Raw genomic sequence first — 124,032 nt, forward strand, 5'->3', positions numbered from 1 at the left:
CAGATCAGAACGACTGGAGATGGCCCCGGATGTTTGAGGCAGTCAAGGTTAAGTGACTTGCTCAGGGTCACACAGCTAGTACACATCTGGGGTCATATTTGTACTCGGGTCCTCCTGACTCCAGGGCCAGTGCTCTATTCACTGCATCACCTAGCAGCCCTCTCCTGGAGCTCAGAGCTGAAAAGGACTCAGGAGACCTTGTCCATCTCTTTCATTTTATATGTCATGTTAGAGAGGAACAGGCAGCAAGCAGGCCAAAGGATTACAGCTCACTCTTTACACCCCTAGCATCAGAAATGACTTTGCATTTCATACACACACACACACACACACACACACACACACACACACACACACACACACACAAAACGTGTATGTCTACATAAATATGTAGATATAGAATTTAAAAAATTACTTATGTGTTATTCTTCTCCCTCCTCTTTCACCTCACTCTCCTCAAGAGTTTCAGTTTATTGACAACAGGAATTCATTTCTGTATTCACCAGCCCCTATCACGGTATCTTACACATAGTAGGTGTTTAATGAATTCTTGCTGAATGAACGAATGAACAAACTGCAGGGTGTGTATGAACAGCCTCTTAGCTCTTAATGTCTATAGACATTAAACTTCACTCGCATAAATCCAAGTTCAAACACAAGGTTAATGATTTGAATTTCATGAGAAATCCTAATGTGTGTGTGTATGTATGTATGTATGTGTGTATATACATATACATATACATATACATATACATATACATATACATATACATATACATATACATATACATATACATATACATATATAATCTCCTTACCAATTTTAGGTCCCTTAGTACAGTGCCTATCAAGGATGAGTGTTCACAACCCTGAGAGGTACATGCTATTGTAATCTCTGTTTTACATTTGAGGAATCTGAGGTAGACCGAAATTAAGAGACTCACCCAGGGTCACACATTTCTGTCATGGCTATAGAGTAAGTTAATATGTCAAATAAAGTCTTGCAGTTTGGAATAGGACTCTCTATGTTTGTGGACTTGGGTATGGGGTGTTTTTCCCCCAGTTGGGGGAGGTGGTGGGAAGGGGGGACAAGATGTGTGCATGTGCATATAGCCAATTCCAGATCAATGAAATCAGGAAAGGGAAGGTCTGAAGCAATTTGAATGGCTTAGTGCTGGGCAGAAACAGCAGCAAGTTCCCCATCTCTGATCTGCTGACCTTGGCCAACAGGTGGGGAGACATTTGTTTTTGAGTTTAAAAATGAGTTTGACTTTCACAGAATGAAGATGACCTCTGCACCACGATCTATTCAACAGCACAGCAAGACATTTACTAAGCATGTATTAATTGCCTCCTAGGAATAAGGCACTGTGCTATTTCCTAGGGATGCAAAAATAAGAATAGCAAGCATTTATATAATACTTTAAGATTTGCAAAGTGCTTGAAAATACCCTCTCCTTTTAGTCTCACACCAGCCCTGGGAAGAGAGTACTATAAGTATCTTCAAGCTAGGTAGCAGCAGTGGATAGAGTGTTAGAAACCAGGAAGATGAGTTCAAATCCTGCCTCCAACACTGTGTGACCCCAGGCAAGTCACTTAGCCTGTTTCCTTAACCATAACATGGGGACCATAATAGCACCAACCTTTGGATTGTTGGGAGGATCAAATGAGATAATTGTGAAGTGCTTGACATGAGAAGGTACCATATAAATGTTTTCCTCCTTCTCTTCTCCTCCCCTCTTACAGATGAGAAAACAGAGGTTCAGTGACCATTCAGGGGATGCACAACCAGTAAACGTCTGAAGCTACATTTACTGGTTAAGAATACCTTACATTTATAAATTTAAAGATTGCTCAGTGCTTTGGAAATAAATTATCCCTTTGGTGCGTGATAACAATCTTGTGAAGTAGATACTCTATGATCACCCCCATTTTATAGATGAGGAAATTGAGACACCAAAGTCACAAGACCACCACATGTCAGAGGCAGGTCTTCCTGACTCCAGGCCCAGTATTCTTTCCACCCAGCCAGTGTTGATGAACATTTTTATCAATGACTTCGATAAAGGCAAGGGCAGTTAGGTGATACAGTGGATAGAGTGTCAGGCCTGGAATCAGAAAGACATGAATTCAAATCCAACCTCAGACACTTACTATGTGTGACCCTGGGCAATTCACTTAGCCCTGTTTATCTCCGTTTCCTCATTTGTAAAATGAGTTGGAGAAGGAAATGGCAAACCACTCCAGTATTTTTGCAAAGAAAACTCCAAATGGGGTCTCAAAAAATGACAACAATAACTGATAAGGCCATAGATGGCGTGCTTATAAAATTGCTACATGACACAAGGCTTTGAGGGAAATAACTACTGGATGTCCAAGTTAGGATCTAAAAAGATCTCGATACCCTAGAACATTTGGCCATCTAATGAGATGGAAATTAATAGAGATAAATGTAGTTTTACACTTGGTTCAAAAGAATCCAGATGGGGGGCAGCTAGATGGCGCAGTGGTTAAAGCACCGGCCCTGGATTCAGGAGTACCCGAGTTCAAATCCAGCCTCAGACACTTGACACTTACTAGCTGTGTGACCCTGGGCAAGTCTGCAAAAAAAAAAAAAAAAAGAATCCAGATGGGGGAAAGCATCGCTCAATAGCTGTTACATGACAGAGATGATAGGCAGCTAGATGGTGCAATGGTTCATGTGTAGGGCCTTAGATTTGGAAGACCTGGGTTCCAATCCAACCTCAGACTCTTACTAGCTGTTCTTAACCCTTGGGCCAGTCACTTAACCTGTATCATCTGGAAAATAGGGATAACAATAACCCCTACCTCTCAGGGTTATAGTGAGGATAAAATGAGACAGTATTTATAAAAAGCTTTGTGAAGCTCAAAGGGCCATATATGTTATTATTATTATTATTATTATTATTATATGAGGAAATTTCAGTGCATAGCAAACTTCACAAGTCAATGAATAACCAAGAGTTGATCTATTTATTGTACACTGCACAATGAGAACCATTTTGTACAGAGCAAAGAAGGTGAAGATCCCCCTCTTATCTGCCCTGTTCAGACTAGACCTAGACTATTTTGCTCAGCTCTGGGTGACCCATTTTAGGAAAAAAGATTGATCATTTGAAGAATATCCAAAAGGAGGTGACCAGGATGGTGAAATACCTTGAGATCATGCTATCTGAGGACCAGTGGGAGGAAAAAACAGACATATTTAGCCTGGATAAGAAAAGACTTGGGGAAGGGGGGAAGCATGAGAGTCATCTGCAGGTATGTGGAGAACTATCTTTTGAGAGATTAGCCTTCTTTGGAAGAACTGATGGTATCTGAGTACAGATTGAAGCATCATTTTTTTTAGTTCCTTTTTCTGAAGATTTTTTTTTGCCTGTTTTCGTTTACAACCTAATGTGGAAATGTTTTGCATGACTACACATATATAATTTATATTGAATTGCTTGAGTTCTTAAGGGGTGGGGGTGGGGAGGGAGGGAGGAAGAGAATTTGGAACACAAGGTATTTTTTTAAATTTGATGTTAAAATTTGTTTTTACATGTAATTTGGGAAAATAAAATTCCTAAATAAATAAATAGATAAGATGAGATTAACCTTCTTCTCCTCAGACCTTAAAGGTATGGCTAGGTGGTGAAGTGGATAAAGCACCAGCACTGGATTCAGGAGGACCTGAGTTCGAATCCATTCTCAGACACTTGACACTTACTAGCTGTGTGACCCTGGGCAAATCACTTAACCCTCATTATCCCCCCCCACAAAAAAAAAAAAAGGTAAGGCTAGAGGCAAGAAGTAGATGTTGCAGAGGCACATGTTAGCTCCATGGAAGAAAAAAAAATTTTTTTAACAATTAGTTATCCAGAGGTGGCTTCTTTAAAAGATAGTGAGTTCCTCTTCATCTAGGAATCTTAAAATGAAAGATGATCCCATGTCAGGCTTGTAGGAGGTGGATTCTTATTCAGGTTTGAAGCGGGCTAGATGGTTGGAGCTTTCATCCAATTAGATTCCCAAGGGCATTCCCTGAGGCATGCATCGTAGTGCCTCAGCCAGAGCCAGACTGAACCCCGAGCATCAGCCCTGGTTTGAGACCTAGATGGGTTGGCACTTCTTGAGATGTTTGTGGGGAAATGAGCAGATTTTGACTTGGTCAAAGAATGGGAACCCATGCTTCATGTTATCTTCTTTTATTGGCAGAAAATACCTGCAAAGTAAGCTGAGCCATTGGGAAGTAGTCTAGGGAGAACCCGAGCTTGGGAGCCTGTTCTCCTTGTCAGCCAATAGACAATTTACTTGACCTCTGAACCTCGGCTTCCTGATTTGTAAAATGGAGACGTAATACTTGTGCTACTTATTACAGGGTGAGTCAAAATCAATGATATCTTAATAAATTTCTGAAAATTCTTTTTTCTTTTTTTTGCCATTTACAAGATTTGATTTTTCACACATAATGGAAATTAATTCCCTATATATATGGTATATGATACTATGGTATTAGAAATTAAAACCCAAAAGATAAAGGAGTTATTAAAGGCTGAAACCCCTTCGTGACTTTTGGCCCACCCTGTACATTGATTTGTTGTGAGGAAAGTGCTCTGTAAAGTACTGTATTAACGTGAGTTATTACACCTGAAAGCACAATAATTTCCCAGCTCTTACAAATACAGCAATCTATAGCATTTAAGAAAATGACATCATATGTAAATATATGAATTTGTGAACCTGTCACATGTATGTATATATAGCATTTGAAGAAATTACCTTATATATACATAATATGCATACATGCATGTATGGATATAAAATGACAGAAATTTATCACATACATACATACACATATATGTATTGTGGCATTCAAGAAAATTACCTATAGGCTATAGAACTGTGCATACCCTTTGATCCAGCAATACCACTGCTAGGTTTATATCCCAAAGACATCCCCAAACAGAGAAAAAGACCTATTTATACAAAAATATTTATAGCAGCTCTTTTTGTGGTGGCTAAGAATTGGACATCAAAAGAATGCCCATCAGTTGGAGAATGGCTAAACAAAGTGTGGTACATGATGGTGATGGAATATTATTGTGCTATAAGAAATAACAAGCAGGATGACTTCAGAAAGGCCTGGAAAGACTTATATGAACTGATGTATAGTGAAGGGAGCAGAACCAAGAGAACATTGTGCACAGAGACACCAATATTGTTTGTTGTTGTTGTTGGGTTTTTTTTTTTTTTTGGTGAGGCAATTGGGGTTAAGTGACTTGCCTAGGGTCACACAGCTAGTAAGTGTGTAAAGTGTCTGAGGCCGGATTTGAACTCGGGTCCTCCTGAATCCAGGGCCGGTGCTCTATCCACTGCGCCACCTAGCTGCCCCTACCAATATTGTTTGATGAAGAACTGTGAAAAACTTAACTATCCTCATCTAAGACAATCCCAAAAGACTATTGATGAAACATACGATCTACTTCCAAAGAAAGAACTGATATTGATGGAACACAGACTGAAGCATGCTATTTTTCACTTTCTGTCATTTTTTTCTTTTAATCAAGTTTTCTTGTGCAAAATGACTAATATGGTAATGTTTTACATAATCATACATGTATCACCCATATCTGATTGCTTGACACCTCAGGGAGGGAAGAGGGGAGAGAGGGAAGGAGGCATAAAAAATGGAACCCCAAACTTTAAATAAAAATGATTTATTACATAAAAAAGAAAACTACCTACAGACACATGAGTGCATACATCCATGCAGGAGTATACACACATGTACAATATGATTGTACATGGTATACATATACATACATATATGTCTGTAAGAAGTCAGGGTTTACTTTAATGCTCTAAAAACAGGAATTTCCTACCTGACAGCCATTTCTTCCTATGGTTACTGTTTGCTTAGCCCTCCTTTTACAAGTTGAGAACAACTGGGAAGGGGCTGGAGGCCAAGCTGTGTTTTGGCAAACTGAGGCTAGATGGGACATGCTTTGTTTGCTCAGTAGCCCGATAGGATAGACTCATGAAAGGAATTTAGGCTGAGAAAGGGGTGTTTCAGGGGCAAGGAGGAGGTTGCAAACAACCTAAGTATTTAGAAAAAGAGAGAGACTTCCCAGCAGATGATGCAATAGTTCAACCAGGCCATGGAAAGGAAATGGAAAATCAACATTTTTTTGCTTTTCATTGGCTATCATCAACAGGAGAGCTACTTGTCCATATCTAGCCTTCTCAGGCAAAGAAGGGTATTAGTAAGCTATTGCTGGAATAAAAGTTTTAATGATGTCTGCTGGCTCCTGGAACATCAAAACACAGTAGTTGCCATACTGATTTAGACCCAGTACTTGTTGCTAAAAGTGGCTCCACAGGTGAATCTGGTTGGTTCTGTCCCAGAACTATCTTAAAGGATTTGGGGAAAACCCAGAATGTGGCTCTGTCATTCATAAATTTGCCTGAATGCTTTTTGGAATCCACCTACATTTCCTATTTATACTACTTCTTGGGGGGTAAAGATGAGGTAACAAATTGTATAAGTTGATTACTAGCTGTGTGAAGGAAGGTTTTCTTTTCTCTGTCCTAACTAAATTTACCTGTTCAAGTTTCACTGTGTACCTTTATCCTAATATTTTAGGGTTTGTTGATTCAATGAAAGATCACCTTATTCTTGGTGTTTATTATGATGCTGATAAATTCTCTGTTTCAGTCAGGCTGGACCATTTGATGCTCCTGGTCCAATACATTGTATCTAGTCTTTAGGATTTTGAAAAAGCTGCCCCTTCCCTCATCCCATATCTCCCTTCCCCCTTTGCTTTTTGGAACCTGTGCCACCTCCTTTTAAGGTCTTTCCTGATTTCCCCTTATTGTTGGTGGCCCCCTACCCACCCACCCCCATTACAATTGTAGTTAGTTTTCATGTATTTTGCATTTACCAATATGGATGTGTTACTATGGATTAGTCCCTTAGCTAAGTGTTGGGGATACAATGACAAAAAAATTGAAACAGTCCTTATCCTCATAAGAATGTAAGTTCCTTGAGGGAAGGGACCAACTCATTTTCTATCTTAGAATGTCCAGCACCCAGCACATAGTGCCTAATGCTTGTGGAATGGACTCAAGGTCTACAGATTTTGATTCTTTTCCCTTCTCAGCCTCTCTAGCTCAACGTTCCAATCTCTTTACTCTATCCTCTGATATTGACCATTTCCTTCCCCACTCTCCCTAGAATCCCTTATTTTAGCTGTTGTTCGCGAGTTTCATTCTACCTTTCTTGAGGTTTAGCCCTCAGGACTGTCACTCCCATTAGGTGGAAGCACAAACCTTCAAGTGACCAAGTGGAGCTTAGGACTGGAGGATTTAAGAGTCAAACCCAGGGGCAGCTAGATGGCGAAGTGGATAGAGCACCGGCCCTGGAGTCAGGAGTACCTGAGTTCAAATCCGGCCTCAGACACTTAACACTTACTAGCTGTGTGACCCTGGGCAAGTCACTTAACCCCAACTGCCTCACTTTAAAAAAAAAAAAAAGAGTCAAACCCACTTGGTATGTGAGAATGCTTCAAGAGATAGGGTTTGGTGGGCTTGGAAGGCTGAGGCAGAGCAAGAACCAGAGAGCATGACCCAGAAGACACACACACACACACACAGCTACAGAAATAAAGCTTAGGCGAATCTTCCTATACACAGCATGGAAAAGTATTGCTGTTCTCAAAATACCACATTCTACCCTTATTATAGGATTGACAGCGGGAAGGGACTCCAGAGATCATATTTCAACGGGAAAGGAGATGCTGAGAGGCAGGATGACTCGCTCCAACGCCAGTAAGTGTCAGCGCCAGTAAGTGGCAGCAGTAGGATGTTAACCCATTTCAGAGGCCTTTTTACCTCACCCACATAGGGAAACCAATAGAGATTCACAGTTTCATGTGCAGTCTTTTTTTTTCTATTCCTTATACAAGGAAATGTACATGTTTCTCGATTTCATAATAATTGTTTAAAAATCTCTCTAAACATAAAAAATTCCCTTGCAGAAAGCTAAGTTAAAGTGGAAGAATAAAGAGTGAATATTATTTCTTACTTATCTTCTCAGAATTTGGCTAACCTTGAAGTATGGGGTCTGGAGATTTAAACATAAACTGTACACACATGACACAGACACATACAGGGCACACTCCCCCACATACACTGTACACATACAACATACATACATGCACTATACACCCCCACATATACACTGTATACACACAACACACATGCATACATTATATACACACCACTTATATACATGTATACACACTACCCTACGGATAGAAACAACATACATGGCCTCTTATGGCCAATCTCTGACTTCATTGCATGTGAAGAATGACCTGTACTCTTGATAAGTCAGCCTCAACTTCCTCCAAGTGGCCTTGCAAACATGAGCAGACTAAGGTGTTCCATTTCCAGAGATGATTTTTTTTTTACCCCACTTCTGACTAAGCCAGCCAGTGTATTTGAGACGTGAACAGGGAGTGATTGTTCCAGGAACTACTCCAGTGAAATACGTGATTCCAAGCAGCCCGGCTCCCAAAGCAGGGACAAATGACTCATGCTTCAGCTAAGAAATATTTAACCCTTTGGCGGGTGGCTGTTCAGATGTTCTAGCACAGAGTCCTCGGGATGGAACAAATACTTGCCTGACTCAGAGAGGCTGAGAGGTGGGGGGGTAAAGGGCAAGGCAGGGGAGGGAGGAAGGAGGCAATACCAGATGATCTCCTTGGAAAATCTCCTGACTGGAAAAGAGAAAGGGTGCTCTAATTATATCATCACCACAGCATTGTCAACTCTGACTTTCACAGATTGATGACATACATCTTGGTGTCCTGGAGAGAATGCTTGACCTGGAGTCCAGAAAACCCGAGTTCAAATGTGATCTCTCTGGACATATCAATTAAGTCCTGTCTGCCTCAGTTTTCTCTGCTGTAAAATGGGGATAATGATAGCACTGACCTCATAGGGTAGGCAGCTAGGTGGTACAGTAGATAGAGCACTAAGCCAGGATTCAGGAAGACCTGTGTTCAAAACCAGCCTCAGACACTTACTAGCTGTATAACTTCGTTTGCCTCAGTTTCCCCATTAGTAAAATGAACGAGAGAAATGGCATACCACTCCAGTATTTTTGCTAAGAAAACCCCAAATAGGGTCATAAAGATTCAGACACAACTCAACAACACAGAGCAGTTGTGAGGGTAAAATGAAGATATTTATAAAGCACTTTGCAAACACAGTCCTATTAATGCTGGCTATGATGATTATTTTTTTAAAAGAGGTTTTTTGTTTGTTTGTTTGTTTTTGCGGGGCAATGAGGGTTGTCACTTGACCAGGGTCACACAGCTAGTAAGTGTCAAGTGTCTGAGGTCGCTTTTGAACTCAGATCCTCCTGAATCCAGGGCCAGTGTTTTATCCACTGCGCCACCTAGCTGCTCCCTGATCCTTTGCATGTTTGTAGCACTGAGCTACCTGAAGTGTTTATCAAGTTCAGAGTAACAAAAAACAAATTAAAAAAAAAAATTCTACCTAAAGAAAACTAGAGGGACCTAGGTAGCTGAATTAACTCAGAACTTCAGATGTCTGCTCACTTGAACTGTACAGTGATCAATTTTTTTGCTATATATGTCGGGTTTGAACTCACCATGGGCTTTTTGCATTACTTATTTTAATGCTACAAAGTAGGCATTAAATTCCCATAGCCTTGTAACCTCCTCACATTCATCTCGTGTTGGGCTCTGCCTCTGGGCCCCACTATTCATTTTGGCACTTTGGTGTATCTTAATTACCTGCATGTACAGTCACTCCCAGTATAACGCTTTCCTACTGTGGGGGCTTGGAGGGTTTCGGCCATTTCCTCATTCCTGAGATGGTAAGAAATCAAGCCCCTCTAGCCCCTTTTGGCTTTCCCACCATTTGTTTCCTGCCAGTTTAAGGAAATCTCACTCACTCTTCCTGAAAGAAAGTGTTGTACAGTGTCAGGAACACTGACTCTGGAGGTGTAAAATCTGGATTCAAATCCTGCTCTGCTACTTACTATGTGTATCTCTTTGGGCAGCCACAAACCCTAGGGGCCTCGCTTTTCTCAGGATTCTAAGGTTTCTTCTGAGAGGGTTCTAAGGTTGTTTCCAGATCTGTATCTCTGATGATATGACCTGCTCTGTCCAAGAGCACTGGATTCACTGAATTTGTTTGCTCATCTGTACAATGGAGGATACCCACTTGCCCTGTGGACCTCATGGGTCTGCTGTGAGAACCAAATAATGTAGGTACAATGTGGAATACTAACCCCTAAATAGTGGCTTAAATCAGGGCTTAAGTGAGGATCAAGACTGTGAAAAACTCTCAATTTCTGCAAAGTACTTTAGAAAGTTAAGATGCTAAGGAAGGAAGGAGTGCACTGTGTGGCCACAAAGATCACCATACCATCAGACAGGAGTCAGTTCAGGCCACACATGCCAGTAAATCTTGCTACTGTGGGGCTGAGGCTGGTAGACTGCATGGGCTCAGGAATTCTGAGCTATGCTGTGCTAAGAAGTTTGGGTGTTCTACCAGCAGTCTGACACCAGTATGTGGGAGGACCACCATACTGTCTCAGGAGAGGCTAACGGCCCAAGCTGGAAACAGAACAAGTCAAAACTCCCATGGTAATCAGCAGTGGGGTTGGGTCAACAAGTAGCCACTGCAAAGAATTGGAAATTGAGGGGATGCCCATCAATTGGGGAATGGCTGAACAAACTGTGATATATGAATGTAATGGAATACTATTATGCTATAAGAAATGATGAGCAGAATGCTTTCAGAAAAAACTGGAAAGACTTCCATGAACAGAGGCTGAGTGAGATGAGCAGAACCAGGAGAATATTGTACACAACAATAGCAACAATGATGATCACCTATGATTAGCTCTTTTCAGCAATATAATGATCCAAGGCAATTCCAAAAGACTCATGATGGAAAATGCTATTCACATCCAGAGAAAGAACTGTGAAAACTGAATACAGATCAAAGCATACTATTTTCACTTTTTTTGTTCTTTTTTTGGTGTCTTTTTTCTTTGGTTCTGTTTCTTCTTTCACAACATGACTAATGTGGAAATGTTTACATGATTGCACAGGTATAACCTATATCAGATTGCTTGCCATCTTGGGGAAGGGGGATAGGAGGAAAAGAGGTAGAAAAAAATTGAAACTAAAAATCTTATAAAAATGAATGCTGAAAACTATTCTTATATTTAATTGGGGGTTAAAACTATTTACAAAAAACAAACAAGTGATCATCACATGTCCTGCCTGGACTAAAAAGACTCAGTTTAACAAAAAAGTTCAATGGGTACAAGTTACCTCTGGACAGCAGTGTTAGGGGTAAAATGGGGTTGATACTATTTGCATTAGCAACTTCACAGGGTTATAAGGATCAAATATATCTATGGGGCAATATGACAGAGTGGATAGAGCACTGCCTGGGCCCCAGAAGACCTGGGTTGGGTTGAAATCCTAATTCTGTTTAGTCATTTTTCAGTCATGTCCAACTCCTTGTGACCCCATTTGGGGTTTTCTTGCCAAAGATAATGGAATGATTTGCCATTTCCTTCTCCAGCTCATTTTACAGATGAGGAAATGGAGGCAAACAGGGTGAAGTGACTTGCCCAGCGTCACACAGCTACTAAGTGTCTGAGGCTGGATCTGAACTCAGGAAGATAAGTTTTCCTGACTCCAGGAACAGCAGTTGATCCACTGCACCACCTAGCTGCCCCGATTCTGATACTAGCTGTTTCAATCACCTAAACTTTGAGCTTCAGTTTCACCTGAAAAACTGAAAGAATAAATAGCTGGCATACCCATCTTGTACTGGTTCTGTAAGGTTTAAATGAGACAACTTATGTAAAGCACTTTGGAAACCTTAAAGCTCTGTATGTCAATTACTATTTTTAAAGTCCTTTGTAATCAGTTAATTATTCCTTAATTCCTATAGTGTTATTTTTTCTATTTAAAAGACCCTTTCAGAGCTCCCTTCCCAACATAATGATAAACAGTATTCCTATAATGAAATTACTAAAAATAATTTCAAAAACTTTTGTTTTAAAAATGTTATTCAAGGAGGGGCAGCTAAGTGGTGCAGTGGATAGAGCACTGGCCCTGGAGTCAGGAGGACCTGAGTTCAAATGCGGCCTCAGACACTTCCTAGTTGTATGACCCTGGGTAAGCCGCTTAAGCCTGATTGCCTCCAAAAAAAAAATATTCAAAATGTACTATCCTGTGGTCAAAGACACCAGCCCTCAGAAAGCAGTTTACAAAAGTTGCAGAATTTTAGGGAGTTGTTAGTATTTTTCCAGTGTTACAGGGCTAGGGATGCTCTGCCCAAAAAGCCAAGCTATAACTAAGTATATCTTTACCTGGGGCAAAAGCAGGTGATGATGGGGGTAAGTGACTTATTCAAGGTCATACTGATTATAAGTGGCAGAGCTGTGGTTTGAACATGTTCTGACTCCAGGTTCCATGTCATAAAACTTTATGTGCAACAGAGGTGAGGTGGAAACTGAGTCTCAGGGAAGGGAACCACTTGACCTACCCGCCTTGCCTAAGCAGCACACCCAGGATGACAGCTGCCTTCTGATATTTGAAGAGTTGTCTCCATGGAGAAGGGATTCAGCTTCTGCTTGGTCTCAGACATCAGGACTGGGAGCAATAGAGAGAAGCTACAGAGAGGTAGATTTGGGTATAAGACAAGGAAAAAAATGGCTCACAATTAGCGCTATCCCAATGTGAAGAAGGCTGCCTTGGGAGGTGGTAGATTCCCCCTCAAAAAGAGACTCAATGACCATTTGCTGGGGGATTCTTGTTTGGGTGAGTCAGCTGGTAGCATGCTGGATAAAACATGAGACTTTTGTGTCATTGGGACCAGTTCTGATCTTGCATCGGACACTGGACAAGTCACATTAACCTCTCAACCTTAGTGACAGGACTGTCTGTAAAGTGAACATAACAGCAGCATCCACCCCAATGTGGTTGTTATAAGGCTCATATGTAAAGTTTTATGTAAACGCTGCGATCGTTATTCAGGAACGTGTTGCATTACTTGTCCTGGCCTCTGAGATCTCTTCAACTGAGATTCTATGGTGATTGCAACATAACAGCATCAGAAGATAGTGATGGAGAAATAGGACCAAGGCTTTTAAAAGGTTAAGAGAAACAAGCCTCGTGGGAAGACATACAAGCTGAGACTGTGGAAGGTGAAGGTGGGGATGAAGGAGCAGGACACAGAGACAATCGATGAGTACAATTACTCAACGACGGGGGGGTAGTCTGACCCATGCTCCCATGGGGACAGGGAGCTTCACAAAAGAGGAACCACAGTGCCAAGAACTTTGGTGGCTGGGATAGTAAACTGGGGAAGAAGGGTTGCAGGTTGGTAGCCCAGGGACAGGGCCTCCTGGAGAGGGAGGCATTGCTTTGCCATGTCAGTGCCCTAAGTGCAAAGATCCCCAATCCTGTACTCAGCACAGCTCTGAGAGTCACAGCATACTAGTCTCCAAGGAATTAAAATTGTGCAGCACCCAAAGGACAAGAGACAAGTGAGAGGTACATGGTGGTTATGGGTAGGCTGCAACAAAGGACCGAGGAAGGACTAAGTAAAAGATGTAGCCAGAGAGATGAATGGCCAGAAGCAAAGTAGGTTTGTCTTGTGTGGGCACACTCAATCCACATACTCCCCGAAATGTTCAAATACAGGAGTTCTTAACCTGGGGTCTGTTTATTTTTTTTTTCAAAATTTAGATAACTATTTCAACATAACTATTTCCTTTGTAATTTTACACATTTATTTTATGCAGTAAAAAACCATTCTGAAGGATCCATAGGTCTCAGCAGACTGCCAAAGGAGTCCATGACACAAAAGAGATTAAGAACCCTGTATCTAGACGCCGACGACGGGCATCCTGCACTTTGGGTGAACTTCTGGAAAACTGAAGGAAGGACAAGGCCAAAAGTCACCCAGGACAAGGAGGAGACAAAGCCTTTCAACTCCACCATTAAGGATGGGGCAAATACCTTTGGGAGAATTAACAGGCTGACTGAAATTAATACTGATATAAATTGAGAGCAACCACCTGATCCTTTCCAGATGACAGTTTGGAGATCAGGAGAGGAGGAACATGATCACAAATGGAGTTGAAGGGGAATGTGAGAGGTCCATGGGGAGACCTTCAAAGAGTAGAATTAGTCCTAGAAGGGTTTCATCCTTAAGGCAAAGATGCCGATAAACTCTCTCCTGCTTCTCTTTTCCAGTAGAAAGGATGAAAGGAGGCTCCGAAGGAGCTAAAACCTTTGGAGAAATTACCTAAGGAACAGGCTAGTCTATGAAGGACAGCATTTATAAGAATTGATTACTTTAGCTGGTGAATCTGTACTAAAGCTGTAAGGCCCTTTGACTAAGAATTGGCTTTAAATCCTATAGGTATGGACAAGCACCAGGGAGGGGCTGTGGGGGTGGGGAGCTGGGTGGTGTAAAGGATATCTAGCTCTGCCACTGAATTGTTTGTCCCCCATCCTCACAGGGCCCATATCAAATTAGAAAGGCAGTCCAGAGATCACTACATCTTATACAGCTAGAAGGGACCTCAGAGTTTTAGTCCAAGCCCATCATGGTCAAAGACAAAAGGAATGTGGGGGTGGGGAGGTTAGGAGGGATTCAATGACTTGCCTGTGGCCACAGTGTGCAGCAGGGCTGAGATTTCAACTCAGGCCAATTCTGAATTTAGAACTTCTTCCACTGTCCCACACTGGTATCTTATTGGTTCTTCCATTTCTTTTAAACATGGAAATGGTGTGTTAACCTCAAATTAACATCTGTAAAAGCAAAAACTTAAGGAAACATAACCAAGCCTTTTGACAAACTGAAAAACTACTATTACTACTACCAGATTGCAGGTCTATAGAGCTGAGGGTGGGTGGTATAATTATTATTCTCACTTGACAGAGAGGAAAGCTGAGGCAGACAGCGGTTAGGTTACTTGCCTAGGGTCACACAGCTAGTGAATATTTGAGGCTGGATTTGAACTGAAGTCTTCCTGACTCCAGGCCTAATGCTTTAACCATTGGGCCACCTAACTTGGTTTTGACTATGCAAAGAAATAATGCAGTTGATCGCTTCTTTGGGGATTTCCTCCCAAGTTTTATTTGAGTGTGTGTGTATGCGTGTGTTAGTTTTCTCTCTACCATTTGCTTTACATCTCTTGTGAAATGGAGCATGTAATTATTTCCCAATATTGAATATATGGACATGCAAGTAGGAATTAGACATACATTAAAAGACTATTTTATAATAGGATTTTCTGTTACAACTTTTATAAATTAATCTTTCCATCAATAATAGTTCATATTCATGTATTTTATTAGTTTAAAAACATTCTCTCACAATAAACCTTTTTAGGCAAATAGTACAAATATTAAATCCTTATTTTGCAGATGAAGAAACTGAGTCTCAGAAAAGATTGTTTATGATTACACAGTAAGTAGCAGAGTCAAGACTAAAACACAGGTTTCCCTATTCATAGACCATTACCTCCAAAATCAATCCCCATTTATAAAGTACTTTATGATCACAAAATGCTTCCCTGTATATTGTCAGTTGATTCTCATAATGCTGTCCCCACGAGGGATCAAAGTGAAACTCGAAGGGATGGACATTTCTAGCCCAGCTTATAGACAAAGCCTGCTGCCTGTCTGTCAGTAATAGGGTCTTGATTTCAAGTCATTTAACTCTAGGTTGGGTGTTTAGAAGGTGCTAATTTTAGCATCAAACACTGGTAAATTGAACCAAAATGATATTCTCTGCTTGATCCTGCTGTCATTTCCCTACATTTTCACTTTGGGGTTGGAAGTTCTTTATAAAAGTACCAATAAAAAAGAAACCTAACCGTGCTTTTAAAAAAATTTGTTTAATATTTAAATTTTCCTCCAATTACATGCAAAACAAATTTTTAACATTAAAAAAACCAACTTGAGTTCCAAATTTTCTCCCTCCTTCCCCTCTCCATTCCCTAGCTCCCTAATCAGTAAGCATCCCAATATAGTTTATACACGTGTACTCACATAAAACATTTTCATATTAATCATTTTTGTGGGAAAATGCTGTTTCTTTTTTGCTGTTTCCTTTAACAAGAATTCAGCTATGTGTAAAAAAAAAACCTAGTGTCATGCTGCTGTGGCACTGCCCAGGAGTTGGTGAGCATTTGCCACCCAAATGGGGGCAAAGTTTAAAATGGAACTACTGGGAAAAGGCTTTTTTGAAGCTCCTGTTATAAATTTCTATTTGAATCTGAATTTAAGCTGAAACTGTATTATCAAATAAAAGAGGTGGTGAGGCAGGTTGCCCTCTTTACAGCTCAATACTTCTATAAGTATGACCTCTATAGATTTAATTTCTTATGACCGCATTCATCAACACACCACCATATTTTACTGTCCAGGATCAAACAAATGTACCTGAGGGACTCCCTCTCCACTTTCACCCACAAAAAAGCATGGTATACAATTTCACTGGATCCTTAAATCAAGCTTCAAAATCTCCCAATGGTCTTCAATACCATTCAGAGTATTCAAGACCATGGTAGCACGGTCATGCAGACACCTGCCTGGGACCAACCTGAGCAACTCCAGCAGCCTTATGCTGCCCTGTCACATGATACCCCACTCAATGAGTTTCTAAACATCTCAGACATGGGTGTGGACAATAGACCCACTTTATGTCTAAGAATTTAGTTTTAAAAGAAATGTTTTAACGACCATGACATTATTAAAATAAAAGCAAACAAATATAACTTTTAAAAAGCATAAAGTATTTGTTGAGATCAAATGGGAAATATCAGACTAAAACCAGGAACTTACAAAAATATTTGAGAGAAATTAATCCATGCACTTGGGAACTTACAAATAGCAAGGTTTGCATATGTGTGTGTGTGTGGGGGGGGGCTTTTCCACATACAATCATTACCCTATGGATACAGGAAATAACACACCCGACTGGCATCAGTGAGGCAGAAACTAGATTGGTGATTGTATTGAGATAAGTAACTTCCAGGTGAGGCAGCTCTTCTACCAATCCAACTTTACAAGTGTCAGAGAGCCCTACAGCAGACGTATTAAACTCAAATAGAAATGGATCCCTGCAAGCTGCATACTGACTTAGAAAACTACACATTAACATTATTGATGCTGTATTATATTTTTATTTATTTTGTTCAACATATTCCAATGACACTTCAATCTGGTTTCTACCCATGGGAAGTTTTGCTCTGAGTTTGACACTAATGGCCTGGAGGAGTGAGAGTGCTCTGGGTCACAGAACCAGTACTCATCGGAGGTAGAACTTGAACTGGGGTCCTCACAGCTTTAAAGCCAGTTTTCTCTTCACTAAAATACACTTCCTCACATGGGGCATGTCAGTGTTAATTATTTTTATAAACACAATATAAATTAACTCTTTAGCAGATTATTTTTATATTCATATTGTTCACTGTAGCAACACATTGAAATCACCAAACAGGGAACTTTTCCATATTGTGTGGTTTCAATAGTGTGATTAGTAGCCCAACATTTCATTTTCTATTTAACTATGTCTTAAACAAAGAGAAGTGTTATATTCCGCTGCCTGGTTAAGAAAGAACCAAGAGGTTCCCGCCCCAATGGCAACACACTTTCCTCCTTCAACCAGCAGGACAGCCTGTGGTCCTCAAAGCTCTTTCTAGCAGCTGCCTTTGTAACTGAGCTTGAAGAAAAGTCAATGTTTCAAGACAGTGTATTTTCCTAAAAGAAGAAATTATCTTAACTGGCCTTGACACCATAACACAGTCAAATAAGTCCTATCTTGGATGCTTGATCCCTGTGTGGCCTTGGACAAGTCAACCTCTTTCAATCCCAGTTTTCTCAAGGATAAAATGAGATGACTAGACCATATGCCTCTGGGAGTCCTGACCACCCCATGATCTATCATCCTCATTTTGGGCCTGAAAATAGGCTACCAAAAACATCAATGAAGAATAATCAGTACAAGGGAGGAGAGAGTGAGGAAAGGATAGTAAATGGGATCTCACTTACTACCTTCTAATTCATGAGAGGTTTTATTACAGCAGATATGCGACAATGAGAATTTGATTTATTTATTCCAAACATCACATAAATTAAATATACATTTCCAAGGAATATTACAAATATACATGAAGTGAATATTGCAGCATTTCAGTTTGGCTTTACTTATGCAACAAGAATGCCAAACACTGTTATGACAACATGGACCTGTCTTATACTTAATATAAAAGAGAAGGCGCAGATTAATAACTTATATTACACAGATGTAAGAACACATTGTCTATCTTTAAACAGGTAAGAGCATGATTTCATTTCAAGTTTATCTATGTTAAAACTTACTTGTTCAAACCTGCTCATTTAATTATATAAAAAAATACAGATCAGATTCTTAATTGGTACAATCATTTCACAACTGCAAAATTAAGGCGCTACCAATACCAACTCCACTAGCATGAAAGCTACATATGAATAAAGTATACAACTTTCCATCTTAGCAAGAACAGTTTTTCCATGTATTTCAGTGTGAAAACTGTGTGGGGGTGCGCAGTGAGAGGTATGAAAGTCTGTAAGTGATCAGACTGTTAGTAGTATAAAGCTTGACAAACTATTCATGGTAAAATATTATGTATGATAGATGGCAAAGGCCCCAAATGGCATTTTAAAAAATGGTCCCTGAAAAAGCAAAAAGGTAAAGAGTCTATTCCTGCTAAAAATGGGTTTTCCTTTTTTTTTTCCCCCCCCTAAAGGCTTCTATTTGCCAATCCAGCCTCATTAATTGGGCGATGTATTCAGGGCAGAATCTTGGTCCAAATTCCCTTATCTAGGTTTCCATACTTTCTGACCTTAAGTGCACACCTCTGATATTTAATCCTTCATGCAACCAAAGGCTTTTCTTCTACTTCATGGTGGAGACAAGTAGCTTCTTCACTGAAATGCCACACACAAATTGCATAGTTGGGGTGGTTGCAGTCACAAGGCCTGCCTACATATCACACTTCTACTCATCTGCCAAGGATAGACGTCTTCCATCAGCTGAATCCAGATACACGTATATCCAGGCATGAATTAGGACCCCCAACTTTGCCAGAGTGGCGCCATGGCACTTTGATGTGACTATCTCCTGCCCAAATAACACTTTATAAAATGCAGAACTTTTACCAAAAGGCTAGTCTGTGGGTGGGTCAGACTTGGGTCAACATTTCTTAGCATTGACACTTTTTCTGAGTACGTCAGTTGGTCCTTTCATAAGAGTAAGATGCAAACTTCTTAGGATTAAATATCTAGCACCAGTGAGAAAAGGAGGTGAGAATCAGCAACATTTCAGGGTTCAGTGTTTTCTACCTGTATGCATGGCTCAATATGAGAAATGCTCCCACTTTACCTACTCATGATTGGGTGTCTCTGAATTGGGTTTTATTGGCAACAGGAAAAGAACTTATCCAAAAACCTCTTATGCCATTTAGTGGGAAATGATGCTAGGTACAGAATGCCCAGAGAATCACCAGTTGCCACTGCCAATCTGTGACTCCTGTGCTATCTGATGGGAGAAGAGACTCCCATCTAGGAAAAGTAATACCATGAGCTCTGTCGAAGTAGAGATTACCCGTAATTTTCTATTTCAAACTTCCTTGATTGACTTTATTATTTCCAGTCACACCTCCTCATTTTAGAAGGTTACTGTTCAAATTTGTTTAGGTTATAACTTGCGTTGATGGATAAAGTATACAACATTTGAATATAAATTTTGAATTGGTAGAAATTACCCTAGCATGAGTGGTTAGAAAAGACAACAGAAAAAAGATTAGAGAAGTTAGAAACATAGAACTACTTCAATAGGGAAAATTTAAAATATTACAGTAAACTCTCTGTTATCTGGCAATGTTAAAGAATAGTATGCTCTGAAAGCTACTACTATGATAATTATGCTGAGTAAATGACTTAATATAATAAACACCAAATTTTGATTCAGATATTCTTTACAGGAACTTGTGAAAATCAATACCTTTCACATATATTCACTCTCCTGTTCATGAAGGGTTAGTCACTGCAAAACAAACCTTCTAGTACTAATTAATCCTAAAAATGGGTACACATTGGCCCATTTTTTATATAATAAAAGAATATTCCCTTAGGGCTGCTGATACAGGTCTCAACATTCCATCTTTTCATTATTTACAACTGACAAAAACGCTAACTTCTGCTTTGGAAAGAAAATTGTGGGCATGTCATTTTGAAGCAAAAGTGATTCTACTTTGATGTGGAAACGTTTTGTGAACGTCCATGCTATGGCAGCCTTTATTTTACCTTGCATTTTAGCTACTTTAGATGTAGATGGGCTCATCTGGTTAGGGAGAGAGCACAGGGAGAGCTAGAAGGAGTCCTAGTAGCCGTCTAATGCAGCTCCTCTTAGTTTACAGATGGTAGCACTAGTGCTGATGGAGGTGGGATCTGGCCCTGGTCCTTCCTCTGACTCCAAATGCAGTGCTCTTCTGCTATTACCATACTGTCAGTTCTGGTTTAAAGGATGTTAAATAACAGAGAGCTTAGCTGTAACTCAGGGAAGAAAAATTACCCTAAGAATTGGTATTACTATCATTAAATTTAGGACAAGTTAAAAATACTCATTAAGAAGGAGGAAAAAGCAGAAGCTGTTAAGCTGATATGACTAAAACAATACTATTGTTCAAGAAAACTCACTTCCAAATGAAATTATAAGGTCCTGGCTTTGAATAACAGGTTATATTAATTTTCAAGGAGTCCTTAGATATTGTGGTATCTCTATTGTTCATTAATAAACAGGTTTGATCTGTTGTTCAATCTGAGATTTTCCCAAATTACTTTTAATGCTCACAAAGTTTGGATAGAATTATGGTTCAATGAAGTGGGTTGTTTTTTCTTTTGTTTTTAACTTGAAGGTTTTCTTCAAAGAATCATGGTGGCAAATATAAATCTGGCTTTCTGCTAAGTTAAGTCACCTGCCCACCAGGTGCATTTCAAGTATGCAGCTGCTGCTGAATATTGGACTTGGTTATTTTGCAACAGCACTAAAATGATGAACTTTTAACATGGTACTAAGATCATTAGCTATTTCCTTTGGTAGCAAAAACACGTGTTGCTCTGATGTGCAGCAGCACTGTTGGATAGCATGTACCAACTTTTAAAGAAGGGAAGGAAGACAGAAATTAATAGATTTGGCAAGACTCACAGAAATAAACGAAAGGAAGAAGGAAAAGAAAAAATAATAATGATGCCAACTCACCTATAAAAGTCTGAGAATTGTGAGCTACATTTCAACAGTGCAGAGGACACTATGACAGCTTCTACATTAGTGCAAACAGCACTAATAAAGGTAACCATTTAATTACTCTGACTATAAAAACTTTATTTTCAGAAAGGTTACCGAAGTTATGCCATTGGTGATAAATTATATGCCTAAAATTTTTAATAAAATTCACAAGTATACGGAGTTAAGATAGAAAATATTTTCCATAAGGAAAAAGATACAGAATATTCAGTGCATATTATCAATTTTTATGAACCACTTATAATAAAAGCTTTTTGGAACATCACACACTTAGTTTTGTTGTTGTTGTTGTTAGAAGACCAAAGACTTCAATGCCCCAAAAAGTTGAATACTGTTAAAGTTGTTAAATGTTTTTATTGATGCAATATTTTAGAACTGATTTGGGCAAACTGATTTTAAACTACATCTGTACTGAGATAAGAAATTCAAAAAAAGCAAGTGAGGCACTTTAAACATTTGATCATGAAATATTTTCAAAATTCCTTTTCTTAAAAGTATTACATGGCACAGGAACCCTCCATGTCTCTTGGAAAGATCAAATTTACCCCACCCCCAACCTTCTGCTTGTGTAAGTAGCTTTGTGTATTGGAAACCCATACAACTTGAACTAAAGTAATACTGTCATTTTACTAAATTCCTAATCATCTGATTAACGGACTGACAAACCGAAAACATTTGGTATTATGAAATATATTTTTAAAAAACCAAATACCATACACATTGAATGAGGATAACAAAACTTGAAGTGAGATTTGCCTTTCATTTCCATGAAGTCCATGCCTTCTTTCATATGGAGAACATCAATATCATGGACCAAGAATCTGTCCACATGCACCAACTGATATGTAAATCAGAACAGTAACCAGTACAGGTTAAAATAGTGCTTTTAACCAACACTGTTCCAAACATAATATGTATTAGGGTTGGCACATACCGACATCCTTCTTTATTAGATAATACCTGTTCTGATCATTGTACACTATCTGCTTCTAAAAACGAGGGTTAAGGATTTTAAGCTGGTGTTAAAGGGAAACTTGCGGAATGCTTACACACCCACACCAATCACACAGAATCACAAACTTTCCGTGGATCTGAATTGAAACAGAAAACTATTTCGTAGCAGCCTTTTACATCTTCATGTAGTAGAGAAGGGGTGTCAAACTCAAATCTGTTGATGGGCTAACTTTCTGCTCATGAAAATAATGGTGGGCTAGACTAATATTTCACAAAACACACATCATCCATTGAATTAATAAGACAGGGTTATTTATATTTTTTAAATGTTCAGTGGGCCAGCTCTAGCCTATAGGCTGTATAATTGACATCCCTATAAATGTAGTGAACTACCTTGGTCTTGTTGATTCCTTACTGAATAGCTAGCTTCTGACCAGATGCACTACTTTTAGGTTTTTCTATTTTCAAAGTACACCTCTTTCAGATGTATTTCGACATTCATTTGATGACAACATGCAAATTACAACACTAGGGACTACTACAGGCTACCAAATACATTTCTATTTAGTAGCTATCACTTATGTAGACATTACATAGCTTTCATTGGACAATGCCTTAACTACTCAACTTCACAGACAAGAATATTCGTAAACACAAAAAAGGGTGGCAACATTGTGTATCAGCAATGTGTTCTGGGAAAACTACTTCCATATGAAAATTTAGTTTCCCTCTGGCAAATACACCTAATTTAGCAAGAGATTTTACTGTCAAGGGAGTTCTTTTTCCCTGTCAAATTGAAACTGCACATAAGCCACTTGTGGTGTTCCAGTGCTGTGAGCACAGTGTATTGCAGGCTAGAAGCATTTACTATGAAGAGTTTTTCTTAAATTGTTTCCACATCTATGGACTCCATTAGAATTGTAGAATTACATTATAGAGGCTCAGGTTCCACCAGGATGGCAGGCACAGTGTTTTCACTTCTGAGTAGGGTTCAAAGTTTAATATATTGTCCATTTTGTGACCCTATAATTAGTGTGTCTCACACACCAAAATAGATGGCTATTCACCTGTGCTTGACACTTAAAAGCATAAGGGTTTCCAACAATCTTGAGAGAGACAAAAATCTCAATTTGTCCTCTGTCTGGTTATAAATTAGCCCTTGTCATCTGGGTCTTTTACGTGTTACAAATATTAATACACGCCGGATGGCAATCAGACGGTCCTTAAGGGATGTCATACCAAGTATAGCAAGCTGAGCCCGGTTTTCTAATGGCAACACAGCCAGGAGCCACCAATACCACGCTGGACCGCTGGGATTACTCTGAAGAAAAAATGAAGACAAAGAAACAAAAATTACTCTTTAGAGAAGAATCCTGGGATCACCCCCACTATTCCCCTCAAACCAGCTTCTTGCTTATCAAAGCATATAGTCTACCTCTGTTTATAGGCCAAGTTCATATTTCATCCTGTCTTCAAAATGGACAGTTTACTTTTTTTTTTTTTTAGTGAGGCAACTGGGGTTAAGTGACTTGCCCAGGGTTACACAGCTAGTAAGTGTTAAGTGTCTGAGGCCAGATTTGAACTCAGGTACTCCTGACTCCAGGGCCGGTGCTCTATCCACTGTGCCACCTAGCTGCCCCCGACAGTTTACTTTTAGACAGAGATTTACCCAGAGATGCTTGATGCTACACAGCGAATCAATAAACATTTATTAAGCTCCTACTATGTGCCAGGCATTGTGATAAGTGGTAGAAATACAAAGAAGGAAAAAGACAGTTCCTGCTCTCAAGGAGTTCACAGTGTAATTGGGAAGAAAACATGCAAACAATCATGTACGAATAAGATATATACAGGATAAAATCAAAACAATCAATGTAGGGAAGGAATAAACATAAAGAGATTGAGAAAGGCTTCCTGTAGATGGTGAGATTTCAGCTGGGACTCTAAAGGAAGCCAGGAGGTTGATGTGAGGAGAATGAGCACTTCAGGCATGAGGGACAGCCAGTGAAAATGCTCATTTGGAAAATGCTGAGTTTTTTTGTTCAAAGAACAGGTAAGGAGGCCAGTGTCTCTCTCTCTCTCTCTCTCACATGCACGCACGCACGCACACACACGCACACACATATTTAAAAGCGATTTCTTATAAGAGAAAATTATATCAATCGCTGGCACTAGAGCTCACTTTATACAACTTACTAAGATTTCTTCTAGGAATTTCAAGTGGGAATTCAATCTTTACTACATTTTACTAGTCCATCCTTCACTCACTCAGCTGATAAACTGATATTCCTAAAGTGCAGTTCTGATTATGTGATCCTTCCACTCAATACATTCCAGATAGACTCCCTATCATCTCCAGGATCAAATAAAAATCCTCCATTTCGCTTTTAAAACCCTTGATAACCTGATACTCTCTTACCTTTTCAATTTTCTTATACTTTACTCCCTTCCCACTTCCACTTACTCTACAATCCAGTGACACTGGGCTCCTTGTTGTTTCCTCTAACATTTTCACTGCCTATTTCTAATGCCTAAAATTTTCTCCTTCCCATCTGACTTCTGGTTTCAAGGTCAGCTAAAATCCCACCTTGTACAAGGAGCCTTTCCCAATCACACCTTTAATGTTAGTGGATTCTACCTTATAGTAGTTCTAATTTATTATATATATTAGCTATATTAACAAGAAAAATATGTATATGTGTGTATGTACACATATTTATGTATATATATGTATACACATAAATTACACACACACACACACAAAACTCCTCTTTGTACAAATTTATTGGTATGTTGTCTCCCCCATTAGACTGTTAGCTCCTTGAGAGCAGGGGCTGTTTTTGCCTTTCTTTGTATTTTCAGAACTTAACACAATGAATGCCTGACATATAAGAAGTGCACCAAAGGTCTGAGGCTACTACAAAAGATAAGAGATAATTCTGATTACATGAAATTGAAAAGCTTGTGCTCTAACAAAATCAATGTAACTAGGATAAGAAATTATAAGAAAGTCAATGGGGTAATGACATCCTTAAAATAGGGTTGAGGTGTAGGAGAAATAGACTGGGGGAGGGGGAAGGGGAGTGATGGTCTGGGGAGAGGTTGTTCATATGAAGGAAACAAGAAAAAAGCTTATGGAGGGGAGGGGAAGAGGGGGAAGGAATTGGGGAGTGTTTGAACCTTAATATCATCAGAATTGACTCAAAGAAGGACTAACATACATACTCAAGTGGGTATAGTAATATATTTTGCCCTGAGGGAGGGGAGGGAGATAAGGGGGGGGAGGGGAAGGAGGGAAGGGCAGATTCTGGGAGAGAGTAGTAAAAAGCAAAATACTTTCAAGGAAGGTGAAGATGTTCTGCATAACGGCACAAGTATGAAATATTGAATTGCTTGATTTCATAGGGAGGGTTGAGGAGAGAGGGAGGAAGAAAATTTGGAACATAGAATTAGCTCAAAGACCTTAAACTCATCAGAGTTGGCTCATGGAGGGAATAACATTCACACCCAGTTGGGAGGAGTAATCTATTTAACCTTACAGGAAAGTATGAGGGGAAGAGGATAAGGAAGGAAGGGTGAAAAAAAAGGGAGTGCAGAGTAGGGGAGGGGACAGTCAGAAGTAAAATACTTTTGAGGAGGAATAGTTTAAAAGAAGATGGAAAATAGAGTAAATATCATGGGAAGGGAATAGGATGGAGGGAAATAGTTATGATGACTTTGCTGGGCTAATACAAAGAAAATTCTTTGTCAAGTTTAAGGTACATTATTTAGGGTATGATGAACAGGATACTATTAGAAAAACCTGGAAAGACCTACATGAATTGAAGCAGAGTGAAATGCACTGTATACAAAATAACAGCAATAGTGTAAAATGATCTGCTGGGAAGCATGCGGTTATTTTCAGCAAGGTAATGGTCCAATATAACCCTGAAGGACTATGAAAACGGCAACCCATCTACAGAGAAAGAAGTGATAGTATCTGAAATAGATGGAAACACATTTTTTTTTCTTTTTTGGTGAGGCAATTGGGGGTGGGTGGCTTGCCCGGGATCATGTGGCTGGTGGGTGTTGGGTGTGTGGGGCCGGATTTGGGCTCGAGTGCTCCTGGTTCCAGAGCCGGTGCTCTGTCTGCTGCACCACCTAGCTGCCCCTGGAAACACATTTTAAAAAAAAAAAATGTTTTTTGTCTTTGACAATTCCTTAGTCTGAAGTTTTGGGAGTTTTTTGACTGTTTTTTTCTCACAACCTAGCTAATGTGGGAATGTTTTCCATGACTACTCATGTATAATTTATTTTGAAATGCTTGGGTTCTAGTGGGTGGGGGTGGGAATAGAGGAGGAAGAGAAGTTGGAACAATTTTTTTTTAAATTGATGTTAAAATACATTTGTTTTTACATATAAAAAAAAAGTCAATGGGGGGGATCTTTGCTTCAAATATCTCTGATAAGGGTCTGCTATTAAAGATGGCTATAATATGTAATTGGTTTGATTTCAGAGATCAATATGTGAACGGCAAAGAAGAGCAAAGTAGTGGGATTAGGCAGAGAAGGAAGCTGTTCAGAGACCCCTCTGAAAATCCAGATAGCAGAACTTGGTCATTTTCTCTACAAAGCCTGCCATTAGGCCACTGGTCCGAGTCCTTACCTGGTGTGTGTCTACCCAAAGTACTTAGAACTAGGACACTGAGTTATATTTAACTTAAGGTTTAGCAGCTATCTTCCCTTTTTCATTTGGAACTGACTTCTCTTCACTGAGAGTCAAAGAATGCATGGAGCAGCCTAAGTCTCAGGTTTTAAGTAGGAGGTCTGTGGATAATCTTTTCTGCCATAGAGAAAACACCTAAGAAAGTTTAGGCAGGATCAAGGGGTAAGGTAATGATGATTCCCTCTAGTAGGAGAAAGGTTCAAGACAATGGGGGAGAGATGAGGATAATTTGTGACATAATTCTCCTCTCCTCAGGTCTTGCTTTCCGACTGTAGGGTAGTGTGGCACCACAAACTCCTTTGCTACCACCCTCCCAGGGCTGGTTTGGTGGAAGGTCCCTGAGTCCAAAAATCACTCTTCTGCTGGACTTGAATTTCTACCAATTAGAAATTAATTTGGGAGCAGGAGCCAGGAAGGAGTACAAGTAGCAACCCAGATGAATTCTCCCAATGTTTTCTTGCAAATAACTCTGCACATCAAATTCTGAAGTGACAAAGCCAACAAAAGGTCAGAGTGAGATATTTTCCCAGTCTAAGGCCACTCAGGAGGTTGTCAGGAAGGGTCTATGGTACAGAGGTGGGAGTCCACCAGGAGCACATCTGACAGTAGCAGTGGTGGGCCCTGGAGGTAGATGTGCCCAGCAACAGCTTCTGGACAGATAAGGTGTTGGACACCCGGTCAGAAAGAGATTACAGGGTGCCATTTACTGACACTGGTGCTGATTGGCAACTATACCACCCACAAGAACTTCTGGATCCAAATTCCAGAGGAGAGGAGTGTTTATGATCAGTCACAAGGAAGCAGGGAACCTGGTCACAGTTCTATGGTGCAGAGGAGCACTCATACTTGTGGCTTCGGGAGAGCAGGGGCTCTTCCTGGGTAAAGAAGAGAGAGCAGACTAGAAAAGCAGTGACCACACCCAGGATAACACCAAAAACTTGCAACCCCCCCCCCCCCAACTAGCTCTGAAAACAGAAGCATGAAAAAGCCTGAAGCTTGGGGGAAGCAACCCCAGATGACTAGAGCCCAACTTTAATACAAAGTCCAAAGTCAAGAAATAGGCTGGGAAAATGGGCAAACAACAACAACAAAGAATTTGGCCATAAAAATCTACTATGATAAGCAGGGAAGATCAAGATATAAACCTGGAAGAAGACAACAATATGAAAACAGCTACTAAAAAAGCCTCAAAGAAAAATGCTAATTATACCCAAGCCCAACAAGAATTCCTGGAAGAGTTTAAGAGATTAGCATGATGGAGAAAAAATTGGGGGAGGGGGAATGAGAGTGATGCAATAAAATTAGGAAAAGAGAATTAACAACTTGACAAAAAAAGCCAAAAAAGATCAGTGAAGAAAATACGAAAGAATTGTGGGAATTGAGTGAAGCACACCGACTTCATTGTATGACTCAATTCTGGATCTAGTTCAGTTCACTTTCTATTCAGTTATTGGTCTGGTCCAATTTCTACCTTGCGAGAAAACTATTCAATTACAGGAATTATGAAAAAACTTGATTGCATTGCTTGAACCTAGCCCTGTGTGGCTGGGAAGCTGGACAACCTCTACCTGTTGCTTTGAGACCCTTAACTAAGGATTTGGGTTATGCTGACCAGAAGCCCAGTGAGATTCAAAGATAAAACCTTAAAAAAGAGAATTTGCCTAATGGTGAAAGAATCACGAAAATTCATTGAAAAAAAGAACTCCTTAAAAAGCAAAACTGGCCATATGAAAGAATAGATAAAAAAGCTCACTGAAAAAATAATTTATTTTTGTTTGTTTGTTTGAGTGAGGCAATTGGGGTTAAATGACTTGCCCAGGGTCACACAGCTAGTAAGTGTTAAGTGTCTGAGGCTGCATTTGAACTCAGGTCCTCCTGACTCCAGGGCTGGTGCTCTATCCACTGCACCACCTAGCTGCCCTGAAAAAATAATTTCTTGAAAATTAGAATTGGGCAACTGGAAGCATGTGACTCTATGAGACACCAAGAAATAAGAAAACAAAGTCAATAGACTGAAAAATAAGAAAACATGAACTATCTCAAGGGAAAACCAACTGACTTGGAAAACTGATCAAGGAGAGATAATTTAAGAATTATTGGACTACCTGAAAGCCACAATAAAAAAAAATGAACCTAGATATTATATTTCAAGAAATTATCAAGGAAAACTACCCTGATATCTTAGATCCAGAAAGCAAAGATCTAAGATTACAACCAAGAATAACTGACTCAGCAGAACTGAGTATAGTCCTTCACAGGGGAAAATGGATATTTAATGAAATAGCATTCCTGATGAGAAGACCAGAGCTGAATAGAAAATTTGGCACTCAAACACAAGACTCAAGAGAAGCACAAAAAGGTAAATATGAAAGAGTTATCAAAGGAGACTCAGTAAAGTCAAAAGTTTACATTCCTATATGGGAAGATTATACATGTAATGCCTAAAAACTTTAACATTATTAGGACAGTTAGAAGGAATATATTTTTGTGGTCATTAAGGGAATGCTTACCAGTTAGGGAATGGCTGAACAAGTTATGGAATATGACTGTGATAGAGTACTACTGTTATATAAGAAACTATGGGGAGGTGTCTCAGAAAAAAACATGGCAAGACCTATATGAACTGATATAAAGTGACAAGAACCAGGAGATCACTGTATACAGTAAGAGCAATATTATAATGATGATCAACTGTGAAAGACTTGGCTACTCTGATCAATACAATGATCTGAGACAATTCCAAATGACTCATGATGAAAAAATGCTAACTACAGAGAGAACTGATGAACTCCGAGTGCAAACTGAAACATAATTTTCTTGCTTTATTTTTTTGCTTTTCTTTTTGTGATATGGCTAATGTGAAAATGTTTTGTATGATTAAAAAAAGAAAAAAACCAATATTCCATGAAAACTTTTGGAGAGGTTACCTGAATTTAATCATCTTCCTTTCCCAATATTTAGTTGCGATACACCCAGGTAATTCAAGAGCTACTACAAATGAGCTAGTTCCAGAGTTCTAGGGTGAAGATTATGCTAGGCAAATAGAAGGTAGTGAGAAGCTGAGCAGGAGCCTATGTTCCCTGTCTTGGCTCTGAACCACCAAATCTCAGTTCTCTCACCATATGTGGAAGAAGCTATGTTCTATTATAAACATTTCACAAATGTCAAACCTATTAAGAGGCATCACTTAAAGAACCAGTTATATAGGAAGAATTTCCAAAGAATATTAAGGAAAGTCAACACTGACTCATAATGGATAGAATGACATTATTATAGAAGGAACACAAATATTTCTAATTTAATAAGAACAGTTAAGGGATTTTAGAATCTCATCATTCATTCAACAAATATTTATTTACAGCCTATGATACATAAGACACTTATATACAATACACAAAAGGGATTTGCTCTTTATTGATAATAAGATTTCAATGATAGGCTAGTATAAAGTTTCTTGTTATTAAGTCTCTAAATCTTACAGTGCTTATGAGACAAACAAAGCTGCTCCTGTGGTTAATTTAATCAGAATAATCCTTTTAAACAAAAGGAAAGTACTCCATATTGCTTTCTGTCCCAAGAGTAACAGTGTCCAATATAAAAGATACTGTAATAAATATTTTCTCAAACTTTAAAATATGTAACATAGTTGGTTATAGTCATGAACATAGAGTTTATTTCTGCCAAATGAAACAGAACTGTGCATTGGAAAATTTATTTTACCATATAAACACAGATCATAGCAACAAAAGAAAAAAGGAAAGTATACCTGTGGCTCAGATTCCTTGCTTGGCATTGACCCAAAATGATTTAAAATTTGTGCTTTCATGTTCTCCTTAAGAGAAGTGAACCAGGAAACAGCTTGATCATATACAGAATCATGAAGATGGACAAGTTCTTCATAGTCTGGTCCCTCCACCTTCTCCATGAACAAGAGAACACATAACTTGATCAATTCACGTACTAGGCTAAAAAAAACTACAAATATATGCAAAATACAGTTAATTAAGCAAGATCTTTAACTCATTCTTAAAATCCACTAAACAGAGATGGCACCAATATTGATCTTTCCCAATGACCAATCACATAGATACAGGGAATAAAAATATCACTTATTTGTATAGCACTTTCCAATTTTCATATTATGTAAAAGAGCATTCATATACATGATGTCATTTGATCCTCACAACAACATGAGGTAGGTAGGGCAGACACTTTTATTCCCATTTAACAAATGAAGGAGCTGAGGAATATGAAAATCCCAGTGTTCTGACTCCAAGTACATTACTCTTGTCTTACCACATAATGTAGGGACAGCTAGGTGTCACAGCAGATAGAGCACTGGTCCTAAAGTTGGGAGGACCCGAGTTCAAATCTCACTCCAGACACTTACTAGCTGTGTGACCCTGAACAAGTCAGTTAACCCGAATTGTCTTAAATAACTGGGGCCATTTCCAGTCATCCTGATACATATCTTGCCACTGGACCCAGATGGCTCTAGAGGAAAAAATTAAGTTGATGACTTTGCACAGCCCTCCTCCAATTTAGTGCAAGTCATGACATCACCTCCCAATGTCATGGTCCTCTTCAAGAATCCATATTCTGAATGATGTTGTATTAGAAATTGCTTTTAACTTTAGCTTTGAGTTTTTCTGTCTTTCAACCTTTTCTCAAGAAATTAATGACTTAACAAGTCTTACAAATACTGAGGGAGGTTCAACTTAAAGATGTAATGCTAGAGTGCAAAGAGAACTAGTCTGAAAGTCAGGAGAGAGGCTACCAGCTCTGCCACTAATTAGGTTTGTAGCCTAGGCCATAACCCCCTCTAATTCTGGGTTTATAAAATGAATAGGTTGGACGACATTATCTGTAAGGTTTCTCTGAAATCTAATAATTTTTGATTATATGGAATTTTGTAAATTAAAGAATCCTTTGGTAATTCAACAATCCATCCCCATCCCTCCCCCCAAATCAATATGGATGTTTATGTAATTTAATTGCAAGAAAAGAACTACTTTTTAAAGGCTACAAATATTTGAACTCAATCTTAATTACAATTATCTTCTGACCGAAGTACCTTTGAGAACTGTTGCTCTAAAAAGATAAAAGTTTAAGATCTTTAATCATCTGAGACTAACAGTATAGGACTGAAAGGCCTGGTCTGACCTCTTCCAAAATGAACTGTGTTTATATCCTCCTAAGGTCCTGATTCATCAACTCCAAAGTTAGAAGCCTGGAGTCAAAGCGAAGAGGTCACTACTACCAATTACTCTGTGGAAAAAAGTGTCCTTGAATGTGATTTTATTAGAATGAGCCACAAATAATTGTCATGCATACCTAAAGCCAATAGCAATGTCAAGATCAAAGATTCTGATGGTTAAATTTTATCACTTGAAAATTTCCAATTGTGGACCAAACAAAATAATCGTGGACCAAACACCAGCTAACAGACATTTTAAAATTGCAATAAGGAGTTAAAAAGAGAAATATAATAATTCCATTTAATTTCCAGTTGTAATGATTGGAATGACGCCACCTACTAGAGACTTACTGTGGAAAAGCTCCACCATGAGGAAAATGCCTCAGAGGCATTGTGGCTTTTCCTTGGCGTCAGGAAATGACGTTTGCTCATGGGTGCTGTCTATCAAGGCTACCAGCCAATCAACTTGAGGAGCCTCCTATGGTCTGGGAGGAGACAGGAAGGAGGAAAGGGAGCCTGCGCAGAGAGCGCTGGGCCTTTTGGCTTCCTGAGTTGATGGTGGTGGCGGCAGAGGACTTCACAGGAAATTTGAGGAAAGATAGGAATGCCAGGCTGTTAGAATTCTGTTCTCAATCTTTTTCTTTCTATTTTCCAATAAACCCTTAAAAACCTAAACTCGGTTTATCAGTGATTTTTAGTCAGTTTCCCCCAAACTGGGGGAACAGATTAGAATCCACATTTAGAATCTTAAATTACACACAGTATTCTTCTAAAGTTGGAGCTTGTGGAATGCTTAATAACTCATCGATTGGACATGTTGTTGTTCAGTTGTTTTAACCATGCCCAACTCTTCATGACCCCATTTGGGGTTTCTTGGCAAAGATACTGGAGTTATTTGCCATTTCCTTCTTCAACTCATTTTACAAATGAGAAACAAAGGCAAATAAGGTTAAGTGACTTGTCCAAATTCACACAGCCAGTTAAGTATCTGAGGCTCGATTTGAACTGATGAAGATGAGTCTTCCTGATTCCAAACCCAGTATTCTTTCCACTGTGTCACTTAGCTGTCCCAGTCCATAAGGAGCAGATGATCCAAAAGTCTTTAAATATTTGATACTGGAAATTGTTTTGGTAATTACATTTAAAGGCAGCTATGTCTGATGTTCAGGGTATTGAGAATAATTCAAACCAAATAATACCATAGATACTATATTCAGATCACACTGCAAATCTGTAACTGTACATTCCATAGCGGCAGTCAGCTAACTGTTTTATCTTAAAATACCTCCTCCACTGGCTTCTACTCACCTAAAGTAAACAGAACCAGTTGACATTAGTGAAAACAATTAAACCCAGTGCTTAAATAAATTAATCGACTATTTACGTGGTTAATGTCAATAAGAATTTAAAAGGTTTGCAAAACAGTTCATTTATAAGATGAAAATGGTGAATCCCTGCTTAGTACATACACCTATACAGGTTAAATAATACATTACCTTTTTATCTTCAAGGTATTCAATGTTTGCAGTGTTATACCCATCTCTCAGACCATGGCTTAAAACCCTGAAGCGACTAATGCCAACTGTATCAACGACTGAACTTCCATCAGGAAAAAATCTGACATCCCTAATTTCCAACATGCATCCGTAATCAGCAAACCTACAATGACAATTGGGGATGGGTGAATAGAAAAAAAAAATCAAATTATTTGAAAGTATGGATGACATGAAGTGATTTTCTGGCCTTTTATGAAGAATTCAATTGGTTATAGAAATTTGAAGAGAAAAAAAATTTATCTGGCTGTAGGGCTAGTAGCATATATGCCCCTATCTCCTATATATAAGGGCAAGAATTTTACCTGAGATTAGCACTCAAACGTTTACTGAATTCTCCTAAAGAGTAAGAAAAGCCAGAGGTGAAATAGTAGAGATGCACTATTGGTTTGAACAGACACTAGGGAGACAGAAAAAAGCATGGCAGGAAAGGCAGGCTTTATTCTTTCTCCAAGTCCCTTCATAACACTATGGGTTACTGTTCCTGCAATATATGGCAAGAGAACTTTCCTCTCTGTTCTCCATTTCTTCTCTCAATTTGCTGAAGAATTTGAAGGAAATATTTTCATTCTTCTCCCCCATGCTGCTGAGTTCATGTGGGTCTCCCGGGAGAAGGTGGAGAAAAAGTGGAAAAGTCCTTCACAATGCATACCTCAATCATACCCTAAACATAGAGCCTTTTCCTTTCTCTTCAATGCAACATACAAATACGTAGCTCTTCCTCAGCTCCCCCAAACCAAGTGGCCTATTGTCACCACCACTAATCTTTTGGTTTCTTCTTCTTTTGGGACCAGACTAACTCAACTGTGATGCTTAGCAAAGAAGAGACAGACAGGTTGAGATTCTATTCCAATTTCTGTGTCTACCTCACTCCTCTGATTATATACGATGTTTCATTTGAGCAAGATCTCTAAATGACACCTTACTAGATGAAAAAATTCTTCCAGAGAGGATATTCTTGTGATGCACAGTTCTATGATCTCCTTGCACAGGGGACAACATATAGTCTCAGCACAACATTTTGCTACTCTGACCTGCTTCTGAAAGTAATTATCCACCCTTGTAATTACCTCAGGAGGTCTGTTTGGCTCCCTGGTAACAGAAACAATCGTATAAGTTTACAACTAGATAACACCATAAATATGGAGTTTGGTACCCAAATTTTGGATAGGGAAACTCAAACCGAAGAATTACTCAGCCTCGTGATTCCCTTACAAATAAGGGCAAAAAAAAAAAATCTACTCAAGTACTCTTTTGGTGTCTTAATCTAATTAATCCTGTGTATATCTTGTTTATAAATAGCTGTCTGCACGTCATTTCCCCCATTAGACTGGGAGCTTCTTGGAAGCAGGGAATGTCTTTTGCCTTTCTTTTCATCTCCCAAGTGCTTAGCATGGTGCCTGGCACATCACTGTTCAGTTGTTTCAGTCTATTCCAATGCTTCATAACTCCATTTGGGGATTTTCTTGACAAAGATATTGGAGTGGTTTGCTATTTCCTTCTCCAGTTCATTTTACAGGTTAAGTGACTTGCCCGGGGTCACACAGCTAGTAAGTGTCTGAAGTTGGATTTTAACTCAGGTCCTCCTGACTTCAGGCCAGGAACTCTATCTACTGCACCACCAAGCTGCCCCTGGCACATAGCAGAACTTAAAAAGTGCTTGTCGACTTAATTCGACTCATCATAGTACAGACATCACCCTGGATTCTTAGGGGCTATTCTAGCAGAGGTTAAACTCTGGTAAGTCCTACTGAACAAGAAAAGCTTCAAGGATAGACCTGGCTAAGGATTGTATGTCTGTTCAAAGACCAGCCTGCTTAAGTTTAGAGACACATCACACCAAATTAGCCACAGATGACAAGTTTTTTGGTTGGAACATTTTTCTTTTTCAGACAGAGTAATGAGGGTTAAGTGACTTGCCCAAGGTCACACAGCTAGTAAGTGTAAAGTGTCTGAGGCCAGATTCGAACTCAGGTCCTCCTGGATCCAAGGCTGGTGCTTTATCCACTGTACTACCTAGCTGCCCTTGCAACCCTTTTCAAAGACCACCTCCTAAGTTACAGAGGTACTGGGCTGCTCTGCATTGATGAAAGGAGTCCTCACATTGATAATAACAGACTTCTGAAATAAGTGAATGGCTAACTCTTCCACCATTCTCCAATTTCTTCTAATTTTTTGATTGCTTGGCATTAGTCAAAAAGAAAGTATTTAAAGTATTTAAAGTCTAGTGTGCAAATTATATACATACACAAGTATGTGTGGTGTTATCTATAGCTCTACATGTATTTTACATACAGCTATAGCTAATCATACAAATATATTTACATATATGTTTGGAGAGGAGTATCTATGTATACATATGCATCAGTCTATAAAACATCAACACTGCAAGTCCCTGATCATATCACTCTTCATTTGTTTCGACAGCGCTGGTTCCTCTCACTTGACCTTATCACATAAACAACTTGCTATAGACTCTGCCCCTACAAAGGAGTCATAAGACATCAGCAGCCAACGTGCCTTGGACGGAACCCTTCCTATGCACAGCTTCTGGAGTTCTCTCCTGTGTTTCATCTTCCATGGTCAAGCCAATGAACTTGTCAATTCATCTAGAGCTGGCAGAGAAAGTTTACAAATATCCTTTTCTTTGAATATTTTCCTCCTTTATTATGGTCTTCACCATGTGAATCAGCTTTTAAGTACACATCTGGAGACAGTTGTGATTGTTTGCCAGCTCTTTTTTCTAGCTGAGTCCCAGAGATCCTTTCTACGTCTTGACTGACTGGAATGATGCCGAGTCTTCTTCAGGCTTGTAATTTGAGTATTCTACTTGATTTCAGCCTACAGTATTGATACAGAGAATTTCAACTGTCTTCCAAATATTATTAGGATTTTAATGTACATTTTTAGAGGTGCCTAAGTCTGGTTTATGCAAAGTTCAATTTTAATGAAGAATTTATATTTCATATGTTCGTTCATCATAACTGTTTGACAACAGGGATATGCATTCCAGGCTCTTTCATGAACTACCAAAGAGCCCTGAGTAAATTTTGTGGGTATACTGTCCCTTTTCTCCATTCTTTTCATAGGTTTTTATGCATTAAGATTTCAATGGCTTCTCTACCTCCTGTTTTATTCCAATTAGCTTCTGCCACAGAGTAAAGTCATCCACCCTGATATTCTAGAATTGAACATAGTAAAGCCACACAGAATTCCTTAATCAGCAGCAGTAAAGACAAAGTGTAGATACAGGTACTAGATATGTATATTTCTTTTAAGAAAATACACAAGCTAAATTGTTTTTATTGTGTATTTTCATTAATTTTTTAATGAACTTAATGCCCATGCGTCAAGTGAAATATATGTGTATATATATATATATTTTTTTTAGTGAGGCAATTGGGTTAAGTGACTTGCCCAGGGTCACACAGCTAGTAAGTGTTAAGTGTCTGAGGCCAGATTTGAACTCAGGTACCCCTGACTCCAGGGCCAGTGCTCTATCCACTGCACCACCTAGCCGCCCCCAGTGAACTATATAAAAATAGTACTTCATCTCTTTGCTCAATCAGTGTGACCAAACTCAAGTGTCAGAGCACATGCTGTCACGAAAAGGGCTGGTTTCAATTTTAAACTGGAGATGTACTCCAGAAATCAATTTCGGATTGCTGCAGTCCACTTAAAAGAACCTGTTTTCACAGAGTTGGGACAGGAGGAAGGTCAACATGATCTACTCCCTCATTTTATGGAAGAGGAGAGTAAAGCCCAGAAGGCTAAGTGAGTTGCACAAGGTCACACAGGCAGTAAATAGCAGTGCTTGGGTTCAAACTTAGGTTCTGTGCCCTCCAAATTGAGTGTTTTTCCCACTGCTACACCAGGCTGACTTAAAAGTCATGACTTTTCCCTGAAATTACTTTAGTTCCGCTGTCTTAAAAGTGTGTTTATAACATATACAAATGGGTTCCCCCCTCCCCACCATTCTGGATCTATTAACATTTGTGGGAATATCTAAGGAATTTGTACAACATGGTGATAAGATAGTGTAGAAGATGGGGTTGAGGGTAGGGGTGGGGAGCAGCAGAGAAAAGGTACACCCAGGACGTCCTCTACCAGACCTCAGCCCAAAGCTCATCACCCTAATGCCTCACTTCAGAAATGAAATTTGTACACTGGAAGCACCATCTCCCTCTATGGCCCCTCTCTCTGACTGGGCAGCTACTCCCAGAACCTCCATTTAAGGGGGGGGGGTGCCCAGGCCAGCCATATCCCCTTCCTCTTCAGGTTGCCTTGAGGACTTTCTCTACTATGTCTGACATGTGGTACTTCCCTCTCCCCCAACTTTTTAGCTTCCATTTCTGAGTTATCTTCCCCCATTAGAATATAAGGTTCTTGAGGGCAGGGACTATCTTTCCATTTATTTGTATTTCTATTTCCAGCACAAAGCACAGTGCTTGGCACACAGTAAACACTATGCCAGTAGACTGACCGACAAGAGCACAAAGATTCAGGAGATAAACAGGCTTTGCGACTTAATCATTGGTGTGGCTTTGGATAATCACTCGATCTTTGTGGCTTAAATTTCCTCATTTATAGAACTTGTGAGCTAGACGACCTATCTCTGATTACTTCTAGGTCTAAAATTATAATAATATTAACATTAAGCAATCCTTATTTCTGCTAACTATAGACTAAAAAAATTTCCTAGGTTTCACTTAGTAAAAAACCTGGATATTTTGTTCGTATCAAACATTACTCAGGTAGACACAACAGAAACTGAAGCAGAATCCCAATTATCTGGATATAGTCTAACCAGTCCAAGAAGAAGAAGCCAAAAGACTTGAGATGGTGGTGACCTTCTTGGTCTGGAGGAGCTAAGCAAGAAATGGGTATATTTATGTGTGGGACTGGAGAAAAAAGAGACAGGGCTATTGGTATTGAGTATGATTGAGGTAGAGCATTCTATCATGGAGGACTCTCCCACTTTCCTCCTGCCTTCTGAGAGGGTTCTGCATGGAATCCTGGAAAATACAGGAGGAGACTGACTGAGATGGGGAAGGAGAAGGTAGTCAGTTGCCTAAGAGATTACATCGTGTGATTTACTCCATGGAACAAGAAAGAAATGAGCTTCGAGGAAGGTATCAGTGACCACATTTATACATTAAGGCATTCAGATAGAATCCAGTTATAAACGGCCACCATCTTTTCTTGGTTGCTCTCTCAAGAACCGTAAGGGAAGATCCTATCAGAAATTAATATGTGTAAAAGGACATGAAGGAAAAGCTACACAAAGCCCCATCTGGTAAGTTATGACAAGGAGGTATGGAATAGTGGAGGCAAGTGCCTACCAGAGAGTAAAAATCTTCTCACTTATGAAATGGCATAGTCAGATTGGCCAAGGGAGGAAACAAGCAGTGCCAGGATTTGGGATACACATATCAAAGGGAGGAAATCCCTGACCTGTGAGGAGCTGGTATGTAATGGGCCAGGAGAGGCCCCCTAGGATAAAAATGTGGGATAGGAATGGCAGACCAAAAGCAGCTGCTGCCATGCCCAAGAGCCAGAGAAGAACCAGGAAGAGGGAGAGAGAGCACCTGCTGGTCAGGACAGACAGCAGGACACCTCTGCCATCTCATGCAACTGTGCCCCCTCATTTTACAGATGAAAAAACAGTTACAGAGAGGTTCAGTAATCTGCCAAGTCATATTGGGAGGAGGGGACAGAGGCAGTAGATAAACCTGGGTCTTCTGGCTCCAAAAACGAGTGCTTTTTGTACTATACATCAATCACTAAGGTCCTTTCCAGTTCTAATAGTCTAGAAGTCTATGACTTCTTGCCAGGGGATTGGGGGGTGGGGGGCAGAGAGAAGGACAATTAAAAAGTAATATCAATTCACGAGAGCAAAAATCTTCTGTCTAGTGTCAATGGCTACTTTAGATGTCATTGAGCCTTGTGGCAAAAGAATGATGCTTTTGTATTTTATAAAGCCAGTCTGATAAATTATACCAAATTTTAATTTTATCTGGGGGAGGTTATAATCTTGCAGTACCAAAGCAAACATCCTAAGAGACAAAAATTCTGTTATAAACATTTCTCTAAATGACAAACCCTAAAATTGAAAATAAATCCTAGTGATTTAATAAACATCATGACTATTTTTGGCTGTCAGGTATGTCAAACACAACTAATCTATCCTATAATTTGTACTCATGTACACAGATTTTTTTTTGGGGGGGGGGGGGCAGGGCAATGAGGGTTAAGTGACTTGCCCAGGGTCACACAGCTAGTTAAGTGTCAAGTGTCTGAGGCTGGATTTGAACTCAGGTCCTCCTGAATCCAAGGCCAGTGCTTTATCCACTGCGCCACCTAGCTGCCCCCATAGTCAAATTTTAAAAATAAGTTGTATTCCTCTCTCTTAATAATATGCTTAGAAAAAAAATCTAGGCAATAAAACGTCAGTAGATAGCAGTGGGATTCAGTGTGAAAAGCTAAATTTCATCTGAGAGTACATAAGTATATCATTACCTCCTTCTGATCCCCATCACCTTACCTCACCCTCAACCTCCTGTCTTCCCCCCTTTGCTTCAGACTCAAATAATATCATACAAAATAAGGAAATACATCAGATGAAAGACTAATGACTGGCTGCATTTAAAAATACAGAGCAATAGTACTCAAAGGATAGAATTAAAATCTTAATATCTCATTTCTTACCCTTTAAGCTCATCAGCCAAACACATGCCAAACCGCTTGGTGCCAGTTTCCATGCATCTTCTTATCATGAGCCTATATCGAGGTTCAAAGACATGTAGTGGGCAAGGGATTGTAGGAAAGGCCATGGTGCACACAAAGATGGGAACATCTTTTGTCAAACTGTAAAACAATGAAAAATTTTAACTTATTTATACTTTCTAAGCTGAACTATTCAAAAAAGATGAAGATAACTGTAGGATATAAGGCAGTTACAAAACAAGCTAGAACTCTTTCATTTAAATAATGAAACCTGGATTCCGATAGTAAACTTTTTGTTGTAGCAAAGAACCAGGAATAAAATATATATGCCCACAAGGGACATCTGAACAAAAAGGTGGCATGAAGAAAATGGAATATTATTATACCATAAGAAATTGTAAATATGGCAGATCAGAGATATCTAAAAAGACTACTGTGAAATGCTGTGATGCAGTGGTGAAACAGGACTAAGAAAATTTATAAGATGACAACCATAATATAAAACAAAACAACTCATAAGGACTTCTGAAATTTAATCAAAGCAGTGACCAGTTACGACTGCAGAAAACTGATGATGAAGACTGCCTATCACTCTTGGTAAAATGGTGATGAAATATGTTTTCAGCTATAACTAATGCTACTGATTTGTATTGCTTGACTGTACCTGTAGGCTGCAAGGGAAGGGTTCTATTAGGGCAGGGATAGGGATTGGAAAGGGGTGTGTGATTGTGTGTTGATAGTTAACAAAAATAATAAAAATGTTTAAAAAGAAAAAAGCATCAGTAAAACATTTTAAAATACACAGAATAAAACAAAGTTCAGAAGGGAACACAGACAAATGGGTAATATTGTTACTACCTTGTTAAGTTTAATATCTTTTAAAAAACTACATCACTTCATAGTTTCTTTTATTTTTTGCATATTAAAATGTGTGTATATGTTGATAATTGAAATAGTATAGAATTTTTCAAAATACTGACAACTTCATGGCTAATCTAGTGAGCAAGGCCAAAATCCTAAGCTTTAGTGGAAGTGAGGTCCTTTGCTCAGCTGGGCCTTCCTCAAACCCTATTTTATCTCATGGTGATGAGGAACAATTTACTGGCTAAATAAATCATAAACTATTACATTAGTTTACCTAAGAAGTTTGAGGATACAACTAGGACAAGATTTTCATAATGACTTAAGTAATACTATGTACTAGTTTACAGTAATACTAATAAAGAATGGAAAGGTTCTGAGATTTCAGAGGCAATAGTAGAACATTATATTAAAACTAAACCAACATCATCAGAGTTCTTTCGTATCCAATTATAACAAACAAATTTGCTTCATTACATTTATAACTAAATCTCCAATTTAAAATCTAATTTTTTTGCTACGTTAAAAATATTTTTGTGAGACTGTAAGATGAACAAAAATGTATTTTATGTCATCTCAATAAGATGTAACACAAACACAGCACTTACTTTGATAACTCCTTCATTTCATCATCATAAACTTTTTTTCTGTCAGATAACTCTTCTGGTAAATAGCGAAGTATTAATTCTTCAGTCAATGTGGTTTTTTTATAACTTCTGCTTGCCAAAAACTGAAATAAAAGAAATATTAAGCAATAATCAAATTGCTATGTAACAAATTCAAAGAAATTAAATAAAATCAACACAGCAATTAATTTTGACTATAAAACTCCTGATTTTCAGTCTTAAGGAACAAAAAAGTCAAAGAAAAAAAGTACTGAAAACTTACACTAGAGAAAAAAAAAGTCTAGTAGCTTACAAATATATCAAGTTGTTTCAAAATTTCTCTGTGTTTATAGAAATGCTTTAACTGGATATGGAGAACAGTACTTCTTATAATTTTTAAATGATATGTCTTAGTCCTAAGTGTTATACAAGTTCCACATGTGGGGATATGATGTGATATTTATTTTCATCAAAATTCTCCCATATGTCAAGCTTTATCTTTTCAGGGAAAGACTGAAATATTATACTCAATTCCAAACATTTTTGTTTGCTTAAACTTAGGTCAGGCCCACAAACCAGAGTGCCTTGGTTAAGTAATTTGTGTGGGGTGGGGGTATTTCCAGACTCAAGTTTAAGCAACACTCTTGCAACTTTCCAGGAGGCTGTCTTACCTGGTTATGTTTAGGCCAACCCCAGTTTTACTGTTACCCTTAAAGTCTTTATCCACTACATACCTTACTTTCTTCTGAAAGAGTTTGTAAGTCTCAGTAGCAAACGCCAGATAGAAAATGAACTATGACAAGTCAAAATACTGCATAAAAATATATTATCAAAAAAGTAGTAATATGTCTGTTTGTTTTACATGCTATTTTTACTGCGTAGCACAATAAAAACTGATTTACTTATAAATCAAATCGAACTTCTGCATATCTATAATAAACAACTGAAAGCTGAATTTGAACAATAATGTCTCTGGGGACACTATAAGATCATAAAGTACCTTGGAAATTAAAGGCATTTAATTATGTTTCTTATGTGTTTATACATTTTATTATTTTTTAAAATTGAGCTCACATATGGCATATATGATAACTTTCTATGCATTAGAAGACTTCGTTCCCCACTTTTGTGAAGCTGATTTCTAGAAACCCCAGCCATTTGTAACATTGCTGTGAGTCCAGAAACAAAAAAAGGGCAGACAGAAATAACTGCCACAAAAATTTAGGTCCTTCAATAAGCAGCTAATGATACATATAACAAAAAGCACATTCTAATAACAAAAGTGACAGCTCACAGCCAAAGGAAGATAGAGAATAATTATCAACATACAAGCACAAAACCTCAGACTACTCAATGTAAGGACAAACAATCCTACATACTTCAGTGTCCCCACTAAAAACATTATAATAGCAGGGATGTATAATGGATGAGTTTCCAAGAAAACATTAAAATATGTTCAGCATGGAGTTTTTAGAAAACATGGAAATATGTAGTATAGATTATTTCCAACAAAAAATGATTAAAATTTACAGTCTTTTGTCACTGATAATAACCTCATGGAAAATTCATTTAAGTGGAACATTAGATTTTACATAAAGAATTACTAATAGTGGGGCAGCTAGGTGGTGAAGTGGATAAAGCACCGGCCCTGGATTCAGGAGTACCCTGAGTTCAAATCCGGCCCCAGACACTTGACACTTACTAGCTGTGTGACCTTGGGCAAGTCACTTAACCCCCACTGCCCCACGCAAAAACAACAACAACAACAACAAAAGAATTACTAATAGTAACTTACATTTGTTTAGCATTTTAAGTTTTCAAAGTGCTTTATATCAAATGTCTAATTTTATCACTGGTAGGGTAAAATTGCTACATTACAGGGGAAGAAACCAAACCCGAACTGGTTGTGACTTGTCCAAGATCAAACCCTCAGTTAATGACAAAGTTGGGCCTGGGGCCCAGGCCTCTTCTTGTCTAGTAAAGTTTATCTGAATTAAATATATATTTTAAATCAAGAGAATAAATTATAATTATGAGAAGTATATTTCTATGCTATATTTATTTCCACAAGATACAAATAATTACTGTAAATAGGAATAAAGAAATATCTGATTTCCCAAGGAAACTTAAGTTTTAAAAGTTCTGGTTTCAGACTAAATGAAAATTGATTACATGTTACCTATGTCTGGGACTTGAACCTGTTTTGTCAACTATATGTGCTTTGGACCTTTGAATTATTTGACACTTAAAAGAAAATATGTGTGTTCTCAAATTATGTGTATGCAATGAAAGAGAAGGAAAACAGAGAAAAAATAGACAAGATCAAGAAGCGGGTGAGAAACTTCACACTTTTTTTTACCTATGTGTGGAAGAAATTAACTACCAGAGATGATACATGGCATACCCTACTACAGATATGCTTACTTCAGAAAGCTTCTCTTTGCACAATGGACAATCTGGCGTATGGTCAAGACAGCGCTCAAGACATTTTAGGCAGAAAGTATGTCCACATGGTGTGGTAACAGGCTCATAGAATAACCTGATAAGGGGAGAAAACCAAAGTCTGTATTATTCTCAACAAAAACATGAAAATATTCAGAAAATACTTTACAACTTAACTTTTATTCACATTAACTTTAATCAGTATTTGTTTTTCTACTCCTGCTGCAGAAACAATTTCATTTTTATTTTATCTTCTTATCGAAGGAGATTGGAGAAATATTTTCCCAAAATTTACTAATAACTATAAAATATTGTATACACCTACTAAAGCCACACTTGTTAACCTTTTTTTGTGTGTGTCACAGAACCCATTTGGGGGTATGGTGAAGCTTATGGACCTCTTTTCAGAATAATGGTTTTAAATGTATAATATAAAATCACAGAATTACAAAAGAAGACAAAAATCTAACTGTCTTGAAACATAGTTATAATACCTCCTCCCAAATTCATGAACCCAGTTTAAAAAGCCTTGTGCTAGAGAATGAAACACATTTTCCTTTTAGGTTCAAAATGTAAAAAAGACTATGTTTTATTTTTCATTTCTATAGTTCTGTCATACTATACCTCATACAAAGAGAACATTCAAAGTCTGATGCATCTACCAAGATTATTGGACTCTCTCCCACTTTAGTACTTGGAACAATTTGAAGTAAAGTCTCTCCATCTGGGGAAAAAATGGACAATGTTATCAATAATATTCAAGTCAAGCGTATTTGAATAACAAAATGCACTTTGTATCCTTTCTTTAGAAGAAAAGCAGTATATAAATTTAGCATAAATAAGTTTTATAGAATTAGAAAGATTAGATACCACATTAAATACACTGTTTCTCTTTTAGTTAGCAAACATGTAGCAATTATGATTTTGCAGGTAATCATGTAGGTTAAACTAGCCCTAAAATTATTTATGAGCTCTCTTTGACTTAAAAACTAATCCTGGTTAACATAATAGCTAATGGTGTCTACCATTAGTAGCTATTTGTTCTCTTTGGTGCTAATTAATGCCCTTAGAACATGGTCAGGAGAAAGCAAAGGAATCAAATAAGTTAATTTACTACTTACTAGAAGTTCTCATGTTGTTGTGATATTTTCGGACTGAATTAGGAATGGAGCTTTGAAACTAATAACTAAAAGCTTTTTATCCAATGTGGATTTCAATCCATCATGTCACTGTCTCTTTTTACTAGATATTTATTAACATGAGTTTGTATTGACCATCACACAATGATATAAGGTTAAATTCAATTTATCATAGCTTAGATTCTGAAAATTTAAAGCAGAAATAAATGTAACTGAAAAAAAGAACCTCATAGGAATCACTCTTCTTAACTTAGATGAAAGTTCTACTTCCAAATGCTCCCCTGTATGTTACCAGGATTTGATTCCCCCCCCAACTTTAACTGAGCATAATTGAATGGGATATCTCTAACATGATCAGATCCACGAAGCTTCAGAGCAATGAACTCTGCTTTCTGGATTTTATTTCTAAAAATTTGACTTGATGAAGAGTTATGGTATTACCATTTCTGATATAAAAATATAGAGATTTATTCTACACCTACTTCTTTGGGCAGGGGGGAACAAATCATCTGGAGTAATAATGGAATGTGTGATTCATGCTATGTTACAATGCCACGCACAACAGATTATTTAAAATAGATGGCTGTAAATAAATAATACATGAAAGAAAACAACACACAAGCATTTCTTAGACAAAACAACTGAAGAAAACACCAATGCTTTGAGGCCTTTATTACTCTTCAGTCAGTATGTAATAACATTTAAACAATTACAACTTCTTAGTAGTTTGTAATCTGTAGCAAAAACATGACTAGGAAATTTAGTTGTATGGGAAGTGTGGGAAAACTTCACTGCAGGGAATCATTAAATTTATACCCAGATTGAGAACCTAATAGCACTTCTGCCCAGCTGCCACCACTGACAATTTCTTTTTTCTCCCATTTCATAACACCAGACGACTCTGCTTTCTGGAATTCAATAATGCTAAGAGTTTTTCAAAGTTTTTTTTTTGGGGGGGGGGGCAGGAGGGGATCAAATCACAAAGTTGTACAAATTTTATTCAATTTTTTAATAGTATAGAGAAAAGCATGATAGAGTATATCCTTCTTACCACCCCTTTTAAGATAAACAACAAAACTCAATACTTTGAAGTCACATCCTCCAATGAACTATAGGCCACTAACCTTCCTTGGAAATTTTGTTAGGGATGCTCGGATTCTGTACATCTTCCAAATCAGTGGGGAACTCTCTCTTTAAACTAGCACTAGATACACTGGAAAGGGTGGTTTTAAAAGTCTTTTTTTTATCTTCAAAATGTAGATCGAGTACATGATGCAAAACTGAAGAATCAGAGTTTTGATAGACATCAGAATCCTGGGATAGAGTTTTGTTGAACTGGAACAAGGAATCCTGGGAATAAAAGAAATAAACAATTTAAGGGGGGAATATCAGGGAAAAAAGCTCGGTGATCTTTAAAGAAACAAATGCCTAGAATCTTCTTATGTAACCTGCTTCAACTCCTATTAGACTTTAAAATGTTAGATTTTCATGGTGAGAATTTAAGAGAACCAACTGAGCTCAATTCTCCTACACACACACACACACACACACACACACACACACACACACACACACACACACACACACACACAATCTTCTCAAATGTCAAGTAATTCTGATTTCTCTTCCCCAGGCAAAATTGTACAGATTGAATTTGACTGAATTTTTTTCTTTCAAAAGTCATTTCTTCTAACCCTTTCTCGAGTTATTTATGAGGTATAGCACAACGGGTTTAGAACTTAAAGTTTGAAGACTCTTGAATTAAAATTCTACCTCTTGACACTGAACAACTTGGTTACCATAGGAAAGTTACTTAAACTTTCCAAATCTCAATTTCCTCTTCTATAAAACAGAGTAACACTTGTAGTAGCCACCTCACAGAATTATTTTGAGAACTAAATGTCCTGATGTACACAGAACCTTAAAATGTCATTTATATGAGCACTATAATTATTATTTTCATCATTCTCCTTGACATCTTCTAAAAATTACCTAACTTTCAAAATTGAGGAGTTGCAAAATGGAGTACTTTAATTAATACTACCTTATAATTAATTAGTACTACAATAAGGCAGAAAGTAAAGTTAAGCAGAGCTCAAGGAATATTTGTAGATTTTTCATGTTGTAGTTAAATCTTAATTATTTTGCTAAATATTTTTGGTACATTACAGCACTATTAAATCAAGACTATGCCAAAAAATACAAGCACTTCCTACCTTAGAACATCCTGCACTAGAATCATCTTCTAGTTCAGACTGGGTATTTATGTGACCCATAAATTTAGGTTTCAATCTGGTGTAAGGTGTTCGACTTCGGAAGGAAGATGTTAAATTTTCATGTACATTTTCCAAAGCTGGGAAAAACACTTCACACATTATCTAAATAATTACAAAGAAAAGAAAATGTTTGGGGCCACTATGTTTTCAGAAATATATCTCAGGAAGCTTATAGATAATGAAATCTAAAGTATGTTTTGTCTAAAGAACTTTTTTCCCCCCTAAACAACTTCTAAAAGAACTGCCATATATTCTGTAGATGAAAAAAATGAACAAACGCAAAAATCTTTAAGGCTAAAAAGACTGTCCCCCAAAGTGGAGCTGATTTTCCCACAGGGAATATTTACAATTAAGTTTTAAGAACCTCAACTTTCAGTAGTTACACTACTTAATTGTCAAACTACCTCCTCTCTGATGCTTAAGCATTTGCTAATGGATTCATATGACAAAGTTTCTTAAAATATTTTTATGAATAAGAAATAATTATTTCTCTCTGAAGCACCAGGGAATTACAGGAAAAAATTCTAACAAAAAGTTGACCTATACCATGCTTATAAGTGAAAATCTGAATAATTACTAAGAAATTTCAGGTAAATTCATTTATACTGAATTAAGATACTACAATACTAAGACATATTATATACTTGTCATTTCCTTGGTATATTTTCTCCACTGTTGCAGACTACCATCCCATCATAATTTCTCATTCTTTGCATTATCAACATTTTATCTTGTCTATGTTTTCCATAAATCCTCTATAAAAGATCTAGCCAATGTGTTAAAGGCTTTTCTCCTATTCTTTTGGAATACTGGGGCTGTTTATTTGTTGTTTCTCATTCTTATTACAGGCCACATCCTCATAAATAAATATCCTCAATAACATTTTATGGCCTTTATGCTCAAGTTCTATTTCTACTAACATCATACCAATGATGGCACAGAGGCAAAAACTTGAAGTTTTGAAGGCTCTACCAGTAGCTCTGGTAGACTACACCAAATTGGAATGACTTTTGAGAAAAGCTCCAACAATAGACTATTATCTTTGGTCCTAGAATCAGCCTAGTTAAATGCAAAAAAGGCTTAGCACCAGAAAGGTTGGTCATTTAGTGATTCTTTTTTTGAAAACAATATATGATAAACCAAAAATTTATTGAGAATTGAGTTTTTATTCCCAACTGCAAAAACTGTCATTACTTCAGTTATTTACTCAAGGGGAAAATGATCTAGACATCGAAGCCCATTGTATCACATTGGCATGGCAAAGTCCCAATAGTCTCTATTTCCCCATATACAACAGCATTATTTCATACAGAATTGCGTTATGTGCACTTCTACTATAAAGCACTACTATATATTGGCCACAAAGGGAAAAAAATGATATCCAACTCAGATACCAGAATTGTAAAATTCTTAAATTCATAGAATATAGAGAAAGTGCTTCTTAATAGCTAATTTTAAGAAATATATAAAACTTATCAATGCATCCCAATAGCAAAGAATTGGGAACTGAGGGGAGGCCCATCAGCTGGGGAATGGCTGAACAAATTATGGCATATGATTATAATGGAATACTTCTGTGCTAAAAGAAATGACAAGCAGGATGGTTTGGGATAAACCTGGGAAGACTTCTATGAGCTGAAGCAAAGTGGTGAGCAGAACTAGAAGAACACTATACACAGTAACAGCAATATTGTAACGATGACCAAACTGTAAAAAGATGTAGCTGCTCTGATCAATACAGTGATCTAAGATAATTCCAAAAGACCCATGATGAAAAATGCTATCCATCTCTAGAGAAAGAATTGATGAACTCAGTGCAGATTGAAGCATCTTTTTTCCACTTTATCTTTCTTGCTTTTTGTTTTTGTAACATGGATAATATGGAAATACGTTTTATATGAATTCACATACGTAATTAATACCATATTGCTTACTTTCTCAATGGGTGAAGGAAAGAGCAAAGAGGGGAGAACTTGGAACTCAACATTTTTTTAAAAATCAATATAAAATGCAATTGGGAAATGTTTAACAAAACAAATAAAATACAATAAAACTTAAAAAAGAAAAAAAGAAAAAATGCAGCCCAATTTGAAGAAAAAACTCCCCACTCAAATAACCACTTTACCTTTTGGGCTTCTTTCTTTATTATCCCTCGTCCAGGATTTAAGGCAACACAATAGAGAAACTCCTTCAATGCTTCCTCAGTTCTCCCCAATCCAGAAAGAGCCTGAGCTTTCACATAATGTCCCTATATGGAGCAAATAAAAAGATAAATACTTAAAATACAAATAAGTGTAATTCATCCTACTTTTTTTCATCCTACTTTTAAGAATAATAAGCTTGAAGAATAATCATTGAACCTAATTTGTTAAGCAAATTTTTAAATAAATGAGCCATGTTTGAATGACTTCTACTGTATTCCTTTGCCAAAGTCAATGCCAAATTATTAAAATCTGAATTTCTTCAAGCTACCCACTTACTAGATTACAAAGGAAGTTCTAGTATGTTATAGTCAGAAGAGACAAGCTATAGGAAGCTTGATTGTTCTTTCTAAAGCTAACCTGATACCTCAGCTTTTCCCAAGAGGTGCCCATAGCTACTTTATACACTTTTTTTTTTTTTTTAGTGAGGCAATTGGGGTTAAGTGACTTGCCCAGGGTCACACAGCTAGTAAGTGTTAAGTGTCTGAGGCTGGATTTGAACCCAGGTACTCCTGACTCCAGGGCCGGTGCTCTATCCACTGCACCACCTAGCTGCCCCTAGTTGTACATAGTTGCTTGCTTATTTTCTTCCCATTAGACTGTGAGCTCCTTGAGGACAGGGACTATCTTTTTCCATACCCCCAGAACTTAGCACAGTGCCTGGCACTGAATAAATGCTTACTGACTGACTCAAATCCAAAAGGGGATTTTCTATTTCATTCTGGAAATGACAGGAGGTTACTGAAGTTTACTGAAGGGGTGGAGGGTAACAAGGTCAGACATACACTTCATTAAAGATCATTTTGACAGCTGATTGGAAGATAGACTGGAGTAGCGAAAAACTTGTGGCAGAGAGATCAATCAGCAGGATATTATAGTAGTTCAGACATAAGGTGATAAGGTGCAATGTAAGGAGAAAAGGGAAATGTACAGGAGGAAAATCACAAATGTAAAACTGACAGGATTTGGCAACAGACTAGAAATGGGGCATGAAAGAAGTTAAGGATGACAGCTAGATTATCAGCCTAGGAGACTAAGCAGATGGTAATACCCTCTTCACAGCAATAAGGAAGTAATGAAGAATCCACAGTTCTATTGCACTTCAACTTTTTGGAACAAGATGCTCTACCACCAGGTGCCCTTTGGTTCCCCCTCCTCCTATTCTAGCTTCTTTTTGTGAGCTGTCCTCCCCTTATTAAATTGTAAACTCCTTGAGGTCAAGGACTGTCTTTGTCTTACCTACATCTGCAATGTTTAGTACAGTGCCTGGCACATAGTGGGTACTTAATAAAGGTTTATTGAATTGAAAAGATAATTAAGTTTTGGACATATTGAGTTTAAGATGCTTACAGAACACCTAGTAAGAGATGCCCAATAGGCAGTTGGAGATATAACACTGGAGGTCAGAAGAGAAGTTACAGCTGAATATATTCCTATCTCTATAGAGATGATTATTGAATATGAGGAAACTGTTGAGATCACCAAGCAAACTAGTATAGAGGCAAAGAGAAGAGGGCCCAGGACAGAGCCATGTAGGACATCCATGTTTAATGAGCGTGACTGGGATAAAAATCTGGCAGAGGAGACTTAAAAGCAGCAGTCAGATGGGGAGGAGGAGAAGCAGGAGAGAACAGCATCATGAAAACTTAGAGAGAGGAGAATATCCAGGAAAAGAAGGTGACCAACAGTGTTAAGTGCTGCAGCCAGGTCAGGAAAGATAAGGATGAATAAAAGGCTGAGAGAATTAGTCATCAAGACTTGATCAAAGGAAACTCTGAAGAGAGTAGTTTCATTTGAATTATGAGGCGAGAAAAGAGATTGTAGAAAGTTAAGAAGAGGGTAAAAGGAAAGGAAGGGGAGTCATTGATTGTAGGCAGCTTTTTGAAGGAGTTTAGCCATGAAAGGGAAGCAAGATACAGGATGATATCTGATATGGATGGCTGGATCAAGTGAGTATTTTTGGTGGATGGGAAAGACATAAGTGTGTTTGTAGGCAGCAGGGAAGCAGTCAGGAGACAGGGAGAGATTGAAGATTAATAAGAATGGGGATAATAGTGGAGGCAGTCTGCTGGCAGACAGGCCAGAATGGGATCACTTGTTCAGGTAAGGGATTTTGTTTGGCAAGGAAATGGGCCACCACCTCTTGTGATACAAATGTGAAGAAGGAAATAACAAAGGAAGGTATGTGGGTAATGGAAGATGAAGAGGGAATGCTCAGTGAATGGCTTCATGTGACATTTAAAAGAGGAGTGGACTGTGAAGAGATGCAGGTTCTAATGGTTCCAAAATCTACTAGTTAGGTATCTCCCTTATCCTCTCTGGGCCTTAGTATTTTAAACTGTAAAATGAAGGAAATAAACTAAATTGTTTCTAAGAAATTCCATGCTGAGGGGATGTCCATAAATTGGGGAATGGCTAAGTAAGCTGTGGTATATGAATAGCTGTTGGGGTTATAGGAATTAGAGGCAGAAATAACCTCAGAGATCTAATTCAATGCCTTCATTCTACAAATATTATAGAAACATCTTCAAAGTTCAGATGTGGATGCTGTTAGATGACACAAAGTCTACTCCAGTTCTAAGATGCTTTAATTCTATGACAGTAGTAGATACCATAACTTTTCTATAGAATGACTCCATAGGATACAACACCTCCTTTCTTACAATACTTCATCTTAGGATGGAGTACTGTCCTAGTCACTACTAGGAACCATATCTCTTCTTCTTTTTTACTAGCTATGATCATAAGCTGAACCCCAAAAGAAGCAAATGGTTATGACAGAACATATATTATGAAGTTCTCCCAAACTAAAGATTCAGCTTCTGCCTCCATGAGCTGGTTTGGTTATTTAATAGTTAAATCTAAAATCCCAGAGCCTAAATCTCCAATGATATGCCTATAGATAGCTTCACATTATCTTATGAACTTCTTCAACTTCATTAAGTGATGAAGTAAAAGCACAGAGGAGAATTTTTGCCTTTAGACACACTCTATAACTCCTAAGTTTAAATTTGCCACCTAAGTCCTTCAAGCCTAAAATAAGAGACAATATAGTTTAGAAAGAGAAGTGCAGTTAAGGATGGTGATAAGGAAGGCCATGTGGCATGCTGGAACAAGCACTGTACTTAGAGGATATCTAATTCAAATTCTAGCTCTGCCACTCACTAGCTATTGGGTTCTTAGCCTCTCTAATCCTAAAATAAAGGGACTAATCAATTGGGGAATGGATATATAAATTATTATAGATGAATGTAATGGAGTACTATTGTGTCATAAGAAATGATGAAAGAGATAGTTTCAGAGGAACCTGGAAAGACTTGTTATGAACTAATAGAGAATGAATGAGGAGAACAATTTATACTATAATGCTGTAAAAAGGATCAACTTTGAAATCCTTAAGATGGATGATCAACACAATGACCAACTAAGAATCCAGAACACCAAAGATGAAGAATGTTACCCATCTCCTTACAGAGATGTTGAACTCCATATGCAGAATGAGACATATGTTTTTGGACATGGCCAATGTGGCAATTTGTTTAGTCTGTTTTGCATATTTGTTACAAGGGTTTTGTTTTTGTTTTCTTTTTGTGGGTGGTGAGGGAAAAGAGGATAAAATTGAAAAATAAAGTAATGGGGCTAGACTAACTAGATGATCTGTAAGGTATCTTTCAACTTTCTATGATTCTAAAGGTGTATGGTTTCTTATAATAAAATCACTCAATGGGCTTCATTCATTTGAAAAGAATTGCTACATGCCAATTTAATACGTTTGCCTTAGTCTATGTGATAGATAAATACCAATTCCCAAGAATAGAAAATAAAATGGAGAAAAATTCTTTAATTAACAAATGATTAACAAGATTAATAGATTTAGACCTGTAAGAAATATTGACGGCAATCTAGTTCAATCTCATTTTACAGGTAAGCAAATGGAGGCTAAGAAAAGTTAAGTGATTTATCCTGTGACCATCACAATAGTACTAACCATCTGAGTCAGGACTTGAACCTATGTTCTATGACCTCAAAGCCTGGGCTCTTTTCATAGTACCACTTGGTGTTTCTTAGATGACAAGAGGATAGTGAATTTTTTAGTTGAAGAATTCAAAATATAGACAGACACTAGAGGAGTTTTAAATGATGTGAGGGCCAAAATTTGATATACGGAGCATTATTTGGGTGACTCGCCTTAATACTGGGGTCCCAGAAATATGAGGGACCTTTTAGGTTCTCCCTCCGCTCTGAACTGCCCTTTTTAGATATTTCTCCCAGGCCAATAAGAACAGAGCCTCTAAGCTTTAGTTCACAAAAGGATCAGATTTTATTACTTGGGAATTAAACAACAAAGGTGAAACTAATAAAAATCAAAGATAAGGAAATAGGAAAATATAAATACAGATAAATGCTCTTAACTCTAAACTTAACCTATGCAACCTCAGACTGTTTGCAATTAAGCTAGTTCAAAGGAATTTAGGGTTTTCCATAATTAACTCACCAACCCTGGACAGTCTACAGTTGCTCACACCATGCTAAGACAAAAGGAACACTCGCTGCTGCAAGGGGAGTCAACAGACAGACAGCGAACACGGCACCAGCGCAAGGGCCAAAACCTAAAAAGACCAAGTTCCGGAAGTTGCCTAATGTTCCGGAAGCAGCCTGCCTCCCTTCAGGGAGCATTCAATCTCCCCTCCCCCAAAAGGGGAGGTCCTTCAAAAACTGCCTATGGAGAGTTCTCCTTCTCTGTTCAGTAGCATACGTAACACCTCAGGGTGGGCCAGGTGTGGCCCCTCCCAAATGAGTTAGCTAAAAATGAGAATATTAATCTTTACCACAAATAATTTTTACCACAATGATAAGTTCAGAATGTGTCTACAAATTTCCATCTTTGGCTTCCCGAAATCCACATGAAGCCTAATTTAAAATTACCATCGTTGTACTATCATTTATCAATGTTCTTTTTTGTGCCAGTGTGGGGAAAATACTAATTTCCTTAATTTATAAGATCTGGGGACCAAAGTCAAACATTCTCATTAATACTATTTCTTTACTATCTAAAATTCTCCGTTTTTAAATCATTTTTCCTTTATTTTCTTTAATTATTTATTCCATTTATTCCTGTAAATATACTATCTATAAATGGAACACTTCAAAATTATTTACATTTACACTTCAACTTACAGAAAACGAGCTACACTGTTTAAACATGGAATTCCTAGTATACTGCTTCACATGCCACTCAACATAATGCATTTGCTTTTGTTTAGAGATTATAGTAAACTAACATTTATTCAGTTATCTATATCACTTAGTATCTGTCCAGATTAGTGACATATTAGGTAAAGTTTCTAGGAAGGCCAAGACTGTCTTTTAACTTTATTAGTAAAAGTACAATAATTCATGAAGATACTTGTGTAATTATACAGAAACTTCTGTTGTCCATATGTACTTTATGTCAATTACTTGTCTCTTTTTTAAAAGGTTCTCTAGACAAAAGTACTGTTTCTCTCGCAAATAATTTATTATGGCAAAAACAAAACCAAAAAAACCCCACATAATTTATTACTTTCAAATTCAAAAATAAGAAATAATACCTTTGGCCATAAGGGTTTACTTCTGCAAACAGTGTCCGCATCATGAAGGGCTTGATTATACTTCTTCATGACTATGCATAATTCTGCTCGTTGTACTGTTAACAAACTGTCACCAGGAGCTGGAATAAATAAAAGAAATATCTAAAAGTACTGATTCTAAAGTAAACTACCTGAAAATCTGCAAATATCTAGAAAATAAACATTAAGATGAAAGCAAAAATAATTCTTCCTACCTACCTTCAATAAATTGTATGTATTCTCTTAGTGAGCATTTTAACAGTGTGATTAATAGGCTTTTATATCAATTCCTTCAGATAACCATAAATAGACTTAAGATGTCAGAAAGCAGATGCACACACACACACCCTCTAAGACTTCAGCTTAGAGACCAAAGTGAAGTATCATTAAAAAATACCTTAGCTAAAATAATCTAAATTATTAATTATGTAGCTTAAAGTCAATAGCTACAAAGGACAAAAAAATAACTCACAAGAGACTGAGATTTGTTTCCCTACATGTGATAAACCTGATTTTCTCTTGTGAACACAGAAAACAAACAACATACTTTCTTTTTATATGCAAAAGGAAAGAAAACTTTTCTGCTCAAATGGGTGGGAGAATGGGGGTGTTACTAAGAATTGCTCATCTACTACCAAAGACATACTCTCACAGTGACAAGAATGGCAGTAATAGAAAGTTTAGTTTAGTTTTATTTGTTTTTTCCTGTGTACTGACAGCACTTAAAAAATTGGTTAGGGAATTAGTATAAGAAAGTGGCAAAGTCAGGGCATATTAGTGCAGACTCATCATTATTTGGGCTCTCCTTAATAACTCAACTTTTGTCTCACTATAATATACATTCACTTTTAAAATTGTAATGAGAGTTATGTTTCTCTATCTGGTTACATAACCAAGCATAGCACCAAAGAATGAAAACTTGGAAAAACATATAAAAAGAAAATAATTTTTTAATGAAATTCACAATATAATGATAATTGTGTACCATTTTTTGTAATACAGTTCTACTAATGAGAATGGAATTCCTTTTGGAAGGATAACATTTCACTTATCAGAGGTTCAAAGTTAGGACTCCCTATCATTAAAATCAATTGCAAATGTTCATCTGTTAATGCTGATTTGTAATAAGATTTTACATATTTAATGTTTGAAAATGTCTTTCCACACACATGTTGTTGTTCGTCCTTCATACTCAAAGAAGGCCAGTAACATCACAAAGCTGGGGACAAGGTACAGTGTGTTTGACTATGGCTGATTAGTCCAATGTGAGCTTGGAAGGGTCTACCATGGGTTGGACACCAATAGTTGGTCTAAACATTTGGGATGGAAATGTTTCTGGATTTGCATACTTCATGTTTCCTCTGTGCTACTGTGCTACTGCTATGCTTACAGAGCATGGCCTTCTTTAATGTGAGCAATGCCAGGCAATCCTGTGCCAGCATCTTCCATGTCTCACAACAGATCACAATCAAATATTGATATCAATCTATGATCATATGATTTTAATTAAGCAGATTAATCACTTGAAAGGCATTTATAGGGTTTTATTAGATTCTTCTCTTGATATTTGCTTTTTGGCATGTTATTTCATTGCAGATTAATCATTTTATATTGAAGGTTATGTAGAAGCTCTTCAACTGCACAATTAAATGAATTTTTAAATATGGAAATTTCTTTTGAACTTGCATCAAGATCTGAAAAACACTGGTAGAACTGTAGTATGAGCTCAGAAAATACATATACTTCAAATTTGTGTGGGAATGGCAATCTGTCTTCCTTGTTTTAGCTTTTGACAGCATGGAAAGTGTATAAAAAACTTGACATTACTTATGTTTCAAACAACATTAGTTGTCATGTTAGTTTACTTTAAAAAGTATAAATTTCACATATAAGCACTGTTTTGTCTTGTAATTTTAGGATGAATTAATTAAGAAACATTCTCAAGTCTGCAAGCAAAAGCTTATTTCCAAAGCCATTCAGTCTTTGAAGTTTGGTAATAGTGGTTGGGAAAAGTTGTTTTTATTCAGAAGAATTTCAATTTGGCATTGAGCTTTTTAAAATAATAAATAAAAAATATAATAAGAAATGATAAAATTATTTTTCTTGTTTTAACATGATGGGTATGCACTGGTAATAAAAAAAATAAGTAACGACGATACACATGACACTTGAAAGACTGGAGTCAAAACTGTGTCATAGCAATTTGTAGTACACCAAACAGCAATGGGAAGCAAACAGACTGCCACATGTGGTCTTACAACTACTCAACTCTGCCACTGTAGATGAAAGCAGACAGAGACAATGGTAAAGGAATGGATTCGGTTGTGTTCCAATAAAACTTTATTTATTGACAATGACATTTTTTTTTTTTGCAGGGCAATGAGGGTTAAGTGACTTGCCCAGGGTCACAGAGCTAGTTAAGTGTCAAGTGTCTGAGGCTGGATTTGAACTCAGGTCCTCCTGAATCCAATGCCAGTGCTTTATCCACTGCGCCACGCAGCTGCCCTGACAATGGCATTTTAATTGCAATTAATTTTCACCTGTCACAATGTTATTTTTCTTTTGATGTTTTTCAACCATTAAAAAAGTTTAAAAATCAATCTTCTCTGAAAGACCATATAAAAACAGGAGGTGGACTAGATATGGTATGAGGGCCATAGTTTGCCAACCTTGGATTTACATGGAGAAAGAAAAGGGTAGTCATGCTCAATATTAATGAATTCAACTACATGTAAATCCAAATATATATATATATATATACACACAGATACATATATACGTGTGTGTATAGATGTATGTTTCTAGTATATAGAATGCACATCCTATATATATTTGGTGAATATATAATATATGTATGTGTGTATATACATACATGTACATATAATATACATAATTATATGTAATACATATTATCCAAACTAATAGCTCTATTTAAAAAAATCTGATGAATAATTTCAGAGAATAGCATCTTGAGGTTAAAATTCTATCTTGCTATGATCATCATGACCACCCCACCAATAGTCTTAAGTATATAACTAGCCAGTGTAAGATAAAAATAAATAATAATAAAAATAAATAATAGGAATTAAGAGTATAAGAAGAAAACACAGAAGCCACTTGCCAAAAGTGCCTCATAAATTAAAGCCACATTCATAAATTAAGTGCTCTATCAAGAGAAGCCAGCTAGGCCTGCAAGATCCAGATGACTATGAGATATGCAATAAAACCAGAACAACAATGTTATGTTAATGAGGCAACCTTAAAAGGGGGTGTTTATTAAGGCTTAACCCACCTTCCTCCCATTAGAACCCTATAAAAATGGGACCCCCAAATCATGCCACTTGAGTAGTACTCCTACTGCTATGGATCTCTGCTTTGCAAGCCTTCCCAACTCTGATCTGCAGTGATAAAAGTGACTCTAATCGTCCCTATCCTTCCCCCATTTGTTTCCTGTGCTGTCTGCCTCTCCCACCCCATTCTCTATGCCCTCTGCCTTTAGATCCTCTGTGCCTTATTAAGTGTAACTGATGAATTCTGCTTGCTGCTACCCAGGCTAGGACCAATTTGTCTGCAAATTGGGATGAGGGTGGAGTGACACATGAACCTCTGAAACCACAGGTAGAAAAGCAAGGGTTAACAAATAAATCCTATGCCCCTCCAGGTAGTAATCTGGTTGGACTTGATAGAACACAGCTGCAGAAAAATGTCCAGTAATTCACAGGAAATAGTATCCAGGAAGAAGGACAATAATAACATGGCCTTAAATATCAATCAGTGTGCTATTAAAGTGCTATACTCAATAATGCCAGCAAATTTGGAAAACTCAAAAGTAACCACTATACTGGAAAAGAATCAGTTTACATCCTAATCCTAAAGAAGGGCAATGCCAAAGAATATTCAAATAACCAAACAATTGCATTCATTTCACACACCAGCAAGGTTATGCTTAAGATTCTGCAACCTAGGCCTCAGCAATGTGTGAACTGAGAATTACAGAACAGCAGGCTAGTTTTCAAAGAGGTAGAGGAATTAGAGACCAAATTGCCAACATTCACTGTATTATAAAGAAAGCAAGGGGGCAGCTAGGTGGCACAGTGGATAAAGCACTGGTCCTGGATTCAGGAGGACCTGAGTTCAAATCCAGTCTCAAACACTTAACACTTACTAGCTGTGTGACCCTGGGCAAGTCACTTAATCCTCATTGCCCTCCCCACCCCCAAAAAAGAAAAAAAAGAGTAAAATAAAAAAGAAAGAAAGCTTCACTACAGAAAGTGAAGAGGAATTAAGAAGCCTCTTGGTGAGTGAAAGAAGAGAGTGTAAAAGCTGGCTTGAAGCTTACTATTAAAAAACAAAACAAAACAAAACTAAGATCTTGACAAATGGTCCCATTACTTATTGGCAAATAGAAGAAGAAGAAATGGAAGCCATGTCATATTTTAGATTCTTAGGCTCAATGCAGATGGTGATTGCAGCCAGGAAATTAAAAGATGCTTGCTCCTTGGAAAGAAAGCTATGACAAATCTTGACAGCATACTAAAAAGCAGACATTACCTTGATGACAAGGTCCATATAGTCAAAGCTGTGGTTTTTCACTAGTAATGTATGGCTGTGAGAGTTAGATTAGAGAGGGTGGAGCCAAGATGGTGGAGAAAGTACATTAAATGCACAGAGCTCCTGACACAATCACACCAAAAACAGCAATAAAAGAACCCCTGGAGCAGAAAAACACACAAAAATACAGGCTGAAATTATTCTCCAGCTATAGATAGATTTCAGGGGGGCCATGCTGGACCATGAGTAAAGTCTAACCCCGCGATTGCGCTGACAGACAGACCATACATGCTGCTGGAGGAATTTACCCCAGAGGCTCTGAATCAGCTATAGCATCAGCGCCATCTAGAACTGAGCATGTGGTCGGGTGAGAGGGCTGATCAGCTGGACTGGGGGGGGGGGGGGGGAGAAGGAACTGCAGGGTTATCAGCTGGGACCAGGGGAAGAATTCAGCTGTCCCACCCTAGCAGGGAACTAGGAAGAAATCCTGAACAATGGGGAGGCTCAGGTGGGGGAAAGGCACAGGCTCACTGAAGCTAAGAACCACACCACAGAAAGCTGTGCTGGTTGGTTCTTTAGTAAGTAGACTTGAGGTTATCTCCCGACCAGAGAACAGGACAAGTGAGAGTAAAACCTGCCCTCCCTCAAACCAAAGCACCTGGGACCCTCTGAAGCTGGGAACAGGAGTGGAGCGGAGCTGAGAGAGCCAAGAAGTAGCAGCCCCCCCCCCCCCCAGTGGAGAGTTTAAAAGTAAAGATGAGCAAGCAAAGAAAGTTCAGAACTACAGACTACAGAAAGCTTTTTCAACTACAAGGAAGATCAAGGTGCAGCCTCAGATGAGTACATCAACCACAGGGCCCCTACATCCAAAGCTTCCAAGAAAAATATGAACTGGTCTCAGGCCATGAAAGCTCTCAAAAGGGACTTTGAAGAGAAAGTAGGAGAGATAGAAGGAAGATGTAGAGAAAAGGGAGGAAAGAATGGAAAGAGAAATGAGAGCAATGCAGGAGTCATGAGAAAAAGTCAACAGTTTGAAAAGCCAAATGGAAAAGGAGATGAAAAAACTGTCTGATGAAAATAATTGCCTAAGAATTAGGATTGAACAAATGGAAGCTAGTGACCTTATGAGAAACCAAGACACAGTAAAGCAAATCCAACTGAATGAGAAAATAGAGGGCAGTGTGAAATATCTCCTTGGAGAGTTAGATTATAAGGAAGGATGAGCTCTGCAGAATCGACACTTTTGAATAGTGGTCTTGGAGAAGACTTCTGAAAGTTCCTTGGACAAGAAGATAAAACCAGTCAATACTTAAAAAAAATTCAGATTATTCATTGGAAAAACAAATACTGAAGCTAAAGCTTAAGTACTTTGGCCACATAATGAGAAGACAGGACTTATTAGAAAAGACCCTGATGTTTGGAAAGACTGAAGGAACAAGGAGAAAGAGAGAGAGGATGAAATGGACAGATGGTCTCATAGAAGCAAGGAACATGAGGTTGGACAATCTTTGGAAGAAAGGTTAGGAAAGAAAAGCCTGGAGTGCTATGGTCCATGGGGTCATGAATAGTTAGACACTACTGAACAACAACAAAAAATGTAGAGAATAAGCATCATAATAAACAAAATGAGGCTTGAATTCAATGAGATAGATATATGTAACCTCAGAGATCATACAAATTAGAGGGATATGATTCATTACTACAACACGGCAGTAAATAAAAGGGATGGTGAAGTAGCATTGCACATTAAGATGATGTGCTATGTTCAGAAATCTATGAAATGAAAGAGAGAAGCATGACAGAAAAGCCCTTGGGTAAGGAGGCAAGCAGGGAGGAAAGGAAGCAATACAGATTTGGGAGGATGTCTTAAATCACATGACCAGTCAGAAAAAAATGGATGAGAGGTCAGGAAGTAGATGGCAAAATGGGTATAAAAGTAAAATACAGTTGTGACAACGGACGTCAACTATCTACATATCTGTTTAAAGTCTTTTTCTGCCAAAAGGAGGTCATAGGAAGGATTTTTAAATTGCTTGAAACCTTTAGGAGGTAGATACAGGGAACACAAGGAAGTACTCTTTCTGATTAACTGACAAATGAGGAACCGTTCACCTAAGTGGTAATGACAGGAACCCTGAATATAGACCACTCAGACACTCAGACCACATTTTGGAGAGGCTGGGAAAAAGAAAAAGAACAAAGGGTCTTAAGACCCCATGAGTAGATTTCAAAGAATTCAGAGAAAGGATATGTTGAATATTTCATGCCCTAAAGATTATGACACACATTTAAATGATTCCAAATAAAGAATGAAAGTGTTATCTAAATGAATTAATGAAGGAAGCATTTATTAAGTGCTTACTATGTGCAAACATTGTGCTAAGTGCTGGACACACCAAGAGAAAAAAACCAAAAACAAAAACAGTCCCTGCTCTCACAGAGCTCACATTCTAGTGGAGGAGATAACCCAGATAGAAGGCTGCAGCTGCCAATCAGATGGAAAAATCCCCTGGTCCTTAAGGGGCAACAGAGAGCAGATGGTAATGGCTCTTTAATGTCATTTCCACTGATAAAACATCAATGTTGAATCATTTCAAATGGCTAACAACTTTGCTTCCTGAGTCTTCAGTAGATGTGGCTATAGGACCTGCAGGAGTAGCTGCAGGCTACATTTCCATAGGTTTTGTTTTCCAAGATGATGGCTGTGAGTTGGAAGCACTGCCATTTGGAAGGCTCCTATAGGTTCATACTCCTGTGCTATCTCCATTAGCATCTATGATGGCACAGACTGCTCAATGACCAACTTAGATTTTAAAAGTTATGTACAGAAGATAGAAAAAATGGCAGGTAAGTAAAAATAAATCTAATGCAGGGACTTAATGTAAAAAATGCTAAAGCCTTGAATGAGCAGGGGCTTTCTAGGAATAAGAGTGATTAGCTATGTTGGGGGCACATTTAAGAGATAGGGTGGTAACATGTCAGAAAGAAGGCAGAACTACTCAATTCCCACTTTGCTTTTGTTTTCTCTAACAAGGAGAATGACCTTAAGAATCAGTTACAATAACAACAATAATAATAATACATAACAAGGATCTAAAACTTAAAGATAAGTAATGGAGCCAAGATGGTGGAGGAGAGGCTGTGACTCCCACAAGCTCCCAATAAACCTGTCTACTCACTCCTAAATAATGTAATTTAAAAAAAATCCAGAGCAGCCTAACTCACATAAGAACAGAGTGAGACTATTTTCCAGCCAAAGAGGGCAATTGGATCACCTGCTGATCAGGCTGATAAAGGAGCTCAGTACACTGTCTGGACCCAGCCAGGAATAGACCACACCTCCAGCGCCTTGGAGTCTTAGGCGCCAGAGGCAGCTTCTGAGGCTCAGCTCATGGACCAGTGAGGGGGTTCGGTGGTTGGCCAGGGCGAAGTGGCTGCAATCTCTCCTAAAATTGGGGCAAAGCACCCTGGTTCTTATGGAGTGGAGGGGAAGATGGGGTAGGAGCAGGGGAATGAGTGAACCTTACTCTCATCAGAATTGGCTTAAAGAGGGAATACCATACACACTCAAGTGGATATAGTAATATATTGTGCCCTGAGGAAAAATGGGAGGGGAAGGAAATGGGGGGGGGGTGAAGGAAGGAAGGGCATATTGGGGAGGAGGCAGTAAAAACCAAAACACTTTTGAGGAGGGATAGGGTGAAGGAAGATAGAAAATAGAGTAATTATCAAGGGGAGGGAATAAGATGGAGGGTAATATAGTTAGCAATAGTAATTGTGAAATGATGAGCAGGATGATGTCAAGGACGTATAAAAAATGCAAACCGTCAACAGAGAAAGAACTGATGGTATCTGAATACAGATTGAAGTATAATTTTATTTGTTAGCTTCTCTTTCTAAAGGTATTTTGTCTATTTTCCTTCACAACCCAACTGATGAGATGATGTTTTGCATCGCTACACATGTATGACTTATATTGAATTGCTGGATTACATAAGGAGGGACAAGGGAGGGGGGGAGGAAGAAAATTTAGAACGCAAAGTTTTAAAAAACCAATGTGAAAAGTAATGATGAGCAAGAGTTCAAAGAAACCTGGAAGGACTTACATGAACTGATGCTGACTGAGAGGAGCAAAACCAGAAGAACATTGTACATTGAACATAGCAACACTGGGCGATGAACAACGGTGACAGACTTGGCTCTTTTTAGCAACTCAATGGTCCAAAACAGTTTCAAAGAACTTCATGATAAAAAAATGTTCTCAATATCCAGAAAAAAGAACTGTGATAAGGGGCAGCTAGATGGCGCAGTGGATAGAGCACCGGGCCTGGAGTCAGTAGTACCTGAGTTCAAATCTGACCTCAGACACTTAACACTTGCTAGCTGTGTGACCCTGGGCAAGTCACTTAACCCCAATTGCCTCACAAAAAAAAAAAAAAAAAGGAACTGTGATTTATGAACGCAGAATGAACCATACTGTTTCTACTTTTGGGCTGTGTTTTTTCCTTCTTTTTTGAGGTTTTTCCCTTGTGCTCTGACTCTATCACAATATGTCTAATGCAGAAATATGTTTAATGTGATTGTACATGTATAACCTATATTGCTTTCCATCTTGGGGAGAAGGGAGGGAAGAGAGGGTGGGGAAAAATTTGGAACTAAAATCCTATGAAAACAAATGTTGAAAACTATCCTTATACGTAACTGGAAAATAATAAAATACTGAACTAAAAAAAAAAAAAAAGATAAGTAATGAGATGGTAAGAGTATCTTTCAATGAGCACAAGTCATCACATCTAGATAAATTATATCCAAGTACTAAAAGAACTTTCAAAATGTTATTTAATCAAACAAAAAACTGTACTAGATACTAGAGATAAAAAAACAATGAAAACAGTTGCTGCTAATTATGGAGGATTTTTAATGACAAGTCAAGGAATTTCTATTTTAATCTAAAACCAGTAGGGTACTACTGAAAGCTTTTGAACAGAATGACCCAGTTAGACTGTACCTTAAGCAGATTATTTTGACAATTTTATGTGTAGGCAAGAGAATGGTTGTTGTTGTTGTTGTTTGTCCTTCATTCTCAGAGGACCATGACATCAGGAGATGATGTCATAAATTGCAGTGAGTTGGACTTAAGTGATAGAGGACTGTGTAAAGTCACCAGCCTCACTCTCTCCTCCAGAGCCTTTTGGGTCCAGTGGCAAAATACACACCAGAACAACTGGAGATGGCCCCCAGCAAGAGAGTGGAGAGTATGAAAGTAGAGAAATCAACTAGAAGGTTATTATGATAGCACAGGTTAGAGGGGATTTAAGAGTTTTGGCAAGTAAACTCAAGAGTAAAAAGAAGTATACAGATGAAAGAGTTGTTGTGGCAATAGAATCAATAGCACCTGGCAACTAACTAACCATCAAAGACAAAGAAAAGAGAAAAATCAAGGATTACTTTGAAGTTCCAACATGGGTGGATGGAGAATAGTGATATCATCAAAATGAAATAGGGAGATTTGAACCAGTCTCCCACAGAGGATTTTGGAGGCTGACAGTAATGAGGAGCTCATTCTTAGGAGGAGACTATTCTACTTTTGGATAGGTCTCATCAAGAAACTTTCTTCCATGTGAAAGAGTTTGGCAAAAATATGTTTCAGACTAACATCTTACATTATTAAAAAAAAAAAAAAGTTGGAGAACAAGATCAGGTACCTTTCAGAGCTATAGCTAGGGGGAAGAGTTTCTAACTAAAGGACCAGAGGCAAATACAAAAGATAAAATAGATCATTTTGATTACATGAAAATGAAAAGCTTATAAATTAACTCAATGTAACTAGGATAAGAAGAGAAGCAGTTAATTGAGAGGAAAAATCTTTGCATCAACTATCTCTGATAAGGATCTGCTATTAAAGGCACTTAGGGTTTTGTCTTGGGCCTTTTCTTCTTCATGTTCTCCCTTTTTGGTGATTCCCCTCAGCTTCAATGGTTTCAATTATTTCCACGCAGACAAAATCCTGAAACTCCAATGTCCAAGCACTAACTTTTTTCCTGAACTCTAGTCCCACATTATCACCGGCTAGACATTTCCACCAGGATGTCAAGTGGGAATCTCAAATTCAGTATGACAACATATTTCACACCAAACTCATTTCTCCTCCAAAGCTTCCCTCTTAAGAGCACCACCAACCTTCCAGTCACCCATATTCATGACTGGGAGTCATCCTTAATTATTCTTCCTTGTTTAGTCATATCTAATCAGTTGCCCAGTCTTGTTAGTACTTATGTTCATAATATCTAATCCCTTCTCTCCTTTCACAAAGTGACCAGTCTAGTTCAGGAAATCATCACCTCTCCCCTGGACTAGTGCTATGGTTTCCTAATTGGACCAGCCTTCTTCTATCTTTTCCTTCTCAAATCTATCCTTCACACAATTACAATTATCTTCCTAAGCCTAAGTCTCATGGTAATTCCCTACTCAAAGTTTTCCAATGATTTGCTCCTTCCTCTAAAATACAAAATAAAACCCCTCATTTTATTATTTAAACCCTCCACAATCTGGCTTCTATCTAAAACTTCTATTATTTCCCTTTACATACACTCTGGGCTCCAGTGAAACTAGCCAGTTAGCTACACCATGAACATTATATTCTGTTTCCCATCAGTGTGCCCTCTGTAACAGTGATCCTCCAAAACTGGAATATACTATCCTCAACTTCATCTCATAGAAATCTTTCAAAGCACAGTTCATGTGCTACCACCTAAAGGAAGCCTTTCCTCACCTCAGTTTTTGGTATCCTCTCCCTTCTTTGTCCATATTTTGTATTTACTTACCAATGTACAAGTTAGACCCATACCCTATTGGAATGTAAGTTCCTTGAAGACAGTGACTGTCTGGTTTATTGTTGTATCTCAGTGTGCACACTTAATAAATGTTGTTCAATTTTAGTATCTTAAAAACATTAGTTTAAAAAACCAATAACGAATCAACCTCATTTCTAAAATGTCTTCCTTTATACCTTAGGTGCTTCCTTATGGGCAAATCTGAACTTTTATGAAACAAAATAAGAGCTGGGAACCTTTCAAGAATGACATAATAAACTTTTATTTACTATAACTTCAGGTTACCAGGAAAAAATAGACCACTCAGACATGATGGAAGTGGAAAGCAGGATGATATAATCAATCGTAGTCAAAGGATATAGGAAAAGTAATGGGAAAAAAATTAAGACTATTTTTAAAAATCTGTCTTATTCCTTTTCCTTCTTCTGTCCTCTTCCCTTTTACTCAGTCTGTCCTACTATTGCACTTTGGTGTTAAGAATGAATGAATCAAACCCCTTGTTTCTCCCTTTCTAGCTCTGTCAACAGCTCCCTCACAGAACGCAACTACAGTTCCTTAATGACAAAGTTTTGTGATTTTATGTAATTTTGTGATCATAACTGGACTAACTGCTTACGTGCCAATCAAAATCATCTGAGACACTGGAGTGGTTTATTTAAGTTGATGTTAAATCTGTAAAGGAAGAAATGACTTCTTGTGTCTAAGAGACTTTCAATAAATAGTTGTTTCAATTGACTATAACAAGTGTTATTAAGATAAGGACACTACCAAAAATTTGAGATTTGTTCTTCCTTGACGTCCCTTTGGGTGGATTTTTTGTCTTTAATTACACTTTACCTGCCTTAACCATCTTGAATTTGTAAAACTCTCTTAAGGAAGATGATAATGCAAGACAGCTATAGGTGGTAATAGGCAGGAGAGTAATTATTTAAGGAATTAGTTATTGTCTAAATTGTAGTTGGCTAAAATTTCATGCCATTTACTTTCATTATACCTACTGGGGTGCCTCTTCTCATGGTGTTTTCTCATGGTAGAAAATATTTAAAGATGTGGGATAATTCAATTAGGTTAATCTACAACAAGTTGAACTACTGAAATAGTAATCACTAATAATGGTATCAGTTTGGAAGGGGATCACTGGTGGAGTGCTCCAAGATGTGTGTGGTTCCTCTGCTATTTAACATTTTTGTCAATAACTTAAATAAAAGCACAGATGACACACAGTGGGAAGAATAATCAACTCAGTAGATGACAAGAGTCAGGATACAAAAATGTATTGACAAGTTAGGATGCTGAGACAACCAACAGAATGAATTTTCTTACAAATAAATGTAAAGTCCTGGGGGCAGCTAGGTGGCACAGTGGATAAAGCACCAGCCCTGGATTCAGGAGGACCTGAGTTCAAATCCGACCTCAAACACTTGATACTTACTAGCTGTGTGACTCTGGGCAAGTCAATTAACCCTCACTGCCCTGCAATGGGCAGAAGTTACAAAGAGGAAAATTTAGGATTGATGAAGAAATACTTGTTAACAATTATATTAAAGACTAATGACTAATCACTGGGTATTAATAAATAAGTTGGATTAGATGGCCTCTAAGGTTCCTTTCTGGTCTATAAATTTCATGATCAAGCAGTAAATTATGTTAAGAAGTTAGTGGTATGGGGGCAACTAGGCGGCACAGTGGATAAAGCACTGGCCCTGGACTCAGGAGTATCTGAGTTCAAATCTGACCTCAGACACTTGACACTTACTAGCTGTGTGACCCTGGACAAGTCACTTAACCCTCATTGCCCTGCTCCCCCCGCCCAAAAAAGAAAAGTTAGTGGTAATATAACCAAACAGCACAATGTGTTGATTTCTTTATATTATTATCAACATGACACTGGATGAGCAGGTATAGATGGATTTCAATCTATACTACAGATTTCATTACATTATCTTCCTCTCCTTCTAGATATATTTTCTTCTGAAGTTTCCTAGTTCTATCAAGGGTGCTACAACCCTTTCTCCCACCCAGGTTTGCAACCTCAGTTACTGTCAAGTTCTCCCCTTCCCCATATATCTAAGCAGCTGCCAAATCTTGTTTATTCTGCTATCATAACATCTCAGAATTATCCTCTTTTCTCCACTCATATAGTCACAATACTACTGTAGGCCTTAAATCATCTCTCATTTGGACTACTGAAATAGCCTTTTCTCTGTAATCAGTCTCCCTACCTCTCAAATCTTCTCCCCACTCCTGGCCAAAGTAATTTTCCTAAAGTGCAGGTCTGATCATGTCTGTCTGTCTGTCTGTCTGTCTCTCTCTCACACACACACACACACACACACACACACACACACACACACACACACATCCTTTATCCCTCAGACTCCAGAAGTTCCCCATTACTTCAGAGATCAAATATAGACTCCGTTTAGTATTTAAAACCCTTCACAATCTCTTTTCAATCTACCTTTCTAGCTTTATCATGCATCACTCCCCTTGATACACTGTAGGGTTCAGACAAATTGGCATTCTTCCTGTTGCTCATACTTGTACAAAAATACAACTAATATCCAAACAAGAATAAGAAATTAAGCTATGAGATCTGTTAAGTAGAACCACATCAAGGAAAAATAATTAATATTTCTATTGAAAACTGCTAAACTGAAATCAATGATTTGAGAAATCATAAAACAAATTATTTTTTAAATAATGTCTTGAATTTGCATATCTTTTTAAGGTAAACATCAAAACAAGACCACTATAGTTAATAGTAAATAAAAGAGAAATTACTTAGGGACTCACTCAGTTGATGTTTAAGTTATATTTGGTGGAAGCCCCATGCCACTTACCTTCACTGTAATTCTTAGGGTCTCTTCTCATGATATTCTTGTGGAAAAGTTAGTAATATGTGGGACAGATGAGAATATAATTACTAGGCTTTCAAATGGATTGAATGGCCAGACCCAAACAGTAGCTATTAATGGTTTGATGTTGACCTGAAAGAAAAGCATTGATTGGAGGGCCTCCAAGGACATTCGTCAGCTTTCAAGCTAACATTTGTGTCAAAAACAAACAATTGACTTTTTCATGCTGTTTTTGCATCATGTAGAGAAGACTGACACAATAATTCCTACTGAAATTCGAATGTGTTCACTTACAATTGGAACCTATTATTTGAAAGTTCCACATGAGTATCTCTTACTATTTAGGTTGCTTTAAGATTTCCTTCTAGACTCACAACTCTGGAAGAAAGGTTGAATATCTGAGTTCTCCTTTCCCATTTTACAAGAAAAGAGTAACAACAAGGTTAAGTGGTTTGCCCAAAGTCACAGAAGCAATTAGTGACAAAAATCAGAATTCAGCCTGAGCCTTCATATTATTTCTCCCTAGACTACACAGTAAAATTGAGTTACTGCTGAATCATGTTGTTCACTTAGAACTCATTTTTCAAAAGCAATTGGGCAAGGGATAAAAGTAAATAAATATGCATTTAATAAGGAGAAGAAAGATGAATGAGCTGGCAACATCTTGAAGGCTATCCTAGAAAATGGAAAAATAAATGAGTTTTCCTTTTTGTTATTAAACAAATAATTTTTTACTCTGGGTTGAGTTACTGAATGTCCTGTGTGCTCTACACTCAAGAGGTATTCTTAGTGAAGAACCAGGATAGAATCATGTCACAACTTTTTCATGGGTCTTTTAATTGCCTTTAGTATTTAGATATAAATGCTTAGATTGTTGGCTCCTGTCCATTTCTTTTCTCTGTAAGGAATCTGAAAAAGCAGAACATCATCTCACTGAACCTCCATTTCTTCATCCATAATGTGGAGACAATAGAGATAAATTGGGAGGTAACAATACCTTTCAGAGTTGTTTTGAAAGCATTCTGTAAACTATGAAGTTGTATATAAATTGAGCATAATTATTATGCTAATTAAGCAGCAACATCATTTCTACTCCAAATCATTATTCCTCTTCTCTTATCATCTATGTGCCTAAGTACAATCAAGAAAAAGACAAAAACATTTCACTGGTCTAGAGCAAAGCTTCTTAAACTGTGGGTCATGACCCCATATGGGGTGGAGTAACTGAATATGGGAGTTGCAAAAACATTTGGCAACAGTAAAAGGTTACACATCCCTATTTTATATACCTATATACTTGGGGTTACATAAAAATTTCTCCGGCAAAAAAGGGGTCATGAGTGGAAAAAGTTTAAGAAGCCCTGGTCTAGAGTAATATGAGAAGGGCTTCGACAATGCTTCTAAGTGAAGAAAGCAGAATCAAAAGAACCATATGCTCAACTTAGTCAGCATAGAGGTACCAAAAGTCATCAGATGAACTGGTTAATGTTAGTATTATGCTCTCAAAGTTCAAGGCAATAATCACTCTTTATTGTTAATAACAAGTAACTTTTTCATGGAATACACATTGTAAGGAAAGTTGGTAGAAAGCACCTTGTGTTGAAATTTAACATACTTATAATTTTAAATGTTAAAGAAAAATAACATATTTCTAGATGGTATAAGAGCAAAATGCCATGAATAAGTTACAGTGTATGTGTGTGATAGAAGAGAAAATGAACTAAGAGAAGAACAAGAGAAGAGCTGGGATCCAGTCTGAGATGCTGTATGAGTCACTAGTCACCTAATCCTCTCTGAACCTGAGGTTCCTCAACTGTGAAATGAGCTGGACTCCAGCTCTATGGTCCCTTCCAGCTCTAAACTGACTATTCAATGACTGACAAAAGTAAAAACTCAGGGGTGGGGGGAGAACAAATGAGTGAACCACTCAAAAAGTAATAAGAATACTTAAGCAGTTAAAACTGATACAAGTAATCACTTTTCATACACTTTAAGATCATTCAACCATCTCGTCACAACTCTAAGTTATATAGTACAGGTATTATTCTCCTTGTTTTACATAATAATCAAAACTAAGGCTCAGGGAGCTTGACTTGTCCACGGTCACAAAGCTTATTAATATCAATATAAACTGGGGGTGGGGTGGGGGAGGGTGGGGATTTCTTCTCTTTCCACTATACTTTGTTGCCTCTCCTATACCTTATTACAGAATGTATATTAGCAAGGGACTTAGCAATTTAAGAGTAGGTTATGTGAGTCTTTGATTTAAAACAGTGGCTCTAATCAACTTTATATGGGCAATCAAGTCCAAGTGTAAGACAATAATAACAATACTAATAGCTAGTATTTCTAAAGCCCTTTAAGATTTACAAAGCATCTTACATTTTATCTCAATTTATCTTCACAAAAACCCAATGGTGTAGATATTATTTCCATTTTACAGATAAGAAAACCGGGACTTAGAGAGGGTCAAATGACTTGCCAGGATCACAGTGCTGATGTCTTAAGCAAGATTCAAACTCAAGTCCCTGGGACTCTAAGTCAAACACTCAGACTTTTTTGCCTTGTATTTAGGGCCCTCCAAAATCTGATGTGACCCCAACCTCACCAGCCTAACTAACATAACTCCTTCTATGCAGAGTTGATCACCTCCCACCAAACTGGTCTACTTACCATCATTCATACCCTGTGCTCTTTTGATTTCCTGACTTTCTTACTAGTTTGTCAGAAGTACCTCCACTCCCTCAAAACATGCCTATCTTTTAAAGTATGACTCAAGAGCTATAGCATTCAGGAAATCTTCCAATTCCCCTACTGGTAAAGAATTTTCTCTCTCGAATAGAACTTATCCCTAATATAGTTAGTATTAGGGTAATTTGCATGTATCATATCCTGCCACTGAACTGGAAGTTCCATGAGGGCAGGGATACTCTCTTGCCCTTGTATTTTAGCCAGCACCTAAATGGGAAAGCACTTAATATTCAACTGAACTGACTTTAGATTTTAGATAGACACCTTAAAGGCCTTCTGACTTTCTCTGTATAGCTGCACAGTACAGAAAGGCATTAACAAATACTTTTTGATTAAAAAAAGGATTTTTTATCTGAACCTGTGATTTCATAATATAAAATCATTTAACATTTTTACATACACACTTCTACATGAAAATCCAAATAATATTTGATTATATTACCTAGGTTATTCCTAAGTTTAGATTCATAGATTTTATCTTTAAGTTCTCTCCAAAAAACCCAAACATCTGCAATTTAGGTGTCATACCAGGTGGAGAAAAGTTTTCTTGTCAGATGGTCTGAATTATAAAGATAGAGGCTGTTCAGATATGCAAACAGGACTCTTTACTCAAGTCTTTCATCCAACTTCGTGCCCCAGATATACCTATATACAATAGCTCTGGTTTACTTCCCTCAGCTATTGGTAGCTTCCCAGTTTCCAAACCTTCCTCAGCTACTACTGGGAGAGTTAGGGAAGGTAGAGAGATTGTGAGAAAAGACACACACACACACACACACACACACACACACACACACACACACACACACACCCCAATCTACCTCTCTTCCCACTTCTATTTTTAGCTCTTTTAGAGGCAGCTGGTGGCACACTGGATAGAGCACTGGACCTGGAGCCATTTAGACCTAAGTTCAAATTTAGCCTCAGAAACTTACATACCCATGTGACCTTGGGCAAGTTATTTAATCTCTGATTGCTTCAGTTTCCTCAACTATAAAAGGGGGATAATGATAGCACTTGTCCTTTCAGGGTGGTTGTGAAGATCAAATAAGATAATTTTTTAAAAGTGCTTACAGTGCCTTGCACATAGTGGGCACTTAACAAATCCCTATTTCCTTCCCTTATTCTAAAAAAAGAAACTGCTGGATGTATAAAATCCCAGTCACCAGGTTCTCAAATTAGAAGCAGCTAATTTTCTACCTTAATTTTAATAAACTGTTGATGGAACTGTAAAGTCATCCAACTATTCTGGAAAACAATATGGAGGGAAAAAAGGTGACTAAAACTCATTATTTGACAAGAACTTCTGAAAAAACTGGGAAAAAGTACAGCAGAAACTAGGTATAGGGCAACATCTCACACCATATACCAAGATAAAGTCAAAATTAGTACATGAGTTACACATAAAGGGTGAGACCATAAGCAAATTAGGAGTATATAGAATAGTTTATCTTTCAGATCTATGGCTAAAAGAAAAATCTATGGCTAAACAAGATATAGAAAGCATTACAAGATATAAAGCAGATAATTTTGATTATATAAAGTTAAAATATTTTTGTACAAACAAAACCAATGAAACCAAAATTTTAAAGAAAGCAGAAAACTGGGGGAAAAATTTCACAAGTATTTCTGATAAAGGTCTCATTTCTCAATATATAGAGAGAGAACTAGTCAAATTTATAAACATACGAGTCATTTCCCAATTGATAAAAGGTCAAAGGATATGAAGAGGCAGTCTTCAGACAATGAAATCAGAGTTAATTATAGTCATATGAAAAATATTGATTAGAGAAATGCAAATTAAAACAACTCTTAGGTACCACTTCACACCTATCAGAGTGACTAATATGACAAAAAGGGAAAATGATGGATGTGGGAGGGGATATGGGAAAATTGGGACACTGATGCACTGCTGGTGGAGTAGTGAACTGATCCAACCATTCTGGAGAACAATTTGGAACTATTCCCCAAGGGCTGTAAAACTGTGCATACCCTTTGATCCAGCAATACCACTGCTAGGTTTATATTGCAAAGACATACAAAAAGGGGGGGAAAAGACCTATTTGTACAAAAATATTTATAGCAGCTCTTTTTGATGTGACTAAGAATTAAAAATCAAGGGGATGTCCATCAATTGGGGAATGTCTAAACAATCGGTGGTAGATGATTTTAACAGAATATTATTGTCAAGAAGGATGATTTAAGAAAGGCCTGGAAAGACTTATATGAACTGATATATAGTGAGGTGAGCAGAACCAGCAGAACGGTATGCACAGTGACAGCGGTACTGATGAAGAACTGTGAATGATTTAATTATTCTCAACAACATAATGATCCAAGACAATCCCAAAGAAGTAATGATGAAGCATACTATCCACGCCTCTAGAGAAAGAACTGATATTTATTGAACAGAGACTGAAGCATGCTATTTCTTTATTTCTTTCATTTTTTTTTATTCTAGTCTTTTTGTACAGAATGACTATTATAGAAATGTTTTACATGATTGCACATGTAAAATCTCTATCAGATTGCTTCCCATCTCAGGGAGTACAGAGGGGCGGGAAAGAACGAAGGACAGAATTTGGAATTCAAAACTTAAAAAAACCACACAAATGTTTAAAAATGATTTTAACATATACTTGGGGAAAAAATAAAATACATTAAAAAATAAACTCTCTAGTTGTGTATATATAACCTGTGGAACACTAATTTGTGTACAATGCTTAACATCTAAGGTGCCCCAGCAACACTTATAATTCACAACTTATAGAAAATGCCTTTTACTTTTGTAAAAAGCAAGTTTCACAGCAACTTTTCAGAAAGAGGCTATACTCTCTGCAAACAACAGATTGTACTTGAGCTTTTGACAGGTTCATCAAAAGCAGTATATATACTTATATATGTATGTATACACACATACATAGATATGTGCATCTGTCAACATTCCCAGGGGCTAATGGCTCTGGACCCTGCTGAATGTGAAAAACCATGAATAATTCTAGGTTCCATCCCTAACTTTGTTTTAATAATTCTGATTATATTTAACACACAAAAGAATTAAAACAGTACATTTCATCCATAAAAAGGTGCATTTTCTATATGGACACTAGGCAGTCTTCACAGTCACTGGTGTATAGCTACAGCAACTGCTTTACAGATTCCTTATCCTATGAAAAGCATAAGATACAATGATCACTGTAGGAGAAAATCACGTGCCTGAGCTTGGATGAGGATGAAGACAAAGAGGAGGCATTCCCAAACAGTATTCTTTAGTGCACTGAAAACCTTTAACAAAATTTAACTGTTTATAATAAATGTATGTAAAATGCTTATGGTAGTACATGAGAATAATAATGTACTGTATTTATGCACTTGTGACTTACTAAATTTTTTTAGCTTTCTTTACAAATGTGCATTGTCAGCCGTTTTCTGCCATACATTGCAAATCTCCCAAAATTCCCATTTAATTATCAATGACCAACCTGCAAATAACCAAAAATGTTAATGTTAGTTCTGGGAATATGAAGGGATGATTGCATATACTTTTATATAGATGGTTCTCACTTTACATAAGTGTACCTTTCTGCAGACCTCTACTTAAAGAGATTTTTTTATGCAATGTAAATTTGCCCAGGAAGGTGTAAAATGGAAGAGGAAAGAAGGCACAAAGTTCAAAAACAGATGGGGGCAGGGACAGAGAAGGGTAAGCAGGAGGAGAAATATGCAGGGCCTGGCCAGTACCAAGAGGAAGAATACACGGGAGGAGGGCCGTACATGGACACAGAGAAGAGAGCATGGGTGACACATGAGAGTAGGGACAGAAATGCAGTGCTTGAGGAGATGGACAAAAAATGGGGAGGGGAAGCCCTGGACATGAAGGTATAACAAAGGCCTCTTTCCACACTGGAGATCTCAAGCCAAGGCCCCAATCCAGCAGTAGTAGCCTCGCCTTCAGGTTTTTGATTTGGAGGGTTTGGCCTTTTTTTTTTCTTTTTTTTGAGAGGGGAAGGCCAGAGGAGCACTATTATATAGCAAAGTTAACATAAATTTTGGGGGGGAGGAATGTGAATTTCTTTCAGAATTCTTTACCTAAAGTCAAATTTGCATAATGTGAAGTTATGTAAATCAAGAATTGTGTGTATGTGTATATATAAAGACAGTAGTCAAAAGTTCCATAGAAAAATTAATTAACACTAAGCAGCACTATTAAGTCTAAAACTTATCTCTTAGTCCAATTCTTTGGAAATGAGGATGTTTTACTATCAAGATAGCAAAAGTTATGTCCATTCTGTGTAGAATTGCTTCCACAGTGTATGCCTGGAAAAGTCAGGAACAACCCCTGCCCTCCAATTTTGTTGTTATTTCTCTCACCTGCAGAAATTATTTTCTGAGTAATTTAATTTTGTTAAAGCTGTGTAAAGTAACAACAGCATTTAAAACATTTTCCCCAACTCTTTTGTAAGCTAGGTAGTGTATCATCCCCATTTTAACAACGAGAAAAACAAAGGCTCTGAAAAATTATTTGCCTTTGATCACAGAGTTAGAAAAAGTCCAAGGCAAAATCTGCACCCAGGTCTTTACTCCAAGTCCAAGATATTATACTACAATGCTTAGCATGTTCTATACAAAGTGAGATAATAAAGAGGTTAACATGTAAAGGTAAAGGAAGAAAAATGATCTTAATTAGCAAAGGACCACTGGGGAGAAAAAACATTATAAAGATTACACAGAAATCATGATGTCAGAGAAATTTTTACTAATCTAATGGATGTGAAAAAAATTGCCCTGTACAAATAAAGTAAACCCACCGTAACTAAAGAACATATCCAAATGAATTAGGCTGTTTTCTTAGCTTTATATTAAGGACTCAGCATCCAACATTAAAATCCAGAATCTCTACAATGAGCTTCCTCTAGAAGATAACCTTGTAGCCACTATTTTAAAAACTGGAGTTTTAAAAAATTCAACCCATCAAGCATTAAGTGTAAAACCCTGTGCACTAGGCATTGGGGACACCTAGCTAAAGAATAACAAAAAAGTCCCTGCCCTCAAAGATCTTACATTCTTTTAAAACTTTTTTTTAATAATAATAAACACTTTTATTTAAAGCTTTGAGTTCCAAATTCTATCCCTCCTTCCCTCCTCCCCCCCCCTCCCTGAGGCAGTAAGCAATCAGATATACATTATATATGTGGAATTACAAAAACATTACCATATCAAGTCATTTTGTAGAAGAAAATCTGAACAAAAGAAAAAAAATGAAAGAAAGTGAAAAATAGCATGCTTCACTCTGTGTTCAATCATGTTTCATCATTAGGCCTTTGGGATTGTCTTCAATCATTGCGCTGCTGACAGTAATCAAGTAATTCACAGTTCTTCATCAAACAATATTGTTGTCACTGTGCACAAAAACGTTCTCCTGGTTCTGCTCATTTCACTATACATCAGTTCAAATAAGTCTTTCCAGGTCTTTCTGAAATAATCCTGCTTGTTATTTCTTAGAGCACAATAAGATTCCATTACAATTATATATCACAGCTTGTTCAGGCATTCCCAAATTGATGGGCATTCCTTTGATTTCCAATTCTTAGCCACCACAAAAAGAGCTGCTACAAATATTTTTGTACAAAGAGGTCTTTTACTCTTTTTGGGGATGTCTTTGGGATATAGACCTAGCAGTGCTATTGCTGGATCAAAAGGTATGCATAGTTTTATAGCCCTTTGGGCATAGTAAGGATCTTACATTCTAACAGAGGAATGATGCATTTAAATATATATAATTTGAGAAAGAAGACTGCCTAAGAACTAGATAGATGAGGAAAGACAAGTCTTAGCTTCCTTCAAACTTTAACCATGGAGCGAGCATTGTTAGGTGAAGGTAATTTAGTGCCAAGATGGCAGTCCTCTCAAAGGAATATGGTTTTGTGGTTCTCACTGGTGCTGCCAGTTTCATATTAGTCACTCATCTTGCCATCAGTGTAAGTAAGGCCCGGAAGAAGTACAAAGTGGAGTATTCCACCATGTACAGTACTGATCCGGAAAATGGGCACCTTTTCAACTGCATTCAGCGAGCCCACCAAAATACATTGGAAGTGGGCAGCTAGGTGGCACAGTGGATAGAGCACCAGCCCTGGAGTCAGGAGTACCTGAGTTCAAATCTGGCCTTAGACACTTAACACTTACTAGCTGTGTGACCCTGGGCAAGTCACTTAACCCCAATTGCCTCACTAAAAAATAAAATTAAATTTTAAAAAATACATTGGAAGTGTATCCTTCCAATTTGTTCTTTCTAACTGTTGGAGGCATTTACCATCCTTGTATAGTTTCTGGTTTGGGGACTGTGTGGATAATTGGACGTGTCCTTTATGCTTATGGTTATTACACAGGAGAACCAAGCAAGCGGAATCAAGGCCTGGTGGGTTCCATTGCTCTCCTAGGACTGATGGGGACAACTGTGTGCTCTGCTTTCCAACATCTGGGTTGGATTAACCGAGGCTTGGGCCATGGGCCTAAGAATTGTCATTGAAGAAACAAAGGCTTAACTATCTCCTTCTTTAGGATGTTAAACTTTATCATTTAAGTGTGTTCTTTTTTCTTTTTTTCTAAATACAATAAACCTATTTGGCATTAGCCTCATACCAAAAAAAAAAAATTTTAGCCATGGTGTCACCACCTCAGGATTCTAAGGAGAAAAATATTTCAGGCATATAATTAATTCAAGCATGAGGAGAATGTCTAGGCAAAGGCAGGGATGAAGGAAGGAGAATGCAGAGTTTGGGGAAGAACAAGTAGGCAAATTTGACATGAAGAAGCATTCATGAAAGGAGGAATCATATAAAATAAGTTTATAAAGGTAAGCCAAATGTTAAAAACTGATTTTACGAGTAATTGAAAAATATTTTAAATGTTTATTGATTTTAAAAAATTGTGGAGATGCAACAAGCTTTGAAAAGTATAAAGTTCTTGATCTAACAATTCTAGAGAGCAATTTGTAACCATCCCCAAAGGGCAATAAAACCGTGCATACCCTTTGACCTGGCAATACCACTACTAGGTATTGTATCACAAGAGATCATAAAAAAGGGAAAAGGACCCACATGTACAAAAATATTTACCTCAGTTCTATTTGTAGTGGCAGGGAAATGAAAATTGAGGGGACCCCCATCAAATGGGGAATGGCTAAACAAGTTGTGGTATATGTATGTAATGGAAACTATTGTGCCATAAGAAATGATGATCAGGTAAATTTCAGAAAAACCTAGAAAGACTTACATGAACTGATGCTGACTGAAATGAGAAGAACCAGAAGAACATTATATACAGGAAGAACAACACTGTAATAATCAACTTTGATAGACTTAGCTCTTCTCAGCAATACTATGATCCAAGACAATTCCTGCCTTTCCTTTGCCATCTTGGCTCCGCCCTGGGAAAAAAAAGAGATGCAAGACAATTCCAAAAGACTTATGATGGAAAATGCTATCCACATCCAGAGAATGGAGTCTGAATACAGATTGGAGACATACTATTTTCGTTTTTTCTTTTTCATGGTTTTTTCTTTTTATTCTGATTTTTCTTTTGCAACATGACTAATGTGGAAATATGTTTAACATTATACTGTGTAACATAAAAAATAAAAAATAAAAAAGTGTATGAAGTATAGGGGCAGCTAGGTGGCGCAGTGGATAGAGCACTGGCCCTGGAGTCGGGAGGACCTGAGTTTAAATCTGACCTCAGACACTTAACACTTACTAGCTGTGTGACCTTGCACAAGTCACTTAACCCTCACTGCCCAACCAAAACAAACAAACAAACAAAAAGTGTATGAAGTATAAAAAAGTATAAAGTTCTGAATGAAAATGCAAAATGATATAATGATCAACTTTCTTTTGTGAATGGGGGTGGGGGAGAGAAGAGGATGTGAAAATCTCAAAAGTAAAATGTTGTTAGAATGCAGGACCCTAAGGTTCATTATATAGCTTGTTTTATACTTAAATTATCAGGAAAAAGGTGGAAATGCAAATAAGTATAATAAGTCAAAAATTAAAACCAAGTTTTAACACAGTTTTTTCAGTGCAATGATTACTGAAAAATATACTTAGGCCTTTGCTATCTCCTTAGCCAAGAGAAGGTCCATTGAGGAGTTGGGGAAGAAGGCAGGAAGAAGGGCTCTATCCAGGAGTTAAGCTAAGACCCTGCTAAGTTTTTCCTGTTTTCTAGAGAAGAAATCCTAGCCTCTTTCTGATTTCTATTCACTAGTCTCTCTCTAATCCCTCAGGTGAAGGACACAGTAGTAGAGTTAGGAGCCTTGGTTTCTTGGTCTTATTCTCATGTTGGCAAGCAGGAAGGAAGGTAGAGACATACCTATCTTTCCTAGTTTTCCTCCCCTTGGAACAACAATGTTGGGCTTTGAATTCTTCCACTAATCTTGGAATTTCACAGAACCACAGAATTTTAGTTGTAGAGAAGATCTAAGTGGATGAGGCAACTGTTGCTCAGAAAACTGACTTACCCCTAAACAGAAGAAATAGAAAAATACTCGTATACACATACTTCTGTTCCCAAACCAAATAAACTTATCCTTTTTCATCCTAATTGGTGTCCAGAGCTACTATTTGTAGAAATTAAAAAGATAAATATTTCTTACTCCAAGAATCCATGATTATTAGTATGGGTACTCCTTCAATTAATGCCAACTACAGCCCCTCTACAACTTTGTGGATAATCTTTGGGAGTGATTGCTTTGTCTACAAATTTTATCACCTTGAAGCTGAATTGGTGATAAGCTTCTCTTGAATCCCTCCACAATTTTCAGTTAGAAGAAAAGTTGATAAAGAGACCAAATGATTACAATTTCTGGGTAAGGGGCAGGTATTTATGGTTGTCAGGAAGAAAGCAGAGCATTGTTGCATGGTTAAAGGTAACAGATGTCAAGGCACTTACTTGAGTGTATCCTCAAGCTATTACCTGAATCTCTCCTTTTTTTCCTAAAGAAGCTGACTTAAACCTATTAGAAAGAATTTGGGAGACAGAAGGGAAAAGGACTCAGAACAAGTAGGTGGTATGATTCAGTGTCCTGAAAACCCAAGAGAGTTGCCAGGAAGAAAAGAAGTCATCTATAATAGGATCGAATTCTGCAGAGGTGAAAAATAAGTACTGATAAAATGGCTAAAATAAAATTGTAAATTGAGATAAGTATGATTGATATTGCTAGGGGTTGAAAAATGAAATAAACCATTCCTCCTCCTGGGTTTTCAGGACACTGATCACAGGTGGTTCTTCTAAAACCTATCTCTTTCAAGGTTCTCTATCCTAGGTCTTTTCTCCTCTCTCCTAGACTCTCTCAGTTATCCTATTTATTTACATAGTTTCCATTTTTATTTACATATAGTTGACATGCATCTATGGCTCTAGTCTTGAAATACAATATACAGCTAGATCTAAATGAGGATGACAAGAGCAATGAAATAAGGCTGGAAATAAAGCAAACTGGACACAGGCTATGGAGGACCTTCAAAAGCCCTAAGGAGGTTTTTCTTTATCTAACAGTGTCAGATTTTATTCCACTGAGCTCAAAGATCACTGCAGATGGTAACTGCATCCATGAAATTAAAAGCCACTTGCTCTTTGGAAAAAGGAAAGCTATGGCAAATCTGGACAGTACAATAAAAAGCACAGATATCAACATGCCAACAAAGGTCTGTATAGTCAAAGCTATGTTTTTTCCGGTAGTGATGTATGGCTGTGAGAGTTGGACTATAAGGAAAGCTGAGCTGCAAAATTAATGCCTTTGAATTGTGGTGCTAGAAAAGACTTGGACATCAAATCATTCAATACTTAAAGAAAGTAATTCAAGCTATTCACTGGAAGGTTAAATACCATAGCTGAAGCTTAGGTACTTTGTCCACATAATGAGTAGATGAGAATCACTGGAAAAGACTCTAATGTTGGGAAAGATTGAAGGCAGAAAGAGAAGAGGACAGCAGAGAATGACATGGATGAACAGTATCATGGAAACAACAAACATGAACTTGAACAGACCTGTAGAGATAGAAGAGCCAGGCATGCTAGCTATATATAGTCCAGGGGCACAAAGCATCTGACACAACTGAACGAACAAACAACAAGAATTGCCACAAGGGAACCTTTGAATGTGTCTGAGTGGGGAGGGTGACATAAAGTCATATAATGTGTTTTGTAAAAAATAATCTGGTGCTATATAAGACTTAAGTTTAAGGACAAAAGAAAATAGAGTGAGAGAAAATGGGCAGGATATTATCTTAGCAGTCCAAATATAACATACTAAGGGTCTGAACTAGAGTGGTGGTAGGCATGGAAGTTTTAAAGAATTGCTTAGATCATTCCCCAAACATGCCTTCTCCTTTCCCAATCTTCTCCTCTTTGCACATATTGTTTCCCCTCACCTTTGTTTCCAATTGTTTGAATACCACTTATCTTACAGGGCTCAGCTCAAATTTTACTTCCTTTGAAAAATTTTTCCAGAATACTCCACTGGAAATGTTCTCTCCTTCAAATGAACTCCTATAGAATTTATTGTCCCAGTCAGCCTGGCATTGTAGTTATTTCTCCATGCATTTAGATGAAATAGGATGGTATATGTGAACATTTGAAAACTGAAAACTGCTATACAAATAAGTATGACAACCATCATGACCATCTTTCCAAACATACTGATTTCTGGGAAGGTAGGTACTATCTTTAGTTGTCACAAACTTTAGCACAATGACATAGAAGATGCTCAATTAATGTTTGTCACTGACAGTAATGATGAAATACTTCCTTTATCTGGTATAGATTTCCATCTTATAAGAGAAAGATGCTTCTGGGAACCATAATATCATCATCATAACCTCTATGTTTCTGCTGTTCAAAAGTGGCAACAGTGGCTGCTATATGATGTCCATGTTGTAATATAGCTACCCAGAACCACATATTGTAGGAATTATTCATGAGTCCATATCCCTGAGATCCCATGGGAATGGGATCATGAGAAAAAACTGATATTTATACTACATGCCAGGATACAATTCAATACCAAAGAGGCTGTGCATTAAACCTAAGTATGAGTCTCAAGAGTTCTGCAACATAGGCCTATTCACCAGCTGGGAACATGATGAGCTCATTTCCCTTCCTGATATTAATAGCAGCTGACATTTGCACAGGAATACGGTCTGCAAAGCATTTTACAGACATGATCTCATTTGATCTTCACAACAATCTTCTGAGGTAGGCATTACCTATATTATTTTCCCCATTTTACAGATAAGGAAACTGAGACTCAGAGAGTTGAAGAGGTTACACAGCTAGGATTAGGAAAGGTATCTGAAAACCCAGGTTTCCTCTCACTCTAAGATCAATGCTCTTTTCAGGCTACCATGATGCCTCTCATTGAGGTGGGGGTGAGGGAGGTAAGGGAAGCCTCTGGCCTATTCATTCTTTCCTAGCATCCTTCCTCTTTACATACTTTTTAGTTTTTCAAGAAAAAAATTCAAGGGCTCACTGAACCTTATCTATAGAAAAGTCAAATGCTGCTTTAAACCAGAGCTTCTTAACCTGGTATCTAGGAATTTATTTGCTTGGGTTTTAAAAAATTTATCTTAAGGGGCAGCTAGGTGGCACAGTGGATAGAGCACCAGCCCTGGAGTCAGGAGGACCTGAGTTCAAATATGACCTCATACACTTAACACTTACTAGCTGTGTGACCCTGAGTAAGTCACTTAATCCCAACTGCCTCACCAAAAAACAACAACAACAACAAAAATATATCTTGAAACATATATTTCAACATATTTGTTTCCTCTGCAATCCTATGTATTTTATGAGCTTTAAAAGATTATTCTGAGAAGAGCTCTGTGACACCAAAAAAGTTTAAGCACATTCTTCTTTTCTTACCTTTTAGCAGAGAATTCTGAGATAGAAGGAACATTTCAGGAAAATAAAATAAAAATTACTTTAAAATAATTTAAAAATTATAAATAAGAATTTTCTACATCATTCCTTTAGAATTTTTGGCAGAACTATTTAGCACCTATAAATGCAGTTAAATAAACGGTCAAGGAATAAAAAGAATAAATTTAACTACTGTGTGACTTTTTTTTACTACCATAAAACCCCATAAGCATAATAATTCAAAGCTTTGTGAAATATAGTTCATCATCAATGAATTAAATCTTTGAATATCTTGATTTAATTCAACAACCTTTAGTGAACATTGACCATGTTAGCCAGCTAAGAGACAGAAGATATAACTGGATTAATAACTTAAAACATTAGATCAACATCTTTTTGGTACACATTTCAGACTACAAATAACATAAAGCTAATCATTTAAAATATAATATTTTCTTTTCCTATAAAGGACAAGACTTCATCTAAGAAAAACTACACTACAGCAACAATAATAGTTGTCTAGAAAAAACTAAGGGAAACCACTAAATAGGTTATTTTTAATTCTTGAACTATATTCAGATACTAACTTAAAGACTTCTTGGCTTTAAAAGTTTTGCTTTTAATTGAAGCCTAAGAATGATAAAACTAAATTCAACAAAGAACTTTTTATACGCAATCAAAATATTGTCACATCCCTGTCTTTGTTGGCTGCTACAGTTATCCCTTCCACACTGCAAGGGTTAGGGGTGCGGTGCCCCCACGATGTGGAAAATCTGCATAATATTTTTGGCCATCCCTTTATACCAGAAGTCTGAATTATTATGGTATCAAAAGATAAAATATGTCGATATTATACAATACTATACATATTTTATGCATTTCTGACTTTCTAAACATTTTCTGTATTATCTGTCATTCTTTGTGTGTCACCTGTGACTTCTGCAAAATTCCCGAAAAATTCCCATTTAATTTCTTATGCTGACCCATGGCATAACAAAACAGCAACGGGGAAAGTCATTAAATGGAAGGGATAACTTGTACTATACTTTAGTGGCCTATTATAAAGTTCTCTCAATTAGCTGGCAAATACGAAAAAAAGTCTAACAAACATAAAAGGGGGTAAATGTCTAAAAAGAAATGAAAAATAGGAAATTACAATAGTTTCTTCAATAGATATTCACAATTGATTGGAAAAGGGGGAATTTAACACACATTGTTCTTCCATTTCCTTCCTATTTAATAGTAAAGATTTTGAAATATGAATGTAATTGTTAGTACTAACAGCCCTCAACTTACAAATACCTGATTTACAAACATCTTCTAAGCACTTTATAAGGCTGCCTATACTTCCCTCTGCCATTAAGCAAGAGAGCTTGAGTCTAGCCTTCTTAATACTATTCAATATGTGCAACATTGATTTCTAAGGAGAAAGAAGATCTGAATTCCAAACAACTTGATATTTTGTATGCTCTAAATTTTCTAGTTACCTTATGATTTAATCAGTAGATGGTAGTATGATGCAAGGAGTGCTCAGAAGACCTAATTTGAATCCCAGCTAAAACCTGCTGACCTTGGGCAATTTACTTAACCCCTCTGGGCTTGTTTCCTTATGTGAAATGAGGGCTCTTAAGGAGGATCCACTGTGGATGGATTTCAGGAGTCCACCAACGTGGACAGGGAAAAAAAATGTATTTTTCACTAACTTCTAACTGAAGACTAGAATTTTCTCCAATTCTTTAAAAACGTTATTCTAGGAAAGTGTCCAGAGGTTTTACCATGGACTAAAAGGGGCCATGAAACAAAGTTAAGAACAACTGAACTAGGTAATATCAGTCTTCAGCTCTAAGTCTGTTAGTAGTCCCATAAACTACGCTGTTCTCAAAGGGATCCTTCAATAACCTAACCATCAGAAAGATTTCTCTTTGACTTAACATTAAAAATAAAACTAACTTTCTGATGATTCTGTTTAATCATCCTTTAAGATATTTATCCTTCTTGATAATATCAATAAAGGAAATGTTTTCCCATGTAATCTTGAATTCCTTGACTTGTAGATAAAGAGCTTAGACACTTGCCCAATCACCTTATTTGGCAGAGGAGGAAACAAACCAGGAAAGGTACAGGGACTTGTCCAAATTATTTGTCACATAGTGGGATTCATTACAGGGCTAAGAGTAAGATTCATGTCTTTTTCCAATATACTCTCTTGTCTTCCTTTGAGATAACAAGTGACAAAAAGTGAAAAGAAGCATTCTCAGAATAAATACCATTTATTTATTTAGCTTGTTCTGAATTCTTCAACAGTCATGTGCAATGATGCATTCCATTTTAACATTTTAACCAACCTCATATTTTGAGTCAGTTTTTAAAAAGGACCTTTTCTACTGGAATCATCCTTTTCACTGTGAATCTTAATTCAGGCATCCCCCAATTTAGGAATAAGACATATTCCAGAAATTTGTAATTTTTTTGGAATTTGGAATCTTTTCCCATAAATATTATAAATGGTGCTTAGGTTTCTAAGTTGGGTCACCAAAAAGGGGGGGAGGGGCATAAACCATAATTTGGCTGACATAATACTAGACAGGAATAGGAGTACCAAAAAGAAGACAATCACCTGCCTTTTTTTTGAACGAGAGGGCAAAAGATCCGTTCAAGACAAAATCCTGAGATGGGGGATGTTAAAGACAAACTTTGCCTATATGTTTCCTGTACCTTTTCTCTTCCCTCCTAATTCCTCTTTTTCCAGACCCTCAATAGCCTCAAGATGACTTAATACACCCAATTCTAAACACCCATTCCTACCACCACCACTACCAGACTTAGACCCGTTCTCATACCCAAAGTTCTCCAGATATTCCAAATTTATTTCCCTCTGCTTATGTTGCCTTCACTGATAAATAGATGGATAAATAGACAAATGAAGGCTACCATTTCCATAACAGTTTATCTCAGCTAGGTGTTAGAAGGAAAGCTACCTGAATTTAAAATCATACTTTTTTTTTTAAATGGAGGGTCCAGACAATCTTCTGAAGTATTTTTATCTTTTCAAGGAACCCATAAAACCAAAATGATCTTTAATTGGTGGAATCGAAGGCAGAATTCAAAGAGAATATATTCAAGCAACAGAATGGATCAAGAAATTTTTGAAGCAGGTTGGCCCTGACTGGCATTTGCTCTGGGTTTGGCTTCACTAAGCTCTCTGCCTTTCAGTTTTTTCTCTTTCTCCATTTCTGAAACAACAGACTATCTCAAAGTTCCAAGTTTTGTTTTGTTTGTTTGTTTTCGTGGCAGCTACCATGGCAGTGCAGGCTCTGGCAGGGAAAGGGAGGGACAACAACTCTTTGAGTCAGTGTTTCTAAGTCAGGAATGACCTGTACAGTGATGAGCTATGGCCATACAGGGAGCTTTTATGAGTCTTTCCAAATAAATATAAAAATGAAGGTTACAAACCTAGAAATTCAGATCTAACACCAGAATTTATACTATACGTGTGTGTGTGTGTGTGTGTGTACACACATATATGTATACTACACACACACAGATAGATACTATGAGACAGAACTGCATAATGAACAATGACTCTGAAGGTACGGATATTCATTGTTAGACGAAGTTCCTTACTGCTAGCTCCCTACACCAATGAAATAAACAAAAAAGAAAAGGGAAGAAGGAGGGAAGGAAAGGAGAAAAGGAGAAAAGGAGGGAGGAAGGGAGGGAGAAAAGCCAGGAAGCTCCTAGTGAGAAACTTCCCCTAACAATACCATCTCTTCAACTTATAGCCTTATAGAAATCTTTATAGGAGCACTGAGAGGTTAAGTGACTGCCCAGGATTTATTAGAAATCATATTTAAACCCAGATGTTCCTGATTCCCAAGCCAGCTTTCTTCTCACTATACTAGGCTGCCTCTCCTTTCATATCATGCAAAACTGCTTATCAGATCCTCAATAAAATTAACTTTGATTACATTTACATTTTTAAAGCTGATTTAGAAATTATCTTTGAGATATATACAATAAATGCAATAACAGAAAATAGGCAGAGAGTTTTGCAGTCATGAAGAGTTAGGGAATATAGGTTTAGAAGAATGGTTCCTAACCTGGAGTCCAATAATTTATTTTCTTTAAAATATTTTGATGACAGAATTTCAATATAATTAATGTCCTTTGTAATCTTATGCATTTTTAATTCATTTAAAAATAATATTCTGAGAAGGGATCCATAGATTTTCCCAAACTGTTAAAGGGCAGCAGGGCCATGACACAAGAAAACAATCTCTGATCTAGATAGAAACATGTTTTGTCCCTTCCCCAAGATCAAACAATGATTCTTGTTGACAAAGCTGGTAACAAGATGGGACTTCCGATACAGGAGATGCACCTGTCAGGAACACAGGAAATAGATGGCAAGCACAATCATAAAGAAAATGCTTTATATTTCTATTCTAAATACATACTCATTAAAAAGTCTTTAAATTGTATAGCCTGAAGCAAGGTTCGATCATTTTAAGTAGTCTCTAACAGAAGCCAGGATACAAAACTACAGATTTCTAGCTGAAAAGAAACCAACTTTACGCTCATTTCTAGCTATCTTATGGGAGAAAGGACCTCAGAGGTCATCTCATTTAACCCTGCTACTTTTTCATGTGAGGTCACCAGAAAGACAGTATGACTTTCCCAAAGGTCACACAAACAGTTTCAGAGTTAAGATTATTCCCCAGGTCTGCTTCCACAAGTGTTTTTTCCACTAGCCAAAGTGACATAAAAGCTGGTTGCCTTTTAAGAAGACCTTGATCTGAAAAAGACTGTCATAGGGGTTTTATACAAAGGGAAGCCCTTGAGAGAGGCACCTAAGAATACAACTAGGAACACTGTTGTAATAAATTGCAAGAAGGCAGCTGATGGGTTTCTCTAGCCAGAGCAAAGCAAAGATAAATAAATATAAGACACCTAAGAAATGTTTTAGACACCAAGTTTCTTTGTAGTCCTTAATTCCAAAGTCCAAACTGTGTATATACCCTCAGAGGTTTTTTGATGTTAAGAAAAGATTCAGGCTGAGTTAGAGAGGTTTTATCAAGCAGTAGTAACAGCTTCAAATTAGCAAAACTGAGCCAATTTGATAGAGTGATATCCCTAGGTATCTGTATTGTTTCTTTAATGATCGCTCTACAATAGTGTCACATTCCTTCTAAATAATGTTATGCTGGAACTAGGTAATTGCTTCTCTTCAGCAGATCTCAGAGCTTCTGTTTTTATAGGAAAAGCATAATTGAATATAAAAGCAGGTTAATCTATGTTGTTGATAAATTGAAACTCTGGATTACACTAGCCATTTAAACTTCGAAATTATTGTTCATTCACCACTAATCACCTAGAGCAGGGATTATTAACCTTTTTGAGTGACAAAGACCCAACTTGAAATCTGCTGATGAATGACCCCTTTTCAGAATGTTTTTAAGTACATTGAATAGAGGATTACAAAGAAAAGCAATTCTATTAAAATACAATCTGTAGATAGGAAGATTGATCATGTATAATATAGCAGCAAGTCTAACAACTGTGATAATTTTTGAAGTGGTAATGAGCATAAATGATATTGAGAACTCTAAAACAACTAGAATGTGATATAAAATTAATCTGATTTCTACCAGTGAAAAAGTCATAGGTACTGCTACTACTCAGAGTTTGCTGTCTACACTCAACAACTAAAAGAAATCCTAAATTTCTAGTAGACATTAGTGAAAATAAAAAATAATATTTTCCCATCCAAGTTTATGGGCCTCCTAACCTTGGAAACTGAACTTCTACACCCACACACCAGAGGTTAAGAACTACTGACCTAAAAGTAACTACCAAACTGCACCTAGAAGGAAAGGAAATATTACTCTGAAATCTTATAAAGTGAGATCAAATATCAAAGAACTATAAAGATTGTGGAAATATTCACTAAAAAGGGCTAATTCTTTAACTTTCAGACAAGAAAAAGCTACAAAAATGCTGCCAAAGTAAGGCCATATATAGGTGGTTTCAGCTGGACCATTATGAGAGGACAAAAAACTTTGGAATATTTTAAAGCCTTCAAATTGAACAATATGCTTTTCCCATAAAAAGGATTTGGGGAAAATAAGGTCTGTAACTTGAAAACTAAGAAAATGACAGGCCAGCATTACATGGCTATTTCTACCATCTATTTAAAGGCCAGACACTTGACAAAGGCCTCTAAAGGGTTGAGGTTTACAAAGCTTCTAAATGTGAATGTGAGACATAAGTAGGATGTACTGAAATTCAGACTTAAGCCCATTCGATTTTTGTAGCACTGTTAATAAGTGGAAAGATGCTTTCCAAAAAAATTAAACTGAAAAATAATTTGAAATTGGATTTTAAGAATAAGATTAGCCTCAGACAGTTAAACTATTATTCTGGCATTTGCCTGAAATAAAAATCCCATAATTATGAAAAAGACACAAAGGGAAGCAAAAAGCTGAAAAATAATTTTGTATAGCCATTGTTTCTGATAAAGGCTTCATTTCTAAAATATATAGGGAACTAAATCAAATTTCTAAGAATGCAAATCATTTCCCAAATGAGAAATGGTCAAAAGATATGAACAAGCAGTTTTCAGATGGAGAAATCAAAACTATCTATTACCATATATGAAAAAATGCTCTAAACCACTGCTGATTAGAGAAATGCAAATTAAAACAAATCTGAGATACCACCTCACACCTATCAGATTGGCTAAAATGACAAAAAAGGAAAATAATAAATGTTGGAGAAGCTGTGGAAAAATTGGAACACTAATGCATTGTTGTTGGAGTTGTGAACTGATCCAACCATTCTGAAGAGCAATTTGGAACTATAACAATTAGAATGATGCCACCTGCTGGAGACTTACTGTAGGAGGGCTCCGCCATGAGGAGAAGGTGCCTGAGGGCAAGACATGTGGCTTTTCTTTGGTGTCAGGAAGTGAAGTTGGCTTGTGGAAGGAAGAGGGGGTGAGGCTGGTGCTCTTGTTCTCTTTCGCCAGGACTCTTGTGGAAGAGCGGAACAGGAGAACTGTAACTCCCCGAGATAGATAGCTGAATCTAGGCCTCTTTTTCTCTCTCTTCACCAAATTCTTATTCTCCTTAATAATGCTTAAAAGTCTAACTCTTGCTAAAGCTTATAATTTATTGGTGACCACTCATTAGATATTTTAGACAGAATAGCTAGAATTTTAGCCCCTTACAGAACTATGCCCAAAGAGGCATAAAACTGTGCATACCTTTTTTTTTTAATTTTTATTTTTTTAGTGAGGCAATTGGGGTTAAATGACTTGCCCAGGGTCACACAGCTAGTAAGTGTTAAGTGTCTGAGGCCGGATTTGAACTCAGGTACTCCTGACTTCAGGGCCGGTACTCCATCCACTGTGCCACCTAGCTGCCCTGTGCATACCTTTGACCTAGCAATACCACTATTAGGTCTATATCCCAAGGAGATAATAAAAAAAAAAAAAAAAGGACCCACATGTACAAAATATTTATAGCTGCTCTTTTGTGGTGGAAAAGATTTGGAAATTGAATTGGGGAATGGCTGAACAAGTTGTGGTATATGAATATAATGGAATATTATTGTGCTGTAAGAAATTATAAGCAAGCAGATTTCAGAAAAATTTGGAAAGACTTAGATGAAATGATTCTGAGTGAAATGAGCGGAATAAGGAGAACAGTGTACACAGTATCAACGACATTGTGTGATGATCAACTGTGATATACTCAGTGATACAATGATCCAAGATAATTCCAAAGGACTCATTATGGAAAATGCTCTTCACATCCAGAAAAAAAAAAGAACTGTGGAATCAGGATGCAGATTGATCCATACTGTTTTTACTTTTTTTTTTTTGAGGTTCTTCCCTTTTGTTCTAATTCTTCTTTCACAACATGACTAATGCAGAAATATGTTTAATGTGATTGTACATATATAACCTACATATATATCAGATTGCTTTGTCTTGGGGAGGGGGGAGGAAAGGAAGAAGAATTTGGAACTAGAAATCTTACAAAAATAAATGTTGAAAACCATCTTTACATTTACCTGGAAAATAATAAAATACTTTTATGATTATTAAAAAAAGGATAAATCCCTTGAAGTATTAAAAAAAAGAAAGTATCCCTTTATAGATAGATAAATCTAGTGGCTGGGGAAAAAAGTATATTGTTTGTTATGACTTATACTTATTGTGATGTGTATATGTATGTGTGTGTGTCTGTATATGTATATATATGTATATATGAAGATACATATGAATGTCTGTATGTATGAAGGGGTAATCCCCTCTCCGCAAAGTGAAATGGATAATTTTTCATATTTTGTTCATAAAGGTTCATCTTCGCACTTTTTTAGCACTTAAAAAAAAAGGTTTCCATTATTTTTCTAATGAAATAAAGGTTCTCGACAACCAGAAATTCTGGCAACTACATAAAGTATATTATACTACTTCATGACATTATGTAAAATGCTCCTCCTTAATTTCTATATATAACAAAGAAATCTTTGGCAATTCTATAACATAGAGATAATAATCAGCTCCCACAAAGTGCCTCTAATATAGGCAAATTCCATTTTTAACATGAATATACAAAGATGAACGAATCAAGATTATAAAAAAACACTACCATTTCTCAGCATTGCTTACTGTAAGCTTTATTTTCTTAAAGCCCTAAAAAACCAGCACCCACCCCTATTTAAAAAAACACAACACCACTAAAAAGCATAGGAATAAATGGAGTTTACCGTAAAATGATAAGTATTATTTATCTAAAACCATCAGCAAGCATTATCTGTAATAGGAATAAGCATCCCAATATAATCAGGGGTGAAGCAAGTATGCCCATCATCACCTCTATTATTTAATATAGTACTAGAAATGTTAACGATAACAATAAGAGAAAAAGAAATAAAAGGAACAAGCTTTTGCAATCAAAACTCATTATTTCACAAAAACTGCTGAGAACTGGAAAAAAGTATGCCAGAAACTAGGTGTAGACCAACATCTCACACTGTATACCAAGATAAGGTCAAAATTGGTACATGATTTACACTTAAAAAATGGTACCATAAGCAAACTAAGAGAGCATGGAATAGTTTATCTATGTTTGTTTGTTTGGTTTTTGCAGGGCAATGGGGGTTAAGTGACTTGCCCAGGGTCACACAGCTAGTAAGTGTCAAGTGCCTGAGGCCGGATTTGAACTCAGGCACTCCTGACTCCAGGGCCGGTGCTTTATCCACTTTGCCACCTAGCCGCCCCCTAGTTTATCTATGGATAACTGAAGAATTTAGGACCAAAGAAGATATAGAGAGCATTACAAAATGTAAAATAGATCATTTTGATTACATAAAATTACAGTTTTTACAAAAACAAAACCAATGCAATCAAAATTTTAAACAGAAAACTGGGGAAAATGTTTACAAGTACCTCTGATAAAAGCCTCATTTCTCAAATACATGACTAGTCAAATTTATAAAAAAAATACAAGTCATTCCCCAATTGACAAATGGTCAAAGAATATGAAGAAACAGTTTTCAGACAAAGAAATCAAAGCTATCTATAATCATATGAAAAAATGTTCTAAATCACTATTAGAGAAATGCAAATTAAAACAACTCTGAGCTACCACCTCACATTTAATCAGAATGGCTAATATGACAAAAACAAAAAATGTTGGAGTGGATGTGGGAAAACTGGGAAGCTAATGAACTGCTGGTGGAGTTGTGAACTGATCCAACCATTCTGGAGAGCAATTTGCAACTATGCCCAAAGGGCTATCAAACTGTGCATACACTTTGATCCAGAAATACCACTGTTAGGTCTATATTCCAAAGACATCCCAAAAAAAAAGGGGAAAAGGACCTATCTGCACAAAAATATTTATAGCAGTTCTTTTAGTGGTGGCTAAGACTTGGAAATCAAAGGGATGCCCATCATTAGGCCCATCATTAGGGAATGGCCAAACTAGCTGTGGTATTATTGTGCTATAAGAAATGACAAGCAGGATGATTTCAGAAAAACCTGGAAAGACTTACATAACTGATGCATAGTGAAGTCAAGAGAACCAGGAGAATGCTGTACACAGTAACAATATTTTTTGATGAACTGTGAATGACTTAGCTTTTCTCTGCAATATAGTGATCCAAAGGACTAATGATGAAGCATACTATCTGCCTCCAGAAAAAGAACTAGTATTGACTGAATACAGACTGAAGCATGTTTTTTTTTTCACTTTTTCTTTTTTTTCTCTTTTATTCAAATCTTATTGTACAGAATGACTATTATGGGAATGCTTTACATAATTACATATGTATAACCTTTATCTGATTGCTTACTGGCTCAGGGAGGAGAGAGGGGAAGGAGAGAGAATTTGGAACTTGAAACTTTAAATAAAAATATTAAAAGTTGGGGAAAAAACCCCTAACAAAAGAAGCCAATTACCTAAGAGTATTGCTTCTCTTCTTCCTCACTCCCTAATATAGATAATTCTCTTCTTTAAGTGGACTAAAGGCATAAATTGGAAAATTTGAGAAAAGGCAATGAATTCCTAAACCAATTAATACAATGGGAAGAGCACCATATAGGAAGCAAAAGACCTAGTGCTGTTATCATTGAACCTGTGGTGGTTACTTAAATCTGAGAGATATCTATCTGCCTTACCTATTATCTTATGGAATTTTAATGAGTATAGAAATAATGCATATGAAAATCCTCTGAAAAGCACAAAGCACTATACAAATATGAATTCTTTCTGAAATGGAGGCAGGTAATAGAAAAAAAAATTTTTATTCTCTTTTTCTACAAGAATGTTATTTTACCACAATGAACCTCATTTTGAATAGCTAATAGGCCCAATTACTTGGGGTGGTGATGAAGAGGGCTGGGGAAGATATTTGTATGTCAGCTTCATGAGTTGAGAAGTATACTGGACTTGGGGATTAGATGATCTGGGTTCAAACTCTGGCCAGAGTTCATGGTGCCCAATACCTGATTACCTTTGTAACTTCAGGTTGATCACTTGATCTTTTTGACATCAATCCCCTGATGATAACAGTATTTTTCTATGTACTCCAGAAAGACACATTGAAAATCAAATGAGACAATGTTAGATAAAGTATTTAGTAAACTTCATCAAAAATTTATTTATTAAGTTTGCCTACCTTAAAAGCAAGGTGCAGTGCTTGATTTAGATTCTAGAGGTGTAAAGAGAAACTAAAAACACCCATTGCTCTCAAGGAAACTGCATTTTAATGGGGATACATTTACAGTGATAATTATATTATATTCCCTAAAAGGAATAGGTAATTTCTTCTCTTAAGTGGTATATAAATATAAATTGGAAAATTTAAGAAACAAAGTGACCAGAGTAAATATAATATAAATAATTATGATACTATGGATTTATATTCATGGGTGCCAGGAGAGGGAAAGGTTCTAAGTAAGGCACTACACACTTAGATATTATTCTAATGGTGACCCTAGGCTTCTAGTAGATAGAAAGGTGGGAGTTCACATAATCTCTGAATCTCAAACCTCCCTGACTCCTCCCCCCACTCTCTATGCTGAGAACCTTGTCTAATATTTTACAGAAAAAAAATGAAAGTCATTCATAATCAACTCCCTCTTCTCCCCTCTTCCTCATCTATCACTCAGGTGCCTCCTTGTCAGTTTCACCTCCTTCACCTGTTTCATATGATGAAGAGTAAGTGGCCTTACTCATTACTGAGGCTAACCCCCCTTTCTTGTTCAAATGATCCCATTTCATCCTATCTCTTCCAACAGATTGACTCCTCTGTCATCCCCGCTCTCACTTATTTTCATTCTCTCCCTCGCTAGTGGCTCATTTCCTACTGCCTACAAATATGCTCATATTTTCCTTAAAAAAAAAAAAAGCCAACTTCACTCGACACCTCCAACCCTATCATCCCATTTCTCTTCTGCCCTTTGTAGCTAAACTCCTTGAAAAGGGCAACTACAATAGATGACTCCAACTACCAAAACTGCTGTGATGATTAAAAATATGAGACATAGTTCCTATGTAATCTAACCATTTTATTAATATGGCTGAAGGGGTATTAATAAAATGAGGTCTATGGCTACCTTTCTCAGACCAAAGCTGCCTTCCTCACAGTCGGGTCTTGGTTCATATACCCTTCCAGCTTTAAGAGATCCATTACACAGCAATCAAACCTAATTGGTTAGCATCATTCGAATCTAACTGGTGGACATGACTAGAGGTGGGTTATATTAAAATGAAATCTGGGGAAAAAACAACAACAACAACAACAAAATGAAATCTGGGGAGCCATGATACAAGTCACTCATCTCTTAGGGAAGATGATGGCACAAAAGGAATATAAGACTCCCCCACTCAAGCTATTTTCCACTTAGGTGTGGTTTAATCTCATCTGTAACATCTTTGGGCTATCTAGACAAAAGGATCTAGATGTCTCTACCCAAGATTCCTTTGTTAGCTTGGGTCTAGTATGACCCAGATGAATCTTACTTTCAAGGACTTAGACCTTGAGTGGAAATAAAAGAAAGGACTAAGAAAGAAAGGGAGATCGCTGGGTCCCCCAATATATGGATTACTAATAACTATTTCTCACACTGCTCTCTCCAAAGTTACTAGTGATCTCTTAGTTGCCAAATCCAATGGTCTTTTCTCAATCCTCCTTCTCCTTGACCTCTCCACAGCCCTTGACACTGTTGATCTCTCTCTCCCCTTTAACATTCCCTTTACATTTCTTAAAGAAATGCCCTTGGTCAAAGACTATAGTTAATTGTGTTTTTAAAAATTAGTTTATTAGGAATTAGGCTTAATATAAAAACTTTTTTATGTCTATAATAAGAAAACAGTGAAGACAAAGGTATTAAAACCCCAAAATTATACTGGTCTGTTTTTTAGATATAGGATATTCACCTTGTTTGGTATATGAATATCGGTCATTAATCTACAGTTGAGACATGGTAATCTTCAAAAACCAGATTAGGACTTTTACAAAGGTTTTTGGGACACCACTCTCCCCTGGTTCTCACCCTACCTATCTGACCACACCTCCATCTCCTATGCTAGATCCTCCTCCACATCATGGCTGTTGGTATGACCCTCCGGGTTCTGTCCTGAGTCCTGTTCCCTTCTCCCTCTATACTATTTCACTTGGTGATCTCATCAGATCTCATCACCATCTTTATGATCTCAAATCTACTTATCCTACCCCAATCTCTCTGCTGACTTCCAATCTTACATCTCTAAAAGCCTTTCCGACATCTCAAATTGGATGTCCAAGAAGACATCTTAAACTCAAAACAAACTCATTTTCATGTCCAAAACAGAACTCATTATCCTTCCCCCCAAAAGCCCCCTTCTCTATTATTTTACAGGGCAACACCATTCTCCTAGTACTTTAGACTACCAACCTAGGAGTTGAACTTCTCACTCTCTCTCACCCTCCATTTCCAAGCTGTTGCTAAGGCCTATTGATTTCACTTTTGCAACATCTCTTCAATACAACCCCTCTTTCCCTCTAACACTGTCACCACTCTGGTGGGCACCCTCATCACCTCACACGTTGATTACTGCAATAGCCTGCTGGTGGGTTTGCCTGCTTAAGTCTGTCCCCACTCCAATCCATCCTCTAATCAAGCCACCAAAGTGATTTTCCTAAAACGCAGGTCTGATTGTGTCATCTTCCTACTCAATAAACTCTACTGGCAGGTTTCCCAATGCCAACAGGAGCAAATACAAAGTGTCATATTTCATATTCAAAGCCTTTTATAACCTAGCCCTCTCTTACCTTTCCAATCTTCTCACATCTCATCCCCAACACATATTCTTCAATTCAGTGATGAGAGACTCCTGCCTGATCCACAAACAAGATGCTATCTCTCCATCCTGGACATTTTCTCTGGCTATCTCCCCATGCCTGGAACACTTTCCCTCCTCTGCTCCAACTACTGACTTCCCTGGCTTCAAGTTCCAACTAAAATGCCACCTTCTACAAGAAACCTTCTGAGACCCTACTTAAAATTTGAATGTTTTCCCTTTTTAAATGATATCCTATTTATCCTGTATAAAGTTTGATTTGTATGTATTTGTTTGCATGTTGTCTCCTTCACTAGACTGTAAGCTCTTTGAGGGCAGGGACTATCTTTTGCCCCTTTTATAACCCCAGAACTTAGCACGGTGCCAATAGTAGACACTTAGTAAATCCTTACTGAATTGAACTTCCTTGGAATAGGAAACAAGACACAATTCAACAGTGATCCTGTTTGTAGCCTAATAACATCGCACTGGAATGATTGCAATAGTTTAATTGATCTCCCTGTATCTGGTCTCCTCTTTCTCCAAATCAGCCCCTAAACAGCTACCAAAATGTTCCTTGAAGCAGGATATCAATCCCCTACTCAAAAATCCCTGAGTTGAGTTGAAAAGGGAGTGCATTACAGTTCTTGGCAGATGGATTACTGAAACAGTTTATCTGCTAGTGCATTTTGGCTAGAATATGAAATTTGTGAAGGGGAGTAATATGAAATGAGGCTAGAAAGGTAGGCCAGAGCTAGATTGTTATAGGGCTTAAATATTAGGCTGGGGAGTTTGTATTTTATCATGGAGGCAATGGGGGGGGGGGGACAGCACTAAAAGGTTTTGAGCAGGAGAATCACATGATCAAGCCTGTGCCTTAGGTAAATGATTTTGCTAGCTATCTGGAGAATGAATTGGAGAAGCCAAAGAGAAAAGGATCTTCCTTGCTCAAGGAGCCAGGTCAACATTACTTTCCCATGCCAAAGGCCAGAATATTCTAAAATGAAAAAGAATGAAAGTATAAATTCATCATAGGAAAATAGAGGAAGTAGGAGGAGGAAGCACTCTAACCCTATAGCCAAGAGCCATAAAAGGAGATTGTAAAGGACTAAAACACAACTTTGCCAAGCCAAACAACTCCCTATGAGCTATAAAGCTAGAACTCATTTAACATTCAGGTTATACAGAAAGAGACTAGCAAACTCTGTGGACAAGACCTGGTAGAAGAGGATCAGTCGGTAAGAAAGACAAAACTAAGAATGAGTGAGGCCTAAGTTTCCTCTAGCTTACAGGAAGGACCAGAACTAATAAGACCTTTGTTACTTTAAACTTTTTGATTACTGGCCCCCTTCCTTTTTCTGTAGTGCTTTGTAGAAAACTTAAAAACCTCTCAAGGAAAGATATGCAATTTATAAGGAAAGAGGGCAAAGCAAGTAAAGGTTTGTGTCATCTCCCACATTCAAAGTGGTCTGGTGGTAAACTAGTTGATTAAGAGAGTTATAAGCAATAAAACACTAGTAGGGAATACTAGTGGCCAAAAACTGAGATTTACTGGTGGGGACAAAAGGGTTAAGTGGATATGGACTCATGAATGCAAAGACAACTGAACTAGTTTTCAGAAAACTAAGGTCTTGGTCCCACTTTTAACTGTAGCTAGCTAGGCAATTCACTTAAAACCTCTCTAAGCTTCAGTTTCTTCTTCTGTAAAATGAATTCAACAACATTTAATATTAGCATATATTTATATAGCACTTTATGACTTATGAAGTGCTTTTTTTCCACAAACACTTTATGCAGTAAGCAGTGCAAGTGTTATTATTCCCATTTATATAGCCAAACCCTGACCTCATAGTACAGGAATGATACATATACAAACAATAATACAGAATAATAATACAGAATTCACAAGAGGTATAAAGTGAGCCCTTTGTTCAGTCTAAGCAAAAGTGGCATTGAGAATATTACATTCTGGCAGGGATCAGAAAAGTTGCAAAGAAGGAATAATTTTGGAATTGAAAGCTCATATACCTATTGACATGTCTGCAAAAGTCCTGAAGAATTAATTGCTTCAGACAACCAATGTTGTGGAACAGCAGCTGGATGCTGAGATTCAAAAAAAGGATCAGATGGATAAAGATGACTTGGAGAGCCTCAAAGAACAGAGACTCAAAGCACTAAAGAAAACAGAACAGCAAAAACAAGTAACCTTAGCTGTGCTGCTTTCTGAAGTGACTAAACAGTATGGTCAGGGGAGCTAGGTGGAGCAGTGGACAAAGCACTGGCCCTGGATTCAAGAGGACCTGGGTTCAAATCCAGCCTCAGACACTTGACACTTAATAGCTGTGTGACCCTGGGCAAGTCACTTAAACTTCATTGCCCCATAAAAAAACAAACAAAAAATAATACTGTGTTCCAAATACCTTATACTACCGAAGTAGATGCTGTTGATCCTCACTTTTAGGGGTTGATAAATTAACGTATCCTTGCCATTGTTTAAAATTTGTACAAAACAAGTGTTTTTAGCTTAACCAATTTTTGAGTTGGAACTCTAAAGAGGATGGGGAGGATTTTAAACAGGAAAATATTAAGGAGAGAGGAAAGCAGGATATTCTTGCTTCCAGGAAATGGTGAGCAAATTGGTGAGTACAATGTTAAGACAAACAGCACTGGAGTCAGAGGACCTGGGTTCAAGCTGAGGCTCTTCTATTTTATACCTGTATGACATTAGGCAAGTCAAAACTTCACTTCTCTGAAGACTCAGTTTCTTCTTATCAAAAATGAGGAGGAGGGAGCTAGACTAGATGGCTAAGCTCCCTAAATCCTATAAAAATTTAGAAAACCACTGAACCTATACAGTAGACAGCAAGTGGTACCATTTGGTTAGAGCATATAGGATACATGAAGGGAACAGTGTTATATAAGGTTAGAAAGATACTGTAGCAACAGGCTGGAGAGAGTTTGAATGCCAAGAGATTGGAACTTTCATCAGTAGACAATAGGGAACCATTAGGGTTTGAGGCAAAGGAATGAAATGAATTCATCATACAAGGAAAAATAGATTGAAAGGGGAAGAGAAATAATATTCACCAAAGACATGATAGGAGACTATTTCAATAGTCTGGAAGGGCAATAAGGTCTGTACTAAGATGGTAGCAAGGGGAATAGAGAACAGAGAACTACTTCTCTACCCTTTGATGGGCTAGCTCTCCTTTCCCATTTCTTTCTCCCCTCTCTCCTTGATCCCCATCCAAAGCAATACAGATATGGGAAAGAGGAAAGTTAAAATTATAATGCCTGATAGGTTTCTTTTCTTTTCTTTTTTTTAGCAAATATATTAAAATGTAAACACCAACCAAAACTCCACAGTATTCAACCAACTTTGACCTTAGTATTAATACAGTCATTTTCCAGAGATAAAATAGCTTATTTTGTCCAACTCAAACTGAAAATAGGTGTTGGACAAGAAATTCTTCAACCAGTTAAAATACAATTACTATTTTAAGATCCCTGGATTGAGAAAACATCATGTTCCTTGTATTTATAAATCATGGCCACTGCATATCAACTTTGTTCTAAAGCTACAAATGTGGTCATTAAGACTTTCAGCACTAATTCCCACAATTGCTAATAAAAGTTTTATTGTATTAAAAAGTCATAAGTTTAAATCCAAGTTTCCTCCCTCTCCCCATAAGCCAAAAGAAGTAATTCAATTATATACCAAGAAAGAAAGAGTAAATACTGAGCCAAATTTTCTTCTATTTTGTCATTCTGGTATAGGGTTCATTGGGTAGGCACATAGCGTAGCACTTAAGGCAACACAAAAATAGTTCATTAGAACATGGCATTAACCAAGTATCTACCACTGCCTTAGGCTTTGTCTGTAGAAGTCTTGACAACAAAAACCTCTATCAAACAAAAAAACCTGTACTCCTGACCTCTTGTGATATTAGTTCCCAAATGCATGAGAGGCTAAAATAAACTGTAGAGATATTTAGGGCAAAGATCCATCACAATTATTGTTAAAAAGAACAAACAAGCAAAAACAAAAAACAGTTCAACCAACTGTTCATCTAATCCCCTTCTTCTGGCACTTTTGTGTCTAGCATTCAATGAATACTGCTACTATCTTCAAAGGTCAGTAACCTTACTTCCTACTTGCTAAATCCTATGGCCTCTTCTCAGCCTTTATCATTTTAGTGTGCAGTATTTTATATAGTTGGTCACCCAATTTTATAAAGTTGGCCACTACTTTTGTGTTAAACTGTCTCCTCTCGTAGTTTCCATGATACTATGCTAGCCACATTGTTCTACTGACTGACTGCTACCTGGGAGAGCCTGTACTCCCATCTGAACCTGAGCACAACTTCTGCTCTTCTCTCTATACCTATGCTCCCTCAGAACTCACAAAGCTATTTTGCATTAGCTCAGAGTGGATGACTTCTCACTATCGTCATCTCCTTGAGGTCAGGCATTTCTGTACTTTTTCCATCTTGGCATTCCCAGCACCTAGCACAGACACTTGAACTTGGTGAGTCTGTTGATTTAAGCTCTAGTCTCCTATCTCATGTATTAGATTTTTCTATTTGGAGAGAGTATTATAACCTCAAATTAAAAAATATGTGACTTTTAATTTATCCCTATCCTTCAACCCCCATATCTAGTCGGTCATCAAATCCTATTGATTCTTCCTTCAAATGTTATCTTTATTTCTTCTATTCTATTCCTACTCCTACAATGGATTACTGCAAAACCTTCCTAACAGGTCTATCTGTCCCCTACCCAGCCTGCATTTTGTCATCAGATTTATCTTCCTAAAACACAATTTTTATCATATTATTTATTACCCTACTAAAAAACCTTAATGGGTCCTTATCCCTAATAGGTCAAGTCCAAAGTAGTTATTCAGATCCCTTATAACCTGGCCTGCTCCTTACCTACCCACTCATCTTTATTACTTAGCAAGAGAGAATATGCCCAGCCACTTTTCTCATACTTTCCTCTGAGTATGCTTTAGTCTTTCCTGTCTCTCTTCACACTGTTCCTCTTGCTACCCTGAAAAGTTCACCACAACCCATATCCTATATATCCAATCCAACCTAGTCTTCAAAACTCAGTTCAGGTTTCGATTTCCCAACTTGTGAGCCAAAACTCTTTGCTGAACTTCCATAATCATTTCAGCATTATAGTGTGCAAAAAACAAAATCCTAAATTCCCTGGGGGTGAAACTATGTATTAAGCTCCTTTTCTATAGTCTCTTCCACTTCTCCACAACTATTAACATACCAAACACATAGGATTTAAAGATGGAAGGAACCTCAATGACTATGTAGTCTAAGTCATCCTCTTACAAAGGAGAGCACTTGTAAACCTTGAAGTTCTCTTTAATTGTGAGGTTTTTTGATTTGTTTTTTTAATGCTGGATTTGGAGTCAGAAGACCTGGATTCAAATACTTTGGATGTTTTTATGTAATCACATGTAAAAATGACAATCTCAATGAATTCAGTTTCCTCATGTGTGAGATAGGGATAATACTATCTACCTCATAAGATTCTAACAGGGATCAAATGAGAATGTATATAATGTACTCCATAACCCTTCAAATATTATATAAATGTAGTTATTATTACTAAAGAGGAAGATAAGGCTCAAGAGAAGTTCAGTAACTTGCTCAGTGCTACAGAGGAAATAAGTAGTAGTCACAATCAGAACCAAGAACTTCTGATTCCAAATCTAGAACTCTTTCCACTATATCACTCTGCTTTCATGGTTGACACTTTAATAATAAAATATTAACTGAACACTTTTTATCTGCAAGATGCTGTCCTAATTGCTGTGGGTAATAATAAGGTTACACAAAGTCATGATCCTGTCCTCCAGAAGTGTACAGCCTAGCTGGGGAGATAAGACATGTACAGATGACAAAATAACTACAATACAAAAAAGTATATTTTTATATAAATGCCAAATGAGTCACAGACAGTACTTTAGGAGTGCAGAAGAAAAGACCATTTTGACTAAATGATCAGGAAAGGTGTTGTGGAGGAGGTAGGATTTGAGCTCCCCTTTGAACAACAAGTAAGTTTTAACAAGTAGAGGGAGGAGGAGGAAGGGCAACCCAATTGGAGGGGTGGGGAGAAGAATGATATAAGCAAAGGCAAGAAGGCAGAAAATATTAAAGTCTATCTGGTTGAAATGTTTTGTATAGCAAACAGATTAGGGCCAGTATGTAAAGGGTCTTCTTTTAGAGGTGGCTAGAGCATGAACACTTAGCGCTCATCCTTCCACAATAATGACCTTCATACTAAATTTAATGGCTAAGAAATGTGGCTTAGTGATATTTTAAAGTCACATTAGGCAAAGTCATTTAAACTCATAAATTCAAACATTACTAAAGTGACCACTGATCTCTTACACAAATAGTAATAACTTCCTTCCTAAAGTATAAAGATGGTTTTCTTCCTTTTGACTGATTTAGCCTAAATTGGGAGGTCTTTTGAAAATTGTTTAGGTGTTGGTGGGATAGAGGAGAAGAAAGCTTACTTTTCTTCTCCAATAGAAGCTGTATATAGAGCACAACATATCTCCTAATAGTTTCAGTTTCTCACTGTGGCATAGGCGAAACAACCACTAATTTTTGCTTTTAAAAAATTCCACATGACATAAGTATAATTAAATTTTAAAAGAAATAATTATGTGATTTTGCTGTAGAAAATAAACTAAAAAGAGGTTATGTAAAAAAAAAATCACATTTCATGTGAAAAGATCTAGAAGATTTAGAGAATTGTAAATGCAATACAAGTCAACAGCAGTACATGAAAGCTCTAAGTTACTGTGATTTTAGCTGCATTAAAGAAACTTATTATCGAGTATAGAAGAGGTGATAGTATAGTAAGTACTCATCCCTCTGCTGTGAATACATCTGAAATATTGTGTTCAGTTCTGAATGCTTAATTTTTTTTGTTTGTTTGTTTTTTGTTTTTTTAGTGAGGCAATAGAGGTTAAGTGACTTGCCCAGGGTCACACAGCTAGTAAGTGTTAAGTGTCTGAGGCAGGATTTGAACCCAGGTACTCCTGACTCCAGGGCCCCGGTGCTCTATCCACTGCGCCACCTAGCTGCCCCTGAATGCTTCATTTTAAGAAGGAAATTGATAAAGTGAAGACCTTCAGGAGATAGGTGACCTTAAAGATGATGAGGTTCCTCCAAACCATGCTTTTAATTACTTCATTTCAGTTGGTCCAGCTCCTTGTGACCCCATTTGGGATTTTCTTGGCAAAGATACCAGAGAGTTTGCTATTTCCTCTTCCAGCTCATCTTACAGATGAGGAAACCAAGGCAAACAGGGTGAAGTGACTTGCCCAGGGTCACACATTTAATAGATATTTGGGACCAGATTGGAATTCAGGTCTTTCTGACTCCAGGTCTGGCACTATATCCACTGTGCCACCTACCTGCCTAAAACTCTGGTATAGAAAGTTAAAGAAGAGAGAAATGTTTAGCCTGAAGAGAAGGGCTTTAGGTATGAGAAAAGTCAAAATATTTTTATTTCAGCCATTTGATGGACTGTCAAGTTCTGGGCAAAACCACGAGGAATGAATAGAAGCTACAGAGTGGCAGATCCAGGCTTCACATAAGGAGAGATAACCTAAGCATTAGACCAATCCCCAAGAGGAATGTTCTGACTGAGGTCATTATCATTGTTGTTATTTGTCCTTTCTTTTCAAAAAGAACCATGACATCATGGTGATGTCATAACTTGCAGTGAATATGATTTAAGTGAGAGAGGGCTGTGCAACCTTACTCTCCTCCAGAGCCATCTGGGTCCAGTGGCAAAATATATATTAGGATGAGTGGAGATAGCCCCAGATGTTTTAAGACAATTGCGGTTAAGTAACTTGCCCAGGGTCACACAGCCAGTGTCTGAGGTGAAATTCGAACTCAGGCCCTTCCAACTTCAAGGCCAGTGTTCTATCCACTTTGACACTTGAGGAGGTCTTAAGACTACAACTAAAGGCATTCAAGTGAAAGTGAGGGACTTTGTGGCAAGGAGTACCCCCCACCTTGTCACAATCTCCAAGTCATCCTTGATCTTCACTTTTCCCTATCATAGCCATGTCCCATCAGTTGCCAGTTCTCTTCAACAATTCTATCTCCACATTTTCCTCTTCTTTCGAATCTCATGATTATGGACTCTAGGTTCAGGCCCTCATCACCTCTCTATTTCAATAGCTTCCTAATTGGTCTCCCAGATTCAAGTCTCTCTCCAAAAAATATTCCTAAAGCAGACACAGGTCTGACTATGTCACTCCCCTGCTCAAAAAGCTCCAGTGGCTCCCTACTGCCTCTAGGATTCAAAAAAAAAAAAAAAGTAGTACTCTAGCATCCAACATCCTTCATGCTCTGGTTTCTGTCTCTTTCCAGACTTAGCAATGTGCTGTCTTCACCCACAACAGGTGAGCATCCTTTCTGCTTTTGCACTGGCTGACCCCACATCTTCAATGTGCCCCCTCCTCCTTGCTTTCACCTCTTAAATCCTCAGATTCTTTCAAACCTCAGGTCCAGGGCTACTTCCTAAATGCAGTCTTTCTTCATCGTCTCAACTGTTAGTGGCTCCTTTTAGCCCTCTAATTACCTTGTAAGAATGTGAGAAGGGACAGTCTTCTTCTCTTTTCTGCTTCCTCCCCTCCTAAGACCCTTTATAACTGTGACTGTTTCGTTTTTCTTGTTCTTCGTCGTCATTTGTTATGGTCTTTGAGTGCCCAACACCTAGCATCATGGTTGTCACATAGTCAACACTTAATGAATATTTCTTAAGATCAGGTCATTAAAAGGTCTCTTCAAGCTCTGAAATTCTGTAATTAGGCATGGTTGTTATAACTGAATACAATTAACAAATATATCCCACATATAGCCTCTTGATTTAGAGACGACTTCCTAGTTAACTTTGACAAAAAAAAATTATGTAAATGTATTTTTTTTACTATATCTATTATTTTATTGATATTCCTCTACCAAAACAGAACAGCACCTGCTGCTCTGCAACTTAGGTTAAGTGACATGACCAGGTTAACAAAGCCAGTACAATGAAGCAGAACTTGAACCCAGGTCTCTCGGGCTCAGAGGCCAGCTAAGCTACATTGTTGTTTTAAATAGTATACATCTAAAACTAAAATCCCTTGGAGTCTGATTTGTTAAAATTTTGCATTAAGGTTACCTCACAAACGAATTTAAGCTCCTTGAGGACAGGAAATGTTTCTTCTTTGTACCCAAAGAACCTAACAGAGTCTAGCAAAACAAAGTTCAATAAATGCTGGCTGAGTTGAAGAATGCACTCAAGAAGGTTTACGTCCTAACTCTCCATTTAAATACATTTACCAAAACCAAAACTTTCCAGGAAAGAGAGCATTTCAAGAAGAAAACCCACACCTCTAGACCTATCACAATTGCCAGCAGATCAGGCTTTTCAAAGATCAAATAAAATAGTAGAAGTCTGGCACTGCTTCAAACTAGTTATTCCAGAATGGGAGGTTTGCGCCTGTCACTGATGGGAAGGGGGGGGGGGGGGCGTCCGGCGGCGGGGAAGGGGCTTTCAAATATTATTCTCTTACCCTCCCCGCCATCTAGCTAATTCTAATGCCACTACAAAAAATTTTTTTAAGTAATAAGCCCAGGAAAATACATTCAAAACATTCAAGGAGGCAGTGGAGAACGATGGGAGTATAACAAAAAGACAAAGGAAACAAAATCCTAACTATCGGAAAGGCTGTATGTCACACTCAGCAAGTCTAGGGCAGAAGGCAGTGTGTTATTTGCATTTTCCTGCACGACTCGTAAAGCACTCTGATTACAAAAGTAGGTCACATCAACACCCTCCCCCTCCTGAGGCAACAGCTGATACATGAGGAAAAGTTATACTTCAGCAAGAGCTCCAGGCAAGCCTTGGCTATAATAAACATAGCAGCCCAAAGAAGCTGAAGGAGAGACCCTGAAAATTCCACTCACGTTAGGGATAATTTGGGGGGGGGGGGGGCGGGGAATGGCATGTTGCGTTTCACCAGCATAGTACAATGAGTCCATCCCTGGGGAGGCTTAACTGCTAAAAGTTACAATATGACACTTTTTTTTTTAACAAAGGTAGGTCCACAACTGCCCGTTTTAAAGGGAAGAAAATCTTGGTCAAACCCTTAATTTTTTCATCTTTTCACCTGCTTTTGACGAAGCTCTGGGTAACCCCTGGGTCCCACCTCCGTGACCTGAAGGTAGCGTGGGAAAGAAGGAGGGGCTGGCTGGCTGGCGTTCTCTCTCTCTCTCTCTCTCTCTCACACACACACACACACACACACACACCCGGACTCTTACACACTCACCCAGATCCAATGCCTGGTCGTATTTGTGCAAGGCTGCGTCCAGCTCGTGTTGGTGCCGCAAACTCTCCGCCTGGCTGACTAGCCTCCGCACCCGACTCTCCGTCTGAAAACATTTCTCGAGCAGGTTGCCCAGTACCACGTTGACTCGAGAGGGGCAGCTGTCCCTTCGACTGGGCGGGGACTTGGCGGCTGGGCAGCAGGGGCCGGCGGGGAGCCCGGGGTCCGTCTCGGTGCAGCGCTTGCACAAAGTGTGTCCACAGTACAGGGTCACCGGGTCGCAGAGCAGGAGCCGGCACCGCGGGCAGCAGAACAAGTCCCAGGCAGCGGTGAGGGTGGAGGACGAGGAGGCGGCGGCGGCGGGAGTGAAGGGGCCGGGGGTCGCAGCCGGCTCTTCCCCGGCGCTGGACTCGCCGCCGCCGCGGGCCGGCTCCCAGGGGGGCAGGCGCAGCTCCTCGCGGATGGCCAGGGCGCAGCTCTCCACTAGCTCCTTCAGCTCCTCGGGCCGCAGGCTGCCCAGGCGGGCGGCCACGCTGTACGAGTCCAGAGCCTCGGCGGCGCGGCCGGCTCGGGCCAGCGCGTCCCCTCGCCGCAGGCAGAGGCTGCGCTCGGGCTGGGGCAGCTCGGCCAGCTGCGAGCCATAGATCTCGGCCGCTAGTTCGTAGTTGCCGCCGCGGAAGGCCTCTTCCGCCACCGCCAGCAGCTCGGGACACGGGGCCCCGGAGTCCGGGCCCGGCGGCGGCGAGACCGGCTCGGTCCGGCCCGGCTTGGTGCCCATCCCCGCGGGGCAGAGGCGCCCCTCACGCCATAGCCGCGCGCGCCGGGAAGACTCGGAGAAGGGTGGGGATGGGGGCGGGGGGGAGAGAAGAAAGAGAAGAAAGGAAGGAGCGGAGTGAAGAGGGAGGACGAGGATGGAGGGAGAGAGAGGGGGAGAAGGACGGGGAAGATGCTCCGCTCCCCCGTTCCCGGGCGGCGGCAGCAGCGGCGGCGGGGCTACCAGCAAGGAGAGGAGCTGCCGCCGCCGCCGCCGCCGCCGCCGCCGCCGCTAGTTAGGGGTCCCGGCGGCAGCGCGGCGCCCCGAGCTGCGGCAACGACAGCCGGCGGCGCTCGCAGCGGCTGGGCCCGGCCATCAGAGCGCGGAGGGCGGCGGGGCTCCCCGGCGGAGCTGCATCGCCCACCCGGTCCAGAAGAGTGGGACCCGGGAGAGATGGACAAGGGTTGGGTCGGGGAGTGAGAGCGCCCCCTCCCCGGGAGACCCTTTAACTTCGGGCGCCGGGCGCACCACCTCCCAAACCCCGGGAACGCCTGGGGTGTGTGCGGGCTGGGCTGGGCTAGGCGAGCAGGGAAGAACCGAGCGCCCTCGCCGACGCGCACGCACCCTCGTTCTGCCGCCGCTCCGACTCCCGCTCCGCCTGCTCGCCCGCCGCAGGAGACCCCACCCCCACTCCGCGCGCGCGGAGCCCCCTCCCCCCACCCCGAAGCCGGGGCAAGCCGCGCAGCGCGAGCGGGGGCGCGCGGACCAACTGACGCGCGGGCCGGCGGGCGCAGCACACTCACACACACACTCACACCCAGTCCCCTCAACACGCAGGCGCGTCGCTGCCTCCGCCAGGCGGGGATGCCGGAGGAGTCCCCACGGCCTCCCGCCGCTCTCCCCGAAGGGTCAAGCTGGGGCCAATTCCAGACCTGCTTTCTACCCCCCGCTTACAGAGCACCCCCTTTTCTAACTCCCCTTCCTCCTCTCCCAACCCGGGGCCCCGCCTCCTAAGCACCAGGTAACCCCAAACACCCCCCCACACACACACACACACACACACACACTCTCCCACAGAGCTCTGCTTTTCCCCCCCCCCCTCCCCCGCGCCGCAGGCTCTGGCACGGAGCTCGGGAGCCACGTGAGACCGAAGGCGGCGGCGGTTATTGGCGCGCGCCACTCTTCCCCCCCCCCTCCTCCTCCCCTCCCCGGCGTAACCGACCCGCTTATGTAATCGGAGTCAGTTGTGTAACTGTGGCGACCCTCCCCCCCCGCCCCCCCCTTGGCGTCTCCGCCAACTCCTTTCCATTCTCCTCCCGGGCCGGCGGCCCTGGCAGCGACTCCGAGCCGCCGCCGCCGCCGCCGGAGTCAATTGAGCAATGCCTGGATCGGGGAGCGTGGGCTTCACCCCCGCCCCCGACACACACAACGTCCCCGGGCTGCTGCTTCCTCGGGCTGGTCCATCTCGGGTCCCGTCCCCCGCGGCCTCCCCGCGGGGCTGGGCTGTGAGGCAGGGCGGGGCCCGGGGCACACTCCGAACCCCTTCCTACAGCAGGGGCCCGGCCGGAGCCGGGCAGGTGTGGGGGGGCTCGCCCAGGCCGCGGCCGCGCACCACGGGCAAGTTAGGGGCCGATCTTTTCAGATACCTTGCCCACGTCCCGCGTGTACGTACACAAACGCACACATTTTCGCCCTCTTTTTTACACGCATACGCGCGCAGTCCTTTTCTCCCCCAAATCGAAGCCAATAGGGTCAGCAGCACGAAGTCAGGGAGAAGAGAGCGGGAGAGAAAGGTGCGCAGGGCAGGAACTGCACTTCGGGTTTCACTGTAGAGGCTTCTCGGGCCGGAGGGGAAGTTTAATCAGTGAACAGAGGTTACCCACAGCTGCACCATCTCAGCCAGGTTCAACTGGCAGGTATAAGTATATGCCAATACACATTATATATATATACATGCATGCATACACATGTATATGTACATATAAGTGTGCATGTATTTGCATAGACTGTATTGTGCCTACATTACATACACGTGTATGCAATAAACATGTGTACACAGATATACGTATCCATGCACTGTATACTTCTATATATATATATGCATATATGTGTATACACACCAAGCACAAAGAAAGGGAAAATAATAATGTGCCGGCCTTCCAGGAACAGGCATTGGATGGAGGAGACTACAGGCAAATAACGATGTGCAAATAAGAATAAGGGGTGTGCTGGAGAGCCAACTAGTAGTGACTGGATTGTGAGAATGTTGAATTTCCAACCTCAGAAATGGGCAGATCAGGGCTTGAACTTATTTTGAAGATTGTTCTTTAAAAAGTGAGAGAGGAAGGGGCAGCTAGATGGTGCAGTGGTTAAAGCACCAGCCCTGGATTCAGGAGTACCTGAGTTCAAATCCAGCTTCAGACACTTGACACTTACTAGCTGTGTGACCCTGGGCAAGTCACTTAACCCCCATTGCCTGCCAAAAAAAAAAAAGTGAGGGAGGAAATATTAATGATGCAGATTAAAGTTGAAGGTGTGTGTGAGTGTAGGTATTTTTAGGAGAACCTGTTGTTAAACATAGACCAGCACACCCCTAAACAGATCAGCAATAAGGACTGGACTTGTGATTTCAGTGGTGTGGGGAACTGCTAGTTGAGGCACCTGCTACCAATGCAAGTCACCAGTGTCTGCAATTTATAGGGTTAACTCAGTTCTTAACCTATTTGTGTGTAACTAACCCTTTAACAGGCTGATGAAGTCTCAGAATTATGTTTTTTAAAGCCAAAAGTAAAATGCATGGTATTACAAAGGAAACCAATGACGCTGAAATACTGTTATTAAAAATAGTTTTTAAAACAGGTTCTCTGATGGAAATTAAGAAACCTTGGCTTAGAAATTTGCCTATAGATCCGGCCTCAGACACTTGACACTAACTAGTTGTGTGACCCGGGGCAAGTCACTTAACCCCCATTGCCCCGAAAAAGAAAAAAAACCAAAACAAACAAACAGAAATTTGCCTGTAGCACTGCCAGGTTAAGTGATTTGCCCAGGGTCTTAAGATCAAAGATGGGGTTTGAAGGAAGGCCTTCAGGCAGAGCAAGCAAGTTACACACTCCTCCTATTTTTTTTTCACTTAAATTTTCAATTAAAGGAGAAAAGCCAAAGTAATGACTTCCCACAGCATCAGCAACAATTTGACACCTACCTATTATTTGTAGTCTTCTTTTGAGACAGGAAATATAAGCTGCAAAATTCTGTATTATTATTGAGTGGGATGGGAAGTACACCCACTGACCCCTGTAATAGAGACTCGAGGAGAAAGGAGGCCAAAGCAGTGATTTTATTTCTTTCGAAAGAAAGGTGTACCACACTCACTGGGACAACCAGGAGGTGTGACACACCGGGATTAGAAATCAAGCAGTTTTTATACTTTTTACAGACATCTAATTTGAGCAAAATGCAGTAATTGGGTTCAGCAATAAATCTTTCTCCTGGGATGTTCAGCGATAAGTCCCTCTCTCCTGGGTCAGAGTGCCCCAACCTCAGGGGTTCAGCCATAGGTTATTTTGCAAAATTTCATGTTTCAGCAACAATTTATCATATCTACATAATGTCTCGGTGCAGACCCTATGAAGCAATTTTTAAGTTGATATGCCTATATTTAGAAAGGGGGATAGTAGCTTCCCGTTATTGCCTCTCTCTAAGAGAAAAAACGGAGAGAGAAATAGGGGGCTTTAAGGGGCTTTAAGACTTTGAGATCAGATCACTAGGCTGAAGTGGGGGGGGGGCACTTTCCATCTCAGTGGAGGGTCATATCCATATGTCCCTCTCATTATGGAAATAACTTTGTATAAAAATAGGGAAAACAAAAACATCTGAAAATAGTGTTTCTCAAAATGGAGCCCTACAGTAAATTTCAAAGTTGCTAAATTGGTAGGAGAGAGGGGTAAAAGTGGAAAATACAATTCACATCAAGGTTAATGATAGATTGGAGGAGAAAGGAAGAAAATTTTGAGAGAACTGAAATATTGTGAGGAAGTGAGAAGTGATGGCAAAAGTACTGAAATTTCCTCATTTTAATCAGGAAATAGTATTATTGATTGTATGTTAGATGGGAAAATCAAACAGCTCCATTGCCTTATGGAATCTGAGATTCAGATAGAAGGAACCTCAGAAGCCATCAAATCCACCCCCACCCCACCCATTTAATAAATGAGGAAACTGTTCTCTGGGTCACATTGCTAAAAAGTGTCCGAAGTAGATTTTGAGTTCAGGTCTCCCTGATTCCAAGTCCACTAGGTACCCTATCCTCTTTTCCCTTACCCCACAACACATCTTTATGAAGTAGAGGATTGAATTCAGGAAACTTGCTCCCATTCTTTTTCTTTAATTGGATCTTGTCTTTCAAAAGTGCAAACAAAAACTTTGTGTAGCAGTTTGGTGCATGTTTCTGTTCAGTACATGGTGCAGTATTTTGAATCTTAAAGAACAGCAGTTTAGGGGCAGCTAGGTGGAGCAGTGGATAGAGCACTGGCCCTGGAGTCAGGAGTACCTGAGTTCAAATCCAGGATCAGACACTTAACACTTAACTAGCTGTGTGACCCTGGGCAAGTCCCTTAACCCCAATTGCCTCACTAAAAAAAACAAAAGCAAAGATTAACAAACTAATTTCAAATACTATTCAAAGGACATTTGCATATAAAAAACAGGATAGTAATAATTAAACAATATCCATTAGAACAGTTCAAAGTTTTGGAGTCTGCTGATTGCATAGAGTCTTCTCTGTCTACTCCTGGTCTGATTATTGTTTTATATGTTAGAATAATAAAATACATTTTCATAAGTTTCCTTTAACTTATATTGTTCACTAATTAAATCAATTCACTATTACTATTCACTTATCAATTCACTTATATTGTTCACTAATTAAATATTCAGTGAGGATAGGCATTGAGTATACTTACTCTATGTTGATTTAGGTGAAAGTAGCTCTCTTTTAAGTTTCCCATTGTTTTTCCCCCAACCAAGCATTAGAGCTCACCTGGAGTTCTTCCTCTTCCCTGCATCATACTGTAGGGGCCAAATTTAATATGGGGAGAGTTAATTGGGTGGCTCGCCAAATATTGGGGTTCAGAAAATGAGGGACCTCTAGGTTCAAAGCTTCCTCCCCTCTGGACTGCCTTTTTTAGTTATTTCTCCCAGGCCAATAAGAAAGAAGCTTAACAGCCTCTTTTCCACAAACAAATCAGGTTTTATTTGATGGAAATAAAATACACAGAAAAAGTGAAATTAATAAGGTCAAGGACAAGGAAATAGGGAAAAAGGAAAATGGATAATCTCCCTGGATCTAGCAAGGGCTGTCTCAAAGGGCTGTCTTTAAATTAGCTAATTCAAAGGGCTGGATTTAACACCACCAGGGGTCTGTAATTTCTATGGGAGTCAGCAGCCAGTCTCTAGTCCGCTCTGAATGCTCCTCCAAGGCCAGAGAGAGACCAAGAGTCAGTGAGCCACTTCCTGTTGGGATCCCTTTTTCTACCTTTTTCTCCCTCCCCCAAAGGGGAGGTCCTTCAAGTAGTGTGGCTGAGACTGATTCCCTGTTGATGATGCAGTCCACAGCTTCTGAGGACACTCCTTCTCTGGGTTGGCCCTGAGTTTAAACTAGGTGGCTAAAAATCTAATCGTTTTAAGTGGGTACTTAGTAGTTTCTTATTCACACCCAATTCAAACACTACTAAGTCAATCAAGTCGGACCTCTGGCAGTCTGCCAAATTCCATTATTTTACCACAATAATTAGGTGACCAAGTAATGATGTCAACAGTCTGAGCTTTTAGTACCCTGAGGCAACCAAATCTTGAAGATGGTCTCAGTATCTTTTAAGGAAAAACTAGTCAATCTTTCCTAGTAGTAGGGAGGGAGGGGAAGAATAAGCATTTATTAAGTGCCTACTATGTGCCAGGCACTGTGCTGAGCATTTTACAGATGTTATTTGATCCTCACAGCAACCCTGGGAGGTAGATACTATTATTATCCCCATTTTACAGTTGAGGAAACTAAGGCAGATAGATGTTAAGTGATTTGCTCAGTGTCACATAGCTAGTAAGAATTTGAGGCTGAATTTGAACTCAGGTCTTCCTGATTCCAGGTCCAGCACTGTATTCACTGCGGGAATGGGATGGAGGAGAAAGAAATCTAATATCTATGGATACATGTTCACCATATTTTTTCCTGGTAACATTATAAATATATATTAAAAATGCCAAAAGCAACTCCACCAAAACTTCTAATTAGATTTCAGTACCCCCAGCACATTGAGCAGTCTTAGGATTGTATGGGATAATCTGAATATTCCAAGTACAGCAGTTCCTCTAGTAGCTCACTCTCAATATACGAAACTTCATTGGAATGTATCCAAGCAGGGAATTAATACACCAAGAAACATTTCTCCCGTGACATGTTGGAAACAATAACAAGGTGAAAGGTTTCTGACTCCCTTTTAGGAAGACCTTGTACAAGCTTCACATTTCTTACATGCATTAACATCACTTGTGATCTTTAGAATCTTTTTCATGCCAGAACCAAAGTTTTCTTTTTGGCCCAGGTATCCAAAATCATCACACAGGGCTTTCATATTCATAGATTAGTAAACTTTGGTTAGCATGACCTGCCTCCTCTAATATTATAGTTTGGTATAATATGCCAATGGTAGAACTTCTTACATGACCAGAGAAGATATTTTTGTTTTCCTGAGGGTCATGCCCCTTCCTCTTGGCCAGTAATGCTTTTTTCTTTCTTTCTTTCTTTTTTTTTTTTTGCAGAGCAATGAGGGTTAAGTGACTTTCCCAGGGTCACACAGCTAGTAAGTGTCAAATGTCTGAAATTGGATTTGAACTCAGGTCCTTCTGAATCCAGGGCCAGTGCTTTATCCACTGCACCACCTAGCTATCCCCCCAGTAATACTTCTAAAAGAACTTTATCCTTTGGCTGTGAGTTCACCTCCAGTCATACTTCTCCAGTCAAAGCAGGGAGGATTGACTCAAAGCTACACAGCTTCATCTTATCAGTAGTACACTATCAGATAAGTCCCAGGCCCCAGATACATTTTCCTCCATTTCCTTCCCTTATCCTTTCATATCACAGATTACTTTTACTCCCTCTGTGGGATTCACCATAGAGCCTGACACATGAGTCATATAGGACATGGCTTTTTCATCCACATTGGTCTTCCTTGACTGGTAGTACACACTGAACTTAGAGTTGGCCATGACCAACTCTGGATAGTGGCATCCAATTTAATACTTGCCAGACTATAGGTAAGAAGGTTGTTGTTAGTCCTGAAATCAAGGTCCATATATATAATCTCAAAACTCAACGGTGACAGCCTACTTTAGGCCAAGTACCATATTTCATGCATGCTATAATAGGTCTCACTGTGACTGGCAGATTAAAACAGATTTCTGGTATCCATAGTTCTCCTGCTACAAATTACCCCAGGCCACCTAGATAATATCAGTGTTCTGTGTATCTCTTTATACATGTTTGTTTGCATTTTGTCTCCTCTCTTAGACTTTGAGCTCCTTGAAAGCAGGAACTATTTTTTTGCCTTTATTGTATTCTACAGTGCCTGTCATATAGCTGACATTTAGTAAATGTTGACTTGATTTGACTACATAAAACAAAAAGGACAAAGGACTTGCTTGGAACAACAAAAGTTAACAATGCTGTGTGTGTAAGACAGTTAATCAAGTCACATTTAAAGGCCAAGTCACATTTCTTATCCCAATGATTTTCAAAAGTTGCCGGTGATCCAGTTAAGATTATATCCTTTGGCTCTTATGCCAACTTGTTTCTCTCATATATCTATCTACTGTCATTCTGTTATTTTTTGTTTAGTATTTTAGTTGTGTCTGACTCTTTGTAACCCTCTTTGGAGTTCTCTTAGCAAAGATATAGGAGTAGTTTGCCATTTCCTTCTCCAGCTCATTTTAGAGATGATGAAACTGAGGAAAACAGGGTGAAGTGATTTGCCCAGGATCACACAACTAGGAAGTATCTGAGGTCAGATTTGAACTAGGAATATGAGTCTTCCTGACTCCAGACCTAGTACTCTATTCACTATGCCACCTGGCTTTCCTAATGGTGGTACAGATCTTTATAAGTCTCAGAATCCTTTGGACATGACCAGGTGATGAGCATTTCTATTGTCCCAGGATCAGTACTTACTCTCTACTGAGATACAATGAGATATATATCTGACAGAGGCACAGCAAAACTGGCACTTGTCAACTGAGTGTTTTAAACCAGCATCCTCCAGCTCATCTACTATTGTTAGGTGTCTTTCTTCATATTCTTCCAATGTCTTCTGCCATAACAATGAGGTCATCTCAATAAATCCCAAACACTAAGTAGTTCAAGTCACTCAAAATCATTTCCATGAACTAATGAAAAGGGATAGGGACCACAGAAATCCCTTGGAACATGTACTCACATTGGTAGACTCCCACTGGACAGATGAAGGCCATCTTTTCCTTATTTTTCTCTACTATTGGAATTTGATAATACCTACTGCAAAGGTCCAACAGTGAGACCAACTTACTTCTCAGCAGATAATCTGAGCCACATTGAACTCATGATATGCATTGATCCATATTTGTTCTTTAATTTAGGGTTCAGTGGTTCAAACACATCAAAATCCTCCTAGTTATTTTCCATTATACCACCATGGGAAAGACATAGAGTATATGAGACAACTTAGTAATGCCCCTGATTAAGAGGTCTTTTAAGTGTTGCCTGAGGTTCTTCATCTTTGAGATTTTCTAGGACCACTTTCAGAAAAGGTAATGAAGAGTAATGGAGTTGGACCTACATGCAGGGAAAACACCTTTGTTCTTATGCTTTTATCCTCCTTAGTCCTTACACTACTCAGGCAACGTAGTCTCTAAAATAATATTTTTCTGGGTCCATCTCCAGGGTGTATGGTTCACCATGTCCCTGGGAATACCATGTTTTTATAATCTAATGTAATTTTAGCTAAGACTGTCTTCTTTCCTACTAGAAGCTTCTGTACAGGATACAGGTATGGTATGGTGTATTGGTATTTGAATTCCAGTCCCAAATTACTGCTTGTAGTTCTCAGGTGGTATTCTATATGGGCTGGAATTATTTCCAGTCTACATAGAAACTCTAGAAATGATGACTGTATTTGAACATACCAGAGCTGTACTACCTATCTTCTTGTTGACAATCACAATTTCACTGGAAAATTTCAAATATATTATGAGAAAATTCTGACATAGGATAGACCTTCTTCTCTGGGCCACTAAGGCTCAGCCTTCATATAGTCTCTAGTAGTATATGCCCAAGTTTTCCTTTATAAAATGAATGAAAGACATATAATTTGGGATCCAGCATGGCATCACACTTTACATCTTCATCCTCACTCTCATTCCTACACAAGGTCTCATGAATCTAGACTTAAAGGACCCAGAATAGACTGCAGAGGCAGTGATTAATTTTGGGGGGACCTGGGCCCGTCCTTGTCCCTAATCCCTTCCCTATTTCCTGATAGTGGAGCTTAATTTCTAGAAAACCAGTTTCCAATTTTCCTTTCCAGAGACATGAACATTTCATCCACAGCACCTGACCTCTTCTAATGTATTCCTTTGGTACCAGTTCTAAAGAAAATGCCTTTGATCTCTGAACCTAAACTTCTTTAGCCCAATGATAAAAGTTACTGCCTGACAGACATCAGGCTTGAACTGAATGTTTTAATTATGGTCTAATCATGTTTGAGTTAGCCTTTGTTTTGAGATTTGGGTTCTCTGTTGTTGGGTTTTTTGTTGGTGGTGGTCTTTATTTCGGTCTTGATAGCCCATACCTAAACTGGTTCACTTGGGAACACCATTCATAGTCTCAATCTGCTCTTTTTGTCTATATGCTCTGCCTTCACTTATCAACTTGGTCAGATCTGAGTAATGGGAAACTGTTTCCCCTGTTCAGGCTGCTATAGTTGCTACAGTAACATTTCAAATGGAATTTCCTTGATCTAGCATTTAGCACAGTACCTACCAAATAGTATTTTGTAAATATTTTAAATTTCATTTGTTTATTACTTGATTAAGCCTAATGTGGTTTGTGTGCTCTTCAGACGTCATTATTTTTTTATCCCTACCATCTGTCCTATTGGAAGATAGCTATTTCCTCTGTTCCCTCAATGCCAACAAACTGGCTATCCATTTCCTCCAAACATTTAAGCATTAACCCCAGTGTTCCATCTTCAAGGTGCAGTCATAATTAGAGGTAAGTGCCCTATTTCTCTTGTAATCCCTCAAATATCTCTGCCTTTAGCTCCAGCAACTTCTGCATCATAGTTATGACATGTTCTGTCCAGGGCCCAAAAGCTTCTTCTTCAGGTAACCGGACACTTCCAGCTGAAAGTAACCATAATAATCTATCAGCACCCCAGCAGGCTGCATTACTTGCTCTGAAGCATATACCATGGCCTTACCCTAGGAATATTTTGGCATTGGGTATCTAGTTGAATGAGAGGGTGTTTCACTCCCTAGCAGTCTCCCTGCATCTTCCATAGTTCACTACTCTTTCTATCTAAGGGCCTGCATCTTACTTAGACAATTTTGGCCAAAAATGGAGCATTTAGTAACATGAAGAATTGTTTCTCCTTGAAACTAATCCTAGTTGTAACAACACTCACATTGGCTCTAGTTCATAAAACCATGAAACTAATTGGGAAATTGGGGGCAGAGAGGGCTTTTGTCTTTTTTTTTTTTTGGTGGTCAAACTAAAAATCAAAATGATTCTCTTAATTTTTTACTTTTATGTGTAAATGTATTAATTTGTTTAATGGATGCCTTTTATTTTTACATCCCATTCATATCTGAACATATCTTGCTTTCTAACCCAATGAACCATGCCTTTTAACAAAGGTTTCAAAATAAAGGGAAAAATAGTTTGGCACAACTTATCTACATATTGACCATGTCTGAGAGCACATATAATATTTCTCACCCACAATCTTCTAGCTCTTAAGTGAAGGGAGAAAGGTATATTTTCTCAACTCTTCTCTGGGACCAAACTTAACTTGGTCATTGTAATCAGAGGATGGTTAGCTTGGATTTATTATTCTTTCATTTACATAGTTATAATCATTGTGTATATTGCTTTCCTGGTTCTGCTTACTTTATTCTGTATTAGTTCATATAAGTCTTTCCATATTTGCTAGAATTCTTCATATTTGTCATTTCTTATCACAGAGTCACATCACATTAATCCACACACAATAATTTGTTTAGCCATTCCTTAATCAGTGGACACCTTTTTTTTTTCAGTTCTTTTCCACCAACCCTCCAAAAGTACTGCTATGAATATTTTGTTATGTATAGTATCCTTCTTCCCTCTTTAAATTCTTTGGGAGAATCCTACTTGCCTAAGTAGTGAGAACTATGAGTCAGAGTATGGACATTTTATTTTCTTAGTATAATACCAAATTTCTTTCCAGAATGCTTGGACCAATTGCCATATAATAGGCTCATTAGTATGCCTATCTTCTTGCAGCTTCTTTAACATTAACTATTTCCATCTCCTGTTGTCTTTTCCATTTTTCTGACATGTAAGGAAAAAACCTCAGAGTTTTACATTTCTCTTATTGATAATTTGGAACAGTCTTACATAGAGTTGTTATAAGCTTTCAGATCTTCTTTTGAGAACTGTTTATTCTTTGACAACTTTTTTGATTTCCTTTAATTTACGACTGATATATTCACATATGGGAGAGAGAAGACTGAAGACAATGAACGAAGTCATGATGGAAGGGCGAGGGGAAGCTTGCTCCTACAAAGCAATAATTTTTGCTAACTAGGAGCTAGTTAGGTCAAAAGTAATCCAGGGTTCCTATGGGCCTTAGTGGTGGAGAAAGGCTCAACACCTTTTCTTCTCACCTGTCTTTTTCCCTCCACCACCCCCTTTTGTCATCATAGGAAATCCTTAATACCTATTTCTCCTTTTAGTGAATGGTAGGCAAAAAGTGGCCCTATAAGGTGGTAAAAACCAGTATACTCTAATAAGGTTAAAGTGGAAATATAAGTCAGTGGAAATATAATTCATAATGTTGGTGGCACTGACCTGACCTAAGCAGTTGTATGTCCTTATTGGTTTACCCAAAGTAGTATCTGTGGGAAGGGGGTAACAGAAAGGACTATATCCTTTTCCCCCAAATGTAAACCCGGGTACCTAACTTCTCCTTGTCTTTAGGGAGGCAAATTAACAGAGAGAAAGAACCAGTATCCTCAGGAGACTGACGGGTGTGAACTTATGGCAATTACACCTCTATAACATGGTACTTTAGAAAGAGCATTGATTCTAGCGTCTGAGTTCAGATTCTTCCTCTTACACTTCTTTTTTGTGTACTGTAGGGGAAGTGACTTAGCGACCATGGTTTGTACAGTCTTCATAGAAAAAATAAAGATGTTGAACTATATGGCCTCTGAGGTCTCTCCCAGCTCTACATTTATGATTTTTGGATGCTGATGAGCTCTTCAATCCCTGAACCATAGTGATTAAAAAGCAGAGTACATTGCCCCATTTCCAGTTTAAGGTCCACTTCTCACCACTACCTCAGGCCAGAACTGGCTATATGACATAAGGCTCAGATGGATCTTAATGATGGAACAGCCTGACACTTTCCACTACCCCTATACCCAGCATCAAAAAAAATTAACTAAATTACTCTTCATTGTGTTTGATGATTATATATCTTAGAAATAACATTTTATTAGAAGAAAAATTTTAAATATTTAAATAATTGTTTAAAAGACAGTTGTCAGGGGGCAGCTAGGTGGCGCAGTGGATAGAGCACCGGCCCTGGAGTCAGGAGTACCTGAGTTCAAATCCGGCCTCAGACACTTAATACTTACTAGCTGTGTGACCCTGGGCAAGTCACTTAACCCCAATTGCCTCACTAAAAAAAAAACAAAAAAGACAGTTGTCAAATAAAGATCTTTCACTATAAAAAATGTCCTAGTTAAACATAAGAGGTTTGTCTCATATATACTCTTTAGGGAATTCTCAGGGAAATTACCTTCTACTGTAGAGTTTTACATTAAGTTACAGCTTAGGAAATGGAAATTCCTAGATGGAAAGAGAATTTCCAAATGGAAAGTGAAAACAAATCAAAGTTACGTTTTGTGATATAAATCATATAACAGTACCATAAAATTTCAAGGACTTGCAAGAGGAAGTAAAGATAGTGTAAATTATAAGAGTTAAATAAAAGTAGCTTTTTATTTTTAGAATAAACTAAGTTCTATATTATATAAATAAGATGTTAATGTCTTATTTTTCCCCATATTCCCTACAACATTTGTTATTTTCCTCTGCTGAACTGTTATCCAATTCAGTAGTTATGAAGTAGAACCCCAGAATTGTTTTGACTTGCATCTTTCTAATCAATAGTGAGTCATAGCATTTTTTCATATGGCTATGGAAAGCTTTGATTATTTCATCTGAAAACTGTTCATATCTTTTGATCATTTGTCAATTGGGAATGGATCTTATTTTAATAAATTTGACTCAGTTTTCTATGTGTTTGAGACATGAGGCCTTTATCAGACAAACTTGATTCACAATTTTTTCACAGTTACTATTGCTGTTTTTCCCTCCATATTATTCCCTCCCCATGCCATTTTTACTCTATTCTCTATCTCCTTTCACCCTTTCCCTCCTCAAAAGTGTTTTGCTTCTGACTGCCTCCTCCCCAAATCTGCCCTCCCCTCTATCTTCTCCACCCCCCCTTATGCTTCCCCTCCTACTTTCCTGTACAGTAAGATATATTACTATACCCAACTGAGTGTGTAATTCCCCATTTGAGCCAATTCTGATGAGAGTAAGGTTCACTCACTCCCCATCACCTCCCCATCTTCCCCTACACTGTATTAGTTTCTTCTTGTTCTTTTATGTGAGACACTTTTTCCTATTCTACCTCTCCCTTTTCCTTTCTCCCAATCCATTCTTCTCTCACCCCTTAATTTTATTTTTTTAAAGATATCATTCCTTCATATTCAACTCACACCTGTACCCTCTATCTAAATATACTCCATCCAGCTGCCCTAATAATGAGAAAGTTCTTATGAGTTACAAGTATCATCTTCCCATGTAGGAATGTAACCTTTTAATATTCCTTATGATTTCTTTTCCCTGCTTACCTTTTTATGCTTTTTCTAGAGTCTTGTATTTGAAAGTCACATTTTCTATTCAGTTCAGGTCCTTTCATCAAGAATGCCTGAAAGTCGGGGCAGCTAGGTGGCACAGTAGATAGAGCACCAGCCCTGGAGTCAGGAGTACCTGAGTTCAAATCTGACCTCATACACTTAACACTTACTAGCTGTGTGACCCTGGGCAAGTCACTTAACCCCAATTGCCTCACTAAAAAAAAAAAAATTAAAAAAAAAAAAGAATGCCTGAAAGTCCTCTCT

At 38.3% G+C, this 124,032-nt stretch overlaps 1 protein-coding gene and 1 pseudogene across 3 annotated transcripts; both read right to left on the reverse strand.

The window, feature by feature from the left end:
• Positions 1-18,135: 18,135 nt before the first annotated feature.
• Positions 18,136-109,822, reverse strand: LONRF2 (LON peptidase N-terminal domain and ring finger 2). Of its 3 annotated transcripts, none has more exons than XM_043992866.1 (12): positions 108,798-109,822; positions 55,676-55,794; positions 50,009-50,131; positions 47,824-47,985; positions 46,732-46,957; positions 45,093-45,192; positions 44,451-44,565; positions 42,030-42,151; positions 40,543-40,701; positions 33,778-33,940; positions 30,851-31,003; positions 18,136-23,701 (listed from the first exon to the last, which is right to left on the reverse strand). In XM_043992866.1, the coding sequence occupies exons 1-12, from the start codon at positions 109,570-109,572 to the stop codon at positions 23,543-23,545; spliced, it is 2,376 nt and encodes a 791-aa protein (XP_043848801.1). In that variant the 5' UTR covers positions 109,573-109,822; the 3' UTR covers positions 18,136-23,542. The 3 variants fall into 3 exon arrangements, with proteins under 3 accessions (XP_043848801.1, XP_043848802.1, XP_043848803.1); XM_043992867.1 differs by having other exon boundaries at positions 30,851-31,000; positions 108,798-109,819; XM_043992868.1 differs by lacking the exon at positions 47,824-47,985.
• Positions 36,329-39,379, reverse strand: LOC122746029 (annotated as a pseudogene).
• Positions 109,823-124,032: the final 14,210 nt, after the last annotated feature.

The sequence above is a fragment of the Dromiciops gliroides genome, chromosome 3, assembly GCF_019393635.1.
Source record: "Dromiciops gliroides isolate mDroGli1 chromosome 3, mDroGli1.pri, whole genome shotgun sequence".
NCBI lineage: Eukaryota > Metazoa > Chordata > Mammalia > Microbiotheria > Microbiotheriidae > Dromiciops > Dromiciops gliroides.

What these genes read in the sequence shown, in the direction of transcription:
- LONRF2 (XM_043992866.1), bottom strand. Translation starts at nt 109,572, where the DNA reads ATGGGCACCAAGCCGGGCCGGACCGAGCCGGTCTCGCCGCCGCCGGGC. An exon ending in GTAAACCCTTATGGCCAAAG is followed by an intron (nt 50,132 to 55,675) that starts GTATTATTTCTT and finishes TGCTCCATATAG; the next exon opens with GGACATTATGTGAAAGCTCA. An exon ending in CTAGTGCAGGATGTTCTAAG is followed by an intron (nt 46,958 to 47,823) that starts GTAGGAAGTGCT and finishes TTTTATTCCCAG; the next exon opens with GATTCCTTGTTCCAGTTCAA.